The following is a 144,179-nucleotide window of genomic DNA, read 5'->3' as shown; positions in this document are numbered from 1 at the left end:
ACCATAAAAGAATGTCTAAAAAGGAAGAGCTATTTAGTATCAACCTAACCCATATATCATAACAAAAATTGTTTGCATACGGACGGACATATAACATGCTTAGCAGCATATGTCTACATATACAGAAGACTGAGAGTTGCCATGTTGGACGATTCAAACCTTCGAGTTTACAGCATCCATCATCATAATCATCATTACACGAACAAATGGATTAAAATGGGTAAGGATCGCTCTCGCGAGAACATCGCCGAAATCTGTATCGTATCAGAAATATTATCGCTAAGTTCAGAACACATTGACAATTCAACAACACCTCTGTCAAAAGAAGTTGTCATGGAGACTGACGTCAGCCCATGTGCAGTGACGGACAAACAGTTGGCAATAGATCCACATTTACAGATAGAAAAAGAAACGAACTACGCTCATTTTCATGCTAAAACCCCCCATCACGTTCCTACGTTGTGTTCACATGACATCACTGAAAGTGATGACGTATTTACTTTACGTGTACACGTTAAAAACTTACAGACACTGAGCAAAGCGAATGTTTCTCGTCATTTCTGTATTGTCATTTTTCACTAGACTTCCTTATTTCGTCCTGGCTCCACTGAGAAGTCTAAACTGGGATGTTTATTTCGCCCTTGACGATGACCTTGGTCCACAAGACGAGATTCTGAGAAGTTTATTGTTTTTAAACCATGCTATAAATCCTATTGTTTATGGTTTTATGAGCAAAAAATTTCGTAGAGGATATCTGAAAATGTACAAACTGCGTGTATTAAGAACAGCGATTCAATGACGTACAGAATACACCATAGCTTCAGGGTGTGATATTCAAGCGCACAGAAGTTGTAAGGATGTGTGATGTTTTTGGTTATGATGTTAAATAGATTTGACAAATTATTTTTATATTTTCGTTTTGTTTTGAATTCACCTAAATGTTGTTTCTTGTTTAAATCAATACATTATCGTAAAATTTTCTACTGTTGCGTTTCGTATTATTCTTCAATGTTGTATATTTGAGGTGACCATGATGTTAACGAGGAGTTCAGCAGAACTCAGCAACCTCAGATGGAATTCCAAGAAGTGTGGTTCGATCTTCATCGGGAGCGTTGAGCGTTTCTTGAGCTCTAGGAAGCCAAAGCGGAACAGTCCTTGTTGTCGTGGTTGTGCCCCTGGGCAAAATATTTTACCGGGATTGCTCCGGATAGCATTCGGCGGACTTCCCGCAGTTTGTTCATTGACGTAGTCACCAGCTACTAAGGAGAATACTCCCCAAGATGGCCACTGCTGTTCATGGCACCAAACAAATATTACGTGAGCTTATCACATAAGAACAAATTCATTCATTACCATTCTATTTCTAGTGTTTAGAAATTGACCATCTCAAATGAATCTTCATAAATATTACAAATTATTTATGTTACACTAACAACTACGTTAACATTTTCTTACAGTTCGAATGACTCTATGTTCGCTTTATTCTAGTTCAGAACAATATTGCTGTTTCCTATAAAGTAGTTTTTTTACTCAAAAAGAAAATTGAAGCTACAATGATTTCAGGACGGAGTCGTTCACCATAAAGAAAAAAATCATTTTTATTTAGACCACACAACACACAAACACGCGACGCACTCATTAACATACTTAAGGGATTCCGTCCTTATTCTAAATGATCAGAACTGTCGATGGAACATTAATATTAAACTTAGCGAAGTCATCTGCATATACCGGGAGGTCGTCCTTATCAATGGCCGGAGTTGTTTACAGGACGTTAAACAACATAAAACCAGACCTGGTCACAACTCGCCTACATCAGAGGGTCGTCCTTATCAATGGCCGGAGTTGTTTACAGGACGTTAAACAATATAAATCCAGACCTGGTCACAACTCACCTACATCGGAGGGTCGTCCTTATCAATGGTCGGAGTTGTTTACAGGACGTTAAACGATATAAACCAGACCAGGTCACAACTCACATACACATGAAGGTCGTCCTTATAAATGGCCGGAGTTGTAGACAGGACGTTAAACGATATAAACCAGACCAGGTCACAACTCGCCTACACCTGAAGGTCGTCCTTATCAATGGCCGGAGTTGTTTACAGGACGTTAAACAATATAAAACCAGACCAGGTCACAACTCGCCTACACATGAAGGTCGTCCTTATTAATGAATGACCAGAGCTGTTCACATAACGTTGTAAAACCAGACGAGACCAAGTAACCACTTTAACACCGGGAGGTTGTCCTTATAAGATTAGCACATTAGAGGCTCTGGGTTCGAATCCTAGTGGATTCATTTAAATAGATTTCATCGCCAACAGACGTTATTTCTCCATTTCGCAGGAAAAATGAAAAATGACTGGATATTTGTCTGCGTACTGCGGACAGAGATAAAGATGTGTAACTGTGATTTATTGATAACGCTACTGACCGTTACTGATAAAGATATGAGATATCTCTCATAAACTTTACACGACGGCGACAGTTGATGAAGCTACAGTGGACTTAATCTAGCAGTGGCTAACTATGGAGTCACGATATTGTCTGTTGTTGTGTGTTATAACAACTATATATAGTGGTATGTATATCGCGTAGTTATGACAACTGTATATAGTGGTATGTAAATCGTGTTGTTATAATAACTATATATAGTGGTATGTATATCGCGTAGTTATGACAACTGTATATAGTGGTATGTATATCGTGTTGTTATAATAACTATATATAGTGGTATGTATATCGTGTTGTTATAATAACTATATATAGTGGCATGTATATCGCGTTGTTATAACAACCATATATAGTGGTATGTATATCGCGTTGTCATAACAACTGTTTATAAAAGTATGTATATCGCGTTGCTATAACAACCATATATAGTGGTATGTATATCGTGTTGTTATAATAACTATATATAGTGGCATGTATATCGCGTTGTTATAACAACCATATATAGTGGTATGTATATCGCGTTGTCATAACAACTGTATATAAAGGTATGTATATCGCGTTGTTATAACAACCATATATATTGGTATGTATATCGCGTTGTCATAACAACTGTATATAGTGGTATGCATATCGCATTGTTATGATAACTATATATAGTGGTGTGTATATCGCGTTGTTATGACTACCATATATAGGGGTACGTATATCGCATTGTTATGATAACTATATATAGTGGTGTGTATATCGCGTAGTTATGACTACCATATATAGGGGTACGTATATCGCGTTGTTATAACAACCATATATAGTGGTATCTATATCGCGTTGTTATGACAACTATACATAGTGGTATGTATATCGCGTTGTTATAACAACTGTATAAAGTGGTACGTATATCGCGTTGTTATAACAACTCTATATAGTGGTATGTTTATCGCGTTGTTATAACAACTGTATATAGTGGTATCTATATCGCGTTGTTATGGCAACCATATAAAGTGGTATGTATATCGCGTTGTTATGACAACTATATATAGTGGTGTGTATATCGCGTTGTTATAACAACTATATTTAATGGTGTATATATCGTGTCTGGTTGTATTTTGTCTCTTCCTGAATCAGTTCTTACGACGATCATCAATATGTCACGTGCTTTACACATAAGGTCCCTGCATCACATTTTCATTTAGTTTCATCAAATCATCATCTTTCGTTATATTCTTCTTATTCTTTCTTTTTTTTAATTTCATTTCCGCGAGGATTAATCTACCACAAAAATAAGGGAATCTTCAGTGTTGGATTAGAATAGTAGATATGTAACGAGGACAATTATATTTAGAATTTATGTTACATGAAAAAAGAATGACCGCTGATCAGTATTTCTGGTTCTATCTATCTTGTGGACAGGTCAGTGTCTGTTTGTTGACAATGGCAACCCTTACACAGATGGACCACTACGTATTGGAGAGTTATCACTAGCGAAAACTATTGTCAAAAGTCCGCTTCATAGCAAAGGTAAGTGAACAACTAGCCACAAAACGTATGTCTGTCTGTCGGTCTGTCAGGCTCTCCGTCTGTCTGTCTGTCTGTCAGGCTCTCCGTCTGTCTGTCTGTCTGTCGGTCGGTCGTTCGGTCTGTCAGGCTCTCCGTCTGTCTGTCTGTCGGTCCGTCAGTCTGTCAGGCTCTCCGTTTGTCTGTCTGTCCGTAGATACAGTACGATATAATAAACTAGAATATTGATTATGTATGATAAACTAGGACACTGGTTATGTATGATAAACTATGACATTGGTTATATATGATAAGTTTTTTTACATGTAACAAGGACATGTATGATTCCTGTACATGAAGTATATCTAGGTCTTAAATGTTAAAGAAATGAATTACTTAAGAAATATCGAATATTGAAAAAGGTTCAGAAACAGATAATCGTTGAGAGGTGGTCTTGTTTCAGTTTTCTTTCCTCTGAAGCCCGACACATATGCGGCGGTATATTTTATCGGAGGCCTGGGAGGATTGGTTCCGACGGAAACCTATGAGATCTTCCTGTCCAAAGTTGCCTCGCATGGATTTTTTGTGTTTGGAGTCGACATATTATTTCCAGCTTACTCAGATTCTAAAAGAGCCTCAAAATTTCCAGGAAAGCGTACTGAAGGCGACACAGTGGAGAAGCTCTACAGCCAACTAGTTTGGGTAAAAATAACCATCAACGGATTTACATATCTAAATGAAACATGAATATTCATTGTACAGGTAGTGTGTGGGTTTTCTATCTCCTGTGTATTACTTATATCTGAAAAAAATGTCTGTTTGTGTTACACTTATATCAGTGTTTGAAATACCATACATTATTGACTCTATCACTTGTTTATCAACTTTAACGGAATACTACTGATTAGAGTGTTTTGATTTTAATATTTTCATTGAGAGTGTTGTAAACGAAGTCATTTTCTAGCTAAAAAGGTGACAGTATTTGAACGATGACGTCACTACGATGATGTCAGACGCAGACCCTATTTGTATCTAAAAATTCTCTGATATATGTACCCCGCTTAACGTGAATTTGGACAACTATTCCTCTGACAAAAATCTTATTTAATCTTTTTGACGACGCAGTTAAAGTCTTACATGCGAAACCAGACAGAATCGACGATAGATTGGAACCAATTGGCGCTGGTTTGTCACTCGGCCGGATGTGATGAAACACTGAGACTGATCCATGGAAACCACACAATGTACACGGTAAGCTTTACTGTCTTCGAATTCTGTGTGAAAGTTGGAAAAACCGAGTTGATGTTAAGGCAGAGAGCGAGTAATGTAGATACATTTAGCAAGGCTACTGAAAAAAAAATGATAACATGTCCAATTTGCCCGAAATGAAGTCAACAGCATTATGTTGTTTATTTTTTTCTTTTTTACTTTTTATTTCATAGAAGTTAGATATTCTTTATAAAGATTTGAATGTATCAAAGACTGATTCTTGTAAGTTTACAAAAGATACATTTTATGATTGATTTCAATCCAAGAGACCAGCATGAGTCAGCATATCCGACTGTTTTGACAGTATCTTAAGGACCAGCTGGAGTCAGCAAATCCGACTGTTTTGACAGTATCTTAAGGACCAGCATGAGCCAGCAAATCCGACTGTTTTGACAGTATCTTAAGGACCAGCATGAGCCAGCAAATCCGACTGTTTTGACAGTATCTTAAGGACCAGCATGAGCCAGCAAATCCGACTGTTTTGACAGTATCTTAAGGACCAGCATGAGCCAGCAAATCCGACTGTTTTGACAGTATCTTAAGGACCAGCATGAACCAGCAAATCAGTCTGTTTTGACAGTATCTTAAGGACCAGCATGAGCCAGCAAATCAGTCTGTTTTGACAGTATCTTAAGGACCAGCATGAGCCAGCAAATCAGACTGTTTTGACAGTATCTTAAGGACCAGCATGAGCCAGCAAATCAGACTGTTTTGACAGTATCTTAATTACCAGTAGGAGTCAGCAAATCAGACTGTTTTGACAGTATCTTAAGGACCAGCATGAACCAGCAAATCAGACTGTCTGACAGTTATTTAAGGGACCAGCTTGAAAGTTTCATAACAGTAATTTGGCTTTACCACTGAAAATTAATCCACATGGAAAATGGAACAGGTGTTATTTTTTCGTTTATTTTTCTTTAATTCTAAGGGAAAGAAATGATTTTCTATTGTTTGAAGTCGACTAAAAACGAAGACACCGGTACGGGAAGAAAAGTTTGGATCACTTTTAAGGGGAAAAATATTTAAATTCCAAGTCATGTAGCTACAAAAAGGAAATAGTATGAGTTTTCAAAAGAAGGAATGGATGAGGAAAGAAACTAGGGAACTTGCTCCAGTTTTAAAATGTTCAGAGAACATTGTCAATTCGAATAACATGTTTAGACGGTGAAATGAACCTGATTGTTGATACATTCGGACTCTCGTTGAACAAAAATACTATTTGCAGGCAGCAGCTTTTCTGGAACCCTACAGTAAGAACGCCAAGACACGGATGACGTTTCAAATGCCTGCATTGATGTACGGAACTGAGCTGTCGGAGGAGGGGGTTCATTGTGCTGTTAAAGGTTTAGACTGGAACCAATTCTACAATGTCTGGCAGTGTCCCAGGATTAAACTAGAGGCCATTGTACGTTTGTATTATCTGTGTGTATTGTCTGTGTATTGTCTGTGTGTGTTGTCTGTGTGTATTGTCTGTGTAATATCTGTATGTATTGTCTGTGTATTGTCTGTGTATTGTCTGTGTAATATCTGTATGTATTGTCTGTGTATTGTCTGTATGTATTGTCTGTGTATTGTCTATGTGTATTATCTGTGTATTATCTGTGTATTGTCTGTGTGTATTATCTGTGTATTATCTGTGTGAATTGTCTGTATTATCTGTGTGTATTGTCTGTGTATTGTCTGTGTATCATCTGTGTGTATTGTCTGTGTATTGTCTGTGTGTATAATCTGTGTAATATATGTATGTATTGTCTGTGTATCTGTGTGTATTGTCTTTGTATCATCTGTGTGTATTGTCTGTGTATTGTCTGTGTGTATTATCTGTTTGTATTATTTGTGTATTATCTGTGTGTTTTGTTTGTGTATTATCTGTGTATTATTTGTGTATTATCTATGTGTATTGTCTGCGTGTATTGTCTGTGTATTATCTGTGTTTTGATTGTGTATTGTCTGTGTATTATCTGTGTGTATTGTTTGTGTGTATTGTCTGTGTATTGTCTGTGTATCATCAGTGTGTATTGTCTGTGTGTATTGTCTGTGTACTATCTGTGTGTATTGTCTGTGTGTTTTGTTTGTGTATCATCTGTGTATTATTTGTGTATTATCTATGTGTATCGTCTGCGTGTTTCGTTTGTGTATTATCTGTGTATTGTCTGTGTATTATCTGTGTGTATTGTCTGTGTGTTTCGTTTGTGTATTGTCTGTGTATTGTCTGTGTATCATCTGTGTGTATTGTCTTTGTATTATCTGTGTGTATTGTCTGTGTAATATCTGTATGTATTGTCTGTGTGTATTATTTGTGTATTGTCTGTGTGTTTTGTTTGTGTATTATCTGTGTATTATTTGTGTATCATCTGTGTGTATTGTATGTGTGTATTGTCTGTGTATTATCTGTGTGTATTGTCTGCGTGTATTGACTGTGTATTATCTGTGTGTATTGTCAGTGTGTATTATCTGTGTGTATTGTCTGCGTGTATTGACTGTGTATTATCTGTGTGTATTGTCAGTGTGTATTATCTGTGTGTATTGTCTGTATGTATTGTCTGTGTATTATCTGTGTGTATTGTCTGTGTGTATCATTTGTGTATTATCTGTGTGTATTATCTGTGTGTATTATCTGTGTATTATTAGTGTATTATCTGTTTGTATTGTCTGTGTATTATCTGTGTGTATTGTCTGTGTGTATTGTTTGTATATTATCTGTGTGTATTGTCTGTGTATTGTTTGTGTATTATCTGTGTATTATTTGTGTATTATCTGTGTGTATTATCTGTGTGTTATTAGTGTATTATCTGTTTGTATTGTCTGTGTATTATCTGTATGTATTGTCTGTGTGTATTGTTTGTATATTATCTGTGTGTATTGTCTGTGTATTGTTTGTGTATTATCTGTGTATTATTTGTGTATTATCTGTGTGTATTGTATGTGTGTATTGTCTGTGTATCATCTGTGTATTATTTGTGTATTATCTATGTGTATCGTCTGCGTGTTTCGTTTGTGTATTATCTGTGTATTGTCGGTGTATTATCTGTGTGTATTGTCTGTGTGTTTCGTTTGTGTATTGTCTGTGTATCATCTGTGTGTATTGTTTGTGTATTATCTGTGTATTATTTGTGTATTATCTGTGTGTATTGTCTGTGTGTATTATCTGTGTGTATTGTTTGTATATTGTCTGTGTAATTTCTGTGTGTATCATCTGTGTATTATTTGTGTATTATCTGTGTGTATTGGTCTGTGTGTATTGTCTGTGTGTATTGTCTGTATTATCTGTGTGTATTGTCTGTGTGTATTGTCTGTGTATTATCTGTGTGTATTTTCTGTGTATATTATCTGTGTGTATTGTCTGTGTGTATTATCTGTGTGTTATTAGTGTATTATCTGTTTGTATTGTCTGTGTATTATCTGTATGTATTGTCTGTGTGTATTGTTTGTATATTATCTGTGTGTATTGTCTGTGTATTGTTTGTGTATTATCTGTGTATTATTTGTGTATTATCTGTGTGTATTGTATGTGTGTATTGTCTGTGTATCATCTGTGTATTATTTGTGTATTATCTATGTGTATCGTCTGCGTGTTTCGTTTGTGTATTATCTGTGTATTGTCGGTGTATTATCTGTGTGTATTGTCTGTGTGTTTCGTTTGTGTATTGTCTGTGTATCATCTGTGTGTATTGTTTGTGTATTATCTGTGTATTATTTGTGTATTATCTGTGTGTATTGTCTGTGTGTATTATCTGTGTGTATTGTTTGTATATTGTCTGTGTAATTTCTGTGTGTATCATCTGTGTATTATTTGTGTATTATCTGTGTGTATTGGTCTGTGTGTATTGTCTGTGTGTATTGTCTGTATTATCTGTGTGTATTATCTGTGTGTATTGTCTGTGTATTGTCTGTGTATCATCTGTGTGTATTGTTTGTGTATTATCTGTGTATTATTTGTGTTATATCTGTGGGTATTGTCTGTGTGTATTGTCTGTGTATTGTTTGTGTATTATCTGTGTATAATTTGCGTATTATCTGTGTTTATTGTCTGTGTGTATTGTCTGTGTATTATCGGTGTGTATTGTCTGTATTATCTGTGTATTATCTGTGTGTATTGTCTGTATTATCTGTGTATTATCTGTATGTATTGTCTCTGTGTATTATCTGTGTGTATTGTCTGTGTGTTTTGTTTGTGTATCATCTGTGTATTATTTGTGTATTATCTATGTGTATCGTCTGCGTGTTTCGTTTGTGTATTATCTGTGTATTGTCTGTGTATTATCTGTGTGTATTGTCTGTGTGTTTCGTTTGTGTATTGTCGGTGTATTGTCTGTGTATCATCTGTGTGTATTGTCTGTGTGTATTATCTGTGTGTATTGTCTGTGTAATATCTGTATGTATTGTCTGTGTATTATCTGTGTGCATTATCTGTGTATTATTTGTTTATTATCTGTGTTTAATCTGTGGATATTGTCTGTGTGTATTGTGTGTGTATTATCTGTGTGTATTGTCTGTGTGTATTATCTGTGTACTATCTGTTTGTGTATGGTCTGTGTGTTTATTTTCTGTATGTGCATTGCGTTTGTGTATTGTCTAGATCAGTGTTTGAGTGAAATGATGTTGAATTATTACATAAATAATTATAATAATTCATAGCTACTTTGGATATAACTGAGCAGTTTTAAAACGCGTACAATATGTTCGGAATCCTAAACCCGACAAGCTATAGTGATTTACGTCTGTGCTATAACATTCTATGCTAGAACGAGATAAAAAGATGATGACGAGGTACAGTGTTATTTTTCTCTCCAGGGATTCGGACATTGTGACATTCTGGATCCCGAGGCATGGGAAGGTAAGATATTTAAATCACAATTAACTGGCACACCAGGCAGGGTGTGTGAGTGTGTTGTGTGTGGATGAGTGGTGTGTTGTGTGTAGGTGTGTGGTGTGTGGATGAGTGGTGTGTGGTGTGTGGATGTGTGGTGTGTGAGTGTGTGGTGTGTGGTGTGTAGGTGTGGGTGTTGTGTGTGGTGTGCGGATGAGTGGTGTGTGGTGTGTGTGGTGTGTGGATGAGTGGTGTGTGGATGTTCGGGTGTTATGTGTGGTGTGTGGGGGTGTTGGTGTTTGGGTGTCGGTGTGTGGTGTGTGGGTGTGTAGTGTGCGGGTGTATGTGTGGTGTGTGAGGTGTGGTGTGTAGGTGTTGGTGTTTGGTGTGTGGTGTGTTTGGTGTGGTTGGTGTGTTTGGTGTGTTGTGTGGTGTGTGAGTGGGTGTGTTGGTGTGGTGTGTGGGTGTGTGATGTGTGGTGTGTGAGTGTGTGGTGTGTGGGGTGTGGTGTGTGGGTGTTTGGTAGGTTTGGTGTGTGTGGGTGTGTAGTGTGCGGGTGTGTGATGTGTGGTGTGTGAGGTGTGGTGTGTAGGTGTTGGTGTTTGGTGTTTGGTGTGTGGTGTGTTTGGTGTGTTGTGTGGTGTGTGGTGTGTGGGTGTGTGGTGTGTGGTGTGTGAGTGTGTGGTGTGTGAGGTGTGGTGTGTGGGTGTTTGGTGTGTGGTGTGTGGATGTGTGGTGTGTAGGTGTGTGTGGTGTGTGGATGAGTGGTGTGTGGTGTGTGTGGTGTGTGGATGAGTGGTGTGTGGTGTGTGGATGTGTGGTGTGTGGTGTGTGGGTGTGTGGGTGTGTGGTGTGAGGTGTGGTGAGAGGTGTTGGTGTTTGGTGTGTGGTGTGTTTGGTGTGTTTGGTGTGTTGTGTGGTGTGTGAGTGTGTGGGTGTTTGGTGTGTGAGTGTTTGGTGTGTGTGGGTGTGTGGGTGTGTAGTGTGATGTGTGGTGTGTGAGGTGTGGTGTGTAGGTGTTGGTGTTTGGTGTGTGGTTTGTTTGGTGTGTTGTGTGGTGTGTGGGTGTGTGGTGTGTGGTGTGTGGATGTGTGGGTGTTGTGTGTAGTGTGTGGGGGTGTGGGTGTGTGGGTATGTGGGTGTGTGGTGTGTAGTGTGTAGTGTGCGGGTGTGTGAGTGTGTGGTGTGTGAGTGTGTGGAGTGTGATGTGTGGGTGTTTGGTGTGTGAGTGTTTGGTGTGTGTGGGTGTGTAGTGTGATGTGTGGTGTGCGAGGTGTGGTGTGTAGGTGTTGGTGTTTGGTGTGTGGTTTGTTTGGTGTGTTGTGTGGTGTGTGGGTGTGTGGTGTGTGGTGTGTGGATGTGTGGGTGTTGTGTGTAGTGTGTGGGGGTGTGGGTGTGTGTGTATGTGGGTGTGTGGTGTGTGGTGTGTAGTGTGTAGTGTGCGGGTGTGTGATGTGTGGTGTGTGGTGTGTGAGTGTGTGGTGTGTGGGTGTTTGGTGTGTGAGTGTTTGGTGTGTGTAGGTGTTTGGGTGTGGGTGTTTATTTCTAGAACAAGGGAAGGTAAGATGATCATTCATTGAAAAAAAAAAGAAAAATTTGCAGAATATATAAAATTATCAATTTCCAATTACAGGATGTCACGTGACCCATTTCTGTAAGACAACCAATGATACACGGCTAGCAGAATACCGACAGTTTATCCAGGGCGTGGTCTCCAGCTTCCTCATGACGACCCTCCAGGGCCGAACTGACGCCATTTCATACATATCAAATATTAACAGCATTCCGCTTCCCGTCATGGATCTGAAGTCTGATTTCAACTGTTCGTTGATGAATTGAACGTGTTGAAACTTTAATAAAGAATTACTTGTATAATATCACCTCTTAGGATGTAAACGTTAAGTCCAGACTCGTACCAAAGGGACCTGACAACTTGCTCGACGCCCGTACAACATTATTCTAACCTTTGGGTTGCTAGGTCAACATTCAGTGAAAATGCATCACATATAACTGTGTATCTGACTATTCATTGATGATATACGGACCGTGGGGTTTCGAGTTAGTTTCAAGTCCCTGTGTATTTGGCTATTCATTGATGATATACGGGTGTTTGGTTTCTAGTTAATCCCAAGTCCCTGTGTATCTGACCATTTATTGATGATATACAGGTTGTGGGGTTTAGAGTTAGTGTCAAGTCTCTGTGTACCTGACCATTTACTGACGATATACGGGCCGTGGGATTTGGTCCCCGAGTATAAGGATATTTACTTATGAGGGCAAGACCACGTTTCGTTCACGTCAAGGACGAGATCCCAGAACTGAGGAACTATTATTCCATAAACGAAAGGCATGGACCATCCGGAAGTGAAAAACGTTGAGCACAGGAGCTATGCACTTTACCCGTAGCTAATGTTAATCAGAAACAATATGGCGGCATTTCATTTTCCGGAATTAGTTTGGCTTACTTTTGATCTTCATTAAAATAAATTAAGATAGTTTTTACACAAATGATAATGGCATGAGTTTAAGTTTCTTGATTTCTCCAATTTCCCTGCGTGTAACGCCAACCAATATGATGACGTCACAACATATACACAAGCACACAAATTGTCAACGTCACAATGTGTTATTAAACTTTATTGGTGTTTTATTTTCTTGATACTTTCAACCGAAAATGTCATTGTGGCATGTAAGCTTTTTCCGGGCACTGCCTAACTCATATTAGTAATGAGACTGTAGGGTTGAAAGTTAGTGCCAGGTCCCTGTGTATCTTGTAATTTACTTACAGTATGCGGACCGTGGGTTCCGCAGTTAGTGTCAAGTCCCTGTGCATTTGACTTGTTATTTACAGTACATATACAGACCGTGGGACATGGATTTACGCTTGGTACGGAGTCCTTTTTCATCTGACATGCGTATCATGTCGATTGGTCATGTGACGAATTTTACTCTTCAATTCGGTGTTATATCACCACAAATACTCCACATGCAGTCAACCATGTTACATCTCTAATTCTATTTCACTTCCGGTTGGTACAATTTAAGGATCAGTTGTAAACATACGAAACAAAACTATATTTTTAAACTTTTTATAATGAATATGAATAATAGCAAAGGCAGTTGGAGCGAGCTTAGTATCATAATTTATGTATTTAAATAATTTAAAGAAATTAATGATGGCGGCAGTAATCATTTAACCTAAAGTTTAAGGAACTTCCTATGTTGAGTATTGCATTTAATGTGTTCCTAACTACGTGTAGTTCATGGTGTTTTGTTGTTCTTAGCTGATCCTTTCGAACAATCTCTGTATGTTTGCCGAACAAGATACTATTTGCGTAGTCTATACACGTGATGGAGCGTCTTGGTGAGCGAGACTATTTGTAGCTTTGCTCGGCATGCTATCCGCCATTGGCGCGAAGCGTTGAAGGGAATTACACTTCCGTGTCATTACTTCATGACATAGTAAATGTGAATTTTTTTCTTTTTTTTCTTCGCACGTGTTATCTTCAGGGTTTCTTCCTTCCGAATATCAGTGTCCAATAAATGAATGCATTTGTTTTCCTTAATACCTTAATGAGTTATCATAGCACAGTCTGTAATTTTGATCCGAGAGTTCTATCATTTGGCTGTTTGACCTCTATATCAAATAAAACAAACTTATCTATCACAATAACAGTGGGCAAACTTCAATCAAGAATTACATGACAGGAGTCTAAATGACCAGCAGAGATTACCATGCCCTTTTACACATCATAGCAATTTCTCACAAATAATCACATATATTCTTTGTATCTTGTGTTTGGTTGCCTTGTGTTTTTCCTGGGTGTACCTGATATAGGACTCGGATTAGACCGTGACTTGATACCTAACCACTGTTCTTAAATTGTGACCTTGGAATACTCGGCAGAGCTTTAGACTGTGAATTCTGACACGACACGGGAATCAAAGACCTTAGAATTTCGTCTTCGTCAACGTTAATAATGATATGCTATTTTACTCCTTTTCCGAGCTTCTCCTTGATCTTTTTAAACCGGTGTAACAGGAAGGAGCACTGAAAACACTCTGCTATCGCTGGGGTTTGTACTAGAGCCGGACACTCTACCGATCGATTGAAGGGAAATTCCTACTAGCTGATGCTAGTAAGTTGACCTGTACTGTCAACTTCTACACTACTCCCTCCTTCATCACAAAGGATTCGACCCTGAGGACAACAACCCAGGTTCAATATCTCCAAGGAAGCATCTCAATCTCCTACAGCTTCTATCCATGGAGTAGCCAACGCCACCAAATCTGCAACAGGAAGGAGTAATGAAAAACACCCTGCCACCACTGGTGTTCGGACTAGCGACCCTTCGGTCCCAAGCCGGATACTCTACCGCTCGACTAAAAAGGTATTTCCTATTAGCTGAGGCTAGTATGGCGACCAGCACTCTCAATTTCAACATCGGGATCAGGTCCTGGTAACACTCCCAATTAACGTTATCAAAGAACCTTTCTTGGTAATCACAGTTTCAGGGTGTGGTTTTTACAGTGTTGACAACTTGTCCTGATACGCACCAGTTGAGGGGGTCGCCCAGCAGTTGCAGATGATCTTGGCAAGGTCAGACACCTCGTGTTTGATGCTCTCATTTCCTCATAGCAACTGACTCGCTGAAGAAGGAACCAGAACGGTGAAACCTGTGATTACCGGTGACATCAGTCCTAATAGTGATATTATTACTGACGCATCATAACGAGCTATCTTATTGTCCACAAAAAGTTACGGAATAGTTTTTAAAGATGCAATTATCTGTATTAAAAAACTGAAAAAATTGGAATATGAAACACAAGAGTGCATTCAAACAATTCCATTGATGGAATTCGTGGTCATTCTTGACAAAGAGCATCAGCAAGCATCTCTCGATTGACGGAAACCCGCAGAACCGGTTATGTGTTGCTGTAAAACGCATGCTCGATAGGGTTAAGGCCGAGTGAAAGACTAGACCATTCCATACGATAGTTTCTGCTTGAAGGTACTCAATATTCACAAGTCTAGCTCTATATGGTCGAGCATCGTCGTCCATCAGTTCAAACACAGGGTCAACCGCAAAGGGTCATACAATTGAATGAAGGACGTCAGTATGGTACCGTAACCGGTGAGGCTACCACCTTCTAGCACGTGTCAGTCAGACCGACCACATAAACTGATCCCTGCTCAAACCATAATCGAAACCCCCCCCTCCCCGCCCTCCATCCGAAACAGTGATATTCAGTGACGCAGGTACACCTCCCACACATCCTGCCATTATGAATGTTCACACAAAACCTGTACTTATCCGTAAAAGGAACAGGTTGCCACTGACGCAGTCGTCAATTTACATGGTCTACTGCCAAACACTGCCGAGCTACATGGTTACGGCGTGTGAGTCAAGGTCATACAGTGGGTCTATGAATGCGTAATCCAGATCTGTGAAGTCTATTCCTCACTGTTTGTCCGGAAATTCGTCCAGTTGTTCAAAGGAAGTCGTTAGTCAACCTAATGAAACTTGCAAACCGATTTCGCCTCGTCAGGGTGCTCAAATAACGATCCTGGCGGGCTGTCGTGCAACCAAGGTCTACCCGATCGTGGTCTCTAGGTGATGTTCTCAGCAATCTGCAATCGATTCCGAGAAATGAAACATTGAAGTGTACAGCCACAGCTCGTTATAATTGCCCTGCTTGCAGCATTCCGACTAATCGGCCAGCCTCTGTCATGTGACGTCTCATGATAACAAAAGTTTCAAACATGATGCAAAATGACAGGACATTCAGGATTCACAAAATCTGTTTATTTTTACCGAAAAAGTAGCGTGCAGAAAAAGACCTCAGCTATTTATGATCCTTAACTTTTTTTGTCCAGTATTCATGAGTAAACTTAATGATACACAAAGTTATCACAAGCAATGTATATTTTTGATAAAGTAGACTTTAGCCCAATTATACTTTGTATCCAGGTGCCTTACGTATACTCCGTACTCAACACTACATTAAACTTACTCAACATTACAATAAACGTACTCAATACTACATTGAACTAACTCAATATCACACATTACACAACAATATATAACACATACACAACAATATATTATACATACACAACAATATATTACACATACACAACAATATATCACACATACACAACAATATATTACACATACACAACAATATATTACACATACACAACAATATATTATACATACACAACAATATATAACATATACACAACAATATATAACACATACACAACAATATATTACATATACACAACAATATATTATACATACACAAAAATATATAACATATACACAACAATATATAACACATACAAAACAATATATTACACATACACAACAATATATTACACACAACAATATATTACACATACACAACAATATATTACACACAACAATATATTATACATACACAACAATATATAACATATACACAACAATATATAACACATACACAACAATATATTATACATACACAACAATATATTATACATACACAACAATATATTATACATACACAACAATATATCACACATACACAACAATATATTACATATACACAACAATATATAACATATACACAACAATATATAACACATACACAACAATATATTACACACAACAATATATTACACATACACAACAATATATTACACATACACAACAATATGTAACACATACACAACAATATATTACACACAACAATATATTACATATACACAACAATATATTATATATACACAACAATATATTACACATACACAACAATATATTACACACAACAATATATTACACATACACAACAATATATTACACATACACAACAATATGTAACACATACACAACAATATATTACACACAACAATATATTACATATACACAACAATATATAACATATACACAACAATATATAACATATACAAAACAATATATTACACATACACAACAATATATTACACATACACAACAATATGTAACACATACACAACAATATATTACACACAACAATATATTACATATACACAACAATATATTACACATACACAACAATACGTTAAACTTTCTAGACCATACTAAATAAGTTTGAAATGGTCGACAATATATTAAGATGCATACTACAATTAAAAAAAACATATATAACATTTATTTCATGATTAGAACATAAAATTTGGACCTGACAACCCTTCTATTAATGACAAACGCCAACCTCAGCTACTGCCTCCTACTCAATTCCTTTGACACTTGTTGTAACGCCAACGATTCCCTGCCGCCTACACTTATACAACGGTCTGATATCGCAGCACCAAAAGCTAACATATCACTCTGACTTCGACTTTTAAAAGTGACGCTGCATCATTCAGTGCTAAGTTAATTAGCAGTTTTCCTACAGTTTTGATAGTTAATTTGGAAGTGTGGTCAACGTTTCAACAATTTTTTAAACCTTGACATATGAAAAGTTAACCAAATTTGTTGAAATTATTATTAGGATCGGACGACAGGCTTTGTCTATATAAGTCCTTTCCAATTTAGTACATGAATACAATACATTTTCTTCATTACATAAAACAGCTTAAAGCAAGGAAGGGGAGGTAACTCTAATTTGTTATGGAATATAAGGCGCTTATCAGATTAATATAGTTGGAAGTATGCTTTAAGCATTCTATTTTCATTATGCAAATATATTGATAATTCGTTGCTGACAGTTGATAAGTGTAGTGAAAATTTAACCTATTGTGCAACTGACAGTGAAAATTTAACCTATTGATAATTTATCATATATTAATCCTGAGATTGAGGTCTTAATATCTAACACTTTCTGCAGACTTTCACTATAATCATTGTATCCGTCTTTCGTTCACAGCATAGTGACACACTCTTTACGTGTGCGGATGTCGTGGAGGAAGTAATTGTGATGATTGTTAATTTTTCACTGTCAGAATCAGTAAGGTTTTAACGTATTCGATGTTAAAGTAAACGTTACAATCTATATAGGTTAAGTTTGCACGATCACAACCACTATGGAAGAAACCGGCACTGTTATAGAAAATGTATGTGAGGTTTTCACTGTCAGAATGACAATAGTAAATGTTTCATTGACTGGTTCAATATAGATTAAATATTGAGATTGACTGTCAAAATCACTATGGGTAAAATTTTGACGTCAGGTCAATCCAGCTTGAATGTGTTGACCGGATAAACTAAATATATCTTGATGTATTGACTTGGAGCAATAAAAACACAACACCAGAAATATGGTTCATAGAAACACATTTATTTTATATGATAAAACTAGAGAAACTATAGAAATCAACATATCGACAAAGAAACCATCTAATTCTTGACCAATGATAAACCCCGTTACAATCAATCTAGACCAATGATAAACCCCGTTACAATTAATCTAGACCAATGACAATACCCGTTATGATTAATATAGAACAATGATAATCCCCGTTACAATCAATCTAGACCAATGATAATCCCCGTTACAATTCATCTTCAACAGTAGTACTAAATACATCAGTATATGTCCCTCACACTCACAGATACAACAATCGCTCATTTAAACAACATATATACCATTCCATTCACATAGTTTAAATTTTGATTGTCAGAATCCCTGTGGAAAAAATTCAGTCTGATCCACTATAGTTTCCATAGGCAGAGATGGATAAAACCTCGATTGCCAGAATCACTATGGGTTTAGTTTTCACCGAGTCCTAATCGGTTTTCACTGTCAGTTTCACAATAGGTAAAGTTTTCACTGTCAGTTGCACAATAGGTAAAGTTTTCACTGTCAGTTGCACAATAGGTAAATTTTTCACTGTCAGTTGCACAATAGGTAAAGTTTTCACTGTCAGTTGCACAATAGGTAATGTTTTCACTGTCAGTTACACAATAGGTAAAGTTTTCACTGTCAGTTGCACAATAGGTAAAGTTTTCACTGTCAGTTGCACAATAGGTAAAGTTTTCACTGTCAGTTGCACAATAGGTTAAATATTTACAGGCATTTGCACAATAGGTTAAGTTTTCACTGTACTTATTAACTGTCAGCAACGAATAACTTGCTCTCGTTTATCTTTGACACTGACCGTGTAATCCTCTTGACTGACTGGTATCTGTCTTTCGTCTTAAGTTTGGGAGAACTGATGGAAATTCCTCTTTCTACCTCGATCCCGATACAAAAAGGACCTTTTGCAGTTCAGTTGTCTGGTTGTAATTCACATCCGTCTTACTGGTCACATTAGAATCCGCTGATAACTAAGCTTTTTCAATGTTTATGTTCTGTTATTATCGTGGAGCAAACATTCATTTAAAAGTTGTGTAAAAACACTCTGCAATATTTGCACCGTATAGTTCTAAATTGTTTCTCATTGACCAAGGTGCCGTGTACTGAATCGCGTATGTAAGGGCCGTTCTTCCATGTTTGTCCTTAGCAACTGGATCGGCGCCTTTTTCAAGCAAAAGAGTTAATATCCTTTCTTCTCTGTTCCAGGACTCCAGTTTGTAGCTTCCATGTCGTATACATGCAGACATCAAAGCGGTCCTTCCCATATCATCCCGAACGTTTACGTCAACTCCACCGTCCAGCAAAATCCGCACGAGTTTAACTTTCCTTTGCATAACTGCGTGGAGCAACAAATCAGACTCTATCGTGAGATCACCAGCCATTTCTGCTGTACTCTTTGTAAGAAATCCGTGTTTTTTTATTTAAATAGTGTCCACGTATCTTGTATATACCGAGCTTGACGCAAATTGGTCAATGAAATATTTAAATTTACTGCTGAACGTGCGTGTGTGACAAGTATGATATCATCTGTTAAACTTCAAACTGTGATATTTCATTATCAGTTTGAAATAGGACATAGTTATTTTTGCCTACATTAAGTACGGGGGCTGTGATAACTCTGTCGGTTAAGATCCGTGACGCTCCCTACACACAAACTGGCATGGTTTGATTCACGGACAAGATACCTTATCCAATTAGTGTAGAAAGCATGTGACATCCCTCCCATATTATGTTCATTGAGGTAGCCACCAAGTAAGTGAAAGTATTTTCAGAATCCATAACATCTCTGTATCTATTTTTCAACTTTTATTTGTTCAGAAATAAAATTACGAAAAGTAGTTTATATACTGTAAAACAAGAATTTTTGCGAGGCTCATATTTCTCCCCCCCCCCCCCCCCCCCCCCAAAAAAAAAAAAAAACTATTTTGTGAACAGTTGATTTCTGGATTGATGTAGCCCAATAAACTCACTTATTTTAACGTTCATGGACATAAATTGATTAAGAGTATCCACAAAATTAACGAAAATAAGTCATCCGCCAAATTTAAGTATTTTAGAGTATATCAGGTGAAGTATGTCCTAGACAGGATGTAGTTATCTCCAGCGGATAAAAATAGCAATGATATCCTACACGTTTAGAGGTACAATTGTCTCATTTTGTGAACACAGAGAACGCTTTTATATACAGACTTGGTATTTCCGTAGTGTCTATGAATCTTTAGTGCAAACTTTGACAAATAACAGCTCTTTGACAAGTTGTCATGAGAGTTTTCTTTTCATTTGTCTTTGTTTTGTGTTCTTCTCGCCACTTAGTTAATACCTATATCCGGTGTATCGTACCGTGCTGATGATAGACAGTGTCTATTGTTTAAGTGCCTAGGTTATAACAATTCAGATGAGAACACTTTTCATCATCACTGTGTTGTTGACATGCACAATAAATGATTTACCCACAAGTCGACAGCACACCCCATAACAATGAAAATAACAGTAAGGTCATGACCCTTAACATTCATCAGACAAGCGGCGGACGAACGGACAGACCACGAAATTTGCTGATGGTGGTCTAACAAAGCTCACGAATTCAAATTTTGAACATGTCTAGAACTTATCCAAAATCAATCTCATAATGATGTTAGGTTCTGTTCATGAAAAAAAAAACAGTTGCGATGTACTGTTATAAAATGGCTACTGTGGTTGCCATGTTGACTTTTTTAACAAATGAAACTTCAAGAATTTTGAGTGACACCTGGGAGGTAGTTCAGACTATGATGAGTTATGTTGGGTTTTGGACCAAACCGAAAAATAGGATTTGATGAGAAAAATCTCAGGATCACTTTATGCACATTTGATATCATTGACACTCTCTGATAATGTTTCAGGCAAAATTTGGTTGAAATCTGCCCAGACATTAAGAAGGAGTGACGTTTTATTGAAATATATTGCCTAACTGCCCCTTAGGGGCCATGCTCTGGGGTCAAATCAACATTCTGAATTTAAGAAATTATACTTTAACCCCAAATATGTTTCAGACCAAAATTGGTTGAAATCTACACAGGCATTAAGAAGGAATTGCATTTCAAACAAAACATTGACTAAATGCTCCTTTCTGTGCCCTAAGTCCCAATGGGTTAAAGCAACTTTCTGAATTTAAGAATTAATTACCTACTCCTATTGAAAATGAAAAAAATTAAATGAAATCCGTATAAGCATTAAGAAGAATAGCTAAATTTTGACTAACTTCCTTTTTTGGGGCCCCGCCCCCAGGTCCATAGGGTTGATGTTGATGTTTCAGTCCACCTTTGGTGGAACTCTACCCAGACGTTTAGAAGGAGAAGTCTTTTCTTGGATATCTATGTAATTAAAGCTTTGGTAATAGTGTGTACATTTTTGTGTGTACAAACTAACTTACGTTGGGAGAAGTTCCGGGCCACTTGTTCAAAGTTATCAGATCGTGGCATTTTCTCGAAAGTCTCTTCAAAATGGAGATGAACGAAATCCTTAGCCAAGCATATGATGGCTTACATATGGCACTTCGTCTTTTCGTTTGTTGCCCGCGAAAAAACGTGTCGTTGATGAATTTTAAACTTGAAATTTGATAATTGACCTAGATTATACAACACAGACTAACACTGAATATACATGTACTATGGGTCGTGGATAATTAAACATACTCTGGGCCTTAGATTGATATTTTAAAAAAAGTTAAAGAACACAGTGTGTCAGTGGCCATAAATACATCAATTAAGATTCCATCGTTATAATTAAAAATCTTACTAGGGAATTTTAGAATTTAAGCACTTTCTTGATATATGTATATATAAATATTTAATAAGTAGATGATTAAGATTTAATATAATCTTTTGACAAATATTTTAGAATTTTGGTGGTCAGGTGGCACAGTGGTAACGATCTCGTCTTTCGAAGTTGTTGAAGGTTTTTCTTCCCATCAATGCACTGGTAGAATTGGTCCACGAGAACTATTCGGAAATCACACAGGAGGTAATATCGGTTAGGTATTTAAGTCTCCTGAAGCAGTTCCCACTAGATTGGGTAGAAATGGTTGTAAACAACTATTAGGCGTGCACTGGTCTGTTTATTTTTTTCATTTTTTAAAACATTGTCCGGTTTTATCATATTTATCAGAAGTACTAGAAGAAAATGTTATCTAATGTTCATCCTGGGACTATTAATTCACTTAATTATGACAGTCTTGTTGTCTTTGGTTTTAGTGAAACATGCAAATATGAAAATATATGTATTTTTTTGTAAATTTCGTTCTGAATGTGGAAAGATTTTGTGTCTTTATTATCGAAGTCGAGATAACATTATGTTTTTCAAGAAATACTTTGCAGATGATAAACATGTTTTTGGAGAAGATAAAAGGGTGAAAGTTGAGATACAATATATATGTTAATAAATGTGTTTGTTTTTCCAAATGTCAAGACCTGCGATTAAAATGCCAAATAGAACTGTGATTTTTAAAAATTCTTTAAATGCCTTTATCATTCTTCTTTGCACTGTAAGGAACCTCAGCGGCGCCAACCCTGAGACCCCTTTGCTGGTACATTAAATCATAAGTTTAAAAAAGAAGAAGAATGAAAAAAAAAAACCCAAAAAACAAAAACAATCCGGTTTCCCACAGTAAGACCCCTCGCACGTTTAAGACTGATTAGCATAAGTTTCAACTTGTTTCGCAATTGTTATAAAAACAAATAATAATAATAATAAAAAAAAAAAAATCAAAACTCATTTCAGATATCTATCGTCATATCTGACTGAAATTCAATGACTTTCGATAAATTTACTCTCGATGCGTTTTGGTGAAGTTTAAAAAGAAAGTTACAATTTTTAAGAAATAAATTCACCACTTCTAGCTAGTCTGTATCAATAAAATAACAAAGCTGGATCGGAATTTAAACAACAATGTAAAATTGTGCGACAAATTACTTACCATTTAGGAAGCATTGTGGAAAGAGCGGATATACGTTATAATATTTTGTGCATAACCCATTTGTAATATTTTTTAAACTAAAATAAATTTTAAACACATTTACGGAGAAAATATTATAAACACGATGTTGGTTCAGACTTATAACGTTTTGTTCAAAACTTCCGCATATCGTTCCCTTATTAACGTCCAGGTCAGGAGTCAAAGGTCACGAACGAGGCACACTGATCTCAACCACATCATGGATGGATATACGTGCTGCCGGCGTGGTGACAGTTCCCGAAGTGAAACGACGGGCAATGCACGTGTACAAGAAATGGTAAATATCACACGTATGCAATTATATCAAGATTGCAATGTTTATAGTTTTTACAGGGCAAAGTGTTGTTGAAAAACACGCCCCCTTAAATATACTTGTTATATATATATACACACACTCGGTGAGTGTTCAAGTACACGCTTACTGGTGTGTTTACATTGCCTCGTTATCGTTAAAGTCCAATAGACATTAGGTCAAGATAAACCACACCTGTCAACTGCTATATAAGCTGAGCTTACATTATTAACAAACAATACTAATTCATGAATTATATATTATGTACATCGGATATTGCAATTGTTTCCTATTTATGGGATTTTGCATTCAGGAATTTACTTTTAGTGAGCTGAAATTTTTGACGACTTCCATAAAATCACATATTCAATGGAAGGAAATTACAGTTACAAGAATATCTTATTACGGGCATTATCAGTGATAGGCCGTGAAGAGTATGAATTTAATTTCTTAGACATCGTCCTTTGTGAGTTATCTATAGCCTTACAAAACCCTACATTATCGTCCATTGTGAGTTATTTTTAGCCTTACAGAACCCTACATTTTCGTCCTTTGTGAGTTATTTTTAGCCTTACAGAACCCTACATTTTCGTTCTTTGTGAGTTATTTTTAGCCTTACAGAACCCTACATTTTCGTCCTTTGTGAGTTATTTTTAGCCTTACAAAACCCTACATTATAGTCCTTTGTGAGTTATTTATAGCCTTACAGAACCCTACATTTTCGTCCTTTGTGAGTTATTTTTAGCCTTACAAAATCCAAACAACTGATGCAGAAAAGGTCCTGGCATCCATCACACTTCATGTACTTCTTTGCTTCCTTCGAGCATATCTTGCAGTTATACTGTTCCTCCATCAATGCGTCGTTGAAGGACTCTTCCGAGTTGGATCCCAATTTGAAAAGCCGATTTCTTGCTACTTCTTGCACTTCCGGTTTTGTCTTTAGTCATTTTATCTGTTATTTCGCGTATATTTTCGTATCCACGAATTCACACTAAATCTAGGATGGTCTCATAATCACTTCCATACTATATATATCGATAATTACCTCCTTATCAGCAAATTATCGACGAAAATTACTCCGTTGGCTACGATGCATCCTCAAGTACGACTGTATCAATGGCATGACGTCTCAGTGTTATTGTAAATCAAACGTCTTTTGTCCGCTACTTGAAAATAGAATTGCGAAGTGATATCTGGTGTCTGCTAAGATTATGGAAAACGACTTTACCGTTACAGAATTGTTGCATTTTAATATTGATGACGTCACTTTGCAGCGCCCTCTACTCGGTACAAACCACCACAGACAGAATATATTACCCAGAAAAGACTATGAAGTAAGTGATTAAGCGTGAGTCATTCTTAATAACAAAAGTTTGTGTAAAATAAACAAAATACACATAACGTTGTCCATGAATATTTAGCTACATCTTATAGTTGTGTTTTAGAACTCTCTAGAGATGATAATAGTTTGTCTAAAAAAAGGTGAAATTATTAAATAAAGTAATAAGTTTTTAGGTTTTACAACATAAAGAGCAAATTACGTATGAAATAACAGTATCAGAATTATAAGCCCAACAACGACACAAGCCGTCTAAATCTGAGATATTTTAAGTAAGGTCACCTTCTTTAACTGAGAATAAGGGTTGTTTGACATCAGAAATTTATTTCATATTCGAAAGTAAGCAAATCTTATTCTGAAATCAAAGTTTAATTTGCCAATTACGAAGTATTGACTTCCATATTCTGAAATTCAAGTTTGTGTAAAGGAAAATCCGGAAAGTAACGGACTCCGAGTAAACCTCTCCTTTGTTTATGTCATTCAAACATTCCATCGATCGTGATTTTGTTTACGTCTCGGTATGTTTTTATTGTTTATATTAACAACCAACTTTAAGTCATATTACGTCATTGTTACAGAGTCTTGACTATGATCGATGCTTTAACAAACCGTATGAAGTTTATGTTGATGAACTTAGTCAACGACAGGTAAGTAACTAGACAGGTGAGAAAAAAAATGAAAAAAAAAACTAGCAAAGAATACTGTATTACATTGTATATGCTTTCGCGGGGTTAATTTTTTCGGTTGTCCCGGTTTGGGCTCGTTCACGTACAATGTTTGTCTATCAATTGATATCGATGTATACAGGCTTATAACACATTTTTTCTGTGATTTTGATCCCCAGTTATAACTTGTATGGATATTTAATTTTTGAGCTATCTTATTTTGTCGGTAATTCATCCAAAATAATACCCCACGAATATTACCAACTATACAGTATCTAGTAAACACGGTCGATTGTACTGAAATATAACATTTTATCTACGAGATTAGATTGTTAATAATAAAATAATTAACACGTTCAATTATCCTTAAAATATCTTCACGGAATTTAATTAATGTAAATACCTGATTAAAAATGAAATGACCAAAGGCGTCTAACAATCACTTATCATGGAATCCTGTATTTTGTGTTGATCTGTTGTTATACATATAGATAGAGCTCGTCTGAATACATAGACAAGTCACTGGTCAGAGGGGTACACTTTCCTTAGTTCTGTAGGGATATAATCGTTCTCACGATTTTGCTTTCAGTGTCAATCATACAAGTTTTCTAATTATTTTTTCGATGGTTTGTTTTTTTTCCACACAAAATATGAAGTTTACACGAAAAGTTATCAGAAAAATACTTTACTATCAATTGTCAGAAATTTATTTTACTGTGAAATGTCAGAAATTTATTTCATTATCAAATGTCAGAAATTTATTTTACAGTCAAATGTCAGAAATATAGTTTACAGTCAAATGTCAGAAATTTTACTGCCAAATGTCAGAAATTTATTTTACTGTCAAATGTCAGAAATTTATTTTACTCTTAAATATCAGAAATATATTTCACTCTCGAATGTCGGAAATTTATTCCACTGTCACATGTCAGATTTATTTTTTACTGTCAAATGTCAGAAATTTTACTGCCAAATGTCAGAAATTCATTTTACATTGAAATATCAGAAATATATTTTACTGTCAAATGTCAGAAATTTATTTCACTCTCAAATATCGGAAATATACTTCACTATCACATGTCAGATATACACGTCATCAGCACGTGTGAAAAAGCATATCAGAATAAAGGTCTTCCGATTCTCGTAATTAACATTGTTTATTTCTTTTGTTGTAAGCGACATAACAATAAAATGGTGGTTTTGTTGGAGTGAATTTGATAAGGTCTGTAACTTTATGGTAATGGCTTGTGTTTCAGTCTGCCACGAAGCTTGCGATTATAAAGTGGGTAGTCACCTTCATAGTTGGGTTCCTGACCGGAATGGTAAGTGTTGATGTCAATAACTTTGAGAGTGTTAACAAAACAATGTAGTTTGAGTGCTAATATGTGGAGGAGTAGAAAATCTGAGGATGAGATGTGGTGATGGAACTGACAGTTTTTAGAAGGTGATTAATTTAATTCGGAAACGAGAGACAAGCTTCAGAAAAAGAAGAAGTCATGATTCAAGATGATAACAATTTCAAATGAAATCTTCTTTAATCTGCCTCTCGCCATTTGATGATACAAGCTTTAAAAAAAAAAAAAAATTTTTTTGTGTTAATCAATATAAGGTCGCCGACAGATTAACGTTATGATATGGCTTCTAGCCGTCTGATGATACAATGTAAGTGATAGTGATTTACTTAAACAGCGGAATGATTTCAGTCGGCAATTATGGGTATATGAATGCCAACAGGATACAGGCAAAATCAAAATAGTACCTGATGTTGAATTCGCGTTTGTCCAGTTAGCGTTCATATACCCATGAATGCCAAATGAAAGCAGTTCAGTACTTATTTTAACCATTTTCAATTTCCACCTTATCATGGAGGAAAACATCCAGAGCTTGCTTACTTTACTTGCAATATTCCTATCCTGTTGGCAGTTCATAGGCTGGTAAGACACAACTGACTTTGGTAAGGCTACATCGTAGCAATGCCATGCAGTAATAGATAGTGTTTATTGTTAATTAATATGAGATTGCCGATAATTAGACTTGATGTATGTTTTTTTGTTGTGTTTTCACAGGTGGCGCTTTTTATTGACTTTGTTGTGAAGAAATTGTCCAAGTTGAAATTTGACACTGTTGAAGACTGTATCCTTGCGTAAATTTTACTAGACTTAAGCGGTTAATGCCTAGCAACAGATAAAGTAAAAGGGAAGGAATTTTCTGTTTCCATTTTGGAGAAGTTTGTGGGCGGGGGATCTTCGAACACTTTGATGGATGAAGCGTACCGCAGAATTTGTTTTGCCTTGCCTCTTGCATCTATTTTTATGTATGCTGCAAAAAATATCATGATATAAGGATCACAACTGTATCATTATACTTTGATATCAATGAAGAAAACCAGTACGAAAAAAAATGCAGAGCAGATACACCAGAACTGTCTTAGATACACCAGAACCTGTCTTAGATACACCAGAACTGTCTTGGATACACCAGAACCTGTCTTAGATACACCAGAACTGTCTTGGATACACCAGAACCTGTCTTAGATACACCAGAACTGTCTTGGATACACCAGAACCTGTCTTAGATACACCAGAACCTGTCTTAGATACACCAGAACTGTCTTGGATACACCAGAACCTGTCTTAGATACACCAGAACTGTCTTGGATACACCAGAACCTGTCTTAGATACACCAGAACTGTCTTAGATACACCAGAACCTGTCTTAGATACACCAGAACGGCTTTAGATACACCTGAACCTGTCTTAGATACACCAGAACATGTCTTAGATACACCAGAACCTGTCTTAGATACACAGAACATGTCTTAGATACACAGAACTGTCTTAGATACACCTGAACCTGTCTTAGAAACACCAGAACCTGTCTTAGATACACAGAATCTGTCTTAGATATTCCAGAACCTGTCTTAGATACACCAGAACATGTCTTAGATACACAGAACTGTCTTAGATACACCTGAACCTGTCTCAGATACACCAGAACCTGTCTTAGTTACACCATGACGTGTCTTCGATACAACAGAATCTGTCTTAGATACACCAAAACTCTCTTAGATACACCAGAACCTGTCTTAGATACACCAGAACTGTCTTAGATACACCAGAACCTGTCTTAGATACACCAAAACCTGTCTTAGATACACCAGAACCACACCAGAACCTGTCTTAGATACACCAGAACCTGTCTTAGATACACCAGGACCTGTCATAGATACACCAGAACCTGTCTTAGATACACCAGAACCTGTCTTAGATACACCAGAACGGCCTTAGATACACCAGAACCTGTCTTAGATACACCAGAACGGCCTTAGATACACCAGAACCTGTCTTAGATACACCTGAACCTGTCTTAGATACACCAGAACCACACCAGAACCTGTTTTAGATACACCAGAACCTGTCTTAGATACACCAGAACGGCTTTAGATACACCTGAACCTGTCTTAGATACACCAGAACCTGTCTTAGATACACCAGAACCTGTCTTAGATACACCAGAACCTGTCTTAGATACACCAGAACCACACCAGAACTGTCTTAGATACACAGAATCTGTCTTAGATATTCTAGAACCTGTCTTAGATACACCAGAACATGTCTTAGATACACCAAAACCTGTCCTAGATACTCCAGAACCTGTCTTAGATACACAGAACCTGTCTTAGATACACAGAATCTGTCTTAGATACACCAGGACCTGTCTTAGATACACCAGAACTGTCTTAGATACACCAGAACTGTCTTAGATACACCAGAACCTGTCTTAGATACACCAGAACCTGTCTTAGATACACCAGAACCTGTCTTAGAACCTTTCTTAGATACACCAGAACCTGTCTTAGATACACCAGAACCTGTCTTAGATACACCAGAACCTGTCTTAGATACACCAGAACCTGTCTCAGATACACCAGAACCTGTCTTAGATACACAGAATCTGTCTTAGATATTCCAGAACCTGTCTTAGATACACCAGAACATGTCTTAGATACACAGAACTGTCTTAGATACACCAGAACATGTCTTAGATACACCAGAACCTGTCTTAGATACACCAAAACTCTCTTAGATACACCAGAACCTGTCTTAGATACACCAGAACTGTCTTAGATACACCAGAACCTGTCTTAGATACACCAGGACCTGTCTTAGATACACCAGAACCTCTCTTAGATACACCAGGACTTGTCTTAGATACACCAGAACCTGTCTTAGATACACCAGAACCTGTCTTAGATACACCAGAACGGCCTAAGATACACCAGAACCTGTCTTAGATACACCAGAACGGCCTTAGATACACCAGAACCTGTCTCAGATACACCAGAACCTGTCTTAGATACCTGTCTTAGATACACAGAATCTGTCTTAGATATTCCAGAACCTGTCTTAGATACACCAGAACATGTCTTAGATACACCAGAACCTGTCTTAGATACACAGAACATGTCTTAGATACACAGAAATGTCTTAAATACACCTGAACCTGTCTTAGAAACACCAGAACCTGTCTTAGATACACAGAATCTGTCTTAGATATTCCAGAACCTGTCTTAGATACACCAGAACATGTCTTAGATACACAGAACTGTCTTAGATACACCTGAACCTGTCTTAGATACATCAGAACCTGTCTTAGTTACACCATGACCTGTCTTCGATACACCAGAATCTGTCTTAGATACACCAGAACTCTCTTAGATACACCAGAACTGTCTTAGATACACCAGAACATGTCTTAGATACACCAGAACCTATCTTAGATACACAGAACCTGTCTTAGATACACCAGAACCTGTCTTAGATACAACAGAACATGTCTTAGATACACCTGAACCTGTCCTAGATATACCAGAACTGTCTTAGATTAACCAGAATTGTCTTAGATACATCATAACTGTCTTAGATACACCTGAACCTGTCTTAGATACACCTGAACCTGTCTTAGATACACAGAACATGTCTTACATACACGAGAACCTGTCTTAGATACACCTGAACCTGTCCTAGATACACCAGAACTGTCTTAGATACATCAGAACCTGTCTTAGATACATCAGAACCTGTCTTAGTTACACCAGGACCTGTCTTAGATACACCAGAACATGTCTTAGATACACAAAATCTGTCTTAGATACACCAGAACTGTCTTAGATACACCAGAACTGTCTTAGATACACCAGAACTTGTCTTAGATACACAAGAACCTGTCTTAGATACACCAGAACCTGTCCTAGATACACCAGAACCTGTCCTAGATACTCCAGAACCTGTCTTATATACACAGAACATGTCTTAGATACACCAGAACTGTCTTAGATACACAAAATCTGTCTTAGATACACCAGAACTGTCTTAGATACACAGAACCTGTCTTAGATACACCAGAACTGTCTTAGATACACCAGAACCTGACTGATGTACACCAGAACTGTCTTAGATACACAGAATCTGTCTTAGATATTCTAGAACATGTCTTAGATACACCAGAACCTGTCCTAGATACTCCAGAACCTGTCTTATATACACAGAACATGTCTTAGATACACCAGAACTGTCTTAGATACACATGAACCTGTCTTAGATACACCAGAACCTGTCTTAGATACACCAGAACTGTCTTAGATACACCAGAACTGTCTTAGATACACCAGAACCTGTCTTAGATACATCTGAACCTGTCTTAGATACACCAGAACTGTCTTAGATACACCAGAACCACACCAGAACCTGTCTTAGATATACAGAACCTGTCTTATACACCAGAACCTGTCTTAGATACACCAGAACCTGTCTTAGATACACCAGAACCTGTCTTAGATACATCAGAACCTGTCTTAGACACACCAGAACCTGTCTTAGATACACCAGAATCCTGTCCTAGATACACCAGAACCTGTCTTAGATACACCGGAACCACACCAGAACCTGTCTTAGATACACAGAACCTGTCTTAGATACACAGAACCTGTCTTATACACCAGAACCTGTCCTAGATACACCAGAACCTGTCTTAGATACACCAGAACCTGTCTTAGATACACCAGAACCTGTCTTAGATACACCAGAACTGTCTTAGATACACCAGAACCTGTCTTAGATACACCAGAACCACACCAGAACCTGTCTTAGATACACCAGAACCTGTCTTAGATACACCAGAACCTGTCTTAGATACACCAGAACCTCTCTTAAATACACCAGGACCTGTCTTAGATACACCAGAACCTGTCTTAGATACACCAGAACGGCCTTAGATACACCAGAACATGTCTTAGATACACCAGAACGGCCTTAGATACACCAGAACCTGTCTCAGATACACCAGAACCTGTCTTAGATACACAGAATCTGTCTTAGATACACAGAATCTGTCTTAGATACACAGAACCTGTCTTATACACCAGAACCTGTCCTAGATACACCAGAACCTGTCTTAGATACACCAGAACCTGTCTTAGATACACAGAACCTGTCTTAGATACACAGAACCTGTCTTATACACCAGAACCTGTCCTAGATACACCAGAACCTGTCTTAGATACACCAGAACCTGTCTTAGATACACCAGAACCTGTCTTAGATACACCAGAACCTGTCTTAGATACACAGAACATGTCTTAGATACACCAGAACTGTCTTAGATACACATGAACCTGTCTTAGATACATCAGAACCTGTCTTAGTTACACCAGGACCTGTCTTAGATACACCAGAACCACACCAGAACTGTCTTAGATACACAGAATATGTCTTAGATACACATGAACCTGTCTTAGATACATCAGAACCTGTCTTAGTTACACCAGGACCTGTCCTAGATACACCAGGACCTGTCTTAGATACACCAGAACATGTCTTAGATACACATGAACCTGTCTTAGATACACAAGAACTGTCTTAGATACACATGAACCTGTCTTAGATACATCAGAACCTGTATTAGTTACACCAGGACCTGTCCTAGATACACCAGAACCTGTCTTATATACACAGAACATGTCTTAGATACACCAGAACTGTCTTAGATACACATGAACCTGTCTTAGATACATCAGAACCTGTCTTAGTTACACCAGGACCTGTCTTAGATACACCAGAACATGTCTTAGATACACAAGAACCTGTCTTAGATACACCAGAACCTGTCTTAGATACACCAGAACCTGTCCTAGATACACCAGAACCTGTCCTAGATACACCAGAACCTGTCTTAGATACACCAGAACCTGTCATTTGTACAGCTCTACACCAAAATAAACTAACTCGTCCTTCACGTCCTATGTAAATTCTTTTCATTTTTTTTATTTTCATATTTTGCCCTCGTCTTATCGATTGTGAATTTGAATTAAGATTTCTTAATGTTATTGTTTTTCCTAGTACGGGTAGTTATTATAGAACTGATCGCAATATATCTACGTCAACGATTTATATTGTGATGTTGTTTGCCTTAACCACTGTCTAGCTATTCTACAATGTTCTCGAGACGGATGTCTTGTTCTATCCCTAATATACTTGCTTTTATTCAACGTAGGTTTTGTGATAGTAGCCTCCAGCCTAGTGGTCATAGAGGTATGTAACCTTTTACTAAGGAGATACTGTGAAATAATTTATTTTCGCGAGACTCAATATTTGTGGTTTCAAAAAATAAGAAACAATGTCATGGATAGATATATGTATAGCTCAATAATTTTACTTATTCTAATTTTAACAATTCGTGGACATATGAATTCGTGGATTAAGTGTAACCACGACACCAAAGAAAATAAATCCCCCGCGAAAACGTATGATTTTGCAGTATCTAATGTCTTTTTATAGTAATATAGACTGCACAAATGACTTGCACTTGATAGTATCTTTCAATTCAAGTTAGAGTTAGAAAAAGTTGAGCTATACAATGAATTTTTATGGTATCATAAGCTGTTTGGTCATGTAAAGTCCTTAGAGGGGATTTAGGGAAATTCCAATCGGCCGAGCAATAAATGGTGAGTCATTGACACTCATTTTAGAGAAACATCAGTTTCGTGGGTAGACCGTGCCAGTATTTAAATTTTTAAATTAAAAAATGGTACGCAGAGTTCACCAACAGTGTCTACCCATTGCTGTCTCAACATCTAACATTTCAGACATTACATTTCTATCACTCGTATTCCAAACCAAAACACGTTTGATTTTCAGCCAATTGCTGGAGGTTCGGGTATCCCGGAAATCAAATGCTATCTGAACGGGATCAAAGTTCCTCGGGTTGGACGTCTTCTGACTTTGGTCAGTAAGAGTATAGGCGTTCTCTTCAGTGTGGCAGGAGGTAAGTACAGGCTGTTTTTATTTTTATTAAGAGTTTTAAAAAAACAGATTTTATCTGAACGCCACAAAAATGATACATTGATATTGTCTGTCGTGTTTTTCACGTCCAGAAACTTTCTTGATATGTGCTTATGTCATTTCTAATCAGACAAACGTCTCAATAAATGTCGACTAGATCAATATTTCCAGTACTTGCATATTTCTTACGAGCGTGATTTTCTGGACTTTCTTGGCGAGTTTGAGTTTTTCTTCAGCTGTAAAACAACAAGAAAATACCAACATGTCAATATAATCATAATTCAAACTAAAATTCCATAAAACTACGGCAAAATATGAACAAAAGAAAAACTTACTCGGAGACTCCTGAAAAAGCAATAGGAGGATAAGACCAGGTGTTCCGGAAGAATAAGCGTTTTTTACTTCATCGACGACACTCGCCATATAATTCTTTGTCAATCCAAGTTTTGTCGGCTTCTCAAATGAGAACAAGGTATACAACAGCGGAATCAACAGGCAAACTAACGAGCATCAAACACGTCAAGCGTCATGTCACATAAAGAAATAAACCATTTTTATGAGATCACTATGGCGACTGTAAGCCCGTCAGTTTACGGCTTCTTGCATTAAAATCGTGATGACGGGAAAAGGACCTTGAATCGAAAATCATTTGAGACATGTTAACGCCATAGGTTGGGGATGCAGGGATTGCTCCAGGTATGATGAATTTATCGAACGGAATCGAATAACGGTAATTTTGATAACACAGGAATGTTGACAGAAAACATTGTCTGTAGAAGCTATCTGTGCTTTTCTGGTTTGTGCGAGACACCGATTATAACCTGTAGTTGTACACCTATAGTTCCAGCATTGCCTTCTTGTGGCTGGACTTTTTCCTTTCAGTTGTTTTTCATTTGGCACAATTTTGACAACCATATTATCCTGTGTTATATATTAAGAAATTAAGTAAATCAATGAATTTTTATTTCAAATAATAAGATTTCACAATTTTGATTTATTTCAGGGTTGTTTGTTGGTAAGGAGGGGCCTATGATTCACAGCGGCGCGATCATCGGAGCAGGCGTTCCTCAGGTTGGTGTTATCTCAGCGTGAGGTTTGATGATTCTACGTGATTGTATGACGTTCTAAATTGACCTTTCAAAACCTGTAGATGGAAGAACTCTGAGTCAGTTTTCACCAACGTGGATTTAAACCGATGAATATCTTGATATAAAGTTGTGATTTTTCCAACAGCGGTATATGATCAATGACGTAATTGCGACAGCACGGACAAGCGAATTGTCAAATTTTCGAGGCAATCTGTCCCTTTATCAAGACACAGAAATATTACATAAATTACATCACATACATAGGACATAAAGGGAAGGTATAGACTTAAATCCAGAACGGTAGTACAATATATGTATACAAACACATATGTATATGATTATATATGAGGATGTGGGAGTGGGTGTGTAGGAAAGATTTTTTTTTTCATGAAACAAATACTTTAAAGATAAATAATCAATTAAGAATAATTCACAATTTACTACAATGAACATGTCAATATTCTGTTTTATTTCAGTTCCAAAGTATTGCGTTTAAGAAGGTGAATTTGAAGAAATATAGTTTCTTCCGTACAGACAGGTACGTTAACATAGACTTGTATGTAGGTATTACATACAGAAATATTGTTCCTTCCGTACAGACAGGTACGTTAACATAGACACGTATGTATGTATTACATACATAAATATAGCTCCTTCCGTACAGACAGGTACGTATATCTAGACTTGTATGTAGGTATAACATACAGAAATATAGTTCCTTCCGTACAGACAGGTACGTATATCTAGACTTGTATGTAGGTATAACATACAGAAATATAGTTTCTTCCGTACAGACAGGTACGTTAACATAGACACGTATGTAGGTATTACATACAGAAGTATAGTTACTTCCGTACAGACAGGTATGTATATCTAGACTTGTATGTAGGTATTACATACAGAAATATAGTTCCTTCCGTACAGACAGGTACGTTAACATAGACTTGTATGTAGGTATTACATACAGAAGTATAGTTCCTTCCGTACAGACAGGTACGTATATCTAGACATGTATGTAGGTATTACATACAGAAGTATAGTTCCTTCCGTACAGACAGGTACGTTAACATAGACTTGTATGTAGGTATTACATACAGAAATATAGTTTCTTCCGTACAGACAGGTACGTTAACATAGACACGTATGTAGGTATTACATACAGAAATATAGTTTCTTCCGTACAGACAGGTACGTATATCTAGACTTGTATGTAGGTATTACATACAGAAATATAGTTTCTTCCGTACAGACAGGTACGTTAACATAGACTTGTATGTAGGTATTACATACAGAAATATAGTTCCTTCCGTACAGACAGGTACGTAAGTCTAGACTTGTATGTAGGTATTACACACAGAAGTATAGTTCCTTCTGTACAGACAGGTATACAGTATACTTCAGTGATTGACACATCGTTCATTGCCTTTCCCCTGGCTTATCAGTATTCACGAAAACAACGAAATTTCCTACACAACGGACATATGATATTACATACGACTTCGATGAATCCAGCAGCATACAGAATGACTTGTTTTAAAGTTTGAAGCTATGAAACTATTATTACACTCTTAACGACCCGTCAACACATAAAATGGTCACTGGGGCCATCAACCGGTGAACGACACGGTGATCCAAAGTTAGTAAATTGATTTGAATTATATTTAACCATTGGTATCGTAATGATTTACACTCTGTTTTATTTGAAATATCCTCTTGCCAAATATAACTTTTTTTTATATAAAAAATGTCTCTTGACAATTCATGACGTCTTCATGTGACAACGATAGTATTAATTTTAAAGCTTTATTCGTTTTAAGCTCTCTATTAACACACAAGCAACAATTACACTTTTTTTTAAATTTGCAAACTACCAACGTCATCGCAAAACCATTTTTCTATATTTACCTGGTAACTACAGAGACAAACGAGATTTTGTTTCCGGTGGAGCAGCAGCAGGTGTGGCAGGTAAGATTTGATACCCTTTGACGTCAGGCAACTTTTCAATGTTTAATTTCCTGACTAATCTTTTGTTTTTCTTAATTTATCAAAAAAAAAAAAAAAAAAAAAAAAAAAAAAATATATATATATCATTTCCTGGTTTTTCATATTCTATATCTGCTTGTACACACAAGTCAATAGTACCTCACAAATTCAGTACTGAACAAATAATAGTAGAACTGAAAAAATGCATTTAACTGCATCATATATTGTCAGAATACCAGGGACAAATTAATGTAAAAATCTTTTGAAATAAAACGCATGCGTACCAGATATATCCTAAATGAACAACTAAACGGATTAGTTCATATCCAAAAATACTACGGATTAGTTCATATCCAAAAATAGTACGGATTAGTTCATATCCAAAAATGGTACGGATTAGTTCATATCCAAAAATAATACGGATTAGTTCATATCCAAAAATAGTGCGGATTAGTTCATATCCAAAATAGTGCGAATTAGTTCATATCCAAAATAGTGCGGATTAGTTCATATCCAAAATAGTGCGAATTAGTTCATATCCAAAATAGTGCGAATTAGTTCATATCCAAAATAGTGCGAATTAGTTCATATCCAAAAATAGTGCCGATTAGTTCATATCCAAAATAGTGCGAATTAGTTCATATCCAAAATAGTGCCGATTAGTTCATATCCAAAATAGTGCGAATTAGTTCATATCCAAAAATAGTGGAATTAGTTCATATCCAAAATAGTGCGAATTAGTTCATATCCAAAAAAGTGCGAATTAGTTCATATCCAAAATAGTGCGAATTAGTTCATATCCAAAAATAGTGCCGATTAGTTCATATCCAAAAATGGTACGGATTAGTTCATACCCAAAAATAGTACGGATTAGTTCATATCCAAAAATGGTACGGATTAGTTCATATCCAAAAATGGTACGGATTAGTTCATATCCAAAAATAATACGGATTAGTTCATATCCAAAATAGTGCGAATTAGTTCATATCCAAAAATGGTACGGATTAGTTCATATCCAAAAATGGTACGGATTAGTTCATATCCAAAAATGGTACGGATTAGTTCATATCCAAAAATAGTACGGATTAGTTCATATCCAAAAATGGTACGGATTAGTTCATATCCAAAATAGTGCCGATTAGTTCATATCCAAAATAGTGCCGATTAGTTCATATCCAAAGTAGTGCGGATTAGTTCATATCCAAAATAGTACGGATTAGTTCATATCCAAAATAGTACGGATTAGTTCATATCCAAAAATAGTGCCGATTAGTTCATATCCAAAATAGTGCGGATTAGTTCATATCCAAAATAGTACAGATTAGTTCATATCCAAAATAGTACGGATTAGTTCATATCCAAAAATAGTACGGATTAGTTCATATCCAAAATAGTGCGAATTAGTTCATATCCAAAAATAGTACGGATTAGTTCATATCCAAAATAGTGCGAATTAGTTCATATCCAAAATAGTGCGAATTAGTTCATATCCAAAATAGTACGGATTAGTTCATATCCAAAATAGTGCGAATTAGTTCATATCCAAAATAGTGCCGATTAGTTCATATCCAAAATAGTACGAATTAGTTCATATCCAAAATAGTACGGATTAGTTCATATCCAAAATAGTGCGAATTAGTTCATATCCAAAAATAGTACGGATTAGTTCATATCCAAAATAGTGCGAATTAGTTCATATCCAAAAATAGTGCCGATTAGTTCATATCCAAAAATGGTACGGATTAGTTCATATCCAAAAATAGTACGGATTAGTTCATATCCAAAATAGTGCGAATTAGTTCATATCCAAAAATAGTGCCGATTAGTTCATATCCAAAAATGGTACGGATTAGTTCATATCCAAAAATAGTACGGATTAGTTCATATCCAAAATAGTGCCGATTAGTTCATATCCAAAAATGGTACGGATTAGTTCATATCCAAAATAGTGCCGATTAGTTCATATCCAAAAATAGTGCATCATAAATTCTACACCTAATTATAGTTTGGTGGTCATCGGTCAAATCTATTTATTTTCAAAATTAAAGTTTAATCACTTTTTAAAAGAAAAGTACATATATACATATATATTTATAAACCATCTCATAAGTCCATCAAAAGATTGTATATGCAATCATTTTTTCTATCTTGATATTCAAGTATAGATATGGTTGAAGAGCCCTAGGTTTAGTCCCTGAACAAGACGTTATCTTCTCGTAGGAAGGCTTGTGTATGTCTCTAACTTCCATTCCATGGGTACAATTATGTGTATATATCACATTTTCACATTTAATATTTAGAAATTGCTTTAATAGCGCATTATTTAGTAACATATACATGAATATAAAAAAAATCGACAAATATATACTTTTACATGGCTCTACTAGTTCCGGAGCTACTGTCAATCAGTTTAGATTTTTGTCTATTTTCGTATTTTGATATCTTACATGTAACATGTTGTCTCATGACACAGCTGCCTTTGGAGCTCCAATAGGAGGGGTGTTGTTCAGTCTGGAGGAGGGATGTTCCTTCTGGAACCAGTCCCTCACCTGGAGAACTGTGAGTAGAAAATTAGTGTTTTCTTTGTACTATTCGTGTACTGATATACATATATATTTACGATATTTTTCAATAAAATACGTTTAACTGATAAACAGTGGAAATGTTGAAGTCGTACGTACGATATATCGTCATACACGTGATGTATGAAGTCGTACGTACGATATATCGTCATACGCGTGATGTATGAAGTCGTACGTACGATATATCGTTATACACGTGATGTATGCAGTCGTACGTTCGGTATATCGTCATACACGTGATGTATGATGTCGTACGTACGAGATTTCGTTATACACGTGATTTATTAAGTCGTACGCACGAGATATCGATATACACGTGATGTATGGAGTCGTACGTACAAGATGTCATCATACACGTGATGTATGAAGTCGTACGTACGATATATCGTCATACACGTGATGTATGGAGTCGTATGTATGGTATATCGTTAAACACGTGATGTATGAAGTCATACGTACGAGGTATCGTTATACATGTGATGTATGGAGTCGTACGTACGATATATCGTCATACACGTGATGTATGAAGTCGAACGTACGGTATATCGTCATACACGTAATGCATGAAGTCATACGTACGGTATATCGTTATACACGTGATTTATTAAGTCGTACGTACGGTATATCGTCATACACGTGATTTGTTAAGTCGTACGTACGATATATCGTCATAAACGTGATGTATGCAGTCGTACGTACGATATATCGTTATACACGTGATGTATGAAGTCGTACGTACGATATATCGTCATACACGTGATGTATGTAGTCGTATGTACGGTATATCGTTAAACACGTGATGTATGAAGTCGTACGTACGATATATCGTTATACACGTGATGTATGAAGTCGTACGTACGATATATCGTCATACACGTGATGTATGTAGTCGTATGTACGGTATATCGTTAAACACGTGATGTATGAAGTCGTACGTACGATATATCGTCATACACGTGATGTATGTAGTCGTATGTACGGTATATCGTTAAACACGTGATGTATGGAGTCGTATGTACGGTATATCGTTAAACACGTGATGTATGAAGTCGTACGTACGATATATCGTCATACACGTGATGTATGGAGTCGTATGTACGGTATATCGTTAAACACGTGATGTATGAAGTCATACGTACGAGGTATGTTATACATGTGATGTATGAAGTTGTACGTACGAGGTATGTTATACACGTGATGTATGAAGTCGTACGTATGAGGTATCGTTATACATGTGATGTATGAAGTCGTTTGTATGAGATGTCGTCATACATGTGATGTATGAAGTCGTACGTATGAGATGTCGTCATACACATGATGTATGAAGTCGTACGTATGAGATGTCGTCATACACATGATGTATGAAGTCGTACGTATGAGATGTCGTCATACACATGATGTATGGAGTCGTTCGTATGAGATGTCGTCATACACATGATGTATGAAGTCGTACGTATGAGATGTCGTCATACACATGGGAAATCAAGTCTTAATTATGATATACAAATATATCATTTTCATCGTAACCACATTACGCTGTAACACAATCACTTTGATTGATATATTGACCAATCAAAAGAGCTCTTTCTGTTCACTGCATGGAAATCGGATAATTTTATTTACACATGCAATTGACGGTGAAACGGTGAATGATTAATTGTTTTATGATATTCAGCAGGGGCTTTATGTAAATACACATTCCATAACAGAAATATGAGTCATTCGTACCAGGGTTTTTTCGGAATTTTAAAGTAGTGTCCGATCGTTTTGTTTGATGATATTTTATGATATGACAAAAGACAAACAGACAAAAAACAATATTTAGCTAGTCGATCTACATACATAAATGTATAATTGAAGATTTAATTCTCTATCATACTCAAAATAAAACATGTTACACTTCCTTTCCAATGCCATTGATGTGCGTTTTCTTTTTCCCTTCAGTTTTTTTGTTCAATGGCTGCAACATATTCCTTGAATTTCTTCCTGTCCGGAATCGACACGGACAGTTGGGGCTACTTCTATCTGCCAGGATTAATTAACTTCGGGGTGTTTAAGGTAAACCATGATTCCAATTTTTCGCGTTTCGCATCAAGAAATCAATCAATTAATCTCCGAATAATGATCTACATTGAGGCCAAATCTGTCTAAAACAAAACTGATCTAAATATTTAAGCAGTGAAACACAGACAATATATCATTCCTCTTAAAGGGATTTTGTTGGGAAAAATATGTTTTTTCCCAATGGAATGTAAATATTCTTTTTTCTACTGAAAGACAGCAGACTGTATAACTGATTTTGAGATCTCTTGTCTCTACAGTGTACGAATGAGAGTGGGATCAGCTGTACAGCTGATTAAGTGATATCTCTGTTGTAAATTAAATGTTTACTTAATACAGTGTACGAATGAGAGTAGGATCGGCTGTGCAGCTGATGAAGTGATATCTCTGTTGTAAATTAAATGTTTACTTAATACAGTGTACGAATGAGAGCGGGATCGGCTGTACAGCTGATGAAGTGATATCTCTGTTGTAAATTAAATGTTTACTTAATACAGTGTACGAATGAGAGCGGGATCGGCTGTACAGCTGATTAAGTGATATCTCTGTTGTAAATTAAATGTTTACTTAATACAGTGTACGAATGAGAGCGGGATCGGCTGTCGTCTTTGGGATATTACTGACCTAGCGATCTTCATCGTAATGGGATTCATTGGAGGCCTGATGGGAGCTTTGTTTAACAAAATCAACACTGTCATCACCAAGCATCGTATGAAACACGTCAATAAAAAACACAAACTCTTCAGGTGCATTTCCTTATTTGGAATTATTCAATATTTCTGTTTCCGGTTTCTCCGATCACATATGAAATGTCAGCTCAACTACTTAGTTTTCATTTCCGGCGAAATATACTGAAAGGAAACAGGAACACAAGTTCTTTAATTGTAAAATATTTTATAATAATATACACAGCCATAAGGAAAATAAGAAGAATATTAGGGCACCTCACCTAATCCCAAGTAAATGTTAAAAATCCGTCATCCGTTACCTGAGCCTATCCATAGTCGGTGCGCCTTAATTATAAATATCACGTGACTGTACAGAAGCATGCGTTCTTTTCCATTTAAACTAATGTGGATTTCTGACTATCACCGATGCAATACTTTTGCTATCCAGATATTTTTTGACAAATATGCCACGGCTCTCAATGCCCATGGGAGGTAGGACCTTACAGTAGGTCGCTACTCACTTCGGCGTTCACAGATCAACTATGACTCTGTCGGTTTTACGTTTCGACGCTGCGCGAAGAGTTGATGACAGGTCGAATTCCGGACGTCCTTGTGTAACAACGCGACGTCAAGCTTGGTTACTTAGGCTTGCCCACTCACACGACGGGAGATTAACAGCAGCCGTAAGGGCAGGATATAACCATTGGTCGTATCCACCCTAAAACTGTGAGAAATAGACTGCGAGATTTACGCCTACGTCGCCAGTACGGTGGTTTGCCACTGGCACCTCCGCGTCGAGCACGCCATACGTGATGGTTGACGACACATGTGCTCAGACGTTTCGCTATGAGACGTTGGGGGTCCATGACCTTAACGAATAGATCTTGATTCACGTTATTTCGATCAAAGGATCGTCAACGTGTGTACAAAGAGAGCATCTTACAGACGCGTGTGTTTTGGAGCACGACATATTTCGGAATGGATCGGTTATGGTTTGGGGGGTGGGAACTTCCCAATGGTTAAAGACTCATTCCGTGAACATCAACGGGAATTTAACAACTGTATATTATCGAGATTATATTCTAAGGCCTCATGTTGAACCTTTCATTATAAGGCACCATTTTACCTTTCAGCATGATAACGCTAGGACACACATTGCAAAAGTTTGTAGTAACTTTCTTGCACCCCAGAACATCGTCAATATTTATTAGCCTCCATTTTGCCCTGATTTGTCCCCAATCGGACACTTGTAGGATGAATTAGACAGAAAAGTTCGGAATCGTGCAAACATCCCAAATAAACTCTGCCAATTGGCCAACGCACTTAACGAAGAATGGAATAACATTTCTCTACGGACAGTCAGTGTCCTTATGAATTCCATGTCACGAAGATTTAGAGCCGCTACAACTGTTGGGGGAGGGCACACACGATAATAGGGATCGGTCTGACAAATGCCGTTATTTTAACTTTGTGTTCATTAGTGTGCTCAAATTCATTGCGACCTAATGAAGTCCATATTTCTTTTTAAAAAATTAAAAAAAAATTGAAGACGGATGGTCCAATATTCGAAGTTAACTATTGCATTTCACATTAAGGCATATTGCTCATAAATATTATTTTATTAAATCGTAACGTTGACGTGTCCTTTTCCTTTTACCGGTAACTATTCCCGGCTATCCTTGTTGAGTCGTAAGATTCGTGGTAATGTTAAATTCACAAGGAAGATCGTCTGATTGAAATACTTATTTTACTGAGCTAGGTATTATCGGTTGCATTTCTTTAAGGAAGTCACGAGAGTATTATAATAGTATCAGTTTGTGAGAACAATAAAGGTACTTTTAATATTTACAACTGTAATCAACGTCGGGCAACTGATATCGTCAACCTTATTTACATGTATATGCTCCGCTTGAGTCGAAAAACGGATAAGTCGAAATATTTTCTACGTTCCCTAGAATTTCGAGATAACGAGTTTCGGCTGTGTATATTTTCATGTATATTAATTTATTTAATAAATCTTAAAGAAATTTTTAAAAATTTCGTTACCTTGTAGCGTGAGTACATGTAATTCAGTTGACAGTTTAAGTTAAAAGATTACAAATTATACATATATACTTATATATACTTTATTGTACATACTACCTTGATGTTTTGATAGGATTTTAGAAGCAACACTTGTAGCGTCAGTGACAACCTCCGTTTCGTTCGGTGCTTCTATGGCCGTTGGAGAATGCTCGCAGATCCCGCAAAATGTAAGTTATGAAACATCCACCGTTCTTTGTGAATTTGGAGCTGTGATAACCAGACACACACACTGTTTTGCCGAAATCCCAGTGATCTGATCTCAAGGGATATATATTAAAGCTTTACATTTCAAGTCTTTGGTGTTTACATGCCCCAAAGAAAAGGATCAAATCATAAAAGGAATTAACCGACTTGTCATTAAAAACCCAACTTCGATAAAACTACATCAGAACATGAATACACGGAGACACATGAAAACGCTTGAACAAGACCAGATGTTTCGGAAGGGAGTGCGCTTTCTTTTTCATCGAGGACACCTGCTGTATAAATCGCACAGGGACATAAAATATTCTAAAGAAGACTATTTGCGAATGTTAATGACTTCATTCTATGATAAGTATATCTAACAGAAAACACAACAATCTTAACATTAATTGACTACAGATAATGAAAGTTTTATTTAGTTACTCTCGTCAATGTTATTCATACATGTTGGATGTTGGATGTTAGTGTGGAGGCTAATAGGAACAAATTAAGCACTAGTTGGTATTAGAGCACGTGCATTCAAGCCCAAATATACGCAAATTTCACAAGAGAAGATATGTTCTTGTTATATCGATACAGAAAACATTAACAGATTTTTTTCAGAATACTACCAAGTGGAAGTTTTCTGATAAATTTTCTGAAGCCGTAAATTTGCCAAATGATGCAGATATTGAAGTTTTAATAACATGTTTCAATGATTTAAAGGAGTGGTCTTTATCACAGGTCCTCCACCTCGCTAGTCGCGGGTTCAAGACCTACGTGCGGCATTCGCCAGGAACAGGCCTCAGGTCTGTGTTTTTTCTATGGGAATTCCGGCTTTTCTCCACCACCCACACCTAGCAACGTCATGTACTGAATCTGGCTGCTTATAGGCGTGAAACAAAAATATAGAAATTTAAAAGTTCATTTGCTATCTGGGGTGACACCAGCTTCCAAAATATCATATATTTACTTTGTAGCTTGTGAATGGATCATCTAGCACTATCGAGGACACTGTTCGGACGTACTTCTGTTCTGATGGCTACTATAACGACATGGCTACGCTCTTCTTCAACTCACAGGAGGAGGCTATTAAACAACTGTTTCACCAACCTGAAACCAGTGAGTCACTGAATAAAGAAATTGTTTGTTAATTTTAACATCCTCTTGATCTGGGTTTTTGTTGTTGTAATTAGCAGGTTTATATATCTATAATATATATAATATGTATTTTCCATTGTTAGATAAACGGTAACAGCAAAGCACTGAGAAAAAGTATAACCGACATATTGTGCGAATTCATTTATTTTATTTTAGGATATATTGTATTCTATAAATGGGTATTATATTTTTATTTCTTTATTTCCTGACTGTTTCAGCTTCCGTTTCCAAAAAAATTCTCTTGTTTTTTATTTTTTTTGTTCTATATAATTTTATCTATTTCCAGACGGGTTCATTTTTCATCACCATGGTAACATTTCTCTTGTTTTGTTTTTTGTTTGTTTATTTGTAATACTATTTTATTTTTTCCCAGAGGGTTCAGCCTCCGGACCCTGGGACTATTTCTCTTTTTTTGTTTGTTTATTTGTTTTACTATTTTTCCCAGACGGGTTCAGCCTCCGGACCCTGGGACTATTTCTCTTTTTTTGTTTGTTTATTTGTTTTACTATTTTTCCCAGACGGTTTCAGCCTCCGGACCCTGGGACTATTTCTCTTGTTTGTGTTTGTTTATGTGTTTTACTATTTTATCTTTTCCCAGACGGTTTCAGCCTCCGGACCCTGGGACTATTTCTCTTGTTTTTGTGTTTGTTTATTTGTTTTACTATTTTTCCCAGACGGGTTCAGCCTCCGGACCCTGGGACTATTTCTCTTGTTTTTGTGTTTGTTTATTTGTTTTACTATTTTTCCCAGACGGGTTCAGCCTCCGGACCCTGGGACTATTTCTCTTGTTTTTGTTTGTTTATTTGTTTTACTATTTTTTCCCAGACGGGTTCAGCCTCCGGACCCTGGGACTATTTCTCTTGTTTTTGTGTTTGTTTATTTGTTTTACTATTTTTTCCCAGACGGGTTCAGCCTCCGGACCCTGGGACTATTTCTCTTGTTTTTGTGTTTGTTTATTTGTTTTACTATTTTTTCCCCAGACACTTTCAGCCTCCGGACCCTGGGACTATTTCTCTTGTTTTTGTTTGTTTATGTGTTTTACTATTTTATCTTTTCCCAGACGGTTTCAGCCTCCGGACCCTGGGACTATTTCTCTTGTTTTTTTTTTTTTTTTGTTTATTTGTTTTACTATTTTTCCCAGACGGGTTCAGCCTCCGGACCCTGGGACTATTTCTCTTGTTTTTTGTTTGTTTATGTGTTATACTATTTTATTTTTTCCCAGACGGTTTCAGCCTCCGGACCCTGGGACTATTTCTCTTGTTTTTGTGTTTGTTTATGTGTTTTACTATTTTATCTTTTCCCAGACGGTTTCAGCCTCCGGACCCTGGGACTATTTCTCTTGTTTTTGTGTTTGTTTATGTGTTTTACTATTTTATTTTTTCCCAGACGGTTTCAGCCTCCGGACCCTGGGACTATTTCTCTTGTTTTTGTGTTTGTTTATGTGTTTTACTATTTTATTTTTTCCCAGACGGTTTCAGCCTCCGGACCCTGGGACTATTTCTCTTGTTTTTTTTCTTTCTGGCCTGCTGGACATATGGTACCAACGTGCCGAGCGGGTTATTTGTGCCGTGTTTACTCTGTGGCGCCGCCTATGGACGATTTGTAGCACGACTCTTAGTATTGTAAGTTGTTTTTAAGGTGAACTTTTCTTGAAAAAAAAATACCGATTCGATTTCACAATTGAACGAAGATAACAGTTTTAGTTGAAGCCTTAAGTGTATTCGAAACAAAAAGTATTGCTTTAGATAAAAAGTATTGTCAGAGAGAGTTTTTGTTATATTTTAGACTATAAGTGTTGTTTGAGTCAGTAAGCTGCTCGAGATTATAACTTCTCCTTGGGACTAACTGTTAAGTCTGTTGGTTTTATGGCTGTAAGTGTTGTTCGAGACTATACGTGTTTTAGTATTGCTTAAAACTATTTCCTTGTTGAGAAAACACGTGTTGTTTTTAGGAAATCAGTGTTGCTTGAGACCAAAAATGTTGTTTGATACTATGAAACGTTGTTTGAGGCGATAAGTACATTTGAAGACTATTTGCTTGTTGTGACAACTTGATTTTACTTTTCATGGCATTGCTGACAGACTTGGGTACGGGAACGAAGCCATTCATTCCGGTACATTCGCACTCATCGGAGCCGCTTCCTTCCTTGGTGGGGTAGTACGAATGACAATAAGTCTTACCGTGATTCTTATAGAATCAACCAACGAGATTTCGTATGGTCTGCCACTCATGCTGGTGTTAATGGTATGTATCCTTAGTGAGGTCTGCCACTCATGCTGGTGTTAATGGTATGTATCCTTAGTGAGGCCTGCCACTCATGTTGGTGTTTATGGTATGTATCCTTAGTGAGGTTTGCCACTCATGCTGGTGTTAATGGTATGTATCCTTAGTGAGGCTGCCACTAATGCTGTTGTTTATGGTATGTATCCTTTGTGAATCCTGCCACTCATGTTGGTGTTAATGGTATGTATCCTTAGTGAGGCCTGCCACCCATGCTGGTGTTAATGGTATGTATCCTAAGTGAGGTCTGCCACTCATGCTGGTGTTTATGGTATGTATCCTAAGTGAGGTCTGCCACTCATGTTGGTGTTTATGGTATGTATCCTAAGTGAGGTCTGCCACTCATGTTGGTGTTAATGGTATGTATCCTTAGTGAGGTCTGCCAATAATGCTGGTGTTTATGGTATGTATCCTCAGTGAGGTCTGCCACTCATGTTGGTGTTTATGGTATGTATCCTCAGTGAGGTCTGCCACTCATGTTGGTGTTTATGGTATGTATCCTCAGTGAGGTCTGCCACTCATGTTGGTGTTAATGGTAGGTATCTTAGTTCAGTCTTTTGCCTAACCTGGTATTAATCGTAGGCATGTTATTTTAATCTGTTACTTAACCTGATATTAAAGATATGTTTCCTTAGATTAATCTGTCACTGTCGATGGTTTCATTTGCATGCATCTTTCAGAAAAATGACTCAAAACTTAACCATTACATAGCGGCATATATCAAAAGAAAGACCTACTTTTGCTATCGTTATTTCTCCAGGAAATCTCACATATCATTTTGTTTTTGCCTTCTTCCTGGTTGTGCTTGAGTAATTTAAAGACTGGTCTGAAAATAATATTGTCGATAGCCGATCGTCTTTACATCTGGCTGTCAAAAGTTTCCTTTTCTTAATCACGAAGAACAAAGGTTTTCTTTTATACATCTCCTACATTTCACTGCATAGTTTTGTTTCCCTAACATTGCTTGTAGTGAACAAATAAAATGGCATATAGGCGGCAGATTTTGACTTCGATTTTTCTTTTCCTTTTACGTTTTCCTTGCATAGAGCTCTATATATATATTTTTAAAATATTTGTAAAATTTCTATATATGAGTTTTCAGAAAAATCAGCTTTGATGCTTAATGAAAGAAGGATAAGACACATTCTCTATTAACTTGTCAGTACAACACATACTTCAGAGGCAGGAGCAGCGAAGAGAAAGTTTACAACCAAATTAAGATGACGGTTTGGTTTAGAGTCTCTTGTCATTTATGAGGAAATTTTACATTTTATGTTGACCTTAACCTTTGACCTTTCGTACAATCGGTCTGAGGTGGCCTTTTCTGTTATAGATAGTTTTTGTGAGGCAGTGGATGTTTCCAGTCAAATTCAAATCTTCATTTCAGGTGGCGAAGTGGTCTGGTGATCTCTTCAACGAGGGTCTGTATGATATACATATAAAACTGCGTGGCGTTCCGTTACTGGAGTGGGAGGTTCCGTCAGGGATGGAAAGGTATCACAATTACTGAAACACCAGAAAAGGAAATTGACAAAAATGACGAGGTGCTGCAATTAATATCGTCACATGTTTACTTATATACTTTCTTATCAATTTCTGTCTTCAATTCACTGACAAACTGTACACACGATCAAAAGTGTTGAACATATTTCTTGTTAGAGAATTTTTTTCCCATTAAGAGTTTTTGAACAACGCATATTCGGTTTAAATAAACAACAGCTGGCCTCGAGATTGAAAAGAAGTGCATGTTAAAATGTTACCATCAACCTATTACATCTAAAGTCATTGTTCATTTACAAATTCCTTAACATAGATAATATTCTCCACATTCTCCAACCGACACCGGATGATAAATAAAAAAAATAAACATAAGCGACAAATGTAAGTAAATGAACAGTCGGATAAGATTTATAATAAATTCTGGATTTATTATGGATTAAAAATTAAAAAATTTAAACGTCCACGCACTGCTATGTCATGTATACGATACCAACCCAAACAGCCATTGTGTAACGATCATATCAAAATATGACCTTGAGTAGCATGAGATACCGGAAGTGGGTCATAACAAACATCAATAACTCACGCGAGAAGTCATACTTCAACATGGCGTCGTCTTAAATAGAACGTAAAAAACACGTGTTATACACGCCTTATAGTTGCCTCAATTACGAGGACAGAATTAAGAAATATCAGAGGTCCCTTTCTGTTAGCATTTGCTGCTAATATTTCCAATGTTTGATTTGTTATGGTCTTGTTTTATGTTGATGACTTTCCTACCAATTACATTCCCCTCAAATCTGACGGTCTTAAAAACCGAGGTCGTTGTGACCGTGTCGAGGTGTTATACAGCGCCGCCTTGGTGTAAGTGGTATTTTTCAGAGTAGGATAAAGGTAATTATTTGCAGGATAAATAAGGTCACTATACACTTATCCTATGCTCCCTCCTTCCAAAGTATTGTGTGTTGGAATTGTTGAATTCATCAAAACACCGTTTCTCTTATTTCATTACAATCTCACCGATTCAATGTGTGGTAGAGTTGTTCTATACAGTACTATTATAAAATTTCGATATTGCCATTTATAAATGTAAATCTCCGGTACATATCTTCCTGGTTTTTAGTAAATGATGGAGTTAAGGTTTTAACGAATCGATGTTTTAAACATAAAAATTTCCATTTGTTTAGGTAAAAGGATTTCCTCGTTTCCACGATGCTAAAGTAAAAGTTGTTTTCTAACAAACCTGTGTATGTACCCGGTTGTATTACATCTATCCCTAACCTTTCATAATATTTCATTCACGTCGGAGTTCTTTGTCACTAGGTTGTATCAACATCATATATGATTGAGTGAAGTTTTTTGTACAGGTTTGATATCGACGTCGTAAAATTCGCATCATACCAGATTTTTTTTTTTTAATTTTTGGAAATATTCTGATGAAATATAAATCAGTTCTGCTTATTTCTTTTATGCGTTGATTTGAATCACTACCAGAATTGTAAAACTTGCTTTCAATAATGATGATGATGATAATGATGATAGTGATAATGATGATGCACGTATGAGAATTGTGTGTTGACGTATTGTTGATGTACTTTTTATGAACCTGAAAAATCTTGAAAAACTGGTATGAAGGACACATTAGTAAATAAAATGTTTGAATATCTAATGTTGAAGTCGGTGGTTAAACGAGATTTTAACTTTGTACTGAATAACCTTTGTCGGGGCTCTGGAATGACAACTTGGGAATCTCTCTTACCGACAGTTAAATAGATTTGTTACAGATAAACCACTGGGATCTGAAATCACAATCTCCGCCCCAGATATCCATAATTACAAACTCTCTTCCAAAAAGGAAAAACTTCAAAATTACACTTCTCTTTTAATGTTAAACGTAGAACCCTGACACAAAAGCAGTCTAACTCTGGAACAGCAGTCAATTAATGGCGATGATCTTTTTAAAGGCGTAGAATCTGCGAGGACAGATCTAATCTTTTAAATGTCTTAAAAATTATTTTGAAGGATTCCTGAAATATGATTTCATTCTTCTTGTTTTAGGTTGAAAGCGGTAGATATAATGGAGCGAAAACTGCATTTCTTATATCGAAGAACGAGGGTGCAATCTTTAATACAAATTCTCAGAACCACCGCCCACAACGCATTCCCTGTAGTGTCTATCATTGAGGACAAACAGGTAATCTATATAGAGCAGATTCTCAGGACCACCACTCACAACGCCCTCCCTATAGTGTCTATCATTGAAGACAGATAGGTAATCTATATTTAGAACAGATTCTCAGAACCACCGCCCACAACGCCTTCCCTGTAGTGTCTATCATTAAAGATAGACAGGTAATCTATATATAGAATAGGTTCTCAGGACCACCGCCAACTAAACCTTCCCTATAGTAGCTATCATCGACGACAGACAGGTAATCTATATTTAGAACAGATTCTCAGAACCACCGCCCACAAAGTCTTTACTATAGTGTCTTTCACTGAAGACAGACAGGTAATCTATATTTAGAACAGATTCTCAGGACCACCGCCCACAACGTCTTCCCTAAAGTGTCTATTATTGAAGACAGACAGGTAATCTATATTTAGAACAGATTCTCAATTCTCAGAACCACCGCCCACAAAGTCTTTACTATAGTGTCTTTCACTGAAGATAGACAGGTAATCTATATTTAGAACAGATTCTCAGAACCACCGACCACAACGTCTTTACTATAGTGTCTTTCACTGAAGACAGACAGGTAATCTATATTTAGAACAGATTCTCAGGACCACCGCCCACAAGGTCTTCCCTAAAGTGTCTATTACTGAAGACAGACAGGTAATCTATATTTAGAACAGATTCTCAATTCTCAGATCCACCGCCCACAACGTCTTTACTATAGTGTCTTTCACAGAAGACAGACAGGTAATCTATATTTAGAACAGATTCTCAGAACCAACGCCCACAACGTCTTTACTATAGTGTCTTTCACTGAAGACAGACAGGTAATCTATATTTAGAACAGATTCTCGGAACCACCGCCCACAACGTCTTTACTAAAGTGTCTATTATTGAAGACAGACAGGTAATCTATATTTAGAACAGATTCTCAGAACCACCGACCACAACGTCTTTACTATAGTGTCTTTCACTGAAGACAGACAGGTAATCTATATTTAGAACAGATTCTCAGGACCACCGCCCACAAGGTCTTCCCTAAAGTGTCTATTACTGAAGACAGACAGGTAATCTATATTTAGAACAGATTCTCAATTCTCAGATCCACCGCCCACAACGTCTTTACTATAGTGTCTTTCACAGAAGACAGACAGGTAATCTATATTTAGAACAGATTCTCAGAACCAACGCCCACAACGTCTTTACTATAGTGTCTTTCACTGAAGACAGACAGGTAATCTATATTTAGAACAGATTCTCGGAACCACCGCCCACAACGTCTTTACTAAAGTGTCTATTATTGAAGACAGACAGGTAATCTATATTTAGAACAGATTCTCAGAACCACCGCCCACAACGTCTTAACTATAGTGTCTTTCACTGAAGACAGACAGGTAATGTATATTTAGAACAGATTCTCAGGACCACCGCCCACAACATCTTTACTATAGTGTCTTTCACTAAAGACAGACAGGTAATCTATATTTAGAACAGATTCTCAGGACCACCGCCCACAACGTCTTTACTATAGTGTCTTTCACTGAAGACAGACAGGTAATCTATATTTAGAAAAGATTCTCAGGACCACCGCCCGTAACGCCCTCCCTACAGTGTCTATCATTGAAGACAGACAGGTAATCTATATATAGAACAGATTCTCAGGACCACCGCCCGTAACGCCCTCCCTACAGTGTCTATCATTGAAGACCGACAGGTAATCTATATATAGAACAGATTCTCAGGACCACCGTCCGTAACGCCTTCCCTTCAGTGTCTGTCAATGAAGACAGGTTCCATATATATTGTAGTATATGTTCTTATAATTACCTTGTTTAACATAATGGCTTGTTAATCTCCTCCTAACACGAGGGTTACTGAAGCGAATATTGACACAATCACATCGTGTGGTCTGAATGTAATTTAATGTAATATTACTTTTTACTGTGACCAGGGTTCATCGATGTGTGAACACCTATGGTTACTTCTGAAGATTTTCATGCATCACTTCCACCAGTGTGATTTCAAAGCAGATCTAAAGTAGCCAAATTGTTGTGAACAGTATCGCTGATGGTAATTTGATAAAGAGGTTGACTGACTTGATTTTACACAAATTTGAAGTCAAGGAAGGCCTTAATTCCCCTTATTTGAAGATCAGAAGGGGATATGGTAATGCCTCTTTCCGTCCGTCTGTCCTTCATTCCGTTACTCCATGTGTCTGTCGCGATCAAACTCAATTTTCACACACTGTTTTCTTAAATGACTGTTATATTTGGACTACTTTTCGTGCCAAAATGTCAAGGTAGATCAAGGTCGCAGTTACTACAATGAAAACGTATTCCTATGCCGTAACTAGAGTTCCGGGTTCCTCTGATCTGATCAATATGTAAAGTTGCAACAGTCCCAGGAAAACCAACCGATCAGAGAATTAGAATCGTGTTGGAATATCTCGTTTCATATAGACGCGAAATCGAGGCTTTTGCTGTCACCTACACAATATATGAGGAATTAAGTTAACGATTTTGTATGGCATTTTTATGATTTTATATTTTCTGATTTTCTTTTTCACATAACTCCCTTTTGTATTGATCAGTTATAAACAAATTTGATACATGGTAAGGATGTACTGATTCAGTGTAAAATACCAAAACTATAATTTAGTGTTTCCGGTAGGCTTGTACTTTCGGAAGCCATTTAAATAAAAGGTGATTAGCTAGACAAATCTGTCTGACGGAAAAGCTCGATAATGTCACAAAGAACTGCAAGAACCAACTTGTACTTTCTCATAAAATAATGGCGGTAGGGATCATTTATTGTCATAGAGTCATTCAACTTATATACCTCCTAAAAGAACGGATCAGATATTTAGTGGTTTGCTGTCTGAGTGAGCATTAAAACTTACATAATTGTCTTTATATATTTATCTACTCCATCGTTTGTTGGCTAAATAAGAGTTTCAATTCACCAGTGTATCCCTGAACCAGCGAGGATAATCTACTGTATCCCTGAATCAGTGACTGTAATCTACTGTATCCCTGAATCAGTGACTGTAATCTGCTGTATCCCTGAATCAGTGACTGTAATCTACTGTATCCCTGAATCAGTGACTGTAATATACTGTATCCCTGAATCAGTGACGATAATCTACTGTGACTGTAATCTACTGTATCCCTGAATCAGTGACTGTAATCTACTGTATCCCTGAACCAGCGAGGATAATCTACTGTATCCCTGAATCAGTGACGATAATCTACCGTATCCCTGAATCAGTGACTGTAATATACTGTATCCCTGAATCAGTGACTGTAATCTACTGTATCCCTGAACCAGCGAGGATAATCTACTGTATCCCTGAATCAGTGACTGTAATCTACTGTATCCCTGAATCAGTGACTGTAATCTACTGTATCCCTGAATCAGTGACTGTAATCTACTGTATCCCTGAATCAGTGACTGTAATCTACTGTATCCCTGAACCAGCGAGGATAATCTACTGTATCCCTGAATCAGTGACTGTAATATACTGTATCCCTGAATCAGTGACGATAATATACTGTATCCCTGAATCAGTGACTGTAATCTACCGTATCCCTGAATCAGTGACTGCAATCTACTGTATCCCTGAACCAGCGAGGATAATCTACTGTATCCCTGAATCAGTGACGATAATCTACTGTATCCCTGAATCAGTGACTGTAATCTACCGTATCCCTGAATCAGTGACTGTAATCTACTGTATCCCTGAACCAGCGAGGATAATCTACTGTATCCCTGAATCAGTGACTGTAATCTACTGTATCCCTGAATCAGTGACTGTAATCTACTGTATCCCTGAATCAGTGACTGTAATCTACTGTATCCCTGAACCAGCGAGGATAATCTACTGTATCCCTGAATCAGTGACGATAATCTACCGTATCCCTGAATCAGTGACTGTAATCTACTGTATCCCTGAATCAGTGACTGTAATCTACTGTATCCCTGAATCAGTGACGATAATCTACTGTATCCCTGAATCAGTGACTGTAATCTACTGTATCCCTGAATCAGTGACGATAATCTACTATATCCCTGAATCAGTGACGGTAATCTACTGTATCCCTGAATCAGTGACGGTAATCTACTGTATCCCTGAACCAGCGAGGATAATCTTCTGTATCCCTGAATCAGTGACTGTAATCTACTGTATCCCTGAATCAGTGACGGTAATCTACTGTATCCCTGAATCAGTGACTGTAATCTACTATATCCCTGAATCAGTGACTGTAATCTACCGTATCCCTGAATCAGTGACTGTAATCTACTGTATCCCTGAACCAGCGAGGATAATCTACTGTATCCCTGAATCAGTGACTGTAATCTACTGTATCCCTGAACCAGCGAGGATAATCTGCTGTATCCCTGAATCAGTGACTGTAATCTACTGTATCCCTGAATCAGTGACTGTAATATACTGTATCCTTGAATCAGTGACGATAATCTACTGTGACTGTAATCTACTGTATCCCTGAATCAGTGACTGTATTCTACTGTATCCCTGAACCAGCGAGGATAATCTACTGTATCCCTGAATCAGTGACTGTAATCTACTGTATCCCTGAATCAGTGACGGTAATCTACCGTATCCCTGAATCAGTGACTGTAATCTACTGTATCCCTGAACCAGCGAGGATAATCTACTGTATCCCTGAATCAGTGACTGTACCGTATCCCTGAATCAGTGACTGTAATCTACTGTATCCCTGAACCAGCGAGGATAATCTACTGTATCCCTGAATCAGTGACTGTAATCTACCGTATCCCTGAATCAGTGACGATAATCTACTGTATCCCTGAATCAGTGACGATAATCTACTGTATCCCTGAATCAGTGACTGTAATCTACTGTATCCCTGAATCAGTGACGATAATCTACTGTATCCCTGAATCAGTGACTGTAATCTACTGTATCCCTGAATCAGTGACGATAATCTACTGTATCCCTGAATCAGTGACTGTAATCTACTGTATCCCTGAATCAGTGACGATAATCTACTATATCCCTGAATCAGTGACGGTAATCTACTGTATCCCTGAATCAGTGACTGTAATCTACTGTATCCCTGAATCAGTGACTGTAATCTACTGTATCCCTGAATCAGTGACGGTAATCTACTGTATCCCTGAACCAGCGAGGATGATCTACTGTATCCCTGAATCAGTGACGGTAATCTACTGTATCCCTGAATCAGTGACGGTAATCTACTGTATCCCTGAATCAGTGACTAATCTACTGTATCCCGGAATCAATGTGTAAATAAGTCTTGTCAGGAGTCAGTGAGAATACTTGTGTCGGATCTAGTCTCTTTACTAAACATCTTTAATACACCTTCTGAAAATTTTTAATTTTGCAATGTTTTAAGGCACACATCAATTACTTTTTGATGTCTTACGCAGACACTTGTAGACATTTTATTCTTCCGAGCCTCGAACACATGCGGGCATTTTTTGTGTTCCTTTTCCAATGTGTAACTAGCGCTTTTGACTCTCCATATTTAATCAATCAGATGTTTTAGTCCCTGGTTGTAATCTGCGGTCAACTCGTTTTAGTCAGTTTTACTTCCAGAAAAGTCGACCAAACGTTAGGCAGCACGGTGTTTTAAACCTGATTCAATGCAATTTTAACTCTCTTGATTTTGCCCCAGACTGTGATATGCGACTGTGATGTGTCATATTTCTGGCAGAGTTCAAGCTTCATTTAAAAACTGTTTTTATCGCTCGTTCCTATTTGTGTACACCTATGTGTACCTTTTAGTCTGTGTTACCCGTATAACTGACAGTGATATTTTATACTTGTGTTGTAGTGTTGTTACCCATTCTGTAAGTGGACTCTTGGGTCTGTAGAATTTGAAATAAATGAAAAAATTCTTGAACAATACATTAAATGATCTAAATGGACGTTCACTGTTAATTTCAGGCAGGGGATTCGACTGCAGACGAACCTCACTCGCCTACGTAAGTATCGCCTTATACTGTTATAATGAGTCACGGTTGGGAGAGAGAGTTGAGGAATTCTATTTCATATCTATAGGAACTCTTTTACTATGTTACAAGTTCTTAAACAGTCAATATATGTCACTGAAATCATGGTTTGGAATTCAGTTATTTCATTACTAACTTATCGTACTGTTTTCGTTTATGTATGGCTGGTGACACCAATTCAAGGAACATTTTCGAGTTACGTTCTCTCTGAGATGGTGTGAAATGCTTTGAAATTTAATTTGCTTCGTTAACTAATATTTCATTTGATTTTGATATGTCCATGCAGGTTTTTATTATTTGAATCAGGCGACAAATTGCGAAAATTTTCACTACAACAAATGTTTGATACGTCACTTCATTTAGTTCCATTGAGGAGTAAACATAAATTTTGAATACATTTTCCAGATAAAATTTAAAATATTTAGTAAAATTTATAAACTGTAGCATCTACTTTTGCATATAACGGAATGTTTCTTGCCTGTCTTGTAATCTCCAATGATTTAACTATTTAAGGGAGCACGATATTCCGAAATACGTTCGTCTCCGTATGGATGGCTTAATACTGAGATCACAATTGGTCACGCTGCTGAAAAATGGAGCCATGTTTGACGAAGACAATGCGGTAAGTCAGCCTCACGTCATTTACATGTAATGATTGGTAAAACTCACAATTACCAGTGGCATATGTGGTGATTAGCTGCTACGGAGGGATGGAAGGAATAATACTACCTTTGTAAACACGCAGAACACAATAAGGATTTTTTTTACTTGCCTTTGTATTAATTAAAAGTATTCTTAGATTTTGTTGAAGAGCATCAAGATTTAAAGTGTTGTAATGAATATGAATGTTTCGTTTGAGAGAGCTGGTCCTGGACAATAAATGGTACACCAACAGGGCGCTTATTAGCTCACAATACACGGGTAATACCAATGTACAATGGACAGTATTGTACACCACATCGGAAAAATATCCTTGATTTTGAGGTCTGAGATTCTTGATCTGGCTTATAAACAGGTCAAGTACTAAAAACGAGAACTTAACGTCATTTCTGCACTGCTGGGGAACTATTAGTCTCAGTGGTTGACCGTAACCTGCATGTCAAGTTTAGATTCATTTGAACGCTGGCACTGTTCAGAACCCATGAACCTGTCGTTCTTTTGAAAATATCAGATATACAGAAATTACAAAACTTATTGAATTATTAAGCTAACACACTTCTCTGTCTATATTTTGTCATTTTTTGGATCTCTCTGGATTTTAATCAATCGCTTCTTAGGTTTCAAAACCAAGGTTCTTAGCATCACTGACGAGTCCTAGAAGGACAAAAAACAGCTGTATGATGCAGTTTAATTCGTCATTTGGCACCACTGTATCTGTCTCTAAATTGTTTTCGAAAGCGCTACTCACTTGTGTGTCTAGTGTGCATCCTTTAATCTAGAATAAATCTGATTCCAGGTTTTACTGAAAAAAGAGTTCCATTTTGCTTCAAGGTTTTGTTTAAACCGTAAAATGTGTACCAAAGAAAAAGAGCCTTCGAAGAAATCGATCACAAATTGAACAGCAATATCTTATGTACTGTAAACCAACGTCTTTTCGCGGCTTATTGATTTCGCGATCTTCCCATCACAATATCACAGAGATTAATTTTCGCGAAGCATACTACACTCGTCCTTTCAACTCTAAAAGCTGACTTAATTATTTTTTACGAATTTATTTCTGTTTTGACAGACATGCGCCACGTGGAAAAAAAGTTGGTTTGCAGTATTCCATCGTTCGATAATGATATAGTATCCATAACAATCGATTTGCTTTCACAAATTTTAACAAAAAACAAAGGACTTTATTTATTGTATACACAGTCTTTAATCAGTGAAAGTTGAATACATATATAATCATTTATTGTACAATTTAGATAAATAGGTTTTAGCTACGTTTATGTGTTAATACGGTAGACTTCTGACCGGCCATGAAGCATGCAAGTATTCAGTGTATTTACCGAAATAATATGTTTTACGTATTTACGTCAAATATGTAACTGGTTGTTGCATTGTTGAGGTATCAAGCGTGTAATGATGATGTGTGAGTGGCACACATGGTTGTACATGTGTGTTTCCCGGTGTGTAATTTATATCTATAACTGGTAGATGTACATGTGTGTTACTCGGCGTGTAATTTATATCTATAACTGGTAGTTGTACATGTGTGTTTCCCGGCGTGTAATTTATATCCATAACTGGTAGTTGTACATGTGTGTTTCTCGGCGTGTAATTTATATCTATAACTGGTAGTTGTACATGTGTGTTTCTGGCGTGTAATTTATATCTATAACTGGTAGTTGTAGGTGTGTGTTTCTCGGCGTGTAATTTATATCTATAACTGGTAGTTGTAGGTGTGTGTTTCTCGGCGTGTAATTTATATCTATAACTGGTAGTTGTACATGTGTGTTTCTGGCGTGTAATTTATATCTATAACTGGTAGTTGTAGGTGTGTGTTTCTCGGCGTGTAATTTATATATATAACTGGTAGTTGTACATGTGTGTTTCTCGGCGTGTAATTTATATCTATAACTGGTAGTTGTACATGTGTGTTTCTCGGCGTGTAATTTATATCTATAACTGATGGTTGTACATGTGTGTTTCTCGGCGTGTAATTTATATCTATAACTGATGGTTGTACATGTGTGTTTCTCGGCGTGTAATTTATATCTATAACTGGTAGTTGTACATGTGTGTTTCTCGGCGTGTAATTTATATCTATAACTGATGGTTGTACATGTGTGTTTCTCGGCGTGTAATTTATATCTATAACTGGTAGTTGTACATGTGTGTTTCTGGCGTGTAATTTATATCTATAACTGGTAGTTGTACATGTGTGTTTCTCGGCGTGTAATTTATATCTATAACTGGTAGTTGTACATGTGTGTTTCTGGCGTGTAATTTATATCTATAACTGGTAGTTGTACATGTGTGTTTCCCGGCGTGTAATTTATATCTATAACTGGTAGTTGTACATGTGTGTTTCCCGGCGTGTAATTTATATCTATAACTGGTAGTTGTACATGTGTGTTTCTCGGCGTGTAATTTATATCTATAACTGGTAGTTGTACATGTGTGTTTCTCGGCGTGTAATTTATATCTATAACCGGTAGTTGTAGGTGTGTGTTTCTCGGCGTGTAATTTATATCTATAACTGGTAGTTGTACATGTGTGTTTCCCGGCGTGTAATTTATATCTATAACTGGTAGTTGTACATGTGTGTTTCCCGGCGTGTAATTTATATATATAACTGGTAGTTGTACATGTGTGTTTCCCGGCGTGTAATTTATATCTATAACTGGTAGTTGTACATGTGTGTTTCTCGGCGTGTAATTTATATCTATAACTGGTAGTTGTACTTGTGTGTTTCTCGGCGTGTAATTTATATCTATAACTGGTAGTTGTACATGTGTGTTTCCCGGCGTGTAATTTATATCTATAACTGGTAGTTGTACATGTGTGTTTCTCGGCGTGTAATTTATATCTATAACTGGTAGTTGTACATGTGTGTTTCTCGGCGTGTAATGTATATCTATAACTGGTAGTTGTACATGTGTGTTTCTCGGCGTGTAATTTATATATATAACTGGTAGTTGTACATGTGTGTTTCCCGGCGTGTAATTTATATATATAACTGGTAGTTGTACATGTGTGTTTCCCGGCGTGTAATTTATATATATAACTGGTAGTTGTACATGTGTGTTTCCCGGCGTGTAATTTATATATATAACTGGTAGTTGTACATGTGTGTTTCCCGGCGTGTAATTTATATATATAACTGGTAGTTGTACATGTGTGTTTCCCGGCGTGTAATTTATATCTATAACTGGTAGTTGTACATGTGTGTTTCCCGGCGTGTAATTTATATTTATAACTGGTAGTTGTACATGTGTGTTACTCGGCGTGTAATTTATATCTATTACTGGTAGATGTACATGTGTGTTTCTCGGCGTGTAATTTATATCTATAACTGGTAGTTGTACATGTGTGTTTCCCGGCGTGTAATTTATATCTATAACTGGTAGTTGTACATGTGTGTTTCTCGGCGTGTAATTTATATCTATAACTGGTAGTTGTACATGTTTGTTTCCCGGCGTGTAATTTATATATATAACTGGTAGTTGTACATGTGTGTTTCTCGGCGTGTAATTTATATCTATAACTGGTAGTTGTAGGTGTGTATTTCTCGGCGTGTAATATATATCTATAAATGACAGTTTTACATGTGTGTTTTCCAAACTGTAACTTATATCTATAACTGGTAGTTGTGCAAGTATGATTTTCGTCGTGTAATTTAGATCTGAATGTGATATGTGCACGTGTGTATTTACCAGTAGGGCTCTTACAATAATTAAGTATACCTAAAATAAACAGTTTTTTATGGTAGTGTAAGGCCGTGAACATCACCAGAGGAAATCATCAGAGCGAGACGGTTACCTTGGTTTTAACAGTTCCATGAAAAAAGTTCGGAAACAGCAAGATTTGTATTTTTTAAAGTGACTTTATTTGTCAAAATAAACAGGATTACAGTTATTGGTTAAAAGCAGGATTGTTAGGATTTAAAAAGACATATCAATTAGAATTGATTTTTTGGCTTAATATCGAATTAATAGACAAGTTAAATAATCGATTTGATTAAAGCAGTGATTTACAATGTTGTAGAACGAGAATGTGTTATAGATCCTGTTTTACTGGCATGCTATTTTAAAATGTGTTTTGTTTTTGTAATGCTGAAAAAAGTAAATACACACGTGCAATGCACGTTCATGACTACACACGTGCGGCTTCTGTGTACACGTTCATGTCTACACACGTGCGGCTTCTGTGTACACGTTCATCAATATGAAAATAAAATCTGGGAAATGCACGTGAATAAAAGTTTAGACTTCCGAACAAACAATGTCCATAACGACCACGACCTCGTCACCACGATCTGAAACAACAAATTAATAGAGTTATTGTGATACACTAAAAGGTAAGGAACAATCTTCATTATATTATACACAATTGATAAAATCTTATGTTGAACAATATCAGATGACAAGCCAGCTTATATAAAAATATTTTCAAATCTAAAAATCAGTCAAAATCAAGACGTTACGAATATCAAGACTGTTAGTGTGCGATATTGCCCTTCATCACCATGTTAACAAAATCAATTAACATCTCACACTATCATTCACTGAAATGTGCCAAATGCCAAACACTTTCAGTGAAAATTATTTTATTTTAATTAACAAATTTCAAATGTGAAAGAAATTTAGTTCGAAGCGTTGTCCACCGCCGATGATGCCTGTTAAATATTACCACAATTAACGCTATAAATATACACATTTAAATACGTATAAATAACAAAGGTCAACACTCCCCATTTGGGAAAACCTTTAAGATGAAAAGTTAGCTGATGTCAAACAGGTCCAAATTTTAATCATAGTTATCAAGTTGAAATGTATTCTATCAGATATAACAAATATCAGTTTTATCTACTCAAGTTTGTTACTACCATCCACTTTCATATTGTGACGTCCATCATTTTTTTTGTTTAAACATGATAGTGAAGTCATTTCTTTGATAACAATGAATTTTGAAAATCATTCTCAAAAGAACAATTTTATGAGTTGTATGACACACATTTATGAAGATAAGCTTTTTCTTTTGTTACAAGTTGTTTGATATAAGTTTTTGTTCTTTTTGCCAGAAAAATATCACATTGAAGTAATTTTTTTAGGTAAATAAAACTGCAATACTGATGAGAGGAGAGCCTCTATTTTTATAAGTCCGACTCATGTCGTGATTGTCATGTTCGTGGTTGTAATGTGGACAAGTATGAAAAAATATAATTGTTTTTGTCGAACGACACATTGATTTAACAAAAACAAAACAAAATTATAAGTTAAGGCATCAGAACAGAAAACAAGTGTTGTTTTGGAGAGATTTGATTCTTGCTATATCCCAAACTGGCAAAAACTTTGAAAATAAAGTAAAAAGAGAAAAAATATGTCCGTTTCATCACTTCCATTCAAATTACATATCCTTTTTGTTTCAATACTCATATGAAACCGCGAGCATGTCAACTGTCATAAAAATACTTAACATAAGAGTACGTTAAGGTTATTTAATTAGTACAAATAATTACAGTATTTGAGTTTGAAATAGTTTTGAAAGGTCAATATCTCAAAGCCAGTTCAATGGTATACATTTTTTATGACTCATTAAAACGGGAAAAGAAAAAAGTGTTGATAATGAAAAATTTTGATAAGGACTTACAGTGGTGTTTTTGGTCTAATTTATGTTTTTCACTTCCGATCATATGACGTCACTTCCGCCACCTCGTTTGCCTTGTTTTTCAGCTGCCATTCTTGTAATAATTTTGATATCTTGAACAAGATTTCCCTGTCGTCATTTTGCCGGGTATTTATCGACTTCACCAGTCTACCCTCTAGGTACCTCTGGAACGCGTCATCTACTTCGCTTCCTGAAAAAACAAAACGATCAGATTTACCAACTCGTACTGCTGTCGAACGCACATCAACAGATATATGAAACATGTATACACATGGATGGTATTGTGTGCTAAACGTAAAAAGTTAGCAGTCTCTAATCTCTAAAATGCTAGAAAAGGAATTATTTACATGCCTTAATTGTAAAAAGAAATTGAAAAGTTTCCCCCGTTATAATGATATCTGATGGAGGAAATGAACAAAAAGTGTGTTTCAAGTGATGTAGATTAATGAAGTTTCTGAGACTTTTTTAAAGTCGTACTCAAGAAAGCATTTGAAAATATTTTATTTCAATTTAATCACTAGTCAAATGTTTTATCTTCTGAAAAGACAGTATAGAATTATCTTTTTTTATATTGTTGTTGCTGAAGGAATTTTTGACTATAAAGTAAATTATAATAAATGTCCGCCTACGTACTCCTAATTTACGTGACTGATTTCTTATGACTGCTTAGCCACCTTACCTGAGTGATGTTATCGGTACTATATTGGCCTTTTTGGAATCTTATTGTTAAGAAGTCTGTAAAACTCTCTCTAGAATTAACCGTGTTGCTTAGACTGCAATGGGAGCATTCAGTATCTACTGTATGTTACTGGGAGAAATCCTAATTATAACACCATATAAATATTAAGGAAAGGTAACTTGTATTGATTCATGTGTTATTGTTTAGTATGGTACAGCTGATTCGATATTTTTTTTATTGAAATATATTTTCCTAAACAAAAAAAAAAAAAAACTTCCAACATTTCAACATAATCATTTTCCAAACTCGTATTCAATAAAACAATGGCAAATGTGAACAAAAGGAGTTCCAGAAGAGTAAGCGTTTTTTTCCTTCATCGACGACACCCGTCATGTAAATCTTTGTCAATCCAAGTAAGTAATGTCAGGTTCTCATATAAGAACAAGGTATACAACAACAGAATCAGCTGGTAAACTAACGATCACCAAACGTACCAGCTTCATATGGACCAAAATTAAAGAGAATGTTTTCATATTTTTCATTTGCCGGCATCTTTTGGAACCCTGTGTTACCAGTTTGTCTCTTAGTTGGCGACTTCTTTCACGAAAATTGTTATAATGGGAAAATACCACTGGATATCGAATCAACTGCGACATGTAACACCATAGGTTGGGAATGTCGAGATGTTGCTATCCATAAATAGGAAATTTACAATAGGGAAATTGAAATCATCACGTTTTTATAAAGCAAGATAACACACATTCCCAGACTACAGAGAGTGGTAAGATGTTTTCGCTTGTGTGGTTGGGGTTCATACTAGAATTAAGTTTCCTCTTGAATGATGGTGTAACAGTATGAGTTACCAGTTAAAGGGACAAAGAAACATGCGACAGGTGATGTGTATTCTGTTCAGGTTTCTAAGGAGCGGACTTGTATCAGCGTTGCCTGCTGCCCATTTTTCTTTGTTTTAAGGTCTTTGTAATATTACGTAGTTCCTTCATTACATATTAACGTATCCGTCAATCATATCCCAGTCGCCTTGATATTACCAATAACGTTGTCATCCCCTGTTTTTGAGAATGTGTAGCTCATTCATAGACCACCAACATACAAACATCTAAAGTATTAATCAGTTACAGCTGGTTATTAATTTTTCGTATTTTATCTTGTGTGTAGACACTTATCATTGTTTATTTATTTTCGATTTTCTTGCTTTGATCTTACTGTTGTAAGATCTTTATGTGATCTAAAGTTTGAACCAACTTTCAAATTCATTATAAGACCTGAATTTCATTGGTGCAAATATTATCTATAAAGGATAATATTAAAATAAACTTGTTGTTTAAGTAATTAATTGATGAACATGATTTTGTAAATGTTCTCTCCATTCGATGTAAATGTCTGTTCCGTGTTTAATTAACGTTGAGCTTCACTAGGAGCTGTATTTGGATTTTCTACGGGGCGATGTATTTTTAAAAAGAGTTTAATCAGGATGAAACAGAATTAGGTGACAAAGTCGACGTCAGTTCTAAAATAAGCATGTTGAACAACTTGACTAATTACGGGAGGTGTAAGTATGGGTTAGAGGGTACTGTTAACAAAGCCAGTTAAGCAATCCTACAAATTACCTAGCCATATTTCAGTATAATACAACTTACCATTATTCACAAAACAACTGCTGATCTACTAAAGCATTTTCAATTTCTTCTTTTGAAAAAATAATAAAAAATGAAAATTATAGCAAGCTTGTAATCTGATATTCTACTTAGAGCTAAACAGTTAATTAAAACATGTATGAGCCGACAGTGTAGAAGTATGAGAAAGTCGTGGGCTATTTTATTATCATTGCATGATGTCCCGCACCATTCCGTCTCCGAAATGAATAATTAGAGACGTTAATTGGCGATTCATGAAATACGTCACTGCTTTACTTAATTGCTTTGATTTTTACTCTTTTTGCTGAATATTTTTAACCATTTCCAAACTAAATCACATGAAGTCATCAGATATATGAGAATAACTAAATTAAGAAATTTATGGAGAGGAGGAGTTACGAGTGCTTTGCCCGTTAAATCATCCATTTGTTTCTGTTTATACAATATAATTTGTTGAAAAGAAAGCTTATTGAGTTATGGGGTGTCCATTATTTATGTTGACATATCCTTAGTTCTCGTTATATTTTTTCCTCGGTTGCCTTATAGGTTTCAAAATTTAGGTCCTAAACATCATTCATGGGACCTTGAAGGACGAAACAGCTGTATGATGCAGTTTAATTCATTGTCATAATTCATACGTCCAGCTTCATATCATACTATAAGATAGAATATTTCTCAATGAGATCACTATGGCAAGCATGAAACTTCTCCATCAATATAAGATGTACAACTCCAAGTTAAAGGTGTGGAAATGGGTAAAACACAATACTTCTGTTCATAGCGTGAAATCATAACAGTTCTTTTAAAACACCAATTGCCAAAACACAATATTTCACGATTCACAGCATATTCTGAAAGTTTTATGTAAGCAGCATTCTGGTGATAAAAATTAAAGTTTTCCATTATTCAATATCACGGAATATATATATGGATATTATAATGGAAAAACATATTCAAAGTTTTCTCTGGAAGACAATTAAAAACTCAATTTAAAAAGAAAATCCTAGTCAAGTCGAATGACGTCAAAAACAATTCAATGACGTCATATAAGTGGTGCAGTAGCAGAAAAACAACATACACGCCATACAGGGAGACATAGATAAATAATCTTTCATCCCCTTAATGGTGGATGGAGGTGGTGGGAAATCACCGAAACTATGGGTAACTTGTGAGTGTTCGGGGATTTAGAGTAATTGTATGAGTATCGGAGAGACGAGTAACTGTATGCGTAACTGAGATGTGATTATCTGTGTGAATATTGATGAATATGTAGCTGTATGAGTATCGAAGAGACGAGTAACTGTTGGAGTACCTGACCGTTGACTGATAGTAGATGAGGGTCATTAAGATAATGTGGTCTTGGTTTGTTTATTTACACTTCAGAGGTAATTACTAAGGTCGAAAACGTGTGATGTTGTAACCGGTAAAGTACCGGTGACATTTATCTGTTAAATTATACTAGTGAGACTAATTACAAGTGTTTCGACGGCAATATATCAATGTATTTTATTATGTTCACTTAAATTAGTCATGCAAGTATTTATTCTAAAGTTAGAGCCAAATTGTTAAGAGCACAATAATGTTAAAGAAGAGAAGAATTTGTTATCTCTTAAATCTTTGTTAACAAATGTTGAACTACCATTTATATTTCATCTCATTTGTTTTGAATTAAGAAATGAAATAATACAGGAATCTTTGGCAAGGGACTAGGCAGTAATTACTGCGATAACTTGTGTTAACTGATACAGGCGTCTTACTAATCTCTTCGTATTTTATACTTCCTGCGAACGTTCCAATAATTTGTTGTAATATGTAAACATGTATTGCTGCTAGTCCTTAATTAGTTTTAATCAATGTTTTATTACTAATTAGGTTCCTCAACAAATTGGAATGGTAGAAATATCAGATTATATTATCTAACCAAATAAATTGAAGCAATTTCATAGCAAATCTGTGACCGATACAATGACATGGCTGTCAAATTATGACGATTCCGTCGTAGTGTTATTACTGATCTCCAACACACTAATTCCATTTAGGCCAAATAGCATACCCTACATAGCAAGGCATTTAGGTCGTACAGCTGTCGGTATCTAAAGATAAATAAAGTCATCGTCTTTCATTTCACATTTTAGGGACGTAATTCATCGGAGTTGATTGAAGTTGATAGAATCAATCACTTTGTCAAGTAGACAGAAATTTCTCAAAAGTATTTTAAAGTATTTTAAAGTATTTATGGGGCTTGTACCTGTCCTTATCTAGGTTTTTACATTTAGATCAACCCAGTCGCCTTCTGTGTTCCCAACTGTAGACCCTTAGTGACACTGTAAAGTCCTAGAAGGACGAACCAGCTTTATAAAATACTTTAATTCCTATTTGACTCTATCTAATTTCAAAGTCACGCTTGTATGTCTTTTGTATCAAAACACATAAAATTTGCGACAAAATTGACTTTCTTTTGCAACATGGAGATTGTTACTTCAAATATCTTAATAATGTTTTGAATGTTTTTCAATATATAATAATACGACTACAATAGTCGCACTAAGTTCATTCCAATGAACCTACTGTAGCCACATACAGCATTTATTTCTGTCGTATGAAGTAAATACCTTTCAGTATTCTGTCACACCCGGCAAGCATTCGGTTACACCTGGCAGCTAGTGCAGTTTTAAAGTATGGAGGTACAATCAGACGTTGCCTGGGTCTTCTTGTAAGTTGAATCAATGTTACGTAGCCAATGAAATTACTAAAATTCAATATATCTTCTTTCACACACGAAAGTACTGAAACAGAATTGTGTACCTCACAAGCAGAAATTGTCTTCATCAGACAAGAACAAGTGAAGACTCTTTGTGTTCTGAGGTGAACAGTGAGCGAGGTGGTAATCCAAAAGACAGGGCATTTCGACCACACTATAATCCTATGTAAACTAGCGTGGAAACAATGAAGTGGCGATAAAGTTATAAAGAAAAGGTCGAGTTGGATATATGAAAAGAGCATGATAATAAAGTAAACTTTCCTCCAACTGTGACTCATTAGAAGAGTTAAACATGTTGATATAGGTGTATATGTACACATGTATAAACAAATCCTTGGCATTACTACCGTATCCACTTTTGTCTGTGACACTTGACTTTACGACTTGTGTGCATTTCAGTTTCATTCTTTCATCAACAGTTAACGCAGTCCTATGGTCTTATCACTGTGGGCACATGTCAGAAAATCTGGGTAAATCTTTCCTATTCTCTATCTTTCTGTCTGTCTGTCTGTCTGTCTGTCTGTCTGTCTGTCTCTGTCTCTCTCTGTGTCACTCTCTGTATGTCTGTCTGTCTCTCTCGGTCTGTCTCTGTCTCTCTGTCTCCCTCTCTGTCTCTGTCTCTCTGTCTTTGTCTCTGTCTCTCTCTCTGTCTCTGTCTGTCTGTCTATTTGTCGGTCTGTCTCTGTCTCTCTGTCTCTGTCTCTCTGTCTTTGTCTCTGTCTCTCTCTCTGTCTCTCTGTGTGTCTGTCTGCCTGTCTGTCTCTCTTGCCCTTGTTTTGTTGAAGTTTAGTTTGGATTAAATTCTGTTCACATGTTGGCATTTTCTTCTTCTAAATGAGACATGGAAACTGCATGAACACTATTTAATATCCATACGTTAAAAGAAAGTCAGTCTTTTTATTGTCATCCACAACAGGTCTTCTTAAAAATGAATGAAAAGTCGAAATTCCGATTAAATTTTTGCTATAGCCATTGTGCTTCGCCCTTCGTCGTCCGTCGTTAGTAAACTTTAGACATTTAAACTTCTTCTCAAGTTCCACCAGTGGGATTGAGCTCCAACTTACATTAAATGATCCTGAGATGGTTCTGACCAAGTGTTGTTATTTTTCGGGTATTTTTGAAAACTAGGGTGGCCGCCATTGCCGCCATCTTGAAAAAAATCCTCTCTAGTTTCCAATGGCGCCATTGGGCTTAAATTGGTGGGATTGTTAAGGAAAAGTAGCCAACAAAGTGTTGTTATTTTTTACCTTGTCAAAACTTCGACACGGCAATCAGGGAGACAATTTTTTGTAACACCCATTTCAAACTTCTTCTCAAGTTTCAAGTTTTCAATTTTGGATTAGGCTCCAACTTTGCTGTCAAAAGATAGGTAACACTTGTTACAGTTACCTACTTCCCCACCAAAACTACCCTCTGCCTCAAGGAAAACAGCTTCTTAGTAAGAGTTCATTCAAAATAGAAAAAATAACCCATCTCCCTGCTGAAAGGTTTTGTAGTCAGATGACCGTTAAGGTCCGTGGGCCTCTTGTTTTCATACCGACTCAAATCAGGAGCTAAGACGACTTTCTAAAATGTACCATTGTCTTCATAGGAATCATAACCTCTAAACCGTTTTTGAAACGGAAAACTTGTGTATGGTATAAAATGTCTCGTTTTGCATAAGAAACAATATTGCTAGCTGTAGCTTCGTCTGCCAAAGAAGTTGTTTACACTATTTTTTGTGATAGAATTAAAAAATGGTCCTTCCAGTCAAACACTTAGTATTGTTAATTTCAACCAGCAATCAAAATAAATAAAAGCATTACATTTTGGCAGCATTATTCTCATTTCTCAGTGTTTTTAGTATATCGGTTTTGTTGTCCACGTGATGTTATATATGGTGATATTGCTATACTCATGACAGCTATATTGTCACTGATGATTGAAATTTCATTACCCCTGGAAATATTGTAACGGACAGTAATTTATTTCACAACCCATGAGATTGATATTATTTCTGACGGTAAACGTGTCAAGCCCTCATGGCAATTATTTATCACTGATGTTAAAAGTGTCATCACTCATGACAATTATTTTGTCACTTATGATAAAAGTTTCACCACTCATGACAATTATTTTTTACGGATGATAAAAGTTTCATCATTCATGACAATTATTTTGTCACTGATGTTAAAAGTTTCACCACTCATAATAATTATTTTGTCACGGATGTTAAAAGTTTCACCACTCATGACAATTATTTTGTCACGGATGATAAAAGTTTCACCACTCATGACAATTATTTTGTCACGGATGTTAAAAGTTTCACCACTCATGACAATTATTTTGTTACGGATGATAAAAGTTTCACCACTCATGACAATTATTTTTTACAGATGATAAAAGTTTCATCACTCATGACAATAATATTTTCACTGACGGAATTTTTTTCATCAGCATGTCAGTAACATTACCTCGGAGGAGGATAAGCCTTTCAGTCATAATAATAATGCATGTGCTATCATTTTCAGTATAAACGACCCTAGATATAAAGACAAATGAAAAAACAATTCATTTTGCTTAAAAGTTCAAACAAAACATCGATGCCACTTGCTGAGATAGATTATGACATTAAAAGAGACCCCAGGAAGATAACACTTTGATGACGCAAAAGGACCTCCTGGGTTTTATTATGCAAACTAACAATATCTGGTCACAAAGTCGCATAACAGGGGATTCCTCAACCTGTTAGAATCCCGAAAGATTGGATATAGGGAATAAACTAGAACAAAAACCAGCTGATTCTTTTTCATTCGTCATTTTTTGTTGGTCTTCATGTACTCAGGTTTTTCAATAAACTATTTTTCTCTCCGGTCTTTTGTCCGGCCGTAATCAATAATGTCTTACCTAATGGTGATTGTTCTGAAATCTAGGGTGATAAGATTCTTGAAGACAAAAGAGTTGAGAGAACGGGATTTCAAAAAAATCATCTTCTCTTTACAAGTCAAGCACTTACAAATGAGATATCACACGATGCACTTCGGAGAGGAAGAAAATAGGTTCTCTAACAGTGCGCCTTAACTCAGATTGTTCCAATCTTTCAGAAATTATGATATATACTTACCAATCTGTAATTTTAAGTTCATTTTCAGATTGATATTTTGAGGGTTTTCAATTAAATTTCTCTCACACTTTCGAAAAAAACAAAATCGATATTTTTGCTACTTCTGTTATTACATGGTTCATGCTGTTGTAAAATTTATATATCTTAATTGCATCGTATGTATTTTTATATTGTATGTTTCATCTGTATCTACATGTAGGGATCGAATGCACTAGGTGCACGTGTTGGTAGGTTGAAAGTGCAATTTAAAAAAAAAAAACATTTTTATGGGGAAAGATCGATTCACATTCTGAGATTGAGAAAGTTCATTTTTTTGTGATTATTCTGTACGTTCTAAAATTGCTGAAATCCTCCTGACATCGTTGTAAATATTATGTAGTTCTTTAGTTTAATGAGGACGCGTGTTCCTATACATCTGTCCTATCATCCGATTCGGAGTATTGTAAGAAGAACAGATGAACGACTGTATTGCTTTGATACGCTCATTCCTTATAATTGAATTTTATGAATGCTTCAAGGATTAAGGTTGATTTGATATGGTTTTTTAAATAGGATTTAATCTAGATTTGTCTATCAAACTTTTACCCAGATGAACCAATATCAATGAGGGTAGGGCTCTTCTTCTGTAGACTTGTTTAGACATTAAGGCCTGATCGACTTCAGCGGAGGTAAAAATTGATTGACGTAGGTATTCGCTTGACATATTCAGAAAGGAGTTTATTTTTATCTTCTGGCATTAACCTTAATTTGAGATCGTATTATTCTTTTGATGACATTCAAAATCACGTGACTTTAGTCAATTAAAGATACCGCGTGTGTAACATCATCTGACGTCACACAGTTACTGAAGTGGTGTTAATACAAAAAGGGCATCTGATCCTTACGTAAGTGTTTATCGGCTCGTAAATTGTAGTAAATATATGTTAATTTCAGTGGTGTTTATTTCCATGTGTTAAGTAAAGACTACATGACACACATCAGACCATAGAAGGGATGCTTGTTTTCTGCTGTTAAGAGTCTTGGTAGATGAAATAGGAAACGCTTTCCCAGTTGTTATATTTAAGGCGACTGAAGGCAAAACCAACGCTATGCGAAAAGCCAATGAAATCGAATGAAATGGACAGAGTAGCAAAATGACCTATCTGATCTTTGTGGCTAAACATCCAATTTAAAAAAACTGTTTTTGAAAAAAAGCTTAAGGTTGACAAATTTTTTTTAAAAAACCCCAAAAAACACACACACACACACAAAAAAAACAAAACAAAACAAAAAAAAAAAAAAAAAAAAAAAAAAAAAAAAAAAAAAAACAAACAAACTAACAAAACAAAAAACAAAACAAAAATTTGGCTTGGTTTGGGAGTTGTGGTTGCCAAAGCAAATGTTTAAAGTGTATCGGATCTGATCTATCTCTACGTGCTAAAGCTGAAAGGGACTGTCCTTACTTTTACTGTATTCATATTTGAATTCGGTATAACCATAACTCTGAACAGCCTGTATATCAAATATGTTTTTCTGACGTCTGATAGACCAGGGGTCAGCGAGGTCACGTGATATCATGGCATGGCAGTCGCTAATTCACATTGCTATGCATGGTGAAATTTTGTTCATCACGGAAGCGAAGTTGAGTGTGATATGAAATCAGAAGACAAGAACAGCGTCTTGCACAGAGAAGGTTAAAAAAGAATATATTTGAATACAAACTGTTGTATAACTGGCAGCAGCTCAATTTTCTTCAGCGTCGTAATGACAAACAAATAACAAGGAAACGACCCTGCTAGAAAACACATTTGGAGCTTGTAGTTTAAGACATCGATATAATAGGGACTTCGATTGCATTTCAGAGCAACTTGTCCCTTTGTGGAGACAGCTTATAAGAACTTTCAATGTTAGGGTATGGTCTCTCTGCTCTCTCTATTCACACACGCCAAATATCACCAGCTTTGTTTTGTTTTGACAGTGATAGGTCGGCATTCTCTGTGACATTTAATTACTTTGTTTGACAAAAAAATTTACACTACGGGTGTCGTCGATGAAACAGAAGACTCTTCCATAACTAGTTTTTTTGTATTGTACATTTCCGAGGTATCTGTATAACTCTTCATTGTGTTCATATTTTTCTGCTAGTTTTAGAGACATGTCAACATGCCTGACAGTATTATATTTTTCTGCTTTTCTTCATCAATTTTTCGCTGACATACGCATCAAATGAAACGAAATCAAACATTTCGTTCAATTTAGCAAAAGAGTCAATGTGGTTTGGGTCTTCAGTGTATCTAACCTTTATATAAAAGAGTGAGCGTCCTTTGAGCGAAGTCATCATAAAAAGCTGTCTTTGTATAATGATACATTCTACGAGAACATGAACCAAACTAAGCCCTGTATTCCCAGCTGTACAGCTACACGACTTTAGATTTCTGTCACGATGTCATGTAGCGTTGGTGCGTCTCAACGATCCGCTGATTAGGGTGTATGCAAAACAAGACAATGGAATGACCTTGGTCAAATCTCTGTCTCAATGACTTGGTCCTCACGAGATTTTCTGATCTTATGTAAATTAGGATGTGTAAAAAAATAATTGAACTTGACATAAGTTTTGTTTTGTCAATTTCTACTGCAATACGGCATGACCTTTAACCTTGACATGCTGAGTGTGTGGAACCAATAAGGAAATAACAGGTTAGGTAAAACATATCAGTAACACGGAATATCGCTTGACAGAGTATTGTCATCTAGGTCACAGAACAATAAAAAAAAACCAACAATAACAACAACGAAAATATTACAAGCTTGAGAAGTTATACCATCGTTCGCCATATTTTGTGTTTAAAAACATACAAACCCAACAAAGTATGCACGCGGTAAACAGAACCGTAAGTTTGTTTAATTTGTTTTCAAAGCAAAATGCATTTGTCAGGAAATTAACACTCAATTATTGACAACAACAGTTTCAGTAATAAATGACCTGTCTCCCTGTTTTAGTACGACAGAGTTTCAAGACTTAAAAATACTTAATGTGATGACATGAAACGGAAATAGACATCATTTTAGGGGGATTGTGTCAATAACCGAAGTGTAAAAAGAAAATTCGGGCTCGGAACTATAAAGGAGACATATTAAGCTTTGTACAAGATATGGACATGTCTTATATATCTGTATTTGATCCTCCATGTACAGACAGGAGTCCCACTCATCTGTATTACACACTTCACCTGTACATTACCCACAATGCAATTCGTTCTATTAAACAGCATCATCAAAGGACAAAAGTTCAAACATAAAATTCTTATCGGGATGCACCCGAATGCGAGGCGAACTACTCTACGTTTTGTGAGTAAAAACCATTTTCCGCAGTAGTGTCGTAATGATTAATTTCGCGGGGTTAATATTTCGTGGTTGTCCTTTGTTGGGGTAATTTACGAGGATATAATTTGGTATTTGTATAAACGCATTTAGCAAACATTTAACTAGATTTTGATGTAATTTTAAATATTGAGTGGGTATTTTATTTCACGCAATAATATGACCACAAACATAATGAAAATGAACCCTCGCGAATATTGCTAATTATACAGTATAAGTGATCGCACAATGCTTTGTTCTAATAACTTGGTCAACATGGAATTAGAAAAAAATCTGGTTATTGGACACGTCTATCAATCAAATTTTAAGATTAATAATCGAAGGCCGTTTTTGGTCTCGGCACTCTACCTACTGATATTGTATAAATCTAAAAGAACTCCGAACGGCATACCTACTGATATTGTATAAATCTAAAAGAACTCCGAACGGCAAGAGTTGCGTTCGATTGGCGCGTTTTTTTCTTTATCTGTACAGTTATTACAGTGATTAAGCTATTTTTGTCCGATACTTACTTAAAGCTGTTGTTTGGTTAATAGTTAAAAAAGGAGGAAGTTCTTAGAATGAAAGCATACAGACAGCTGTAAAGATTCGAAATTTGAAATTATTCAACATTCAAATATTTGCGAAAGTATTCTCGATTTGATGACTTATCGCTGAAACTAAGCATGAACGGTGTTTTATGATACCACGTTTTAGAATGTGATAAACTCACGTGAAAGTGGGCACTTTAAAGATGTTTACATATGGACAAACCGATAATAGGCGCTAATCACACGTGCCTTTTGTACAATCTCATTTCTATAGCGTGGAAGTTATAGATGCGTGCGATGGAGGGAGTTAATTATATCAATTTTACATTTGAGAAGTCAGCTTACGTTGTATATTTATAAACAGCAACAATCTACCTTTTTTTACTGTGAGTACCCTCATCATCCCTCCGAACCCCTCCTCATCTCTCCCTACTCTTCCTTATCCCTCCCCATCCCCCACTCATCCCTCTCCACGCATCATAATCCCTCCCCATCCTTCCTCACCCCTCCCCACCCTTCCTCACCCCTCCCCATCCCTCCTCATCCCTCCCCACCGTTCCTCATCCATCCCCACCCCTTTTCATCCCTCCTAACCCCTCATCATCCCTCCCGAACCCCTCATCATCCCTCCCGAACCTCTTCTAATTCCTCCCCACCCCTTATCATCTCTCTTCACCCTTCCTCATCTCTCCCCACCCCTCATCATCCCTCCCCACCCTTCCCAACCCCTCCTCACCCTCCCCACCCCTCCTCATCCCTCACCACTCCTCATCATCCCTCCCCACCACTCCTCATCATCCCTCCCCACCCCTCCTCCTCCCCACCCCTCCCCATCCCTCTGTATTTCGATTAATATCGGAGAAATACGTCTGCTTTCATAAAGTTTTTAAGCATCTCGAAACATAAGAAAGCCTCATATACGTAGAGTTTATGAAAACATTACTAGGATTTTATCCCAATCTGGCGAAACTTTCGACCTTGAGGCCATTTTCTCTCTGATGGAATCATTTTCTTCGAGGAAGAGTACGTCTTTCCCTCTTCAGGCGATATGTATGCATGATACAGGTGTTTGTTTAATAAGCAGAGCACTGGGAGAGTTATTTAATTACCCTAGTTTCTCCGAAGGCCGCAGGACGTATTTACAGCAAGTAAGACTAGCCATGGTTTTGTAACTTATGGATGTTGAAAACTCAAAATTATATGTGAAGAATATCAGATAGCAGAAATGATTTGGACTATTTCGTAACGTTTACTTTCAAATAAGATATTTTCGTTGCGCTCAATTTTCGCGGGAGAGGGGGTTGTTTAAGGGCTCCTCTTATTTCGTTATATCTAGTACTTTACAATAAATACGGTTATCGGTCACGAGGTTAGTGCTATATTGTATAAAAAAAACACATGGTTCCAAATATTGGGTAGCTGGGTAATGTTAATTCTATAATGACGATGTGAGATATATATTTATAGGGGAGAGAGGGTTGACTTTCGAATGGTGAATCGGGCTGTGTAAAAAAATCCCCTCTCATTCTTATGAAAGGAGTGGCTAATAAACAATGTGATTACAACAAACTGACAGAAACATTGTAAAATTCGCCTGGATACATCGTTAACTCTCGATCATTCCACGAATAATATATGTTATACCTGTGTCGGTTTATCTGACAGGAACAATTGATCGACATTCCTTCATATGATGTTCTGCGATAAACGGCCTCCCGATATCAGTAACGGTGATAAAGAGGTTCCCCACCAAACACACTGAACATCGGTGTAAACGTAGCGGCAATAAACACAGATTAATTGTATAATAGCCACCGGGAGATTTCTCCAATGAATCAGAAGCCAGGACGACACAAATGTTGTAATATTGTTTAGTTATTGACGTATTTACATTCGTAATGGTTTCCTTTATTCGTTAAAAAAAGTCGTTTATCGGTTTTATATAGACACCAATTAATAGAACGACTATATCTGTTATAACACTGGCGTGGTCTGCCTGTTTGACAGGCGGACGGCAGGAAATATGTTCATTCTTGTAAACTCCGCGGCTAAAGCACTCTCAGACTATAGAAGTACGCATCTTCCCGCGACTGACCCGTTTTTTCGTTTTATGGAGACAATATCCATCAAAATCGAGTATCTTTTCTATGATTTTCGTGTATGATGTCTGTTAAACACAGTTGAAGCAGCTCACTTCCAAATTATTGCTTCAAGAGAGTTTTAAGTTAACAGTCTTTTAATGTGAAAATATGGTTAAAATTCATTCGCGTTATGAAAGCGCGAATATAGTTTATAGAGAGTTAACAAATTAATGATACTGACAGTTTCAGTTTCGTTCCATGGCTGCAAACATCCTAACGAATTGTTTTCAGTTGGTTTCCTATCTATAACGGCAACTTCAAGGGAACAGAAAAGGTCTAGTTAACGAGGAAAAGATCATACTTTGTAAAATTAGATGCAGAAAATGAAAGTTAGGTAAATGGAAGTTAGATGTTGTAAATGAAAATTAGATATTGTAACTGAAAATTAGATATTGTAAATGAAAATTAGATACAGAAAATGTAAATGAAAGTAAGATATTGTAAATGGAAATTAGATATTGTAACTGAAAATTAGATATTGTAAATGAAAATTAGATACAGAAAATGTAAATGAAAGTAAGATATTGTAAATGGAAATTAGATATTGTAAATGAAAGTTAGGTAAATGAAAGTTAGATGTTGTAAATGAAAATTAGATATTGTAACTGAAAATTAGATATTGTAAATGAAAATTAGATACAGAAAATGTAAATGAAAGTTAGATATTGTAAATGGAAATTAGATATTGTAAATGACAGTTAGGTAAATGGAAGTTAGATATTGTAAATGGAAATTAGATAAGTAAATGGAAGTTAGATATTGTAAATGAAAATTAGATATTGTAAATGGAAGTTAGATATTGTAAATGGAAATTAGATATTATAAATGAAAATTAGATAAGTAAATGGAAGTTAGATATTGTAAATGAAAATTAGATAAGTAAATGGAAATTAGATATTATAAATGAAAATTAGATAAGTAAATGAAAATTAGATATTGTAAATGGAAATTAGATATTGTAAATGAAAATTAGATATTGTAAATGAAAATTAGATAAGTAAATGGAAGTTAGATATTGTAAATGAAAATTAGATATTGTAAATGAAAGTTAGATATTGTAAATGAAAATTAGATATTGTAAATGAAAGTTAGATATTGTAAATGAAAAATTAGATAAGTAAATGGAAGTTAGATATTGTAAATGGAAATTAGATATTGTAAATGAAAGTTAGATATTGTAAATGAAAATTAGATAAGTAAATGGAAGTTAGATATTGTAAATGAAAATTAGAAATTGTAAATGAAAATTAGATATTGTAAATGAAAGTTAGGTAAATGGAAGTTAGATATTGTAAATGGAAATTAGATATTGTAAATGAAAGTTAGATAAGTAAATGGAAGTTAGATATTGTAAATGAAAATTAGATATTGTAAATGAAAATTAGATATTGTAAATGACAGGTAAATGGAAGTTAGATATTGTAAATGGAAGTTAGATATTGTAAATGAAAATTTAATATGTTGTCATTTAGTATTTTGATACACGTGACCACCTAAACGCGATTGTTTATTTAAATTTTTTTCCAATTTAATTACAACGCGGTTAACCGACGCTTTGTATTGTTTGATTCGTAAACAATAAACAACATGCACACAGGTGAAAAAGTGGTTTCAGGTAGTCATTTGTCTGATTTCCATTAAGTGTCAGAAAGTAGGATCTGTAATGATAATGATACGGATTCGATCAATTCACAAAATGGCAGCGATTGTTTGATCGATTTAGCACAATTAAGTGGATATCGGGTGTAAAACACATCTGAAAGCGGCCAAGAAATTGCATTTTAGAATGTCATGACAATTAAGACGTTTGTCTTTATAAATAACAACAAGTGTGATTTTCACATAATCAATAATTTCAGTGAACATTCTGTAGAATTCTGTTTTTGTTACCTAGTAATAAAATGAAATTTTTGTCATCTGTTTCCGGTGTGATATTACGGAAGTTAACACGCTGTCTGCCTGTTTACTGTGGTACTACCTCATCAAGAATCTACAGATGTCTAGCGCTGAAAGGACAAACTATAATATTTCCCAAAACAAAATATTTCAAAATCTACATTATTTTCTGGCTGATAATGACTCTATAGCTCCCTCTCCACATTTTATGTTCGTGCACCGGCTGTCGGACAGGAGAAAAAAGTTCAATAATCATTTGCAATTCATCGTTTTTTATTTGAATTGGAAAATATTAAATTGCATTTAATTTCACAGATTTTTGCAATAATTCACCAAGATTTTCGATATATTTCATGTTATATGACCGTTCACAATTGTTGCACCTGCCCTTAATACTGACTGAGGTCTGTGATATGACACTTCCCCTTAATACTGACTGAGGTCTGTGATATGACACTTCCCCTTAATACTGACTGAGGTCTGTGATATGACACTTCCCCTTAATACTGACTGAGGTCTGTGGTATGGCACTTCCCTTTAATACTGACTGAGGTCTGTGATATGGCACTTCCCTTTAATACTGACTGAGGTCTGTGATATGACACTTCCCCTTAATACTGACTGAGGTCTGTGGTATGGCACTTCCCTTTAATACTGACTGAGGTCTGTGATATGGCACTTCCCTTTAATACTGACTGAGGTCTGTGATATGACACTTCCCCTTAATACTGACTGAGGTCTGTGATATGACACTTCCCTTTAATACTGACTGAGGTCTGTGATATGACACTTCCCCTAAATACTGACTGAGGTCTGTGACATGACACTTCCCCTTAATACTGACTGAGGTCTGTGGTGATACGACACTTCCCCTAAATACTGACTGAGGTCTGTGGTGATATGACACTTCCCCTAAATACTGACTGAGGTCTGTGATATGACACTTCCCCTTAATACTGACTGAGGTCTGTGATATGACACTTCCCCTTAATACTGACTGAGGTCTGTGGTATGACACTTCCCTTTAATACTGACTGAGGTCTGTGATATGACACTTCCCCTTAATACTGACTGAGGTCTGTGATATGACACTTCCCCTAAATACTGACTGAGGTCTGTGATATGACACTTCCCCTTAATACTGACTGAGGTCTGTGGTGATACGACACTTCCCCTAAATACTGACTGAGGTCTGTGGTGATATGACACTTCCCCTAAATACTGACTGAGGTCTATGGTGATATGACACTTCCCTTTAATACTGACTGAGGTCTGTGATATGACACTTCCCCTTAATACTGACTGAGGTCTGTGATATGACACTTCCCCTTAATACTGACTGAGGTCTGTGGTATGGCACTTCCCCTTAATACTGACCGAGGTCTGTGGTGATATGACACTTCCCCTAAATACTGACTGAGGTCTGTGATATGACACTTCCCTTTAATACTGACTGAGGTCTGTGATATGACACTTCCCCTTAATACTGACTGAGGTCTGTGATATGACACTTCCCCTTAATACTGACTGAGGTCTGTGGTGATACGACACTTCCCCTTAATACTGACTGAGGTCTGTGATATGACACTTCCCCTTAATACTGACTGAGGTCTGTGATATGACACTTCCCCTTAATACTGACTGAGGTCTGTGATATGACACTTCCCCTTAATACTGACTGAGGTCTGTGATATGACACTTCCCCTTTAATACTGACTGAGGTCTGTGATATGACATTCCCTTTAATACTGACACTTCACTTCCCTTTAATACTGACTGAGGTCTGTGATATGACACTTCCCCTTAATACTGACTGAGGTCTGTGATATGTCACTTCCCCTTAATACTGACCGAGGTCTGTGGTGATATGACACTTCCCCTAAATACTGACTGAGGTCTGTGATATGTCACTTCCCCTTAATACTGACTGAGGTCTGTGATATGTCACTTCCCCTAAATACTGACTGAGGTCTGTGATATGTCACTTCCCCTTAATACTGACTGAGGTCTGTGATATGTCACTTCCCCTAAATACTGACTGAGGTCTGTGATATGGCACTTCCCCTTAATACTGACTGAGGTCTGTGGTGATATGACACTTCCCCTAAATACTGACTGAGGTCTGTGATATGACACTTCCCCTTAATACTGACTGAGACACTCTAAATACTGACTGAGGTCTGGTGATATGACACTTCCCCTTAATACTGACTGAGGTCTGTGGTGAGGTTCCCCTGACTGGGTCTGTGATATACACTTCCCCTTAATACTGACTGAGGTCTTGATATGACACTTCCCTAAATACTGACTGAGGTCTGTGAAATGACACTTCCCCTAAATACTGACTGAGGTCTGTGGTGATACGACACTTCCCCTTAATACTGACTGAGGTCTGTGATATGACACTTCCCCTTAATACTGACTGAGGTCTGTGATATGACACTTCCCCTTAATACTGACTGAGGTCTGTGGTGATTCCCCTATGACACTTCCCCCCTTAATACTGACTGAGGTCTGTGATATGACACTTCCCCTTAATACTGACCGAGGTCTGTGGTGATATGACACTTCCCCTAAATACTGACTGAGGTCTGTGGTGATATGACACTTCCCCTAAATACTGACTGAGGTCTGTGATATGACACTTCCCCTTAATACTGACTGAGGTCTGTGATATGACACTTCCCCTTAATACTGACTGAGGTCTGTGATATGACACTTCCCTTTAATACTGACTGAGGTCTGTGATATGACACTTCCCCTTAATACTGACTGAGGTCTGTGATATGTCACTTCCCCTTAATACTGACTGATGTCTGTGGTATGGCACTTCCCATTAATACTGACTGAGGTCTGTGATATGGCACTTCCCTTTAATACTGACTGAGGTCTGTGATATGACACTTCCCCTTAATACTGACTGAGGTCTGTGATATGACACTTCCCCTTAATACTGACTGAGGTCTGTGATATGACTGAGGTCTGTGATATGACACTTCCCCTTAATACTGACTGAGGTCTGTGATATGACACTTCCCCTTAATACTGACTGAGGTCTGTGGTATGGCACTTCCCTTTAATACTGACTGAGGTCTGTGATATGGCACTTCCCTTTAATACTGACTGAGGTCTGTGATATGACACTTCCCCTTAATACTGACTTAGGTCTGTGGTGATATGACACTTCGCCTTAATACTGACTGAGGTCTGTGGTATGGCACTTCCCCTAAATACTGACTGAGGTCTGTGATATGTCACTTCCCCTTAATACTGACTGAGGTCTGTGATATGTCACTTCCCCTAAATACTGACTGAGGTCTGTGATATGACACTTCCCCTTAATACTGACTGAGGTCTGTGGTATGACACTTCCCCTGTGAATACTTCCCCTTAATACTGACTGAGGTCTGTGGTGATATGACACTTCCCCTAAATACTGACTGAGGTCTGTGATATGACACTTCCCCTTAATACTGACTGAGGTCTGTGATATGACACTTCCCCTTAATACTGACTGAGGTCTGTGATATGACACTTCCCCTTAATACTGACTGAGGTCTGTGATATGACACTTCCCCTTAATACTGACTGACTGAGGTCTGTGATATGACACTTCCCCTTAATACTGACTGAGGTCTGTGGTGATACGACACTTCCCCTTAATACTGACTGAGGTCTGTGATAAGACACTGAGGTCTGTGATATGACACTTCCCCTTAATACTGACTGAGGTCTGTGGTGATACGACCCTTCTTACTTTGAGAAGTTCGCTTGTATTGTCAATAATTAGATTGATATTATAATCTTATTTCAAATTAAGGATAATTAATCATATTTAGTAATATGACGAGTAACAGTGCGCGCAATTACATGAAATATTAATTCACGTGTAATTTGACGAAGTATTACGTCACAGGTGTAATTGCATGAGGTCTAATGCCACAGTAGGTGTATTTTTTCCGATGTAATACGTGACAGAGGGAGGGGGAGGTCTTTGTTACTGAATGATTTATCTGAACTTCATTATTCGATGAAGTAATATTGTTAGGTAAATTAAATTGTTTAATTCACTACCGTAATCTACAGTAATGACCAGGTAACAGCGGGTTATCGTTGCTGTTGACTGATGGGGTCGATGGTTGAACCTATTCTTCTGTATGTATAACAGACCAGTTTGGGGATCACTATGCTAATACTAACATGTGTATATTACCAGCAAAGACAGATGGCATGTGACATTTTAAACGTATGGGATAATACAAAAACAATACCGAAAGTTCAAAAGATCTCAAGCAAATACATATATATGTTCATTCATGAGTTAAACAAATGTTTGATACAAAATAGATTCGTTTGAGTTTTATGCCAAAATAGGTTAATTTGAAGTTCATACCAAAATACGTTAGTTTTAATTAAATACTAAAATATGTTAGTTTTAATTTTATACCAAAATACGTTTGTTTTAATTTATACTAAAAATGTTAGTTTTACACTAGTATATGATGGTTATGGTTTTTACAATAAAATAGGCGATCTAAAATTTTACATCAACGCAAGTTAGTATGAATTAGATAGAGTCAAATGGTTTCCTAATCACAAGTATACCCTTCAAAGTACATTGGGTATATATTTTGTTGCAAAATCAAGAATTTATCCGTTATACGTAACAAAATATTTTGAAAATGTAGAGACCTGAAATTGATACAAGAATAAGACCAGGTGTTTAGAAAGGGTAAGCGTCTTCTGGAGTAAGTATCTCTATCTCCGTCGATTTATTTCAAAGGTCATATATTCTCTAATATAGTAACATTTCGCCGACGTTGCCATTTAGGAACCCAAAGAATTAATGTTTGTTATAACGTTTTGCAACTTACCTAATCTTTTTTCAGGACAATGAATCACAGACGATATCAAATTTCTAACTTCAGGACAATGAATCACAGACGATATCAAATTTCTAACTCAAATTGAAGCTTTACGATACGATAGATTGATTTGCGCTATTAATATTATCTAATAAAACAAAGAAGAGAATATACTGCCCACTCCGAAAAAAAAATTAAACGAAACATGATATTTACGAGTTTGATAACATGTACTACTTAGCACAATAGGCAGGAGTTAACACTTAGTAAGGCATTATGAGTAGCCAAAAAGCACGAAATGGAATCAGAAGACATCAAGCTACCAAGAACGACCTACGCTCCGTAAAATTAGGTCCTGATCAATACTAAATGTTCGATCTTATTGATTTTTAAGTTGGAATATTGTAAATAAAACAACCTTTGATTTTATACTCAAATAGATAAAGTCTTTAAAACCAACTAAGAACAAATTATGAATAAGAAGAGTTATCGTCAAATCCAATTGTTTTCTCTCTTGAAAATATCTCTGTAGGAACAAGAACAGAATTTTAAAATTAGAATTGTGTAATTCGACGTGAAAGTGTATGCAGTGAGAACAACGATAATTAAACACTTTGAATTTGATATCTTTAACAACTTTTAGGACAAATATCCGCCGTAAAGGAAAACCCAACAAACTGTTTTCTACTTCATCGACGAAACCGCCATGTAAGTAGTGTCACGTTCCTAAAGAAGAACAAGGTATACAACATTAAAACCAAACTCAGACAATCGAACATCAAACACATCCGGCTTCATATCGGCCAAAGAAACAGAATATTTCTCAATGAGATTCCTGTGACGGGTATAAAACTTCCACATAATATTCATTAACCTTCATCAGTTTGTCTTGTCGATATCTGGTATAAAAAAAATCGGTTTATTGGAAACAGACCCGGAATATCGAACTAACGGCGATGTTTAAACACCACAGTTTGGGGATACATGGAGGTTGCTATACAGAAGTGGAAAATTCACTTAAGGGAAATTGAAATCATTATGTTTATGTTACAGCTCGGTGGAAAGCTGTTTTTATATGTTTTATTGTAGAAAAAAATCGAGGTAAGCGGCTGATGTAGAAAAGTCTGTTATGTCTGTAAATAGGCAATTAAGTCCGAGTCATTTAAAGACATCAGCAATATGTCTGAATATAAAATAGAAGGATTTCGCAGGGTCTGAGAGACCTGCTTTAACAAGCTCCCCGATAATTCTATTCTCGTATGAAAACAAAAAAGTCAGCTAAGCGAGGACACAATTTGTTCCATGTGTATGTTAATAACTTGTTGGATGGAATATCTTAACGTAAAACTCGACAAATGTATTTATTAAGAAAATTCGATCATTTTTCCGGTTTCGTCCTTCGTATATTTTTTTTTTTTTTGGTTTGGACTAAATGTTATTTTCATGAAAATCGCTTCAGTATATTTCACAACCATATACTTGTACCGTCGTACACTTTTGTTGGTAGCTCTCAGAACATGATAACGAAGGCTTTTTTTTTTAGGTAAGAATATGGTATGATGGTGAACAGAGAGGAACAATTAAATTAACTTGTGGTAAAAATTATTTTTAGAAAAGGATGTGATCAACTTTAGAATAGCTGGAAGGCATTGAAAAGTGTACAGTGTAACTAATACTAGTGTTGTCCGGTTTAGGAGAGATTTACGCTTAAAGAGATAAATTATAAATATGACGCTCTCTCTCTCTCCGTGTAATTTCGTATTTAAACATGTCGTTTTGTCTAGTAAATATGTATTTTGTCAAACTTTATGGGGAAAGGGCTTGATATAAGTTGGAAAAAATGTGCCCAATCCCATTGAAATTGTTCGATAAAATATGTTGAAATCAAAGAGGAAGTGTTGAGGATTGGTCAAACGCACAGTGGAGCTCTTCAACATATACTTGCTACTTATTCTACTTCCTTGGTAACAGTATCACAATAAAATTGGAACGCTGTTTTATAGAACTAAATACAAAGTTAAAATCGGTAGAATGCTACTCACAACTTTTACAGTCAGATTTAAGGAGAATTAGATCAGAAATTATTGTATTCGTTTAATACAATGTTCGCATGTTCGTTTTTATATCAATTCCATATTCGTTAAACACTATTGTACCAACGACTAAATCTTTAACATGATAAACGTAGCATATAACAGGTTTACCTAAAAAAGAAAACCGGAAGAAATAAATTCAATTTCTAAGACTTCTAATCTTGTTTTTGAACTCGGTTTTTAACATATGGCGTTTTACGTTTTTAAAGACAGACTTTAACAAATGCTTCGAACAGGTTTTGAAGTAAAAAATGATAATTTTTAAAGTGAGAACCGTGGAATTCCTGATGGACAATTTGTAAAGTTAAACCCCAACACGTAACACATTACAGGTTGTAAAGTTAGTAAAAATGTTACATGACAGATGAAAAATGTTTAATATGTAAATATAACCATGTTTGTGCGGGGGGAACCTATGTTACAAGGCTCACACAGTTAATTTGATTGGTCGGGAAACAACGAAAACTTATCCTTTATGAAACAAGAAACTTTTTTTTCTATTTAGAAACATTGTTTATGCCTTTTACTATTTATCATTTAAGTAAAGAGACAATAATATGAGAACAATAAAACCTACTCACCCCTTTTTCCGTACCAGTTTGCGTTGGACAACAAAACACTGGATAATAAGATAGAGCAAAAGAAAATCACTGTTCCCGTCATTATTGAGTAGTGGAAGGTCCAAAAACACAAACGTTTGATGATTCCTAGGTGGTCTTATCTCTCAAGTAAAGACCGAGGATCTTGATCCGTGTGTTTATAATGCAAGCGCGATACCACGTGATGTGGTAGAAAAATCTCGGTGTCTGATACAGTCGATATTAACATACATGTATATCCTCAGCCAAGCGACGTTGTGATCCTCCCACCATTCAATGATCAGTCCCTCAATCACAACTAATCACATCTCCTCAGTCATGGCTCCATAGCTTATAATCGTGATTCAATTTGCCGAGCATGTGTCACTCCACTTCTCAACTGTCACCACAGACTCCCAAGCATCACAGGAAAGTAAACAAATAAATGAAACCTAATGTTAAAACAATGAAACATTCCATGAATAAATAAACATCAATATTGTTCCATCAATACACGTTATTGTTATAGCTTAAAACGATCTGTTACAAAACTGAATTATTGTTATCAAATCCGACGATTTACATATTTTTTGTGAAATCGAACGTAAATTTTAAAATATAAACTTTTTTTTTATTTAAAACGAAATAAAAATGTGATTAAATAAAAAGTTAATACGGAGACTGTTAAAAAATTGTAAATCACTACCAGGAGTTCTGGAAAGGTTATGTGTTATGAAGCGTTTCTCTAGCTCAAACCATTGTAATGTCACGTTCTCAAAAAGCGGAGTAGCGGGAATGAAACCATAAAGCGTAATGATGAGCGTCGAGCACGTCATATTTACATCGTATCTGTTACAGAAACCTTTTAATAGTTTTCATTGTTCATTTTAAAATTGTACCTGGTATACATTTTGGACACAGTTAAACATCTGTCTGACACTGACCAGTCCTAATGAGGCAGTAGTCCTTGTAGAGAATACAAACGTAACTGACAGAATCAACATAAACCTTCGGCTATCTTTGATGTAAAATAACAAAATGAATAAAAATGTATCACAACACGTGCCAAGGATTGGCTATAGCTCCTGTGGCAAGTCCATTCATGCCTCTTTTTATTGTTTTGGACACAGAATTATCTAATATTTACAAGGCAAATTATTCTTTACTGATTTATTAGTATTTTTTAACAATCTAGTTGCAGAGTCAATGCTATATATAATCCTCAACAAAAGGCCGGTCTTTGGAAATCTTTTATTTAGAGGTAAAATTGTCGCTGAGTCTGTTGTAACAAACAATGATTAACTTACGTCATTCTTGGATTACCTACGAACCCAGGAGGAGGGTTGATTAAAACTGAAGATTTTCCCCATAGAATTTGACTTCTTAATGAATACAAATTGAAGTCAAATTATAAGAAATTTCATTTCGACAGGAAAAGAAATGACAACGTTCACACACCGTGTTGACTTAATTAGACCATCGGACACGTAACCATGTTAGGAAGCGCGGTAGACAGAAGACATCAACTCGTAACATTATTTCCGGCTGACGTTTGTAGTGGGAGATACTATGGCCGTCAACACTTGTGTTTTAGAACGTGTATCCTCGATATTTAACGAGTTTTCATTTCATTCGTGATTTTTCGAACGATTTTTAAGCACAGATTTCATTTGCGATGCCATGAAGCATATTTAAACGAAACAAATTAGAAAATGTGCAGGAAGTCGAATCTAAACCAATATTTACAACACCCACACCTTGCGTAAGGGACCTTCTGAGTTTTTGGCGGGGTCGGTGAAAAGTCTTGCTGTTTGATTTTGATGTTTCTTTGTTGAATCCTTGATTAAATACTTCAGTTTCTCTCATAATTTAAGGTACAATTCAGATGGCCACTACTTACGACTAGAAGAATGATATTTGGTCTGTCTGTGTATAATATCTTCAAATATCAACAGTTAAATAAAAAAAGACGATTATGATGTGTCAGGTCACTAGTGTCAAGTTTGTCAAAACCCTTTTTGTACGTAGCTTTGTTAATTAAAAAGCCTAGAATCTAGATATTTGGTAAATATGTTTCAAGCTGAAGCAGCAAAAAGTAAAGATAAATGGCCATGACCAGCATTCAAAGTGAAATAGGTGATCCTAGTTTCAACACTCAATCTACCATCCTTGTTATTAAAAAACATTTAGAACCAAGATATTTGTCAGGTAGTGTCCTGAGATGACGCCTTAAAGATTGGTAAAAAACACAAGTAAACAGCAATTTTAATAAAAAATTTAGAATTAGATACAACGGAGCAAAATATTGCAACTAGTTATATCGCCTCATACAGCAGTTTCGTCCTTCTAGGACTCGTCTGTGATGCTACATCATATAGCTGTTTCGTCCTTCTAGGACTCGTCTGTGATATTACATCATCCAGCTGTTTCATCCATATAGGACTCGTCACTGATGCTACATCATATAGCTGTTTCGTCCTTCTAGGATTCGTCTGTGATGCTACATCATATAGCTGTTTCGTCCTTCTAGAACACGTCAGTGACGCTACATCATACAGCTGTTTCGTCCTTCTAGAACACGTTAGTGACGCTACATCATACAACTGTTTCGTCCTTCTAGGACTTGTCAGTGACGCTCCATCATACAGCTGTTTCGTCCTTCTAGGACTTGTCAATGATGCTACATCATACAGCTGTTTCGTCCGTCTTGTTTGTCTTTTGTACAATCTTAAGCCCGGAAGATATGCTAATTTTTAAAATTGCATTTAATAATTGAGATTTAGCCACAATTTTATGTGAGCGACCTTTGTTTATCATAAATCAGAGATAAAACTGTTCGTATGCCTATCGTCATCCGCTATGACGTCATGCATTGTCTGACGTCATGTGATATGAAAAACTATTTCATGCATGCATGTGTATTCAATACGCCAAACTTCTTCGGAGATCTACCTCATTTGTTAGAAATGGAAAAAATGAAGGTACATTAATTGCATTCACATAGATCAAGAAAGTTATTTAGCTCAAAACTTAACCAAACCTGGAGTTAAAGATTAACGGTTACAGGAAACGTGTCTTCATTGTTGAACTGTTATATTCTAATTATCACATATTCGGCCTACTATCCTGTAAATAAGCCCTGGTAATATTTCTGTACATGTAGATGTAGCTTACCATATATATCCTGCAGCGTTTTTATTGGCTATTCCATTTACCAATTGACAATGACGTTACTCCATTGATAAAAAAAGTGGCGCGACAAAATGGCTGCCTACGCTCCACTTTGTTATCGATATTTTGACCTTGAAACCTGTCAAACTAAATCAAATTAATGTGATAAATAGTATTTTCACTCATACGAGATCTTATGTAACTCATACTGAAGCCTTAATTAATTCTCGAATGAATAGTAGTTGTTTTGGGAGATTACAACTTGGTGCGTGAAAGTAAATATTTTGATTTAATTGTGTACATTAGAAGCCTTACGTATATGATATTTGAAAAAAATAAATAACAATTGTAATATTTTTTTTAATTAAGCATTTTTGACCAATAAAATCCTGTTTCTTGTTTTTTGAAGAGGACGAGCCAATTAGATCTCAGCTACGAGGAAATGACGGAGGATTATCCCCGATACCCAGACATATATGACGTCACGAAAACACACGACCTGAACCAGCTGAAACTGGTGGTAAGTTTTTTTTTAAAGTTTTTATACTCTGCTGTGTCTGTGGCTTGTCTCATCTTCCTTATAAATCACTTAATATTTTAGTTATGTATTCTGGTTTAAGCTTTCAACCTACGGATGCTAATACTGAAAAATTTTTTTCGTGGGATACGTTGATAAGGAAAAATGGACTGTATCATTGGATAAGTAATTCTTATTACTTTTGTAAAATGAATTAACGTTCTTCTTTCTTGTAAGGCTTCTTTGGAAAGAAAAAAAATATTTAAAGGTTGAATTACACAACTATGTTTAGTTTTATAGTGCGCATGCGTAACTTAATAATCAAAAACTACTTTAGTCTATGAAGTAAGTTACATAACACATTTCCATAGAAATTAAAAATTAGATACAGGAGAGCCAAATTATGAATTAACATGCATCAAAGAAGTGTTTCCCCTTTTCTAGGAGTCACCAGTGAGGCTAAGAGCCTATAATGTGAAAACATTAAGGCGAATAAAGAAATTTAAAATTGGTCAAAAAAAAGTAAAATCGACAATGAGGAGGATCCCTCCTTGACGTTTTGAATCACTGGTAAACTAAGTAATAGATTGATATCAGTGTGAGGTCCTAGATAACATGTATTCAGCGCTGGTTTTAAAATGATTTCGCATCTGCTGATACAATTAATACAGGAATGAATTAAAACTAAATGGAAAAGAAACCATTGATAGGGTCAACTTCAAAGTCATGCACGTTAAGAAATAATTAAACACTAAATCATCGATTTGTTGTTCAAGGACAATGCAATAAGGAGTTTTATTTTTAGTGAAAATTTCAATTGATTGACAACAGTATTTTACTATTTCATCGTTCACCTACAAAGAGTTGATCTGCGATAAATGAAGCCACGATGATTCATTCTGTAGAGCGTGCGACTTAACAATGGTATTTCTCAGGAGGAGATCTGAGGTGTGTAGATGTTCACACGAGGAATGTAACTTTTCTGAGTAGTGTTGTAAAAATTCGTACGATAAAAAAATTCTGAGACCCGTTAAATAAACTCTTACATGAAATCAAACATCTTATGAGTTACATTGACATGCATTTATGTACATGTACCTCCACATAAACTGCCTGTCCATGAAGATTATCTGTCATTAAAGATAATCTGTCCATGAAGATTATCTGTCCATGAAGATAATCTGTCCATAAAGATAGATTATCTGTCAATGAAGATTATCTGTCCATGAAGATTATCTGTCCATAAAGATTATCTATCCATGAAGATTATCTGTCCATAAAGATTATCTGTCCATGAAGATTATCTGTCCATAAAGATTAACTGTCCATGAAGATTATCCGTCCATGAAGATATCTCTCCATAAAGATTATTTGTCCATGAATATTATCTGTTCATGAAGATTATCTGTCCATAAAGATAGATTATCTGTCCATGAAGATTATCTGTCCATGAATATTATCTATCCATGAAGATTATCAGTCATTAAAGATTATCTGTCCATGAAGATTATCCGTCCATGAAGATATCTCTCCATAATGATTATTTGTCCGTGAAGATTATCTGTCCATAAAGATAATCTGTCCATAAAGATTATCTGTCCATGAAGATTATCTGTCCATGAAGATTATCAAGATTATCTGTCCATGAAGATTATCTATCCATGAAGAATATCTGTCCATGAAGATAATTTGTCCATAAAGATTATCCGTCCTTGAAGATTATCTGTCCGTGAAGATTATCTGTCCATGAAAAGAGATATGAAATTAAGAAATTCATTGAATTATCGGGCTTATACACCTCTCGCCTAGATTTTTCTTTCGATCACTTTGGACTTTCCTCCATCACCTCTAACACTACAAAATGGGCGCTTGGCCTCACTCACGAGACCTAGAAGGACGAAACAGCTGTATAATGTAGCATCACCGACGAGTCCTAGAAGGACGAAACAGCTGTATAATGTAGCATCACCGACGAGTCCTAGAAGGACGAAACAGCTGTATGATGTAGCATCACTGACGAGTCCCAGAATGACGAAACAGCTGTATGATGTAGCATCACTGACGAGTCCCAGAATGACGAAACAGCTGTATGATGTAGCATTACTGACGAGTCCCAGAAGGACGAAACAGCTGTATGATGTAGCATCACTGACGAGTCCCAGAATGACGAAACAGCTGTATGATGTAGCATCACTGACGAGTCCCAGAAGGACGAAACAGCTGTATGATGTAGCATCACTGACGAGTCCTAAAAGGACGAAATAGCTGTGTGATGCACTTTAATTAAATGTTTTGTTCTTCTATATATAAAATAAATGGTTTATTCAGAGTGAGAGCAAGAATGACCTTTACGAATCTGCCGAGTAAAATGACAGGAAGTCTAAATGAACATGCACTGTTTGTACTATTTATTTCTTTGTAATGGCTATCTGTCTAGATGTGTTTACCACAGGAAAATTCACTGTGAAGAAAGACTGCTGCTCTAAATAGACTGATGTAGTATCTCTCAATTTAGACTTCCTGTCATTGTCTGGCTCTCACTCTGAATAAAGCATTGAGCTGTCATGGCGATTCCAATTTAAAATATCAGCCTTGCTAGTGAACTTTCTACAGTGTCATGAAATACAAAAAAGCAGTTAATCTTGGGGGAAAATATAAATTTTCTTTTGATTTGATTGTTTCAATCTCAACACTTTGGATAAAATTTTCAGAAACCAATGGAAACTCATGCTTGAAATGTTTGAAATTCATTTTCCGGAATAGCATTCCATTGTCCTCAAATGAAAAAGTTTTTCTTCGTCACCACCGATTCAGTTGAAAAAGATACTATAAATAATTTCTATGTTTACAATATTCATTACAGCAGAGTGTTTACATTTCCTTCTCACAGCCTTTAAAAATCTACCAACAAAACACTATGAAATAATCATGTAATAACAACACCATTACTGAGACAAAATGTTAGAATGTTAACAAGAACTGAGGTACCACACAGAAAATGTTACCACGACCTGAAAGTTACCACACAGAAAATGTTACCACAACCTGAAAGTTACCACACAAAAAATGTTACCACGACCTGAAAGTTATCACACAGAACATGTTACCACAACCTGAAAATTACCACACAGAAAATGTTACCATGAACTGAAAGTTACCACACAGAAAATATCGCGAACTGAAAGTTACCACACAGAAACTGTTACCACGAACTGAAAGTTACCACACAGAAAATATCGCGAGCTGAAATTTACCACACAGAAAATATCATCACGAACTGAAAGTTACCATACAGAAAATGTTACCACGACCTGAAAGTTACCACACAGAAAATATCACGAACTGAAAGTTACCATACAGAGAATGTTATCTAAAACTAAAAGATACAACACAGAAAACGGCATCGTTGTTTTCACAATTAAAAGAACCTATATAAAGTGTGTTTTTCAAATCTAACTTCGCTTCTTTCTTTATTTTTATTTATATTTGGAGGTGAGGGATGCGTGTGACAAATTTATATTTGGAGGTGGGGGATGCGTGTGAAGGAAGTGGGGGGGGATACAAATCGCTTATGATTGCTATATATATATGTTCATTGATATTAATACACATGTATCTTATTTTTTGAGAAATTTGATTTATATGATTTTGATATATTTACAGTCACAAGTAATTCTGTCGTCTCGGCGACGATAATTGGATTAGTGTAATGAATTAAAAGCGGTCTATTTTTTCGGTATGATGAATGGCCGAGGAACACTTGCCCAAGCTGTTGGCACCTCGGAGACTCTTTGATATGACGGCTGGGACGTCTTGTAACATCTGCCGATCTCTGGGGGTCATTTCTTCGCTTGACCACCACGGTAGCTGTCTAGAGAATATTAGATTATGCTGGACATCACGTTGAACTACTGCATCACCTGTTAATTAACTGAAGCGTCGTTCGGAACGTTAACACTGCTGCTCCGACAGTCGCCTAGATCAGAATCAACCCCACAAACCACACCTTGGTTTAAGATCAATAGACAACACTCGCTATATGAGGAAGCTTTCTGTCCACTTCCGGACATGAGTATTCTTTCCTGAACTTCGGTATTTTCAATAAAACATTGATTTAATAAGATATTTCCGTTCTACTTGATAAAAATTTGTTCGCGGACGTATTTGAGGTAAGACCTGTTCAATTTATTTTTACTGTATCTATTAAGACCTTAAAGTCATATTTGATAGAGCAGTTAAATTTTGAAACTTTTTTAGAGCAAAGGGCGTAAACAGCCACTCGAGTCGATGACGTCATAAATTAGATGCGATGTTTTATTTCAAGTTGAATATGGACTGTTAAGATTCTATATTTTTTATTTTTTGTGTCTTGATCAATTTGTTCATCCGTGAATTAAAAATCGTTCAGATTATTTTTGTGAACATGAAAGATTGGATGTGGCGCATACCACATACTACATACTTTCATCATGTATCAACGTGCCTTTATTTTGTGGTCTCAATGGATGTGACAATGGATGGCGACCTCTAGAAAACTTTATTCTGCTTTAATTATCAAAATAAATAAATGTTACAATATTCTGTAGCGTTTATTTGACATTTTTTTGTGTCGTCCTAACAATATTTTATATCAGCCGGAAAGATTGAAGGCTTACAGGTTGATGTTTTCTATGTCCTTTTTTCTGTATGTAAATAACCGTACGAATTGGTCTGTCTCTGACAGTCAGTGTGTACATACAATTGTAATATAACCCTTAGATCCATTGGTGTTAAGTCGAGTTGAAATATTGTTGTCTCTGTTTGTAACTATCACATATCATCCTTACACTATCGAGACCTAGAAATGGACGATATAACTGCATTATTTTTTTTTTCTAGGTTTTTTTTTTTTTTTTGATATGAAGTTGGATATGTTTAATGCTCTTAAGTTTGCTGGTTAGTTCCCTTGTTTTAAACCTTGTTCTCATTTGATAATGTGACGTTACTTACTTAGAATGACCAAGGTTTACATGGCGGATGTCGTCGATGAAGCAGAAGACGCTTACTCTTACGGAACACCTTGTACTTTTTCTGAGGTTTCCGGGTAGATTTTACTTTTGTTCAACTTTTGCCCAAGATTAATCGAATTTGAATTTTGGATTACGTTTATGTTGAAATGTTGGTATTTTCTTGTTGTTTTTAACTAAAAGGCACTATTCTATAGTGTGTCATTTGTGCATTCCATAAATAACAGCACTGCAGGGAAAAGATCATTTTTAATTTATTACCGAAATCATATGTAGTATCTTACTTTGTGTTATCCCATCTCTACGTAACAAGTGTGGTTTATAGAAAATGGAGGCATTGTGATTTCTTTCAATGCAAAATGTTGATAACATTAAATGGTTTGAATTCTCGTTCTGAATTCTTGTGGAATTAAAAAAACAGAAACGGAAAAAAAGAAAAAAATAAAAAAAAAAAATAATAATAAAATGAAATAAAATTCAAAAATACAAAAATGCAAAAAAAAAAAAAAAAAAAAACGATAAAAGAGCTTCATTGCCTGGTTGTGTTAGATCACCGGGTAGTGTACTTTGCTGCGTGTGATAAGCCATCTCGTTAGTATGGAATGACATGGCTACGTTTGTTCAGATGTCTCCTTATCGGCCAGCAGTATTCGATTCCTGAAATGTTAAATCTAATTTTATTCTAATAGGAGATTATCAAGAACTTGCAAATACATGGATTTTGACCTTGATCAATGTTTATGTTTCGGGAGGTCGGTGGTAACACGTGTGTCTTGTATCAAGTCGTACTGGTTCGTTTTCCAGAACTCCGTGCTAGATAAAAGTTCCAGGTATTGGGGCACGTGCCCGAACACTTTTCTTGGTTTTCCTCGTATTCTTCAATTTACTCCAAACAAGAGTAGCTGTAACAAGCTGAAATGACGTATTACATTATTTTTGTTAAATAAAATAATTAAAATTAAGGAAAAAAAATTGTTTGAAGCGAAGGTTTTCAATATCAAAATAAGTTCTATATAAAATTAGAGATGCTTATATATCTTATTTAATATTTTCTTCAATTTGGGAAATAAATAAGTATATATAAAAAAGTAAAACAATAATAATAAAAAAAAAAAAAACACAAAAAGAAAAAAAAAGAAAAAAAAACTTGTAGACATTAAGTAAAACACATTTATCATACAAACGATTAGTACAGTTACAATAGCACCATCAAGTCATTTCGTCCACATTGTCCAAGAGTAATGAATAATATGTTCACATTTGATAATAATTGTATACGAAATGACGTTCAAATTATAGTGATATGAAGTCAAGTCGGCTACATATAAGGCATGTTTGAGGTGAACAAAACTGCAATGGTTTGATTTGTCCTTGTGTTGTTTTTTGATGACTGTTGTTTAAGTTATTTGTTTACTGTTATTGTTTACATAAATATTTATGACATTCCTAACTGATTTGACTCGCTGCTATATTTATCACTGGTGAAAATGAACGTTTTATTGCAATTTGAACAATTCTAAATAGATTTTAATTTATCTGATATTTATCCGAAAATGTTCCTCCATATATATTCTGTTGTCACAGAAAAGGGGCGATAAATCTGAATTTATCTGTTAATACAGATTTCATACAGTCACAGTGCTCTATGTGAACCAAGTGTTTGTACATGTAAGTAATTATCATTACAGGATGTTGTGCCCTATATGAATCCATGCCCGTATACCGTTTACCCTACCACGCCGGTGCCACAAGTGTTCAATCTCTTCAGAAGTATGGGACTCCGACACCTACCTGTCGTCAGTCACGAGGGACAGGTAAAAAAGTATTGTAAACAAGTTCACTTTAGCATGCGATGAACTTTCACGAATTTTGTAATCACAACAAATTCGCGAAAATGAATCGCCACGAATTCAGACAAGGACCATAAAAAACGGTTATAGTATAGCAAATTATACAATAAACTAAAAAATATAGTGGTAGTGGTAACAGGGTACTTTTTGTATTTAAACACCACTTCAACGGTAAAAAATGTTTTAATACCCCATGACTACACTCATAATTCATTCATCTGAGATATTATTCGCTGTACTTTATTTTCGTTGTTTGGAATACAGCAACGAAAATAATGAAAGTTTCTGCACGACGAATATTCCGCGTGTTTTCAGCTTGTAAAAGAATTACGTTTTTACGGTTTGGAGAAAGGAATTCCATTTTTGTTACAAACAATAAACTTTTCATTGCTACCATTGCATATCTATAGAAAATCCTTAATACCGAATGTTTTGGGTGTTGTGTGTTAAAATTCAAAGTAGTTTAAAAAAATCCATCAAAACTAACAAACTGCATATGCAATCGCCTTTAATAGCTGGTCGCTTGATTTTTTTTTATTGCAACACGAAATAAGAACTTTCGACACATGAGAAATGAGAAAAAAAATAAAATAAAGAAAATAACTCGACCGACAAAATACCAAAAGAAACTGCAAGTCTTAAATAATTCAAATATTCTAATCTAACACTTGGGGAAAATTACGATTTTAACCAATCAAGATCGGAGTACATCAGAATTCCTGTGCACCTGATGACCAGTTTGAGATTCGGAAACCTTCGTCACTTTTCATAAACGAGAAAGACATTATTACTATCACTGAAGAAGCCAAAGTGTTCCGATTCAGTCACCAAATTTCCGATATTTGTATAATCCAGTCTCCTTACCTCATTACGACTGTGTGATTCAGGAATACTTGCGTTATTTATTATTATATATTATTTGAATTTTGTTATATTTCAATCTTTCATAAAACAGCTTAATGAATAAATCCATGAGAAAGGCATATGTAAATGTCATTCTAATCTCCAAGAGTTACCGCCCTTCGTTTCACTCAGATGGTATGGTGATAAGCTTGACAGCCGATAGGGGGCGAGAATAACGTAAATGAAGGCAGTGTCTTTTATATAGGAAGATATCAACACTTGAGGTGAAAAGTGATATAGAAAGCCTATATTTCCACTGATTGAGTTGAAAGGGCAACATATAGTATTTCAGCACGAAAAGAGTTTCTAGTAGAGTTTGTTCGGATTAGAACCAACGCAAAAAAAAAAAAAAAAAAAAACGAAAGTTTGAAAGATTAAATATGCTATATTTTTGTCTGGAGATTTTTACTATTCTTTAGGGAAAATATTCTAAACATTAAAAGATTCAGTGATAAAGGTAATATTCTCAGTTTGTTATAAAAAGTACATTGTAATAAACTGTATGTTCGGATAGTTTTTAAGGGAGAGTACAGTATAATGAATAGTATGTCCAGTTGTTGTGAAAAGTACATTGTAATGAATTGTATGTTTTATTTTTAGAACGTTTCCAATATTTGTGTTGACGTGTCAGATAATGAGTTTCTATCAATAGGTGCTACAAGGTTAATTATATAAAACAATGTGGTTTTTTTTTATTATTGTTCTTCGGGAGGTTCACAAGCCCCTAAGACCTATTGTTCTTTATTAGGAGTAGTTTTAATGCTCTATAACTTAACTGACAAGGAATGCTTGCCTGCTTTACTTTCGCGCCATTATAGGAGAGAAATTCTCTTCATTGTCAATTTATAACAGAGTTTGTGATCACCCAAATTTGTTGCAGCGTGAACTCTCACGAAATCATTCATTACAACAGCTCTTGTCTTGACTTGCCTAATATGGTGACTTTATTGAACAATTTATCATTGTCAATTGATGACGCCAAAGATCCGTCCTATGTTAATTACTAAACGATCGGGTTATATCTGATGTGTCCGCAGCTAAAATCATACAGACAGGCGTTCCAGCCATTTCATGACTAAAAATAATCATCGATATGAGGCGATGTGGGATGGCGGAATATATTCAAACCAAGGCTTTATCATTTGACATCATGGTAGGCGTCTATTTGTATCTCAGTTTTTATCAAGACACTACTCAGAAATCACCACCAACGAGAAATTCATGTGTGAGATGTCGATGACTACACTATGTCACCTTCGTCACAGAAATCTACAGTTACATTTATCTTAAATTGTAGAGTGACGAAATGGCAATCAAACGGATAAGTCAAATCGGCTACAACCTAATCTTGTTTATATTTCAATTTAAATTAAAAAATGCGAAATTATAATAAAATTTGGTATCACACTTAACTTTTACGTTACAGATGTGTTCATACGATAATCTAGAAACAAATATACCCATTAGTTATCATATTATAGTCAGTGCTCGTTTGTCTAAACTGTCTCTAAACAAGCAGTATTCATAGATAGTCATATTGAACATAACGCAGCTAGGTTGAATTTCCATGTAAAAAATGAATAAAGCTTAGTTATATTCTTCTACAAAATTATAAAAATCGTGTCAGAGTTATAATTAAATCTAAAATTAAAATTAAAATTAAAGTTGGCGATTTTTTTTTCTTTCTTGAAGTTTGAAATTGGTTGACGATATATTTATTTTTTTTTTAATCTAAAAAAATACAATTTGCAGGTCCTTCTATTTTTTTCTACAAGAAAAATTATTTTCAGGGTAAGATCGTTATCAGGTCATCATTTAAAACTCAGAATAAGATATATATTTCTTAAAATGAGAAAACCGCTGTAAATCTAAACAGCATCAACAACATGCATTTCCATGTTGCCGTCCCATCGTAATAGTGTTACGTGAGTCAAAGTTCGGAGGTGAGACACTTATTTGGGGTCAAAGTTCGGAAGTGAGACACTTATTTGGGGTCAAAGTTCGGAGGTGAGACACTTATTTTTTGTTTTTGTTTTTGTTTGTTTTTCAGGTATTGGGGATGATTACACGACATAACCTAACTCACGAGTTCCTTGAAGCATGTCTGGAGGAGCTTCACGAAAACACATGCCTATCCTGAGCACGATACTGCTCTCTTCTGCATACGGAACAATAGAATGTCTTTGTTTTGGTAAACAAACTAAATGTATATCGGTGTTAAAGAGGAGAAAAACTCGGAACTCAATAGCTTTGGTTATGAGTTTTATTTCTGATAAAATGCATTCTGTAATGGAAGTTACATTTATTAACACCAAAACATTAAGATTTAGTAGACAATCTTGGATGAAATCCAAATTAATATTTTATCGACATGTCTCCGGATATGAGGACTATCACGACCGGCCGAAGTCATTTCTTCCCAGTTTAGAACAGGACAGTGCTAACTTGAATTGACCAGATTTCCCTAGCGGATGTCTCCAGACAAATACATGTAGATAACAGTATAACCTTTCTTCTTTGTGGTTTTCCTGGTAAATATTTGTGTTGTTCACATTTTTCCTTCGTTTCATCACTTTGAGTTTGAATTGAGGCTTTGCTAAGATGTCGGTATTTTTCTGTGTTTTCTCCAAAACATGGTTAAATTATTTTTTTCTTATATTTTTTTTTACTTTTGGAATTATTTGAGTTTTTCTCCAATGAGTGGTTGATCTTTTTGTTCACTTTTCGCAATATTTGTGTCTAAATCCAATTTATATCAGAACATATTTGAATCACGGTCGTCAGTGAGTCTGATATTTTTAACATAGATTGAAATGTTTGCTATTTTTAACGGCAACTCTCTGGAGTTGTTATATATCTTTAACTAAAAAGACCAGAAATAGTTTAACTAAATCATTTCATCGATTAGTCATGAGTTTTAATTTGAATTTTAACATTTTGCTTGAATTATAGCTTCAAAGGAATCGGAAATTCCTCAAATATAAATCAGAGCTATGATGATGAGAAAACTGTTGAAAATGCCGTTTTGTCAATAATTTTTGAAGTAATTGAATTATCAAATTATGACCACGATATTTTCGTAGAATTGTCAAGATGGAGTTTTTAAAATAGAAATGAAATTATTAAGATATTACAGCTGTATCGATCAGTAATAAATTATTTGATGGTATTAAAAATCTATCACACCGTTTCTGGAGTTTGAACGATGTCATTACAAGTTAAGGGGCTTGGTATTTTACAAAAGTTCCATTTGAGAACAACAAACAAACAAACAAAACAAGGAAATGTATGCCAATGTTATTGACGGTTTGACATATGAAGTGTAAAAGATATGGTTTTGCTTTACGGATATTACTGTAAATAAATATACTTTAGTGAGGGGTCAATTTTCGTGATTTTTAAAAGAAAGTCTTACGTGGTAAGATCTCCGAATAGACTATTGGGATATCCGTGGGAATTAACTGTGCCCCTCTGATTGTTAACTTGTTTTTGTTTTCATACGAGGCTGAAGTGAGTGTATGATAAACTGATTATTTAAATTCTCCTACTATTTTTTTTCCATTTCTGGATGGCAACATTACCTCCTGCCCATCCTATTATGTTTACATGTCGCAATTGATTTGATATACAAGGGCCTGTTCCCGCCAACGTGATTTTCATGCAAGAGGTCGTCAACTGGTGGACAAACTCGTAACACAGGGTTTCAAACGATGAAGGATGATTAAAATTATATGAGCTAATCATTAGTGATGTGATTGAGAAATATCAAATTTCTTTGTTCGATATAAATCTGTACGTGTTTAATGTACGTTAGTTTGTTTACTTGGCGGAAGACGCTTACTCATCTGGAACACCTGGTCTTATTCCCCTTGTACTTTTTCAGGAGTCTCCGTGTAAATCATTGTAAATTAATTTTAGTTTGGATAATGATTATTTTGCCATGTTTTATTTCTTTCTTACTTTAATAGATATAGCCAAATATATCTCCTTATGTCGTTGCAAAGCACCTACGAAATCAATGGAAATACACCCCCATTCCCCCTGAAATTTAATGATTTCACAGCATGTGGAAGTTAATTAATGAAATGACGAAGATATGGAAATAGATATCCACTGTCCAAAGCTCATTGTGTATTGTGCGTTGCTGAATTGGCAGACTCGGGCATCTGGTTTTTTCCATGTGTGCAATGGTCAAAGATGGAAAATCTATCTATTTCCAAGGATTGTTGTTGCTGTGCTAGCAGATCACAAGATTACACATAAGACACACAAGAGAATAACACATTACAGTGAAACGAAGGATAAGATGCTGCAGAGCCAAATGATGAAGTTAACTGTATCATACAGGTGTTTCGTCCTTCTGGGACTCGTCAGTGATGTTAGGGGCCTAAAAAGTAACACCCTAAGTTTCCATATTAAATTATTTCAAAATAACATCATATAACTGTGAATATAGTATAAACCATACCATTATTTGAATGAATTAAAACGAAGCATGTATGTTACAAGAAACCTAGGGAGCTAAAAGTCCACCTGGAGTGTCTACCACTAAATCTCAAAGGGCTGTACAAAAGACACGTGTACTCTCGTGTATCAACACCTCGGCATTAGCTGATGTGACCTTTTTTTTTTCATTCTGAAATCCGGTACATAACATTTTTGCTCACCTGGTCGGAAATGCTGGAAGGCTTAAGTCATACCGCAGCCTCCGGCGTCCGTCGTCCGTCAATTTTTTTCTACAAATTGCTACTAGGCATGTACGACTGAGCGGATTTTAACAAAGTTTGGTCAGTAGCATCCTTGGGGAAAGAGCCAAATTTTGTATCAACGGTGGGTTTCGGAACCCAATAGAGAGAATAAACCAAATTCGCGCGGCAAAAAAAAAAAAAAAAAAAATAGTCCGAAACAATGTTTTGTGAAGGGGAATAAATTTTGTATAAACAATGGTTCTCGCAAATCCTACTCTTCCTGTGTGACTAACTGGGTTTTCACCAAACTTGATCTAAAACATTCCTGTCTTTCGCTATTATTTATACGGCAGAAATAAAATTCCAATCTTCGGATACTTTCTTTTATCATTACATTGTCAGATACAAATACATGTCAGCATCTGCAGCCCATTTCTTGAAAACTATAAGGGCTACAGATATAAACTTGCATACGATTGACACATCAAGGTAGTTCTACAGATACGTTTCATTGACCAATAATTATCATTGCCCCACTGACTTAAAGGATTAACAACAATTAAATGACTAAATAACTGGATTAGCGATGCAGGCCCATTGGGCCTCTTGTGGAACTTGATTAGAACCTCAAAAATGTGCCATGGAGACATTTTGCAAAGAGGGATATCATTAAAATGGCGTCTTTTATTGCCTTAATATGTAGAAGCAAATAGTTTGTTTATAACAAGCGGTTTATCGTAAGGAGTTCCCACAAGTTTAAGTAACATTGCGTTAAAATGATTTAGGATTTATCAGATGGTATAAGATATTAGGATACGGAAGTGTTCACGTCTAGTTCACAGCTAGGGCAGCTTTTAAAAACTGATGGCTACCTCACTGACCAAAGTGTTTTAAACCCATCACATGGATTCTATAGCGATTGGGGTACTGAGATATGGTAAAGGACAGACCCACGTCGCGTTCTTTGACCGCAGCTTTGTGAAAACCACAAGCCTTGAGTAAGGATCGTTGATCTGAACTTCTCGGATTTACACCAAAGGTTGTTAAGTTCAAACATCTACCCACTTGGGTGAACCCTGCAGTGACATATGAAACGTGTCTAATTATCTCATTTTCGGCTGTGGAATCAACACTATGTAACATATATTAACAAGTCATGTCTGACGTCATGCCACCCTAGTATGGGGTCGCTTGGTAGTTCAATATAGCCGTAATACGCAGCTGTATCAGGAAATCCATTTCTTTCATTGATATAAGGTTTCGTTGCTTATTCAAAGACCAATTTTATCTAGATTCCACCTGCCGAGTTTTATGTGTGTGAGAATTCTACACGGCTCGGTCGAATGACGTCATACATGTATCACATGGACAGAGAAATATCACTAACAACCAGGTCCAAAGACCTTACCTCTCAGGTCCAAAGTCCTTAACTCCAAGGTCCAAAGTCCTTGCCTCTCAGGTCCAAAGTCCTTAACTCCCAGGTCTAAAGTCCTTACCTCTGAGAACCAAAGTCCTTAACTCTCAGGTCCAAAGTCCTTAACTCCCAGGTCCAAAGTCCTTACCTCTGAGAACCAAAGTCCTTAACTCCCAGGTCCAAAGTCCTTACCTCTGAGAACCAAAGTCCTTGCCTCTCAGGTCCAAAGTCCTTACCTCTGAGAACCAAAGTCCTTGCCTTTCAGGTCCAAAGTCCTTACCTCTGAGAACCAAAGTCCTTAACTCTCAAGTCCAAAGTCCTTAACTCTCAGGTCCAAAGTCCTTACCTCTGAGAACCAAAGTCCTTACCTCTGAGAACCAAAGTCCTTAACTCCCAGGTCCAAAGTCCTTACCTCTGAGAACCAAAGTCCTTAACTCCCAGGTCCAAAGTCCTTACCTCTGAGAACCAAAGTCCTTGCCTCTCAGGTCCAAAATCCTTACCTCTGAGAACCAAAGTCCTTACCTCTGAGAACCAAAGTCCTTACCTCTGTCCAGTCCTTAACTCTCAGGTCCAAAGTCCTTACCTCTGAGAACCAAAGTCCTTACCTCTGAGAACCAAAGTCCTTAACTCCCAGGTCCAAAGTCCTTACCTCTGAGAACCAAAGTCCTTAACTCCCAGGTCCAAAGTCCTTACCTCTGAGAACCAAAGTTCTTAACTCTCAGGTCCAAAGTTCTTACCTCTGAGAACCAAAGTCCTTAACTCTCAAGTCCAAAGTCCTTAACTCTGAGGTCCAAAGTCCTTACCTCTGAGAACCAAAGTCCTTGCCTTTCAGGTCCAAAGTCCTTACCTCTGAGAACCAAAGTCCTTAACTCTAAAGTCCAAAGTCCTTAACTCTCAGGTCCAAAGTCCTTACCTCTGAGAACCAAAGTCCTTACCTCTGAGAACCAAAGTCCTTAACTCCCAGGTCCAAAGTCCTTACCTCTGAGAACCAAAGTTCTTAACTCTCAGGTCCAAAGTCCTTAACTCTCAGGTCCAAAGTCCTTACCTCTGAGAACCAAAGTCCATAACTCCCAGGTCCAAAGTCCTTACCTCTGGGAACCAAAGTCCTTAACTCTCAGGTCCAAAGTCCTTACCTCTGAGAACCAAAGTCCTTAACTCCCAGGTCCAAAGTCCTTACCTCTGAGAACCAAAGTCCTTAACTCCCAGGTCCAAAGTCCTTACCTCTGAGAACCAAAGTCCTTGCCTCTCAGGTCCAAAGTCCTTAACTCCCAGGTCTAAAGTCCTTACCTCTGAGAACCAAAGTCCTTAACTCCCAGGTCCAAAGTCCTTACCTCTGAGAACCAAAGTCCTTACCTCTCAGGTCCAAAGTCCTTAACTCCCAGGTCCAAAGTCCTTACCTCTGAGAACCAAAGTTCTTAACTCCCAGGTCCAAAGTCCTTAACTCTCAGGTCCAAAGTCCTTACCTCTCAGGTCCAAAGTCCTTAACTCCCAGGTCCAAAGTCCTTACCTCTGAGAACCAAAGTTCTTAACTCCCAGGTCCAAAGTCCTTAACTCTCAGGTCCAAAGTCCTTACCTCTCAGGTCCAAAGTCCTTAACTCCCAGGTCCAAAGTCCTTACCTCTGAGAACCAAAGTCCTTAACTCCCAGGTCCAAAGTCCTTACCTCTGATAACCAAAGTCCTTGCCTCTCAGGTCCAAAGTCCTTACCTCTGAGAACCAAAGTCCTTGCCTCTCAGGTCCAAAGTCCTTACCTCTGAGAACCAAAGTCCTTAACTCTCAGGTCCAAAGTCCTTAACTCCCAGGTCCAAAGTCCTTACCTCTGAGAACCAAAGTCCTTGCCTCTCAGGTCCAAAGTCCTTACCTCTGAGAACCAAAGTCCTTAACTCCCAGGTCCAAAGTCCTTACCTCTGAGAACCAAAGTCCTTAACTCCCAGGTCCAAAGTCCTTACCTCTGAGAACCAAAGTCCTTAACTCTCAGGTCCAAAGTCCTTAACTCTCAGGTCCAAAGTCCTTACCTCTGAGAACCAAAGTCTGTAGGAACTGTGAGCTAAGCCATGGCATAGCGTCTGTCGTCCGTCCGTCTGTCAACTTTTTCAGTATAATGCTACTGGTCATGAACGACTGAGTAGATTTTGACCAAACTCGGTCTGGCTCATCCTTGCAGGAAGGGAAACATATTTTGTATAAATGGAGTCCCTCAGAGTTTGAAGCATCTCTGGGTGAAGTGGAATCAATTATGTAGAAACCGTGGGCCTCGGCCCACGGGGGCTGCCAACTCAAGAGAGCAAATTCTTCAAAATCCTGCTCCTCCTATACGGATGTTTTGATTTTGTCCAGATTTGATCTAAAGGATTTTTGGGGAAGGATAAAAGGTGTGTCTCGGCCCCCGTGAAGCGGAAGGGGAGGGGCCCTATACGGGATATAGAGCCAATTCTTTAAAAGTCCTTCTCCTCTTGTAGGAATGGTTTTCCAAAATGTGGTCAGAAGTATGCTTAGGTGAATAGAAATCAATTAGTATAAATGGTGGATCTTGGCCCCTAAGGCAGGAGGGAAGTGGCTCACAGGGAAAATGGGTTAAATCGTTGAAACAGTTGAGATCCCCACCATATAACTATATATAACATTTTGCTGGGCATAAGTAAATAAACACAATCGTGACGTAAGAATTGGCCCTGGGGTTTGACCCCACCCTCAGTGACTTAGTTTCCTTGTTACATCTTTGAAGCAGTTGAGATCCCCGACTGTAAACTTTGTATACCATACATATATCATTGCTGGGCATCAGGAGATAAACAGAAATGTAAGAACTGGCCCTGGGGTCTGGCCACACCCTTAGGGACCCAGTTTCTTTGTAAGATCTATGCAATGTGATCCCCTCCCCTAAACCATGGCATCAAAAGATGAACTCAATCATTATGTAAAAATTGACCTTTGGGTATGTCCCCATCCCTCTTGACTTAATCTCTGTGTTATATATCTTTGAAACAGTTAAGATCCCCACCCAATAACCATATATAGATGTGACCATTGGGTGTCGCACCTCTCTAGGAACTCAGTTTCTTGATAACATTTTTGAACCAGTTATAATCCCAATCCGATAACCATTTAATCTATTATTGGGCATCAAAAGAGAAATTCATTTATGACTTGAGAACTTACCAATTTTGGCAATATTCTTGAAAGTATTTTTTATCGAACTGATACAGAACTGAAATTGATGATATTTTCGCTCTATATTTCTTCCCTAGAGGGCGTCTTAATGCACATAATGCTGGGAAATTTTGACGATTTGACATCACAACTGGAAATAGTAAACCTTTCATCCAATCACAGCTCCGCTAGATCGTATCATAACAAAGCTTTGTAATTGGTAAGCTGTGTGAAAGAAGAGGGAAAACACAAACTCCTGCCGAGTGTCGACCAGGAATCGAACCCAGTCCTCTGACGTGATAATCGATCGGCTCTACCAAAGAAGCATGTTCCGTCAGCTCAGTTACTAAGACCGTATATAACACTATATACAAGCCACACCAACCCGCTTCTTTAAGACTAGCCAGTTTCGGATTGATGTTGAATATCGAATTTATCAAACAAAAGTTTCAATATTTCAATAAATTTGTCGAGAGTTGTAAATCAAAAACTGAAGGTATACGTTAACTTTCATTTAAATGTGAAGACAGCAGTACATGAAAAATAATGTAAATTGAAAGCTAAATGCACTTTCCAAACATCATCCCACGTGGTAAAACCGCCGCAGCCATACTTAATATATCTTTAGGAAAAACACGTCCTCGTTTTAATTTTCCATCATCAACAAATACTGGCTTTGTAAAGTCTAGTAGTTAAATAGTTCCTGGATGGCGTACATCATATAATGTTTTTTAGTTATTGATTAAAATTAGCCAAAGAAACAGAAGATTTAACTCAAGGGAGATAATCGATTCATACCTTAATTACCGCCAGCTGATGGAATAGGGGCTCGGGGACGTTTTAACGGCCGTCACAGACTAAGATTAGACAAACTTTGTGATTCCATCATAAATCTGGACATACCATAAACCAATTTTAAGCCTTAGTCTGGCGCGAGACATTTATTCCAATCGTTTGCATATCTAGGTGTAGTCAACGACCTGTTCGCGAAATATTAGACGCTGTTATGAGTAACATGTACTGATACCCTTGTCATAAGACAAAAAATGCACCGTTACAGACCATTATTTGTATCTATAGAAGAAAAAAAAGATATTTATCCTACAGATGTTGGGTTTAGTTCTACAAAACGTGTAATTTCATGAATATCAATGCTTCATGTTCAATATGAATCCAACCGTTAAATCTTCATAGCACTATTAATGCTAAAAAAAAATTCAATTTATTTTCCAATTTTCAAATTTTTTAATGTCAGGAATACATTTCGTTTATTTTATTTTTTTTATTGATCAATAACATCAGATACTTTTTCTACAAGATATCAACCACAGGTACCAGCCTCGTCTTAGCATAACATTGTGTTTGTACGTTAAGACACGATATCAACCACAGGTACCAGCCTCGTCTTAGCACCACAATCCAATATTAGGAAACTTGTGATGGTTACTTAACTGTTATATATACCTCGCTGGGATAGTCAGAATCGACAGATAAATAAATTTTCTTTTATTTAGTAAATAATTGACTATATATATAATGCCCTAAAACCGTCGCCAGACTTTGACCGCCAAAACATCGTTAAATTGTCAGAATCCAGTTCGACGGACACTTATCTAGCAGCGAAATGAGACAAAAGATCGCCTATAAATTAGCTTAAAACAATTTAAATGCTGTTTTAAGTGTGATTTACAGAAGTCCGAAGTCAAAGTCGTCCCTTGTCAGTCGTCAGTTGTCTTGTAAACAACAGACTGATATTTTTGACTTCTCAGAAAGTCATTGACAATCTTAATGATATTTCACAAGGGTCATTTATGGCAAAAGGTGAACCAAATCTATCAATTTTATGATTCCCATTTTTCAGGGAGAAGCGGGATCAAAAGAGGCCATATCGACTCAAACTTTAAAAATCGTCTTATTGAGACAAGTGTTACTATCAAAACTATCAAATGCGCTTCACAGATGGAAGGGTCTTGAAGTGCCTACAAAATTGTGAATTTCATTACCTCAAGGGCTCACAATTCCCCTGAGGAGGGGTAAATTTTACCACGGTATATAAAGATGAACAACACAGTTGAGCATTTCTCCTTTTAATTTTCATTTTTAATAATAAAAACCAATAGAAATTATCATTATGGAATAGCATTTTGCACATTATAGATAATGACTTTTGGGACAAGTGAACGGGCTTTCAGAGGAGGTGATAACTGGTGTCATCTCCATGTGTCCGAGTGCTGCCCTTTCTCAATTATCCACTGCAAAATCCTTTATTTGTATTACATGCAGAGTGTAGTTCAAATTATCTTAATTTGCTAACAAGGTGAACTTATGACATGTTAAAATAACAAAAATGACAGCTGTTATAAAAACTCATTAGGCCTTCCAGCAGCTTGTTAATTTTTACAAGGATGCCTGATGGATTGCAAAAAAGGTGGCAGTTGTTGGCAGTGTGTCACGTATCAGAACTGTAGAATTTTTTTAGGCCTGAAACCCAATGACGTAACAAATTGTATGGTAACTGTTTATGGTTGTAAATTGTAAAACATATACTGTCTTTCAATTGAAGTATGTTACATGTATATCCTATTTTCTATGTACAGTGCCTAAGTATTGTGTGCACATCTTAACTTAGAAATAAGGTTGGACGGATGGCGCAGTGGTAACGCACTCGCCATTCACCTAGACGTATGGCCTGACCACGTGGGTTTTTCTCGGGTACTCCGGTTTCCTCCAAAAGTAAGACCCCACGTGCGCTTACATCCGGGCCAAAAAGAGTAATTGATATAAGATAGGATAACTTGTTTCGCAACTGTTAAAATAAATTAAATTTAAATTTAAATAAAATAAAATGTCAACAGTAAATATCCAAACTACTAAGGTTCCGATCTGTTAGAAATCTGTGTTTAGATGGTTGTCCTTTTGCAAGGCATATAAACTGTACCTTAATAATTGCTGTTAAAGGCTTGTAATGGGCCTCCCGCATGTTGTTTAGTGTGGTCAGGACCAAAAGTCAGGAGAGTCCACCTCTCAGTGTTTATGTTAAATCATTAATTTTTGTGGGAGATTATTTTCATTGATTTATTGGGTAATCTTATTTTCACAAATCCATATATCAATGAACTATTAAAATAAGTTTAAGTAGATTTAATGTTTAATTCAATTTAACTTAGAAATAGGAATTCTGTTGAACAATTATATAAAATGAGTAAAAAGATATGGTATCTATGTACAGTAAAGCACGTGACTTCGGCACTTTATGATGGTGGCGCACGGTCTGGTAATGGTTTACAATGTTAGGTATGAAGATCTACATTCTTTACTAGTGTGTCACCCTCATTCTGGTATAATAGCTTATAACTTAAATTTTAAATATTATCTGAAATGTTTTGTGTGTAAAATATTGTCATTCTGCCGATAACTAATGTTTTACATTACCGATTTTTAAAGTTTTGAGATAGTTGAACTTTCGGGGTCTCTTATTGGCTTAACGACACATCTTTATTAAATTTTACTGATAGAATAAATGTTTTCTTTAGCTATGTGTAAAAAGTGTAGATATTACTTATATAGATGACAACGAAAAGCATTCTTATTTTTTTTCTTCAACTTGACCTCTGAAGTTTGACCTCTGTTAATCTGCACATACCAGGCCCTTAAATAATGTTTATTCACATCCCGGTACAGCAGATAAATTCAAAATCAATCGGAGCCAAGCCTGAACTGGACCCAATTATACTGGACGCAATACTTTTGGATATCGAATAATTTAGAAACTCTAGTTCACTTTTTCCTTTTTTATACGTCTGATTTTCGTCTTTTATTACTCGTAGCTATTGAATGATATTGAGTTACATTCATAAATCTGTGACACTTGTCAAACACGTAGAATATTTTTACTTTTTTTTTAGGCTTGTCAATACTTGACTATCTTTTCCTGCCGGAAGCGACAAGTAATGTAAACGACATTTCATACTTGACGAGAACCGATTGTTCAGAAGGAGAGTCAAAATCAGTTTTAAACCCTGCATGAAAAAAAAATTGATAATGCCCACACGTATAACACGACATTTTGTACAACATCAGTGACAATGGTTGTTGCAAAGATACCTTCGCATGAAAAGGTCATGTGACCGATATAAACAAGAGGCCCATGGGCCTTAACGGTCATCTGATGAAAAACATATTTGACCCCTGTGACCTTGAAAGTGGGTTGAGGTCATTCATTTGAATAAACTTGGTAGCCTTTCCTCCCAGCATGCTACCTTCGGCACTCAAGGTCATGTGATTTTGACATATTTGACCCCTGTGACCTTGAAAGTTGTTCAAGGTCATTCATTTAAACACCGATATAAAAAAGTAAACGCTTCTATATAGGTTCGGGTTTTCCTTCGCATGGAAATGTCATGTGACCGATATAAGAAAGGTACCTTGGCATGGAAAGGTCATGTGACCGATATAAGAAATATGAAAATACCTGAATAGACTTTTAATTAGAAATATATGGAAAGTTGCGAATGTTTTAAGTCGTTAATCAAGCCACTCTCATGTTTTCCACGAAACGAGACAAGACGCTTACTATTCCGGAACCTTTCGCATGTTTCTCTTTGTGCCTTCTTTTCATGAGTAAATAAAGAAAACGCATATCCTTCTGAAACACTTTGTTCTTTTTCACATGCAATGGAGAATCTCCATGTACCTTCCTTCACATATCCTGAAGACGCTTACCCTTCAGGAACTCCATGCCTTTTATGTGCCTTCATCCATATGTAAATGAAATGGATGATGCTTATCCTCCGGATGCTCCGTTGTTTACCTTGCCTGTTTTCTAAGGTCTTCGTTTTTTTCTTTCGATAAGATGTTGTCCTAATTGCTATGTACATGTCAGAAAAATATTAAATTTTTTCTTCTTTGACTCGCCTCCTTTCCGCCTTTTTATGATATATACTTTCGTGTGCAGTTCATTGACATTATTAAGAATCTTAAAAAATAATTCATACATTACACATGTATGTATCTACCTTCGTTTAACGGTAGAAAAAACACCATAGTAACGGCACCAAAACACAGAGAAAATAATTGGTAAAAGGAATATTTCATTTTAAAAAAATCAACTTTCCTGAAGGCTTCTTATATCTCTGTTGACTGTTGTGGTTGTGTCCATAATTGTTGTTTTGAATAGCATGTCGCGGGCCTCCTGCATGCTGTTCAGTGAGGCAGCCACCAGCTTATACTCGCGGACCCCGTCTCTAATGACCCTGGGTGTTGACGGAGCGATAAACCTCCAAGCAAATGGTTATGAGTGAAAGAAAGCTGACAGTGTCGGAAACTGATTTCATGACGTATAGGAATAGCTCGAATTCGTCTCATTGCTTCCATACAGCATACAATCTGAGTCTTGAGCACGCTTGAACCAGTCAACTACTTTCTCATAACCGGAATTGGATTCCAGGGACGATAAGCTTTTTAAAGATCCCTTATTCATCTGAGTGACTTTCAGTGGTGACGGTATGGGTGTTTTAACTTTAGAAGCCACTGGGCATTCAAAGTCCCACTGAAAATGAACAAAACCACCTTTTTATACAATTCTGAATATAGATAAGTCAACAAACTTATGTATAAAGGAAAAGGCCGGGTTTAAATCTATATTAACGAAAAGCATTCCTTTCTTCAGATACTTTTGGACAGGCTTTTGATAAACATCTCCAGTCACAACACTTTTATTACAGATTATAAGAATATTATTCAGAAATTAGATTTCGAACGATTATAATGATATGATACTATAATTGTACCTCTAAGTCCTGTTCTGACGACGTATCTGCTGGACTGTCGCAGTATGTGTACCTGAACAGCTGTTTTTGACCAGTATTGTACATCACAGAGGTACTTGGTGAAGGGACAGCGGCGTAGGAATCGCCCAAATCTTGCTCAGAAGTCTGAAATAAAATGTTTGAATTCCAAAGCTAAAGCAATCTGAAAGAGTAGAATTCATAACTACATTGGGATTAAAATTGAAGAAACGAACGCCCATGTCCAAAGGTACCACAAAGTGCTAATTACACACCTGTGGATATATTGCCGAACTGGTGTGTTACGTCTGTAAATTTGTTGCTGAACAGACGCATCGCACGCGTGAATTCTAATGCCGAACTGATGCATTATACCGGTGAATTAAAATGCCGAACTGATGCATGATACATGTGAAAAATTGCCGAACTAATGCATCATACATGTGGAAAAATTGCCGAACTAATGCATTACACCTGTGAATCTGTGAATTAAATGCCGAACTGATGCATCATACCTGTGAATAAATTGCCGAACTAATGCATTACACCTGTTAATGCCGAACTGGTGCGTTACGTATGTGAAGCTCTGAAACCTGCTAATGATAGTTGCCTAACCCCAAATCTACGTATTTCGGTCATTAGACAGGTTCCATATTCACGTGATACAGTTTGTTTATCGCCCTGCTCATATCTGTATGACGAGTCGGGAATGCTCATCACGCTGTATTTGATTAGTGCGCGTGCAGACGTCAGACTTCTCTTTCCTCGCCTTATGTTCCGGGCATTGTACATGAACACTACAAATTAAATATCTGCAGAGCACGTGACAATCTTCATTACACGAGAACCCCATAAAATCGTCCCATGTTTCTCTTCTGAGTTTGAACTTTTGACCTTTGTATTACAACTAATTGGCGATATTTTACAAATGAAATTTTCAATTACAGTCACAAAGTCTATGTGTGTTTGTTACCACCTCCCATCACTATTGTTCCGAGTTACAATCAATTACATTACCTCCTGACGAAAGTAAGACCTGGTCCATATCACGTGATCCGAGTTGATGTGTGGGACGTTGTAATAAACCATCTGTGTTTGATGCAGACAGAAAGAATCCGGTTGCCCGCGACAAAATATCTCCGCGTGCGTGGGAGCTTGGTATGACAGTGTTGGAAACAGCGGAAATACAACACTGATTCAGAGTGATGTTTCATCAAACTTGTTTAAACACCTGTTTAGTCAGGTGACGTGTGTCAATGTCCAATGATTAAAAGGCATTTCACTATCGGATCATACTGCTGTTGTTGGTATTGTCCAAAGATTACGGAACATAATTTTACAAAGTCACATTGAGACACAAAGTCACACTGGGCAGTTTGTCCAATGATTAGGGGACATATCTTTACAGAGTCACACTGAGTGTTATTGTCCAATGATTGGGGGACATATCTTTACAGAGTCACACTGAGTGGTATTGTCCAATGATTAGGGGACATATCTTTACAGAGTCACACTGAGTGGTATTGTCCAATGATTAGGGGACATAATTTTACAAAGTCACATTGAGACACAAAGTCACACTGGGCAGTTTGTCCAATGATTAAGGGACATATCTTTACAGAGTCACACTGAGTGGTATTGTCCAATGATTAGGGGACATATCTTTACAGAGTCACACTGAGTGGTATTGTCCAATGATTAGGGGACATATCTTTACAGAGTCACACTGAGTGGTATTGTCCAATGATTAGGGGACATATCTTTACAGAGTCACACTGAGTGGTATTGTCCAATGATTAGGGGACATATCTTTACAGAGTCACACTGAGTGGTATTGTCCAATGATTAGGGGACATATCTTTACAGAGTCACACTGAGTGGTATTGTCCAATGATTAGGGGACATATCTTTACAGAGTCACACTGAGTGGTACTGTCCAATGACTAGGGGACATATCTTTACAGAGTCACACTGAGTGGTATTGTCCAATGACTAGGGGACATATCTTTACAGAGTCACACTGAGTGGTATTGTCCAATGATTGGGGGACATATCTTTACAGAGTCACACTGAGTGGTATTGTCCAATGATTGGGGGACATATCTTTACAGAGTCACACTGAGTGGTATTGTCCAATGATTAGAGGACGTATCCTCACAAAGTCACACTTTGGTCAAGTCGTTTTGTCCAGTTTCGTTGAAAAATCAGTGTATTATGATATTTTTATACATTGTGTCCTGGAATATTTACGTATTTATACGTTGTGTTGAAGTTCGAACGATTTGATATGTTTTGTTTGTATACACAAAAACATATGACAATATTGTGGAACATTGTATATGCACGTGCTGATTTGATATATTTGTAAATGTTCACAGAATTTGTGCCAGATTAGCCCTTCATCATTAGATGGCGGGCTACTGAAACCGATCTGCGTTCGTCCTCTGTCAATATGTCCTTAAGTAATTCTTCTAATTAGTATTCCTGGAGAGGCATGTGTGGATTATTCTCAAATTTTATATGCAGGTTTCTTTTGGTTTCCAGATGTGCAAAGTTACAAACTTTACCGGAGCAAATAAACATCAGACAACGCCGGTCACCTAGAAACTACACATAATCGTTGTCACCAGGTAAGTGATGGCGCTGCGACGTCAAGATCACTGATTGGTTAATGAAGGTAGCGTGTGGAGAGGTTACGTAAGTTAACACTTTTTCTGATCTAAAGTCGTAATTTGTTGAAAGTGTGAACCCCCCAGGACTTGGTCACTTCCGCACCAGGGGAGACTTACATTTCCTGAATTAGATGGTCAGGCCTAAAGACCGCTTGCATTTAAGGCAAACCTTGTTAGCTTTCAAATGCTATATCAAATTAACAGCAGCTTCAGTGCAACGGAATAATTACTATTATAATTATTAATGAAAACAATGATAAGGGTCCGAAAAAGATTTGATAATATTATGCATTTTTTTCTATAACATGCAGAAGAAAATATTGAAAGTATTTACGAAAATACGAATGAAGCTTCCCGATCTTTTGGATCCGGTATACTATTGACCTCTTCGATTAGCTGTACAGTGTTATTACTGATTGTCCACGAAAGCCAATTAGATTTGTTCAAACAGTTCATTACCGAACCGAAAAAAGGAATAGAATGTCTATTTTTGTTAACACGTGAAATATCATTGAAACAATTGTGTTGTAAATAACAATATTGTTTGTGCGAGTTATGTCATAGCGAAAAGTTAATTTCAACAATGAATATTGTGTTGATTTCGTAGAAATAGGGAGCTTATCTCTAATGTATATAATGACACCGTCGTACGGTCGTACACCAATCCACCAGATCATAGTTTACATATATACTTAACACTATTTTTTGCACAGTAAGAAATTGCTGTCCTCCTCAAGGGTGAAATTTGTCATCAACGTTGGAATTATGGATTGAATAGTACAACAAGTTGGGTGAACATGGGGCGAACATGACATAAGTAAATGAACCACGAAATCGAGTAATATGTTGGGGTGAATAGGGATTTGAGGTCGAATTTTGCGAGTAGAGAGCACTGAGTTGAACATACACACTAGCTGAATTGAACTGAAGGCAAACAGTCCAAGAGAGAAAATGTAACATACAGATGTACGACTAAATAAATCACGGGAGCCGAATGAAATGTTAAGATAGTTGAGTAACTTTAGTGAATCAAGAAAGTTGACGACTTCAAAACACCGCTATTAAATTTTCTTTTTTGTCTTCTCGTTTTCGTAAGGCCTATCACTTCCAGTGAAAAAGGAGAACTATTATTTCTACCTAAAACTCTTTAGGCTATAAATAGTCACAAATTCTCGCGGTTTTGACCAATAGAAATCTGGAAATATCTCACCCAGATGTGCATACCTGTGAGTTATCGCCCCTGTTTACATCGCCATCTCCATCACACGTCATTGGCGGAAACTCTAACGTCACAGCATCACGTTCAGCGTCGCTGATATCAGAGTCAGATGTTGTACTGCAACGATAGACAAAATACACGCGTTCATGTATAATATACAATAACTGACCGTGATTAAGGTTCACACAAGAATTTATAAATCTTGGAAAGTTATATCCTACCTGTGATTATCCTACCTATGATTATCTTACCTGTGATTATCTTACCTGTGACTATCTTACCTGTGATTATCTTATCACTGATTATCTTACCTGTGGTCATGTTACCTGTGATTATCCTACCTCTCTACCTGTGATTATCTTACCTGTGATTATCCTACCTGTAATTATCCTACCTGTGACTATCCTACCTTCCAACCTGTGATTATCTTACCTGTGATTATCCTACCTTCCTACCTGTGATTATCTTACCTGTGATTATCCTACCTGTGATTATCCTACCTGTGATTATCCTACCTTCCTACCTGTGATTATCTTACCTGTGATTATCCTACCTGTGATTATCCTACCTGTGATTATCTTACCTGTGATTATCCTACCTGTAATTATCCTACCTGTGGTTATCCTACCTTCCAACCTGTGATTATCTTACCTGTGATTATCCTACCTGTGATTATCCTACCTTCCTACCTGTGATTATCCTACCTGTGATTATCCTACCTGTAATTATCCTACCTGTGATTATCCTACCTTCCTACCTGTGATTATCTTACCTGTGATTATCCTACCTGTGATTATCCTACCTGTGATTATCTTACCTGTGATTATCCTACCTGTAATTATCCTACCTGTGATTATCCTACCTTCCTACCTGTGATTATCTTACTTGTGATTATCCTACCTGTGATTATCCTACCTTCCTACCTGCGATTATCTTACCTGTGATTACCCTACCTGTGATTATCTTATCTGTGATTATCTTACCTGTGATTATCCTACCTGTGATTATCCTACCTGTGATTATCTTACCTGTGATTATCTTACCTTCCTACCTGTGATTATCTTACCTGTGATTATCCTACCTAAGATTATCCTACCTTCCTACCTGTGATTATCTTACCTGTGATTATCTTACCTGTGATTATCCTACCTTCCTACCTGTGATTATCCTACCTTCCTACATTTTATTATCTTACCTATGATTATCTTACCTGTGGTTATGTTACCTGTGATTATCTTACCTATGATTATCTTACCTGTGATTATCTTACCTGTGATTACCCTACCTGTGATTATCTTACCTGTGATTATCTTACCTGTGATTATCTTACCTGTGTTTATCTTACCTGTGATTATCCTACCTGTAATTATCTTATCACTGATTATCTTACCTGTGGTTATGTTACCCGTGATTATCCTACCTCCCTACCTGGGATTATCTTACCTGTGATTATCCTATTATCCTTCCTGTGATTATCCTACCTTCCTACCTGTGATTATCTTACCTGTGATTATCTTACCTGTGATTATCTTACCTGTGATTATCCTACCTGTGGTTATGTTACCTGTGATTATCTTACCTGTGATTATCTTACCTGTGATTATCTTACCTATGATTATCTTACCTATGATTATCTTACCTGTGATTATCAAACCTGTGATTATCTTATCACTGATTATCTTACCTGTGGTTATGTTACCTGTGATTATCCTACCTCCCTACCTGTGGTTATCTTACCTATGATTATCTTACCTGTGATTATCAAACCTGTGATTATCCTACCTGTGGTCATGTTACCTGTGGTTATCTTACCTGTGATTATCTTACCTATGATTATCTTACCTGTGATTATCTTACCTGTGATTATCCTACCTGTGGTTATCTTACCTGTGATTATCTTACCTGTGATTATCCTACCTGTGGTTATCTTACCTGTGATTATCTTACCTGTGATTATCTTACCTGTGATTATCCTACCTGTGGTTATCTTACCTGTGATTATCCTACCTGTGATTATCTTACTTGTGATTATCCTACCGGTGATTATGTTACCTTTGATTATCTTACCTTTGTAGTATGGCAGTGTATCCCCCGTCAGTGACGTCACCTTTCCACGTGCAGTAGAGCATACTTCCCTGTAGAATGACCTGTTTGGTCAAGGACTCAAGTACAATGTAATTACTCTGTCGTATTCCAAAACACTTATATCAATATAAATAAACCCTTTCAACATCATCCCGACATACTGAGTTACTTCCCTTTGTTCGTTTTTTATAGCGATTACATGTAGCTTGACAGTACGGGCCGAGATTGGTACAAAACCGCTTCAGCCTAGTAGGGGCCGAGATTGTCACAAAACCGTTAAAAACGTATGACAAATGTATCTAGTCAATCTATTTTACATCGTATGATGTTTATCAAATTTATCTGAGACCGGATTACATCTAAACAAGGACTATTTGCATGACCTATATATAAGACCTATATAGATATTAACTATATTTATTTTACAACAATTCTGAAACAAGTTATTTCATCTTATACTTATCACTCATGTAGTGGTCTTACTGTGAGAGGAAACCGGAGTACCCGGGGAAAATCCACGTGATCAAGCAAATAACCCATGACCTTTGCACGTCCGCTCGGGTAATCGAACCCGGGACGTGGAAAGGCGAGTGGGTTACCATTATGGGACCACCCTGAACGGGCAATTGGATTGATAAGTTCCTTTTAACAATATTGATGTTTTATGATGAAGGATACACCAACATGGATTCCGGCGACGCCCAGTCTGAAAGTGGAAATCATTTCAAATAGTTAGTACCAAGGTAACGTTTGAATTAACTACGTACGTTATATTTTTATTACTGGTAACAAGTTCAACAAACATCTTCCACAGATCTTGGGGTTGGGGCGAGGAGGGTGTTTGTGTGATGTCCTTTTTTGTTGTTAATTAATCCGTTGTGATTCCCAGTTTTGACCTTGCATGACCTTGTTATGTTAATGGATTGTAAACACAACCGTGTGTTACGTCGTTTAGTCACCCTTTTGACCCCATATGACCTTGCTGTGTTGATGAGTCGTTTAGACACCCTTTTGACCCCATATGACCTTGCTGTGTTGATGAGTCATTTAGTCACCCTTTTGACCCCATATGACCTTGCTGTGTTGATGAGTCGTTTAGACACCCTTTTGACCCCATAAGACCTTGCTGTGTTGATGAGTCGTTTAGACACCTTTGACCCCCATATGACCTTGCTGTGTTGATGAGTCGTTTAGACACCCTTTTGACCCCATAAGACCTTGCTGTGTTGATGAGTCATTTAGACACCCTTTTGACCCCATATGACCTTACTGTGTTGATGAGTCGTTTAGACATCCGTTTGACCCCATATGACCTTGCTGTGTTGATGAGTCGTTTAGACAACCTTTTGACCCCATATGACCTTGCTGTGTTGATGAGTCGTTTTAATAACCGTTTGACCCCGTATGACCTTGCTGTCTTGATAGGTCGTTGGGACATTCATGTGTACTTACTGACTTTTTATGTCCTTACTCTTACCATGCTGAATGCCGTGTGGTCCCGCATGACCATATTTGGAACTACAATTTGGCCTTTTCATTCACTTATTTCCTAATATTATTGGAATCTTTTTAAAGCTCACAAACAAACATGTAACATATATAGATGTCTTCAGAAAATTTCGTTTTCAATTCACCTTGCAAGGATCCAAGGTAACGTGTGAAGAATGAAGTCACGTGACTGGTTGTATGATAACAGGCCGGTGACGTAAAATCCCTCGGCCAAGATGGCGACGAAGTGAAGCACGACCCGGATGTAGATGTATGAATGCGGTCGATACTACTAAATAAAAAACAAAGTCGATATAGATAACATATAACACAGAAGCTGATTGGATTATTACAGCTGATATAGATCATGGTCACTGATTGGCGGATATGTCGTTGTTTAAAATTCTGAAGTTCAGAACATGCAAGCAATATCGATGAAATTAACATTAAACAATAATAACATTATATATAATAGATAATTAAGACCTTGATTAGTGTTATGTATATCGCCAAAGTTTCGAATTTTACTACAAAGAACAGCAAACACGAGAATTTCAATGAATATTCTAGAATGCAAGAGGCCCAAACACGCCTGAATCGCTGAGCTGTTCATTTAGGTTAAAAAAGACGACATCGACGGTAACGTAAATTTCTGTAAACCTGAAAGTTTATTTCCTATTGCAACACTAATACCATTAACGATAGTCTAATGCTTAAGGAAAAGAACCCTGAGACATTGAAAATGGGTCAAGGTGATCCATCATTTGAACAAACTTCCCTTTCATCCGAACATAATACCGGCCCAATATCATGACCCTTGGCTTCTTGGTTGAGAAGAAGTTGTTTAAAGATTTTAAAATATTTGACCCCTGTTACATTGAAAGTGGGTGAAGGTCGTCAATTTGAACAAACTTAGTAGCCCATCTTCCCAACATGCTTTTGAACCTCTATTGTTTTAAGGAAAAAGACTGACTATAGACGACGGACGCCGTACCTTAGCACGAGCTCACTTGCCTTTGAAGTTAAGTTAGAAATGATGTAACGATTGGATAAGTTATCAATCATTCAGTTCGGAACTAAACCAACACATACCGAATCTGAAATATAGACTTACAAAATGGATGACCTCTCTGAGCTTGGTCAGCCAAGTCAGTCCAGTCGAGACAGCTCCGAAAACGTAGCCTATCACAATGTATATCCACGGCGATACCTATAAATAGAATACAGGAATCACGTAAAACGAATCTGGGGCGACACCTAGATATATCCGGAGCGACATCTATGAATAAAAATCAAAACATAATACGGGGATTTCCTCAAATACATCCAGGATTGGGGGAGGGAAAGAAAAGACGGGAAGGCTCTTAATGAGGAAAAGAAAATACTACAGGGTAATTTTACATAAATCCTCTTTCTCTCAACAAAAACGGTGTAATCCCCAGGCATAAACAAGACTGTTCCACTGACGTTACGAAAATATTATGTTAACCGAAAACCTAGACATTTTACGTCTGTTTTTCGGATATAAAACAATGTTTTCATTTGAAATATGTCTCCTGCTTTCTGTAACTAATTTTAGCAATAGCAATCATTAAAGCCCGAGGTCATTTGATACTAATTAAACCACACCACTAGTACACAATGCTATAACATTCATGCTTTCTATTCACTTTATTTTCATCGTTTCTGTCGCGTTGTAACCATCAGTACATTGTGCTGGTGTTTCCCGCTGTCAACATCAGCAGATCAGAGGGGAAAAGGAGGTCATGAGCATGTGCACCGGAGGTGTCCCGGATGTGTAGTGTCCCGGATGCGTAATGTCCCGGATGATGATCAGTGGTTCGGGACCACGACAAGCATGGACCACGATCGCGCAACCTTTTTCAATACACTTCTACCGGTATTAGATCCACGAGTTTGGTGACACGACGTAAGAGAGATACCAAGTGTCGTCAAAATCAATAAAAAGAAGGCATTTTTAAATCATCTAGGCAACATTTCGTCAATTGTGAAATGAAATCAAAATTTCTTTTCTCTTTCCAGATAACTCGATCTATTGAATCTACCAGTCCATTCTAAAAATTAGATTTCTGAAAAGAAAAATCACCGCTTTCACTGTGAATATTGATTAATCAATTACTGATTGTTTCTTCATAATCATTCACACTCTGAAAATGTCTTGTAATTTAGATATTTACATGAGAAAATAATTGATTTCTTGACATTTTATTACTTTGAAGTGACCCCTGTTTGTTTGTTAACGAAGGTCTCTATACAACACTGTAGTTATGTCGGGCAGCTACTACAGTAATGTATACGATAACGTCAGTGTTTTCGACTTTTAAACAGACAACAGCAGATCAATCTGTCCAGCCTTCTCTCGAGATCTGGTCTAATCCCGAAAGGTCTGACAGTGGCTGAGCTCTTGTTTTTATTCAAGATAAAGAGATAAATGAACTCATGTTTCACTGTCCCTGTCCCCCGCATACACTCACTGAATACAATCAAATTCTGCTGTTTCAGAGGTTAGAACGGATCGAGGATACATTGCTCCACCGGATTATATAAAGTAAACCTTGCTACAAATAAAGATCTTACATATATAGTAAACATTGGTTAACCGGATTGTACAGGTAAACCTTGGTAAATCGGATTGTACAGGTAAACCTTGGTAAACCGGATTGTACATGTAAACCTTGGTAAACCGGATTGTACAGGTAAACCTTGGTAGACAGGATTGTACAAGTAAACCTTGGTAAACCGGATTGTACATGTAAACCTTGGTAAACCGGATTGTACAGGTAAACCTTGTTAAACCGGATTGTACAAGTAAACCTTGGTAAACCGGATTGTACAGGTAAACCTTGGTAAACCGGATTGTACAAGTAAACCTTGGTAGACAGGATTGTACAAGTAAACCTTGGTAAACCGCATTGTACAGGTAAACCTTGGTAAACCGGATTGTACAGGTAAACCTTGTTAAACCGGATTGTACAGGTAAACCTTGGTAAACCGGATTGTACAGGTAAACCTTGTTAAACCGCATTGTACAGGTAAACCTTGGTAGACCGGATTGTATAAGTAAACCTTGGTAAACCGGATTGTACAGGTAAACCTTGTTAAACCGGATTGTACAAGTAAACCTTGGTAGACCGGATTGTACAAGTAAACCTTGGTAAACCGGATTGTACAGGTAAACCTTGGTAAACCGGATTGTATAACTGAACCTTGGTAGACCGGTTTGTACATGTAAACATTGGTAAACCGGATTGTACAGGTAAACCTTGTTAAACCGGATTGTACAAGTAAACCTTGGTAGACCGGATTGTAAAAGTAAACCTTGGTAAACTGGATTGTACAGGTAAACCTTGTTAAACCGGATTGTACAAGTAAACCTTGGTAAACCGGATTGTACAGGTAAACCTTGGTAAACTGTATTGTACAATTAAACATTGGTAAACCGGATTGTACAGATAAATCTTGGTAGACCGGATTGTACAGGTAAACATTGGTAAAGCGGATTGCACATGTAAACCTTGGTAGGCCGGATGGTACAGGTAAACATTGGTAAACCGGATTGTACAGGTAAACCTTAGTAAACCGGATTGTATAACTGAACCTTGGTAGACCGGTTTGTACATGTAAACATTGGTAAACCGGATTGTACATGTAAACCTTGGTAGACCGGATTGTACAGGTAAACCTTGTTAAACCGGATTGTACATGTAAACCGGATTGTACAGGTAAACCTTGGTAAACCGAATTGTATAACTGAACCTTGATACTCCGGATTGTATAAGTAAACTTTGCTACTCCGGATTGCACAGGTAAACATTGGTAAACTGGATTGTACAAGTGAACTTTTGTACTCCGGATTGTACACTAAACTTTAGTAGACAGGATTGTACAAACAAAACCTTTGTGAACAGAATTGTACAAGTGAACCTTGCTACTCCGGATTGTACATGTAGACCTTGCTGTTACGGATTATATAACCGAACCTTGCTCCTCCGGATTATATAATCGAACCTTGCTACTCCGGATTATATAATCGAACCTTGTTCCTCCGGATTATATAATCGAACCTTGCTCCTCCGGATTATATAATCGAACCTTGCTACTCCGGATTATATAACCGAACCTTGCTACTCCGGATTATATAACCGAACCTTGCTACTCCGGATCATATAATCGAACCTTGCTACTCCGGATTATATAACCGAACCTTGCTACTCCGGATTATATAACCGAACCATGCTACTCCGGATCATATAATCGAACCTTGCTACTCCGGATTATATAACCGAACCTTGCTACTCCGGATTGTATAACCGAATCTTGCTACTATGAATTGTACATATAAACCTTGCTAGTACACCGGGTTGTAGATGTATATGTAGGTAGCCATATTCTTTACTGTAAAATCGATCAAAGTATCGTTATACCGTTGAATAACTAGATCCTTCATCAGATAATGGGTCCTGTTTCTTCATCGCGGATTGATAAGGCTTGTTCTGTTGTCGCAGCATAGCAACCGTTACTATGGAAACGACGGAGCAGATGAACATGGCGGCGATACACGAGGTTTGTTTAGTGCAACATAGGCGAGCGCATGTGCAACGAATCTTCCTCTCCCCTGTATCTGAAAGCACACGAAATATATATCTTTTAAAACATCGTCCCGTAAGGATTGTTAAAGATACCAAGATAAGTCAAAGAGGAACCACAAACAGCATCCTGTTCACTGCTCTTTGCCACAAGTTCTATTATTTTATACCCAAATCCCAGTAACAATCTACCACACGACCTTATAACAAATGTAAATAATAGGTATGTACAAAAACACACTTCCTCCTTCCACCAGACACTTAATTCATCGGAAATAAAGCAGAATAAACCAAGACAAGATGGATGATAATTTCAATTTTATCGACGACATCCGTCAAATATACCACGTTAGACACCGAGTAATGTCACAGTCTCAAAGAAAGAGCCGCGATAGAACTATTGGATGATATAGTCTAGAAATGTTCACCTGTTTTTTGTTTTTTTTTAAATTATTATTGATATTTTTATTCAATGACATGTCCGTAAGATTCCTGTCTGCCAAGTGAAAACTGCTTGGTCTGACCGTCAGTTCGTCCGTCATATTCGTCCGTCCCACAGTTGTCTAATATAACGTTTCTAATCTATAATTAATATAAAATGCTTGTTATGTTTAGAGAGTCAAAAGCAATTCCATTCCACACAGACACTTTCATTGAATGATTAAATGTTCTGCTTTCTGCTAAGGCATGTTAACTTTTTACTGAACAACTGTTAACTACAGCAAGATATTACCATCTTCATTACCACGTGTCTTCCTACTGCACAAGATGGCGAGAACGATGGCGAGAAAATGTACCACGGCCGACGTTAAAGCGAAATAAATCTGAAACAATAACACGTGGTATTGGACTGAAATAAGACACTGAATATATATTATACTAACTCTACATTACATTGCGTCAGTTTGACGCCTTTTTGGTCGACGTCACGTCAAGGCTTTGCGTATCGACTTGGGTAACAAATATTCAAGCTTTTCAGAAAGCGTCAAGATGACACTGATTTTTTTCAAAATCTCCTACAGAAAATAAACATTAAAGTAAAATTTGTTGGAATGGAATACATTAAATAAATTAAATATTTAACATTTTTAAGTATACATTTATCTATCGTTAACATGAACGAGATGTGAAAAAATAGAATATATAATCTTTAAAACAATGTTGTTGTTTTCACCTCCTGACATCTAAAACTGACGTAATTATCTGTTTCACTCAGATTGCTCATACATAGCAATTCCAATTCAATCAGACTTTCATTCAATCGTTAAAAAACTATATTTGTTGCTATGAAAATAATTGCAATATACCATTGGGTCTTATTTGCAATAAAACACTTTTTACTTGTCCTTTATGGTCTTACGAAATTTCATCCAATAAATGCAAACAATGTTAAGTTAATGAGTACCTGAAGCGATGACTGGTTCGTCATGATGCAGCCAAAAAAACTTAAAACGTCAGCTATCCAATGAAAAACTACGATGGAGGTCACGTGACTAGCATCTGTTTTACTGGCCTTGCCGTCCGTTTGACAGTATATCAGGTACAACCTGTAATAGAAAAAAAAACGTACGATTTATCGTCACATAAATGTCTTGTTATTCAGTGAGTGTACCAATAGTATACCGTGTGTAATACAGTTAATTGTGACGTCACTTTAGATAATGTACTGACGTCACACATACACAGATGGTATTGTGGCGTAGCAATGGAGGCTTTGCGAAATCCTGATATAGAGTGGACATGACTTCTTATGTGACATGAGATGAACTTTTTTTTTTCGTTTTGCTTGAAGAATCTATCATGTGATAAAAATGATCGCAAATTAATTCCCAATGATATGTGATTATCGTACGTTTTATGTTTTGAATGTTAACGGTTTATCACAGTATTTTTCTCGTTAATCGCTGACAATCGGTCTAAGGGAGACAACCTCTAGTAAAAATTGGACATGTTTAACATTTAGCAAAATAAATCTTCAACTGAGTGATGGACAAACCTTGGTGATGGATGCGCTTAACTGATGAACGTACCCGATGATGGCCTCGAGTGACGGACCTTCTTGAACAGTAACGAAGTATCCAAGTAATGGGTGTTCATAGGTGAACACGTGCGAGTGAGGAGAAACGGAATTCCACGAGTGACAGACGTACGAAAGTGACAAACAGACGTATAAAATCATTAACGGGTGTACTTGATCCATGACTGACCTACCCGAGGAAAGGGTGTACTCGATCAGTGACTGACGTACCCGAGGGAAGGTCGTACTTGATCAGTGACTGACGTACCCGAGGGACGGGCGTACTTGATCAGTGAGTGACGTACCCGAGGGAAGGGCGTACTTGATCAGTGACTGACGTACCAGAGGAACCAGTGTACTTGATCAGTGACTGACGTACCCGAGGGAAGGAAGTACTTAATACCCCATGGAAGGGCGTACTTGATCAGTGACTGACGTATCCGAGGGTAAGGCGTACTTGATCAGTGACTGACGTACCCGAGGGAAGGGCGTACTTGATCAGTAACTGACGTACCCGAGGGTAAGGCGTACTTGGTCAGTGACTGACGTACCCGAGGGTAGGGCGTACTTGATCAATAACTGACGTACCCGTGGGTAAGGCGTACTTGATCAGTAACTGACGTACCCGTGGGAAGGGCGTACTTGATCAGTAACTGATGTAGCCTTCCCGTGGGAAGGGCGTACTTGATCGGTAACTGACGTACCCGAGGGTAAGGCGTACTTGATCAGTGACTGACGAACCAGAGGGAAGGGCTTGCTTGATCAGTGACTGACGTACTCGAGGGTATGGCGTACTTGGTCAGTGACTGACGTACCCGAGGGTAGGGCGTACTTGATCAATAACTGACGTACCCGAGGGACGGGCGTACTTGATCAGTAACTGACGTACCCGTGGGTAAGGCGTACTTGATCAGTAACTGATGTAGCCTTCCCGTGTGAAGGGCGTACTTGATCAGTAACTGACGTACCCGAGGGTAAGGCGTACTTGATCAGTGACTGACGAACCAGAGGGAAGGGCTTGCTTGATCAGTGACTGACGTACTCGAGGGAAGGGCGTACTTAATCAGTGACTGACGTACACGAGGGTAAGGCGTACTTGATCCCTAACTTACAATTCCGAGTGACTCCCAACTTTTGTATCATCGTTACGTACGTGACTTGTGAGAGGGTCCATAAAGGGACGCAAACAATCCCGAACACGAGTCCAAGTGTCCCCGGGTCACCTGAATAACATCCTCCAATGTCAAAGGTCAAGGGATTACCGTCTGTACAGTTACCATCTGACGTCACCACCTGGAATAAATCGAAGTTATACGCTAATGATAAAGATTGTGCATTGAATGCATGTGTAACCACTTTATTTCAGTCTGTTACTTCTGTTTGCCTCCCCACCTTCCCGCCTTTTTGAGTTTTGAACAGCAGGAAAGTCATGAAATTAGAAAATACCCCTTACAGTCTCTTGCAATCAACATCTAAATATTTTTGATACGGTATACCGTGAAAATAGTGTCTGGTATATATGAATTTAGTGCTGTTTATTGTGGAAACTGTATTGGTGACCACTCCACTTAATCACATAGAGCTCGCATGAGTTCAAGGCTGACGTGGAAATGCCTGCTTTCTACAATATTTGTCTAGAATATTGATCATGTGATAAAAAGAATCTTAAATTCGTTTTCATTTGATGTGTGTTTTATGAGACTCACCAAGGATTCGCTAAAATTAAAAAATCTAAGACTTGTTTCATATTTCACATTTAGAACCCTGGATAGATCTAAAACATTCTTATCGTCTTTAAAATAATGATATTTTGTCTATATTATTCTTTACAAATTCTGATAATATGCAATATTTATCATCTCTAAAGTGTGGAAGTCCCATCTCAAATAAATGTCCAAACGGTACGAACGGCAGTCCCTAAAATAACACTCTTGCAGTCTAGTCGTATTAACCTTATATTACGCTAAATATGGTAAACACAAAATAACATCAAATCGGAAATCAATGACATTTCATCTATTTATTCATTTATTTTATTTATTTATTTATTTGTTGTTCGTTAATTGACAAAAGAACAGTGTATGTTTATAAAACATCCGAGCTTAATCGAACAAGGCAGACTGCAGATGAAAATTTATCAATGATGGTGCACTTGTTGTGTTTACAAAACAATGGCGGACTGCTGAAGAAATCCTATCAATGTTGGAGCATTAGATATGTTTATTAAACATCCAAACATGATCGCACAAGGCGGGCTGCAGTATGTTTGCCCTTAAAACGATGTCATTTATAACGTACATAAATGCCACAGCAATACTTATATATATATATATATATATTCCCAATTCGTTTTATTGTCTTGCAGCGATTGATTCGTTATCGGCAGTGTAGTCCGTCAGGCGGAACAGCCATAGTGTCGTCATATTATCATATCTTAAAATCACAAATCTTTCTGATGTGTCTATATAGTGGCATTGTCAAAATTTTTATCATATATGTCAATACAGTTAGCAAAGTCACCTACCGTTGTTGTCATCTCCTTTTGATCGACAGTTCGATTATATCTGTCTTAAGTCCGACATGCCAACCGTCTGTCTGATGACCGGCTGTTACGTACGTCTCTGTGATGCTGAATCTGAGAATATCTGTATGACGTCACATCGGAAAACGCAGATTCATTTAAATTTAGACGTTTGATAGCTAAGTCTGAATTCCTGTTGGTTTGTCCTCCATGTAAAACATTTAAGTTACATATAGGAATGCGATCGACAGTCACCATCTGTTGCGCTGGAAATACCATCAATAGTATTAAAATTGTATGCAGAAGTGACAGGGAACATCTGCCAGCTTCCTGATCGATTTGGGACAACCGTCATTTGATTAGAATACTTCACCGACTAAGATGGGGTTTGCTTCAATAATATCCTATTGAAATGACTTCGGTTTAAGCAAGACAATTTTATAAGTTTATAAGTTACACATGTGGGGTTTCCTCTACGGTGAATCATGCACTCTTTACTCGAGAAAGATTTGAATATCTGTATATCATGTATTTTTATATAACAGCGGTAAATTATTTTTAATGTTTTAAAATTATACGGACTTTTGTGTGTAATCACAGTTTTTCTTTTGTTTTTGTTTTTTTTATATGGGAATAAAAATGAAAAATGATAAAACACAAACTTCATTACAGATGCGCATTTTCTACTACGGGCGTTGCCGGCCTTCGTGCATTTTTTCCTAATTATAGCTACTACCTAAGTAAAGGTTACATGTATATCATAAAGAACTTTTTGCCATTTTAAAAATTCTTTTTACTAGATCGTTTATTCACATTCATCCCTTTCTCATTCTGATCTCCTAGAGTTACTTCCCTTCGTTTTTTCTGATAAGTTTGTTAGCGTTCGCGGTTCAGATAGGCCGCCAAGCGTGCTGTGTGTGAAAAGACAAGAAAAGTGAAAAGAAGGGCAATAACTCTTGGAGATCAGAATGAATTGACCTCCGATTGGGGGTCAGGAATGACCGTTTCTTTACAAAGTATTTGTACGAATTGTTGTGTCAAAAATATGTTTTAAGAGTAACATTGGAACTTTCCACTAATGAATATTTTCATATATAGATATCTACCCGAGGTAATTACGTCATCTACAGAGGCAATGACGTCATCCACTGTTAATGATTTAGGCTACATGTTTCTCTATGCCGTAAACAGTAAATTTAAATGTATAGGACTCTTTAGTGACGGTAATCTAAACTATGTATCTGTCCGTGCTAATATTAAAAAAATCATGAAGTTACTGAAAAGGTTTTTAATCAACAATAAACACTGTCACTAAGTAAACACTTAGTAAAGTCTGTGTATATTTAAATATTTGATACATACATTAATCCAAAATATCTCCATTTATAATAAGAGATATCGGTCAAGATTTAAGAAGCACGAGACAAACTAGGGTACAACGTAATAAATAATGTCATGATTGTCCCCGGGAATGGAATTCATGATACGATTGGCCAAGATAAACAGTGCCGACATATGACAGAACGGAATGATGAACTGACTACCACGTCAGTTATAATCACGTCAGAAATTAACTTTCTGAACCAAAAGCTACATAGATAAGCCAGTGTACCTTGCTGTCCGTGAGTTAGCTCGTACTGACGTATAAGGAGCTAATCATCCAATTCGCTGTTAGGGTCTTTTGGCTGTTTAGCAAACGAGTTAGTGAGGCATTGAGACAAGTCCTAGTGATAGGAAGAGACTCGGAGACTTTTAAATGTTAACAAGAGATCCCAGAGGGATCTTGGCGCCCACCATTTGAAGATCTGTTTTCAGTTCTTGAAGATTTGTTTATTTTTTTTTGTGTTACAGGTTTTGTAAATGTTCATGAACTGGTCTTCATTGAATGTACTCAATGATGGCACACGATATTTTTATTAAGCACCTATTAGCAAATATCATTTGAAAAAGATCCCAAAGTATTATTAGATAGCAGTCAGTTACAGGTGGATAATGGACATGGTCTTGAATCAATATGATAGAATATCGAAGAAAATATGCTTGTGCTGTATTACTGTCGACATCCAAGATGGCTGCCTGTGGGCCAACTTGATTTCAAATCAGTCCACAAAAAGTACAATGCACAACTAGGGACCAAGGGAAACCAATACCTATGAAATATCAGAAGTATCCATCCAGTACTTCCTCAGAAACAGCGGTAACAAGATTTTACTCTCAAAATCCAAAATGGCTGCCTGTCAGCCATCTTGATTTCAGATCAGTCCAAAAAGGTACAATGCACAAGAAGGGACCAAGGGGAACCTGCATATGAAATTTGAGAAAAATCCATCCAGTACTTTCCCAGAAATAGTGATAACAAACTTTTACTTCCAAAATCCAAGATGGCCGTCTGTCAGCCATCTTGAAATCGAATCAGTCCAAAAAAGGTACAATGCACAACTAGGGACCAAGGAGAACCTGCATATGAAATTTGAGACAGATCCATTCAGTACTTTCCCAGAAATAGCGGTAACACAATTTTACTTTCAAACTCCAAGATGGCTGCCTGTCGGCCATCTTGAATTTGAATCAGTCCAAAAAAGGTACAATGCACAACTAGGGACCAAGGGGAACCTGCATATGAAATTTGAAATATGAAACTCCCTATCTGCACCCCTGGAACCATCCTCAAAACTCCAGAGGTTACACTCCCTATCTGCACCCCTGGAACCACCCTCAAAACTCCAGAGGTTACACTCCCTATCTGCACCCCTGGAACCACCCTCAAAATTCCAGAGGTTACACTCCCTATCTGCACCCCTGGAACCTGAAGTTTCCTCCTCTGTGCCCCAAACCCCGCATATACATTGTAGAAATGGTTTACACATACAGCAAAGACAGTTTTGCCCGCCGAGGGTTCCCAGCGGAATGCTCGATGCCGAATCTGTACACTTAAACAAACCTCCACATCATATACAAACACAATATTGCACGGGTAAGGGTAACAGAACGGAGACTCGGCATCATACCAAGGGCACTGTAAGGCAACCAAGAAGATATTTTGTAAAGCAACATCACATTCATTTACTTATATGGCTTCAGACAGGGCATAATGCTCACAACATAGGGCATTGTAGACTGACAGGAGGGTCATCTTGTTGGGAAAAACCAATACACCCACATAGGTTCAAACATGATTTTGTATAATTTACAGCTTCGTCACCTCGTCAGGTGCACTTACTTACTATCTTAAAGTGAAGATATGTAATATCACATAAAACACACATAACACAAAGTAGAATACAAAATATCATAACTTAACACCACACTCTTTCAATACCTGGTTTTGTATGTATTTTATAGCTTCATCACCTCGTCAGGAGCACTTATTTCCATCTTAAGTGAAGATATATACCATCACATAAAACACAGAAAATCAGACATTATCAGTCAAATAAACACAACAGCCACCCCCTCGGACTCCCCAACCCAACCCCCCCCCCCCACACACACACACCCTCCCAGCTCCTTCATAAAGGTTACAAAATATAAAATAGGCCTCACCAAACAGGAATGATAAGCGTACTGAAGTCCGCACATTTGTATTCCCCGCACAATACCTACCAGTGTCCTCCTCTCCTTCTCCAACCATCATCCCTACCCCTTATCATTCAATCATCAATAAATTCTATAACAATTATTTGGATAATAGGTATATAATATCATAAAACATATATATTTCTTAACCACCTAGTAAACTCTTCTAACACCTCCACCCCACCTAATACCATTCTTACAATCTGAATCATAGATAAATAGAATTTGGAATGCAAATGATGACGAGATACCAGGAACGGTCTGGGATAACAGAAAGTATGGACATAGTGAAAGCGAACAGTTTTCAGTGTGACAGACAGAAAGGGAAAGCAGCATTACCTATGGACGCTAAAAAGATCCAGCACCAATACCTTACTTACATTTACCCACTGACACCCAGTCCGTCGGATGGGACTTAAAATGATGGCCTGTGTAACAATGGTGGCCAGCTTGCACGATAAAGATCCATCTGCGGTTCTTCTGAGAGTAGGGGTGACAATCCCCGGTCCAGAAGATAGGGTTAGAATAACAATTGGGACTACACATTAAGTTTGACAGACTTTCAAAATATTATAAATATATTTAAAAATTCACCTCTCATTTCCTAATCTCTCCCGGTCCTCTTACCGCGACTTAAAATTAGACCAATGGTCATCTTCAAAATTATAGTTTAAGAACAGATTTGGTGGTAATTTTCCCCATTTCTCTATTCCATTCTCTGCAATAGCTACTTCCTATTTCCCCTCTACTTACTTTCCTATCTTTTCTCGTCCGCTGAAAGGCCGAAAGGCCGTATACGTAATGGTGGACATGAAACCCGTTAAATAACTAATGCGCAGTGCTCCTTTCCATACTGACCAATCAGAACTAGCGACACAGAAAAGTCCGCCAAATCCGATGTAGACCGAAACTCTGCTTTATTATGATGAAATGTTGTAAGAAATATGTTGTAAGAAATTATACGTAGATATTATTTCTCTAGAGGTAAACTTCTAGATTATAATACAACGAAAAACACACGCAACCGACAATGTTTCTCGGTGTAGATGGCATCTTGTTAGGTACATTGTCGAAACTGGGACAGAAAATACAAGTGATATCGGCAACAGAAATCCCAAATTCGCATAGAAATTGAAAATGATCAAAATAGCAACACGGAGTTCGAAATAGACTTATATCTAAGTCCGTGATATAGGTAAAGATATATTTTATTCACCAGAAACTAGAGACAAAGTACTTAATTATTTTATAACGTAAGTTCCGATTTTACTCATTTTGTCTAGTTTTATTTGTGTCTATAACCAGTATACCTGCAAAAAACACTATTAAATGAGTTATGAGAGACAAAATGATTAATAATAAAGACATGTTTCTTAATTAAGCAGAACCCTCTACCAATATAGAGACCACTTCCGACAATTATCAATATATATATTTGTACGTATATTACCGATATCTATATCCAATGATCACCAATATCATTATTGGTCTCCGGGTAAAAGTGTCGATGCCTTAAAACTATTGACAAAATGTCCACCACGGACTAAGATACATCTAAGTAATATCGGTCTAAAAGATACGTCCTGGTCTATGCCCTCACTAAAGAAATGCTTTGTCGTCCATTACTTATACACAGAATTCTTCTCGGTCAGTCGGCCATGCTTTGGGACAGTTTCCTTAGTTAGGGTATATTTTTATATGGCAATGTAGAGTTTATAAAGCACGTCCAAAGCTGGTACAGAATTATATTATCTCAGCCAGTGTGACGTTACATAAATGTAAAGACATAGTCTACAGGACTGTACTACATTTGTGAGTTTCACCTCAGTAAAACAAGTACAGATTGTATTTTACGTTTAAAGTGAAATAAACCGTTATCAGACATTTGTTAAATGACGGCGAGACATTCAATGGTTAAGTACTTCAATTTTCCTGGTTAATGGATCCTCGTGCCACTGTAGAAACATCACTTTTGGTGAACACAACGTAAATGCAGATGTAGTACCACAACACAATGCATTCTAATGACCCAATCGGGAACCCTCGGCACTTTCCCCAAACGAAAAAATACATTGCAAGCGGAAAGTGACGAGGGATCCCGATTGTCTAACGACAATGGCTTCCAACCACTGGAATATGAATTCAAATTCTAGGATGAACAACTGTAAGCTGGAAAAGGAAAAAAAAATGATTCATTATTATATGGTATCAGTTTTACACACTACTATGTAAAACCTTGACGTCTGATTATAAACTGAAAAGATTATGTCAAACTTTGTTACAAAACTTAGCATTGACGTCCGCGCATCTTTAAATAAATGAAATTCTGTTCATGTGATCACTACTATTATCACGTGACACGGATCATGTGAGTGGTAATTGCAACACACACACAGTGTACAAAATGGCAGACCTGTCAACGTGGATAAACAACCGGATGTAACACTCCCGTTTACCGCGAATCGATCGACGTCAGCTTTGTCCAGTACCTGCTGTTATAAGTAAGATATATCTATTTTAATACTGACAACATCAAACAATTTTGCTGCACACAAAATCGATATATCAGGTTAGTACGTTTATTACTATTTATAGAACTGTAGTGTACGATGTTAACCGAGAGGCCTGAAGCTATGATATATGTTTTTACGTTAAGGTAATCTTTCCTGATGTTTGTCGATGTTAGAAATTTAGTGCTAGTGACCTTAGATGCGTTCTTTCAGTAGTGACGGAAAATTATGGTCACGAGTCTTAATGCACTGAAAGGTTAGAAATCAGGAGATAATATATATACAAAATACATTATTTTGCCGATAGCTAGTCACTACAGTGTATATCAAGTAGGCATATTTCAAGCCTGTTGTAACTTAGGAATCACTTATAGTTCAAATATATGTCTGGAAATGTAAGCATAGAAAAATAGATACACATGTACTTGAGATTCAGGTGTACACGATTTGTAGTTCTGCACATCTGTAAATGTATCTAGTATTCATCAGTGGCCTAGCAGGCATTAGTCTTGATATTAAAGTATCATTTTATGTAGATATGTTTGCATATATCTCTGTTGAGCTATTAACCAGTGATGTAAGAGATAGAAACATCAATAAAACAAAAATGACACCAGATTGTTCAGGCCTTAATTTAATTGTCTCCCATCTGTTGCCATAGTATTTTTCAACATGTATGGTTCCATGTCAGTTTACTGTTAATCGACAGAATATGGAAAAAAAACTTTTGTAAATAAATTTACATTTTTTATTGGAAGTAGGATCAATAAAAACAGTACAAGCTATATATCTGTAGGAAAAAATAAAAAAAGTTTCACTGAAAGTGTCCTGCTGTGTTGGTGGTAGCAGAGACATATATAACACATATATATAAGTCTCTGGTGGTAGGATGATATTGATCACAGTGTTATGGTTACTGTAGAGAAGTCTTTACATTATTCTAAGTGGAAAAAGAATGAAATATTTTGATTTGTGAAATTTTACCAATGATGAAATAAATTGTAAATTGTATCAAAGAATCAAGTTCAAATCTATAAGTTAAAAATATTTAAATTTGAAAGTGACTGTTGTTGTTGTCAAAGCATATAAGTAATTTATAGATATAGCTAACTTATGATGAAACTTTTATAAAATCTAAATCTGGATAAGGATTAACAAATCTGTCTGCATTAAAATTTAAGCTTATATTTGGATAAACGTTTTCACAACTATGATTGCTGCCCTAGTTCTGTCATCATCATTCGGTAAAGAAGGTTCTGACTAAGATAGATGAATACCATCCTGTGAAAGTTTTGTCACCGCAGCATTCATGAAGCCTACATATACTCTGTTGTATGTCTCAAACTTGAGAGATCCACAAACTCACCTGATCCATAAACTCACCTGATCCATAAACTCAACAAATCCACAAACTTGCCTGATTCACAAACTCAACAGATCCACAAGGCCACCTGGTCAACAAACACACCTGATCCACAAACTCATCTGTTCCACAAACCCACAAACACAACAGATCCAAAAGGCCACCTTGTCTAGAAACACAAAACATCCACAAACTCACCTGTTCCACAAACACAAAACATCCACAAACACACCTGTTCCACAAACCCTCAAATACAATAGATCCACAAGCTTAACAAAATTCATACTGCTACTAAAGTGATCAATTGAAATCAATATTTGTCAGTCAAACTTCTTGTACATATATCCAAAAGTTAAACTAATTGACAAATTGTGTGTATTCCACAAACTTACATCGTATCAGAACTAAACTCAGCTGTTGATAATGTGACGAAGAAGAAAACAATGAATTGTATATACATGTCAATTTGTAGGATGCTTAGAATAAGGTTGTGAACTGAAAGATAACCTGGTAATTTTTATAAGGTAAAATGGCCAATTTTTAAAATTTTACTGTCTCATCATAATTTCTTGTCATATGATATTTCGCAATGTTTAGTGTATATGATAAGAATTCAGACAATGTTCCAGTCAGATGTAAAACCTGAGACTGTACCCTGTAGACAGGAGGTATGTCAGACACCCAGTCACCTTATAGAGACATCAGCTGGCTGTCTGGATGATAACTCAGTACAACTGACCTCAGTCAGAACATGATGATAAATTTTCACACATAGAGGACATGTTCATTGCTTCTTCAAGGATTGAAATCTACATTTTGTCCAAAAAATTAAAGTCTTTCTTGTACAAATTCGCTTGAACAAATCAAATCATATTAAATGCAATTTGTGTCTAGACCATGCTTGATAATAAGCCCACCCATATTTGTAGGAGTTGCAGAAACCAATCCCAACTTATGCATTTGTTATTGTAATAAGCCTAGTTCCCTATTTTGAGTCAGAGGCAACATTCAGACCCCAGGACTTACTTATTAAGTATATTGAACAGTTGATCAGATGTACAATAAGGATTTAAGTTAGTACATAAGTGACAATGTAACTGTACTTAGTGACCCCTTAATGCTTATGGGTTTCATACCAGTATTAGTGAATCAATATATATTTGGAGGAAATATTTGAAAGACAAACACTTTCAATAACCAATTTTTATAGCATGGTTAGAACTTATCACAGTGCTGGCTGCCCATTTGTACCTAAAATGTACTGAGAATCAATGTTAAATGTCCACTTGTATTTTGTGTTAGTGGTCAGTCCATTTGCCTGTCCATCCCCACTGTGTGCAAATTTTCCCAGATTTCACATTGTGATGCAATGTGAAATCAGGGTCATTTTATGGTCAAGGTAGATTTTCATACATTGTATCTCAATAATATAACACTCAAGTTAAGCTTATTTCAATATCGAGGTTCAGACACTGATTCTGTAAGTAGGATGGATCATAGTTTGACTTTACCCCCTCCTCCTTGCCCCTCCCTTTCACCCTTTCCCCTCCTAATTCACCCAACACACTCATTCTGATTTATCATTCACCATGACATCCTCACCTCCAGCTTGATTGATACTTTGATTGGATAACAGATGTATAGAAGCCTGTGTTGTTGACATGATTTTTTCCCTATGTAAATATTGACTCACCTGCACAGCTAATTGTTATCAGGGATCAATGTGAGGGTTGTTGTCGTCGTACATATAAAATATCAGATCAAAGTTTCTACCTAACAGCCTGATTCAACCAGACAGAGTTGCATCACTTTTGTGTTGCCTTCATCACTAAGATAAAACTGCTCTAGATTACGAACATTAGGACACAATCTCTTCTTGGCTTCCCAACAGCTGACTACCTCAAACCTGACCAGGACACAGGTATGATCAGATCACAAATGTGTTTGAAAGACTGACCACAGAAACTTTATTAGACCACTTTGATCAGGGACTGACCAATAAGGGACGCGGACCAAAAGGACTCAATTCTGTAGGAACTGGCCTGAAGGGACTCAATTACAAGGGGACTTGAACCAGAGGGACTCAAATCAGACTCAAATCAGGGACTCAATTCAGAGGGACTCAAATCAGGGACTCAATTCAGAGGGACTCAAATCAGGGACTCAATTCAGAGGGACTCAATTCAGAGGGACTCAAATCAGAGGGACTCAAATTAGAGGGACTCAATTCAGAGGGACTCAAATCAGAGGGACTCAAATTAGAGGGACTCAATTCAGAGGGACTCAATTCAGAGGGACTCAAATCAGAGGGACTCAAATTAGAGGGACTCAATTCAGAGGGACTCAAATTAGAGGGACTCAATTCAGAGGGACTCAAATTAGAGGGACACAATTCAGAGAGACTCAATTCAGAGGGACTCAAATCAAAGGGACTCAAATCAGGGACTCAATTCAGAGGGACTCAAATCAGGGACTCAATTCAGCGGGACTGACCTTTATGGGAATAGATACTTGGACAATCTCTAAAAAGGTATAGATGAACGTGAATGTTTTTCAAGATTTAAAAAGTTTTTGAAATTGTTTACAGTAATTTATTGTAATTCAAACTGTATAGAAATGATTCAGGATTTTATCTATAATAAAAATATCATACTTAAAACATTATTAAATTGAAAAACTATAATCAACTCTCTTGCCAGAGCAGTTCTCAAAATATTTTTGTGTTATTTTCAAACATTTATAATTCTGTGCAAGATGTGGTGTATTTAAGACATGAGAAATGATAATGAGCTGCCACTTTGATCTTTGTGTTTATAATAGTCATTGTATATTATGCTGTATTTGAAATGTGAACTATAAACATAAATACAATTGTTATTTCAAATTAAGATGGAAAGAAAAAGTTTATATTATGTGAAATGTTGATTTGACACATAAATTAAACTAACATCTGAACATCAATATTAGATTGATCAACTCGTAGAAATTCTTGTCAGATTCAAATTATTAGATATGAGAAATATACAAAATTGATTGAATTATTGGGCTAGTGCACCTCTATGTCGCAATTTTAAGGTTTCTTTTGATCAGTTTTGGTTTTTCTCAGTCGCCTCCTGGTTTCGAACTTTAGACCATTAGTGTTACTGACGCATCCTAGAATTTGTAATAAAATGTGCTATTGATTGGTGTGTCCCTTGTATTTGACTTGTTTCAGATCTGCAGATTTAACATATTCAAGTAGTTATGAAAACATAACAGATTTATTTTATTGTTAAGAGCTCTAGTAAAACTATTTTGCTTTGATTTGAGTCTTAATTAATTCAGAACAGATATTTTTCATGGAATTTATGAAAAACACATGAACCAGCTGTTACACTTGATATATGATCCATACAGGTTTTCATCTTGATTCCGGCAGCCAGACACAATGACCAGTTTCGGACAAAAACTCCTGAGGAGGAAGTTTGTGGATTTGTCGTCGGTTACAAACACAAAATTAGCACGTTGCCTCACTACCCTGGATTTAACAGCTTTAGGTAACTGTATTCTGATCTCAGTGAGATTCATGTAGACATATCAGGCGTAAAATTGTTAATAGATTTGATGATCGAAATCAGGAATAAAAAAATCACATATTATTTTCTAATTATCAAATGTTAAGAATGTTTGTCTATGGTGTGGAAATATAATTTTCATCCAATTAAAAGATATTGTTAATTAAAGTCTTAGAATACACTTGTTAATAATTGTGTTACATGGCCCCAGGAATGACTGTGAGATTTCTTGCTAAGAAATTTATTATAGACTGGCATGTTTTGTTTTTAAGACTTTCAAGTTTTGTCAAGACTCAGATTGTTTTATATAGTTATTTGAGTTTTTCATTGACTTATCTGAGTTTTTTCATTGTGATATTGGAAAATTTTCATTAAAACTCATGAGTTTTGATGTTAAGAGTTGTGAGTTTTGATTGATGAGTTGTTTTTTATTCTATTAAAAAAGGTTTTATAATTTTGATACTTCAATATGTAAACATTGCTTTTAAGACTTTTAACTTTTGACACTTTTAAGAATTTTGCCGTGAGAGTGAGTTTAGTGTTCACACTTTTGAATTTCGTCTGCTTAAAAAGATATTCAAGTATTTTTCATTAAGACCTGGAAGATTAACCGTTATGATTTGCTAATTTTATTGTTTAGAATTGTTGGTATGAAGTGGTATCTATTTACAGGTATTGGAAGTACACTTGGAGCAGGTATTTATGTGGTTGCCGGGCAGGTTGCTAAGGAAAAGGCAGGACCTGCTGTAACCATTTCCTTCTTGATTGCCGCTCTGGCGTCAGTTCTGGCAGGTAAAAATCTGACACCTAGGTGACCAGATAATATTTTATTATATTATACATATATTAACTTAATGAGGCTGTTGTGGCTTAGTGGTTAATGCCTCTGAGGATCTGTATCTCACTAGCTCCCCATTTCTGGGTAGTAGATTTGAGGCCTCCATAAGGCAGTCCCCAGGTTCTGGCCGCAAGTTAGTTGTTTTTCTCCGGGAACTCCCACTTTCCTACATCACCCAATCCTGGCACGTCCTTAAATGACCTTGGCTATTAATAGGATGTAAAGCATCAGTAAACCAAACCAATTTAAGCTTAAAGAAGATATACAAAAAATTCAATTGAGATTTTGAATGAAGTTTCAAGGAAAACCACATCAGCAATTTGATTCTGGCTCTTAACAGTTATATTGAAATTATTGCAATATTTGCAGTGTAATTTTTAGAGAAAGGATGTCTGTATTGTCAGCTGTTGAATTTGTTTTATGTTTCAGGTTTATGCTATGCAGAGTTTGGTGCCCGTGTACCGAAGACTGGGTCAGCTTACGTATACAGCTATGTAACTGTCGGAGAATTTGTGGCATTCATCATCGGTTGGAACCTAATTCTGGAGTATGTCATAGGTGAGTATACGATAATTCAGAGCCTCATTCTGGAGTTGTTATAGGTGAGTGCACAAAAATTTAGAACCTCGTTCTGGAGTAAATCAGGTTGATGTACAAAAATTCAGAGCCTCATTCTGGAGTCATTATAGGTGAGTGTATGATGATTCAGAGCCTCATTCTGGAGTATGACATAGGTGAGTGTACGATATTCAGAGCCTCATTCTGGAGTATGTCAGGTAGGCGAGTATTCTGGAGTTTGTCATAGGTGAGTGTACAAAAATTCAGAACTTAATGTACTGTTTCATATAAGAAATTGATGTGTTGGTTCTAGTGTAGTTTGATTAAAAATTATATAAGTTGTTTATATATTTTGTACATTTTGCAGCTGAAGTCATTGTTATGTGTTTCAGGGACAGCCAGTGTGGCGAGGGCTTGGAGTTCCTACTTTGACTCTTTAATCAACAAAGTCATACAGACATTTTTCAGGGACCACATGGCAATGAATATCAACGGCCTTTCAGACTATCCAGATCTGTTTGCTTTGGGCATCACATTACTATTAGCTGGTTGGTGATACTATGTTGAAAATTTCTAAAAATACTTTACCCATATATTGGATAATTATATGCATAATTATCTCGCTCCTTCATTAAAATCTGTTTAGTGGATGACTAAAATTTACTTGTCATGTTTCTGAATCATTCAATTAATCTTTCTATATTATCATAGTAGGACTAATTTCAGGGCTTTTCTTTGAGGTTTTTTGGGGCCAAAAATGGGCCCATTCCCAATTGTACCTATTTCATGTTCAGTCCAAATTCCTTTTGAATTTGCAGTATACTCTTGAAAAATTCCTTTCCAATTCACCAATTTTCGTCCCAGAATGAGGCAATTATACCCTGTCCTAAACCAGTAAAATAAATGGACACTTTGATATATGTGGTATATCCATTTACTTT

At 36.6% G+C, this 144,179-nt stretch overlaps 5 protein-coding genes across 5 annotated transcripts in view; 3 read left to right on the top strand and 2 right to left on the bottom strand.

Moving 5' to 3' along the window:
- Positions 1-11,866, top strand: part of LOC132543012 (uncharacterized) — a 12,349-nt gene extending 483 nt beyond the window's left edge. The window contains exons 2-7 of the mRNA XM_060206467.1: positions 3,835-3,972; positions 4,412-4,650; positions 5,074-5,199; positions 6,443-6,622; positions 10,012-10,054; positions 11,661-11,866. Of these exons, the coding sequence (XP_060062450.1) occupies positions 3,835-3,972; positions 4,412-4,650; positions 5,074-5,199; positions 6,443-6,622; positions 10,012-10,054; positions 11,661-11,866 (932 nt within the window). The remainder of the gene's footprint in view (positions 1-3,834; positions 3,973-4,411; positions 4,651-5,073; positions 5,200-6,442; positions 6,623-10,011; positions 10,055-11,660) is intronic.
- A 7,502-nt stretch (positions 11,867-19,368) lies between these two features.
- On the bottom strand, positions 19,369-19,731 carry LOC132543011 (ankyrin repeat domain-containing protein 34A-like). The gene has a single exon (XM_060206466.1). It carries the CDS (start codon positions 19,729-19,731, stop codon positions 19,369-19,371), a length of 363 nt encoding a protein of 120 aa, XP_060062449.1.
- A 5,114-nt stretch (positions 19,732-24,845) lies between these two features.
- Positions 24,846-101,402, top strand: LOC132543010 (H(+)/Cl(-) exchange transporter 6-like). The gene is made up of 23 exons (XM_060206464.1): positions 24,846-24,968; positions 25,552-25,620; positions 26,895-26,960; positions 27,705-27,771; positions 33,121-33,227; positions 33,834-33,960; positions 34,981-35,048; positions 35,542-35,603; positions 36,984-37,030; positions 39,522-39,607; positions 41,575-41,688; positions 42,268-42,437; positions 44,518-44,611; positions 45,608-45,749; positions 47,257-47,410; positions 47,870-48,032; positions 49,456-49,562; positions 51,627-51,762; positions 57,701-57,738; positions 58,279-58,387; positions 91,328-91,438; positions 98,130-98,255; positions 101,245-101,402. Exons 1-23 carry the CDS (start codon positions 24,846-24,848, stop codon positions 101,332-101,334), a joined length of 2,376 nt encoding a protein of 791 aa, XP_060062447.1. The 3' UTR covers positions 101,335-101,402.
- A 12,371-nt stretch (positions 101,403-113,773) lies between these two features.
- On the bottom strand, positions 113,774-121,644 carry LOC132543009 (uncharacterized). The gene is made up of 6 exons (XM_060206463.1): positions 121,472-121,644; positions 120,885-120,912; positions 120,189-120,268; positions 118,127-118,238; positions 114,234-114,377; positions 113,774-113,992 (listed from the first exon to the last, which is right to left on the bottom strand). Exons 1-6 carry the CDS (start codon positions 121,642-121,644, stop codon positions 113,774-113,776), a joined length of 756 nt encoding a protein of 251 aa, XP_060062446.1.
- Positions 121,645-140,788: 19,144 nt separating this feature from the next.
- LOC132543021 (high affinity cationic amino acid transporter 1-like) overlaps positions 140,789-144,179 on the top strand; it is a 13,328-nt gene continuing 9,937 nt past the window's right edge. Inside the window, exons 1-5 of the mRNA XM_060206475.1 lie at positions 140,789-140,818; positions 141,685-141,824; positions 142,515-142,634; positions 143,110-143,238; positions 143,631-143,786. Of these exons, the coding sequence (XP_060062458.1) occupies positions 141,716-141,824; positions 142,515-142,634; positions 143,110-143,238; positions 143,631-143,786 (514 nt within the window). The 5' untranslated portion in view covers positions 140,789-140,818; positions 141,685-141,715. The remainder of the gene's footprint in view (positions 140,819-141,684; positions 141,825-142,514; positions 142,635-143,109; positions 143,239-143,630; positions 143,787-144,179) is intronic.

The sequence above is a fragment of the Ylistrum balloti genome, unplaced genomic scaffold (assembly GCF_031769215.1).
Source record: "Ylistrum balloti isolate Yb309-2 unplaced genomic scaffold, AGI_CSIRO_Ybal_v1 Utg369734, whole genome shotgun sequence".
Taxonomy (NCBI): domain Eukaryota; kingdom Metazoa; phylum Mollusca; class Bivalvia; order Pectinida; family Pectinidae; genus Ylistrum; species Ylistrum balloti.
This window is presented reverse-complemented; position numbering and strand designations above follow the sequence as displayed.

Excerpts from the sequence above, each read along its gene's own strand:
- LOC132543011 (XM_060206466.1), bottom strand. The coding sequence starts at position 19,731 with ATGGCTGGTGATCTCACGATAGAGTCTGATTTGTTGCTCCACGCAGTT.
- LOC132543009 (XM_060206463.1), bottom strand. The coding sequence starts at position 121,644 with ATGTCCCAACGACCTATCAAGACAGCAAGGTCATACGGGGTCAAACGG. Across the intron at positions 114,378-118,126 it reads ACAGGGGCGATAACTCACAG|ACTTCTGAGCAAGATTTGGG; the intron begins GTATGCACATCT and ends ATTTTATTTCAG. Across the intron at positions 113,993-114,233 it reads CGTCAGAACAGGACTTAGAG|TGGGACTTTGAATGCCCAGT; the intron begins GTACAATTATAG and ends GTTCATTTTCAG.
- LOC132543010 (XM_060206464.1), top strand. The coding sequence starts at position 24,846 with ATGGAAAACGACTTTACCGTTACAGAATTGTTGCATTTTAATATTGAT. Across the intron at positions 25,621-26,894 it reads ATGAACTTAGTCAACGACAG|TCTGCCACGAAGCTTGCGAT; the intron begins GTAAGTAACTAG and ends CTTGTGTTTCAG. Across the intron at positions 37,031-39,521 it reads AGCAGCAGCAGGTGTGGCAG|CTGCCTTTGGAGCTCCAATA; the intron begins GTAAGATTTGAT and ends CTCATGACACAG.